Genomic DNA, 144,179 nt, shown 5'->3' on the forward strand with positions numbered 1-144,179 from the left:
CTAGATTGCAAGAATCTTAAGGAGTAGGTAGGACCCCAGCTGACTGAGCTCTGCACCCTGCCTGGTGCAGGGTTCTCAACACGGAGGACACTTAATGTATGTTTGATGAATGAATGAATACTTAGTGCTGACTCTAAAATCTTGATTAATCTTGGCAAGATAGCCGGGTGCCAAACCCAGCACGTGGCTTCACGGATTGCCTTTAGACAGCCAACCGCTTGGCCAGTCACACGTAGGGTGGGTCTCACAGCAGCCATTTACCCTGAGCTTGCCCACCATCACTGTGGCACTGGGTCACCGATGCTTGTTTGCCACCTTGTCCCTGTGGATGCCTCTGATCACCTATTTAAGGTTGCACCTGCCCCAACCACACAGGGACTCTTGTTTCCTCCCACCCTACTTTCATTATTTTTCTGTAGCTCTTATCTCCTTTTAATATATTATGTAACATATTTTTTCATTCTGTTTATTGGTTACTGTTGGTCTTTCCCATTAGAACATAAGCCCTACTATGTGCTTGGCATCCAATAAATGTATACTGAATGAGTGAATCCTACTTTGTGGCACTAGCCAGGAGATAGACACTGCAGCCTTGGCCATGTTTTGTTTTGTTTTGTTTTTTAATCTGTGTCCTTTAGAAAATAGGGTTCCACTGAGATATATCTTGCTGAGTGGAGCTGAAAGGGAGGCTAAATGGGCAGGATTTAGGGGATCCTCCCTTCATACAATCACTTTTCTCCTTTTTAATGTATTGAAGTATTGAAGTTGTATGAAATATTTCTTTTGAGAAAGGAGTTCTGCTGCTTTTTTTTGTTTTTTTTTTGGTCTTATTTCTCTGTGCTGAGCAGGGTGAGGATCTATGGTGTCAACCAGCCCAACCTGCCTCCTCCAGTTTCCCTCTGGTGGATAAGACTTGGTTGGACCCACTGGAGCTCTAACACTGGCAAGACAGAAGCCAGTCCTCTGGGGAGCAGCCCCAAGAAAAGTTAGGGTGCTGGACACATGAACCAACACCTTCCTTCCCCTATGTAAAGCCAGGAGTAATTTCTACATGCAAGGGAATACTATTCAGCCTTTTAAAAGAAGGAAATTCTGCAATATGCGGCAACATAAATGAACCTTAAGGACATTATGCTAAGTCAAAATAAACCAGTCACAGAAAGACAAATATCACGTGATGCTACTTAAATGAAAGATCTAAAATAGTTAAATTAATAGAATCAGCGTAGAATGGTGGTTGCCAGGGGCTGGTGGGAGGGGGGAAAGAAGATTGTTGCTTAATAGGTATAGAGTTTCAGGTTTGCAAGATGGAAAATGTTCTAGAAGTTAATTGTACAACATTGTATCTATAGTCAACAATACAAGTAATGTGCTGTATACTTAAAAATTAGTTAATTAGTTACAGCAACAGATCTCTGTTAACTGTTCGTATCACAATAACATAAAAAAATTTAAAAAACAAAACATGTTTGTAAACCACGGATTTATAGCAAAATATATATCTTTCTGTTTCTAAATAAAGATGCATGGTGGAGGATCTTTATTACCTATATCTTGAACACTATGTAAAAGTAGAATAAGTTCTAATTTATTGCCACTGAAAGCCTACCACAGTTTTTTAAAGCTTTTTCTACTCAAAATGCATGAGTACACGAACCAGCAACAGCAGCATTCATAAGAGCTGGTTAGAAATATAGAATCTCAGGCCCCAACCCAGACCTTGTGAGTCAGCATCTGCATTTTAACAAGATCCCTAGGTGACTCTAAGCCACCTCTAAGGACTGTGTCTTTGATGCTGTGATTTCCTATTCTGCTTAGAGCTCTGTGAACCCAGCGGGCAGCTCGACTCTGTTTGTGCTGTCTTTCCTCAGGTAGAGTTAGTAATGCATAGGCCTGCTGACAAAGTTGGGTAGGTATAGCAGGGAAAGAAGGGGGAAGCAGGGCATGTGGACACCCCACACTTGAGATAGACTTGACCAGTGGACTGACCGCATGCCCAGGCTGAATGATTTGGCTAAAGAACAGAGTAGAGCCCAAGTAATTGAAATATACCATATTTCCTGAACTTCATTTCAGCCAGTAGTCTCAACCTCTTTTGGTGATAGATCTACCGTTGCTACTAGCAAGAGGTAAAATCAATGGAATTTAAGTTTTGCCTCCTTCCTTGGGTCTCTTGCCAGGGGAAATTTCTAACAAGGGGTGACATATCTAGGAAACAGGTAACAGGAGAAAGGAAGAGGAGAAAAAGAGAAAGAGAAGCTAAGGTGCAATCAAGCAATGGCCTCCAAGAAAGGAAGGGCTGATGACACGTTAATTTGAAAGCACACACACCCTTAAAAATCAAACTTCACTAATTACACTGGCAAATAAAAGTTTGGTAAGGCAGCCTAGTTTTCACCCACAGTATATTTTTAAGCTGCATGAGATCAAACAGAAAGAGACTTTAATTTTTTTGAGCAATTGCAAGAGAGCCTACAAATATCTTTCAGCGCCATTTTATCTCTCCTGTAACTTAGGGTTGTGGTTCTTGATGAATGATTTGTCATTGTCCTGTATGATTTTGATCATATCATTTAGCAGCACCGTAGGAGGGCACTTATGTGGGTTAGCTCCGAAACTCTCCATTAAGAGATGAATAAAAAGTCAACAACATTATCCACATCATTAGCTTATGCAATAAAAAGTGATTAAATACAGCTAGCTTTCAAATGCATGTAAAATAGATCTAGCTGAAAGTATAAAATTGTATAATGTTTATGTTCTGTTCGGATTGAATTACCTTAAGTAACAGAAAATCACCATCCTACTCATTGATTACCATCAACACTGAAGTCATTAGATTATGAAAACTTTGAAAAAGAACGTTGGGACAAAGCTATAATTACATTGCTAGTATTGTTGTACCTGTCATTGGATAAACCTCTCCAAACTGACTGTTCTTTCTTCAGTAAACAGGGATTAAGGCATGAGTGGAGTGTGCGAGCATAGAAAAGATAAATTTATTATTTAAGAAGTACATATGTTTTTGTATTATCAAAATATTTGGTGAGTTAGATGTGGGTGTTTTGCCTTTCTGATTTTAGGAACCACCTGAAATCATGGGGAATTCCCAACTTGTTTCCATGTATCTGGCCTTCTCTGGGTGGAGGTTGTGGAGAGGGAGCACCCAGAGATGATGGGTCTGCAACCTGTACCTCTGGAACACCTTCCAGGTGGTTGACTCATGCCTTATTACTGAAGCTCCTTGGAAGGCCACCAAGTCTCGGTTTCCTAATTATCATCAGAAACTCCCTTCAATGTACACAAACCATGTATAATAACAATATTAGTCACACCTCTTCATTCAAAGGTTGCATCCAGATTCGGGCTGTGTAATTTAACCTGTTTATGGTACATTTTCACCATGGAATTATATCAAATTTTACACCAAACATTTTTCAGTCTTTATCCATACTGACCTCTCAGCAGCATCCCTGCCCATCACTGCTTTCTCTTCGAAACACTCTCTTTCCTTAGTTCCCATGACGTGGGATTGGCCTGCTGTCCCTTCTGTTGCTCTGACCTATCCTTCTCTTCTTCCTTCCCTTTTAGTGGCTCTTCCTCCTCAATCTAACTGTTAAATGTTGGCGTTCTACTAGTTCACGGTGGTCCTCAGTCCCATAATCTTAGACTGGTTCTATTTGCTTCTTACTCCTTTCTCTCGTCCTCATCAGTCTCATTCACTCCGTGACTTTAATGATTGTCTCTATTATAGTGACTCCTAAATCGTTATCTCCAGCTCATAGCTATTGAGCAGACAGCAGTTTTGTGTACACGACTTTCTTTTCAGTAGCTCTGCTTGGATTTTGACAAACATCATTTACCCACCACACAATGGACTCCTCTTATATCCCACTCAAAGGCACCACAGTTCGATAAAGATAAGTCATAAAATAAGGCATATGTACCTCTTGACACCTGTCTCTCCCTCACCATCTATATTCAGTCATCACCTAGTTATCATTTCTTCTTTGAAATCTCTCTCAAATCTCTCCAACTATACTATTGCCATTCTAGTACAAGTTTTATCTTCCACCAGGAATATTTTGGTTGAACCCTCTCCAAATAACTTTCCACACTATAGCTAGAGTGATGTTCTAAAAATGCAAATCTAATCATGACTCCCCATGTTTAGTAGTTTCATGTTGTTCTTGGGTTAAGCACCAAGCATCCTTAACCACACCTACAAGTTTCATACAAACATACCTCTTGACAACTCAGCTAGTCTCCAGTTTTACCTCCAAGTTCCACCACACTGGTCTTATATTCCAGTTATTCACATGTTCCAGGCTCCTTCCTTTAGGCCTTTTTCCAAATAGTTTTTCTTTCTGGAATTCTGTTCTCTCACTTGCCCCTTTCCTAAATCGCTTCTCAAGGTTTTTATCTCTCAGGCTTCATTTCTCTTTTCACTTTCTCACTCAGTATACTTATCCACTCCTAGGGTTCCAGTAATCATTTCTGTGCAGATAATATCCAAATACAGCTTCTATCAAAGTTGCAAATGAGCATTTACAGTAGTGTTAAAACTCAATGTTTTATAAATGTCTTAACTTCAGTGTGTCCCAAACTGAACTCCCCCTCAAATCTGCTCCTCTTCCTATCTTTATACCCTGTAATGATATCTCCAGTCTTAAAACCTCTCACTTTTATCACCCCCTACAAAAATGCCCCAATCCCACTAACAGGCACCCCCACCCTTCCTCCTAGCCCTTGGAAGTCATTAATCTCCTTTCTGTCTCTCTGGTTTTTCCTATTCTAGGCACTGCAGATAAATAGAATCATACAAATACGTTTGCGTCTGGCTTCTTTCACTGAGCATGTTTTCAAGTTTCATACATGTTGTGGCATGAATTCATACTTCATTCCTTTTTATAGCTGATTAGTATTTCATTATATGCTATGCCACACTTCTTCATCTACTCATTAGTTTACGTGTCTTTGAGTCCTTTACGCTTTTGAGCTGTCTTAGATGGTGTGCGGTAGACATTCCTGCACATGTTTTTGCACGGGTGCATTGTTTAAGTTCTCTTGAGTATATATTCCTGGATGTGACATTGCTGGGTCTTTAAAAAATCTCCTCCTTTCCCTGTTCGTCTTTGTTTTATAGCCCTGCATGCATCAAATTAATAAGAGCCAAATTAAAGCTCTAATTCTGTCACTCAAGTGGCCAACGATTCCTCAGTGGCTTCCCAGTGACAACCGAAAGCAGCCGCAGCCCAGCACGGACGTTAGGGACCCTCTGCAGTGTGGTCTTACCTGATATTTTGCTTCGAACTCCAACTACTGCAGTGTAAAAGCTGACTTATTTGTAAAGTCTTTCCTGAGCAACCCTAACGTACCTCAGGTAGACTTTATTAATCCTTTCCTAGTATTTCCATAAGCAAGTCCATTTGTACCTGATGACAAGCCCTAGAAAAATGTGCAAGTTCTAGAACAATGTCCATAGTAGGTACTCAAATATGTATGGAGAGAATGAAAAATGTGTGAGTAAATAAGTACTTGTTTTAATATCTGTTTCCCCTGTGTTCATTGCACTCATCCACCTTGGTGTGTCAGGCAGTAAAGCATGTGAGGGAAAGGACTGTATCTCAGACATCTTCCAGTTCTCAGCTGGTAACATAATACCTGGCATAAACTAAGTTTTCAATGAATATTCATTTACTGACTGCATCCCTCAATCAATCAAAACCAAACCGTACTATTCCCTGGTCTTTAGGCATGCTTTGACCCCCCCCCCCCCCCCCCCCGCCTACTGCCTTGTTTTTAAGAGCACAGTTCTATGGGAATTGCGTCGACCTGTCCTAAATGACCCATGTCAAATAACTTTTCCTCTATTACACTCTTTTCTCCCGTAGTTCTTTAAGAAGTAGTTTCACATACACTCTTGTAGCACTTTATTAGTAACTCTCTCATAGACAGTCCTATCCTGCATTCCCCTACAGACATTTTTAACTCATCTCTCTCCACCCCTAAACTAACCCTTCCCCAAATTATAAGCTGCATAAGAGGAGGAAATACATACTATTCCTAGCTGAATGCTTTACATATGAGTAGATACTTAAGGACTGAATCAGGAAGTAATCTGTTGACTTTTCATTGATTGGTTGGACTTAAGAGGACAGAGTAGAACTCGTACTTTTCTTCACCTTGAGTTTTCCCATTTCGGTATCAGCCATTCACCCAAATCTGGAAATAACCTTCGATGCTGTTCCTTTCATGATGCACACATCCAATCTATCGCAAGTTCTATTGATTCTAACTTCGAGGTAGATCGTGAGTCGCTCCGTTTTTCTTTATCACCTTGGTTGTTCAACCTGCTGACATCTCTTATTTCAACTATTGCAACAATCTTACAACTGGTCTCTTTATTTCACTCTATGAGACTAAATTTGCATGTTCATATTATCAGATTTTATGTTACATTTATACATTTAAAAATATACATCAGATTTAGGTTGCACTTAGATTAAATCCAAAGTTCTATATGTGGCTGGAACCTGTTGTCTTGAGGTTCTCATCTCATCCTGTTCTCCCTCCTGCTCACTATCCGCCAGCGACCCTGGCCTGGAGAACCAGGTGGGAGTTGCATTTTACTTACCATTCGGTTAAAAACTGCAACTCTGGGTGAGTCTCTTTACCTCTGGGACTCAATCATTTCACTTTAAAATGAAGGAAGTAGACTAAATGGTAGTACCTGGTCTCTTTAATTTAATGATCTTCAAAGTTCCTAAGTCACTTGTATTTACAGCTAGGGTGGGTTATTAGTAGGAATCATTTTAAAAACTGCTAGGCAACAATAACAAGATACATATTGGTAATGTTATCTGCAACAATTTATTTTGTTCAAACAAATACATCTTCTGGGTCCAGTGCTTCATCAATTACAGAAGTGGCTGAATTATTCTGCAGATTTTTTTTAATAAATGAAGATTCCAGACAGTCCCTAAAGTGACTGCAGCTAGTTCATACATGTCGTGTGGATTTATTTTGTTGATGGATTAATTTATCAGAAATGTTTATAGGTTTTTTTCTTTTATTAAATGTACTTTTTGTTCAGAGGAAGGTGTATTAGTTTCCTACTGTTGTTGTAGCAAATGACCACAAATATGGTAGTTTAAAACAATACATATTTATTATCTTATAGTCCTGGAGGTCATAAGTCCAAAATGGATTTTATTGGCCTAAAATGTAGGTGTTGGCATGGCCGGTTCCTTCCTTCTGGAAGCTACGGGGAACAAAACTTCCTTGACTTTTCCAGTGTCTTGAGACTGACTGCATTCCTTGGCTTGGAGCCCCTTTGATGGTAAAAAGCTAACAGTGGGGGTTAAGTCTGACCCTGCATCATCTGACACCAACTCTTCCAACCTCCTTCCACATTTAAAGGCCCCTTATAATTGCATTGGGCCCATCTGAATAAACTTAATTTTATCTGCAACCACAATTTCCCCATGCCGTGTAACAGAGTCACAAGTTCTGGGATTATTACGAAAGCAACAATTCTTCTGCCTACTATGGGGTGGGGGAAAGGTCTTCATCAATGCCTCTGGTAGTTCTTGTGACTTTTTCCTTACCGCCATCTCCTTCCCCAAGGACAAATTGCATGAATTTTGTTTTGGCTGGAGTGGTCAAAATGTCAGGCTCAGCACTATTCTCTTAGAAGTGTATAAAATAAAGCCCAGGCAGGTCACACTATTTTCCCAAAGATGCCTGTGAAGTATCCAGGACTGAAACCTATGTTTACTTCCCACTTGGTGTTCTTGCCAACACAGCAGCCTTGGTGCTGTGATTCCATTTGTTATCCCTGCAGTTCTGTTTTCACATTTGACACACAAGTCTTTGTTCCCTGTGCATTGTAGCTCATCTTATTTAAAATGATATTTCCTTATTCATGCAAATAGATTAAATTTTTTTGTTGGTGAATAAATAACTGAATCAACCAATGAAAACAAAATTGCATTATTCCATTGTCCTTGGATGTGTTCTGTAATTTAGCATCTTTCAATCAGTATTTGTAAAGCACCTGCTGTGCACCTTACAATGGTCTAGTTAAGGATGAGTATGTCAATAAATATAAAATGTGACATCTTTGATAATTCAGGACTTATGACTTTTTTGTTGGGGAGACAAGAAAATAATACTTTAAAAAGTTACATCATAGTTCAAAGCAATGGGAGATTAATTGCCAACTGAAATGATTTGGTCAAATATTGGTACTAAAGTTCAGCAAAGAGAGTAGTACGGGTGACTTAGAGGAGGAGGTTTGCAAGCTGGATCTTCCTTATTGGAAAGGATGCAGATAGAAAATAGAGAAGAGGACAGGATGTTCTCAGAGAGGGACGTGTGGACAAAGGCTTGGCGGTTAAAGCTAACCTGTTTGGGGACACAGCAAGAAGACAGCCCCATCTGGAGTCAGAGCTCAATATAGAAAATGGTAGATGACAAAGCTGGGTAGAGAGCTTTGGAGAGGTAGTGAACTCCGAATGCTATAGTTTGGATTTATGAATAGTAAAGTCAAGGAATGCTTGATTTTGTTAATTTTTGCAGTGATTTATAATTTTTCTCCAGCAAAAGCAAAATATCTCACTTTGAGAGATTTCAAAAAGGCTCTTGGTTTTGACAAACTATCACATCCACACAAACACAACTACACTATTATGTAAAGGAACACCAAAAATAAAACTGTATACTATATATTTTTCTAAGTGCCTAGAAAACTGAGAAATGAGGAGTGGGGAAAATGGATATTGTATATTTTATGGAAAGTATTTTAGGAAAGCTATTTTGAGATAGCTCAATCCATGTCTCCTCAATTTATGCAATCAACAACCCCAGAGGCCTCCTTTGCACTGAGCATTGTATTCACAGAAAGGTGCTTGCTTGAGTCAGGAAAAATTATCTGGAGGTAGTGATGATTTGTGAATACAAACATACCTGACGGGCGAGATAAGAGAAGCACTCCAAGTAAGGGAGGCAGATATGCCAAGGGAAAGTTTGGTGGTATGAATAATTAATTTGAGAACACCAGCATGCAGGGAGGCATGAAGGCTATCAGAAGATTCGATTGAAAATGTGCACAGGAAGCAGATGATGAAGGTCCTCATATACCATGCGGATTACTTTGGATGTCACATTTAGGGTGGGTCTTTCTAAACAATTTCTATGGAGCTCTGAAGTTCTCCTACTAAGCAGGCACTGTGCAGGGTTCTGAGGGAATAGAGAAGGCTTCCAAAACTGTCCCACTGCCCAGCCACGGCTTAATATAAGAATTATATTTTAGTTGTTCATGTCCTATGTAAATATGCAAACAAAAGTTTGCAAAGCTAAAACGATTAAAAACTACGCGAGGCAAAGGAAGCTACGGAAGTCTATGTCCATGCCCCCTGGAATGTGTTTGATCCCATCTGATCTCAGAAGGAAGCTACAGAAGAATTCTGAGTAGCACAAAATCAGGTGCATTTTAGAAAAATCACTCTGAACCCAGAATAGAGAAGTAGTCTCCAGCCTGAAGTGCCTGTGTTCCAAGTATATTTTGCTGGATTGGTTGTTGTCAACCGGTACCACCACATCTAGTTCTTCTAAGGCTGGGAAATAGATTTTCCTGTAATTGTCTTCCCGCTAAGTTATGCATTTGTTTTCTGATGAGATACACTTGTGAAGACACAGCAGACAGAGGTGGAGAAAAAGCTGTTACACTCAGAAGGTAGTGGGGCTCACAGGGATGGCCTCACGCAGCAGATTCCAGTCCTCTTTTGTGGTCAGACCTGTTGCTTCTAAGACTTCTGCAAACTCCAGCTTTTCCACTTCAGGTAGAAACAGTGACTATTTCTCCCAAACTCTGACTGCCCCTTTGCAGACAGACCTTCACTCTAGCTTCTCTTCTCCCTCGTTAAGGGGAGCCGTAATTCTTACGTCAACCCCGTTAGTCCCCTGACGCTGGTGGTGTCACTTGTCCTGATGGATGTGTGTCAAATAATCCACTGGATGGGAAAGATCATTTTAGAACTTCTATTTATATATATGTTTTAATCTCTCTCTGTCATTTCACGATCTACATAATATAAATAAATCGATGTGTGTGCATCCATCCAGACGTGTGCTCCATCTTTCACTCATGGGGACGTGAAGTTTTAAAAGTTTGAGAATACTGGAAGAGGAAATGGCTTTGGGAGTGGGACAAACTGGAGGCAGAACGTTCAGTCAGGAGGTGACTGTACCCGCAGCCCAGGAGAGAATTTGTGGGTGCCACGCGAGGCAGCGGCAGGAGCAGTGCTGATTTAAGAAGTATTTAGGAAGTAAAATAAGTAGAAAGCAGTAACTGATGGATCACTTTTGAGGAAGAAAGAGGACACTTCAAAGATGATTCCTACTTGTGTAGCTTAGGTGTCCTCGTTCAAGAGGTAAGAGCTGCTGGCTTGTGCGTTTGTTTATTGGTGCTTTCCTCTGCCCGGGTCAATGACTTAGAAAAGCAACCGTACGCCAAACTCAAGTCGGATTCAGTTCAGGAATGCGAAGGATGATATAGTATTAGGAAAACTGTTCTCCAAGTCTGTTGTATAAAAGGTCTAACAGAAAACATGAGTGTGATAAGTCCAGCTAACTGTCCACCCACTTTCCCATCTCCGTTCATCCCCCCATACCCTCTTCCACCACCACCCACCCTCCGCCCCAATGCCCGCAATCACAGCACTGCTGTCCGTGCCCATGAGTTCTTCTCGCTCTCTTTTTCTTTTCTGCACCATGGAGGTCCTATTTCTCAGTCATGTAACACCGAGGCAGATGGCGCTCCTTCATGATGTAACTTAGGGACCCAGATTCCTTCCATCTTGTGGCTGCATGAGAAGTTAGGGCCTTGCTGCTGTCTAAATTCTTCTGGTGGAAGGGGAAGAAAGTGTGAGTGGAGCACACCAGCTTCTGACGCAGCTTTGGGCCAGAGGTGACTCGCATCACCACCACCCTCATTCCTTTGGCAAGAAGTAGTCACATGGCCCCACCTGGGTATCACCTCCAAGTAACAACTCCACAGAGTGGCAGGGAAATACAAAATTTGGGTGGCTCCTGGGTCCCTGAAGAACACTGTGAAGGAGGGCCATCTATCTGCCTTAGGGTTACATGGCTGAGAATAGGACTTCCCTTTTGTTAGACACCAAAATGTACTCCAGCTCAATTTGTTATAGCATTTTAGTCTACTAGCATTTAGTAGACTAAAATGCTATATTTTAATAGTAATATTTAGTAATATTTAATATTTACAAGGTTAGTAATATTTAAATATTACAAGGATTTTTATAGAAGTCCCTAAGCATGCATTACCAGTAAATAATCATTGCTGATACAAAGTTTTAGACAACAAATTAGTTATAGGCTATCTTAACATAGGATCTCTGTGTAGAATAAATTTGGGGAAAAAACTACATTTTTACTTTCACTAATATTTAATTGAAATTTAGAATTTCTTTTCATTACAAATACAAGCAACAGATGAAGTGTTACTAGCAGCTCCTGTGACTTGTTACCAATAGAAAATGCATCTTTACTTGTCACATTCTAGCTGTTGCAGATGTTTTGTGATACGACTTATAGTATCAGTAATTCAAAATCACAGTAGCCATTAGACCTGTTGCTACACCTTGTAATTGACAGCATTAATTAAAAGCACAAATGTTCTATCACAAAATAAAAAAAATATTTTGACAGTTGTGTTTCAAAATAATCAACTTTTTAATAATAGATGTATTTTATACATTTAAAAACATTGTTCTGAAAACAGGCCTATATGTACAAAAAAAAAGGTTAAGAACCCCTGAAATATATTTCCTCCATGTTGTAAGAACTAATTAAAACAACAGGGTTGCTGCTTCCAAACTTTGTATTTCTAGTTAAGACAAGATAAAGTAACATAGAATTATATCAGTTAAAAAAACTCATAGTAATCTTAAGCATCAGAACATTATTAAGCAATGTAATGAAATATCAGGAATAAACTAATCTATGCCTGTTTGCATATATTTGGTCACATGTACGTAATGTCTGTAATCTTTTTTACTGAGGGCAACCATACCATTTAGACCTCTTAAGGCTACTTTGAGGTTGTTTCTGTCTAATTCATTCATATAATCATTTTATAAATACAGATGCTCCTTGACTTACAAGGGGATTACCTTCAGGTAAACCCATCCTGAGCTGAAAATAACGTAAGTCAAAAATGCTTGGAATGCACCTAACCTACTGAACACCATACCTTGCCTGCCTGAGACATGCTCAGAACAACAACAAATATATGTATATATACGTCCACACACACACATATTTCTACATACCTATATGTAAAACTGTGCTGGCGACACAGTGCACTGTAGAGTGTCGGTTGCTGGTCCGTCATCACATGGCTGGGGGCTGTGCTTCGCTGCCACTGCCCAGCATCAGAGAGAGTATTCTACCACATCACTAGCCTGGGAAAACATCGAGAGTCAAAATTCAAAGTACAGTTTCTATTGAATGCCTGTTGCTTTCACACCATCATAAAGTTGAAAAATCGTAACTCAAAACATTGTGAGGGGACCATTAGTAGTAAAATTCTGGTTATGGTATTTCCAATATTCTTGATCTTTACTATGCCACATAAGCAGAAGCTTATGTTGAATAGTATATAAATTATATATGAATAAAGATATTCCACTTTATTCATTTATCATGCTGGAGATTACAACATTAAAAATTTTAATTTCATCTAAATTTCATTAGTCAGTCTAAAAATAGTGCTTTTTTTTTCTAAAACTGGAACTCACAGGCTCTGTACACTTTTAGTTTCTGAAGGCAGCAGAGCCTACTCTGGACCCCTGCCCTATAATCTACCGGGAAGTCTTTCCGTTCTGACTTCTGGGCACTAAAAACGATCATTTCTCAACATCACTGCAGAGCACATTCAAATCACTTCCTTATAATCAACAGGTCTTCCTTCAAGTAAAATATCCAAAAACTATTTTCAAAAGTGAGAAGCGTGAGCAGTGATTTCACAGGAGCGAGTGCTGGTAGACATTGGGACTTTCATCTGAAAAGGACAGGGGCTTAAACTCCTGCCCCTTCACTTAAAAGCCTTGTGACTTTAAATTACTTTTTTCTGAATTTTGATTCCCTCCTCATGAACTGAAGCTACCATCACTCACCCCATACTGTTTTTGTGAAAATTAAATGAGATACTTCTTTAAATCTCATCAGATAATATCTGTTCAAAAAATGTTAATTCTAATTCTTCACTGGTTTACGAATAGAGTCATCGCAATAGGTGTGAAAAAACAGCAAAACCTCGTGTAGGAAACTATTTGGCACCAGGGCAGGCCTTGTGAAGACTTGACTACCCAAACACATCCTTGGCATCTGTCCTAAATACTGACACCTGGAAAGTTTCTACTTTAACCACAGTGTATGTACATATGTACCTTCCGAAGATTTTGAGGTGACATCCTGTTGGAACCAGTGTTTGCGTATTGGATTTGGCGATGCTGGGTACCTAATGAACGGAAAACTGTTTAAAATGCCAGTACAAGTTACTGGCCCATGTCCCTGGGTGTGTCATGGCTGATCACCTCTAAGCTCGTGAATCCCATGGTTACCTAAGTTAACACACTATGTACGTGTTAGCAGCCGGTGGGAGTATTGCCTCTGACTGTTTGGATGTTATACATTGTTTGTGATGGCGTTATTTGTTTCTTTCTCTCCACACTCGTGGTTAGATTAAGCATGAAAGTGTTCTGCCACACACATCTCCCCTTGAAGGGGTTTTTCCTATGTTTTTCAGAAATTACATTCTGGTGGTGATTTTTCCTGTTTAGATGTCCACAGAATTTGTGCGCAGTGATCAGATAATAATAGGAGCTAAAAGCTACTGACCTTTTCCATAGGAAATGGTAACAAATGGCTTGCGTTATGTCACTTCTCCTAAACCCTACAATCTTCCCATTAGATGGGTGTTATCAGAAACAGAAGGTAACTTGTCCAAGGCCAAAAGACTTGTAAGTGGCAGAACTAAGATCCAAACCCAGGTGTTTTCTAGGCCTGTCCCGCCCCCACTTTTCCGACCATGCTGTGTAGGTCTCTGACTTCCTGATGAGTGTCCGGATATCTGAGCTCAGTGCTGTTTCGTGGCCTGTTGTGATGATAAGAATTTCAGAAGCCTAAAACAAGTTGGGACTTTTAAGTTAAGCATGAAAATATAAGCTACACAATTTCCTAAGGCCAAATGGAAATGAATATAGCACAAGATCAAATAGCAAATTATTAGAATGTAGGAGAGAACAAAAGATAAGCAGAACATTACTCCTGAGAGCTCTGTCAGCACTATTTCCAATGGAGCTGAAAATTTTAATCGTCTTTCCACATCCCCTCCCCTGAACTGTGGAAAGTCAGTGGGCTAAATTCTAATCTCAATTCAGTAGTGAAGGGTTTCAAATATTTGAGTTAGTTGAGGTACACAGCATTTAATCTTCAGTAGTGACGATTCTCTGAATTGTAGGTTCCTATTTCCAGGTACCTGCTACATATTCCCAATTCACCACCATTTCAGCTCGAACCCATCTGAAGAATTGAAGAAGGCTACAACCCACAGACTAGCACTTGCTAATGAGGCATCGGGCTGGGCGTCAGACTCTGGGGCCCAGTGGCTGGTGTTCCGTCGTGGCTGTCACTCATTATCCGTGTGACTGTACACAATAGCTAACCTCTCTGTGCTTCAGGTTTCCCATCTGTGCAATGCATGAAATTCGTGAAATACTTATTTCATGAATTTGTTATGAAAATTAAATGAATTATTACATGTAAAGCACTTAGGCAAGCCCTGGGCCTGTAGTAAACGCCACGGGAATGTTGGCTGCTATTATTATATTATTATTATTGTTATTCTCAATCATCCAGGCTGAGAGCTGCAGTGTTTGTTTGGATTACTGGATTCCCAATGCCTTTCAGTTCTTCTTTTGGAATATTTATTCCATTTTCAACAGTCACCACCCTACTGTAGAACCCTACTATTACCTTTGAACTTGTTGGCTTCTCTCCTACAATTCACGCCTTATACCACCAGAAGGTCTATCTTCATGAATGTTGTTTCAATAGAATTATTCTCCTACTCCGAAACCTACAATGTCTACTGCTACAGCATATGGTGTGAGTTCCTCCTCCTGGGACAGGAAGTGCTGTCAGTGCAGCCCCAGCACCCTTCTCGAGCCTCATCTCCCTCCCTTGCCCGTGAAGGAACCTCTAGGCAAACCAGTCCACTCACAGCTTTGTGTTCTCCTTCATACAGCATTCTCAGGGCCTGGGATTCTTCTCACTATTCAAATTATTCTCCCCATTCAAATACTACCTGCCCTTCTTGGGCCAGCTCAAATTTTGTCTCCTCCAAAGATTCTAGAGCAGACATGAAAGGCACCAAAATAAAAAGTCAAACTTTACTAATTCAGTCAGAGTGCACGTATAGAAGGGATGGTTAAGTCAAAAGCAAAAGGAAGGTATGATGTTTGAGAAATATTCAATGAATTACAAAACTTTAAACTATTCAAATGTTTTCTTTTTTATATAATGATAGCAGGCAATAATGGAAGTAACTAGCAAAGGGCTTGCTGTAACCTGTTTTAATGAATTTCACCGTGTATAATAGAAAGCTTGGAATCACTGTTCGAGACGAATTAGCCCTCCTTATCTCATTTGCCCGTTTGTCTGTTCTGCTGCAATGCAGTTGCATTCCTAAGAAATCTTGCATGCCCACAGAAAAGTCAAGGGGAAAATAGGGGCTTCAGATTCATAATAGTATTGTTGAGTGAGGAATTTCAACAATAAAGGTGCTTTCTCATAGCCATACAAGCATAATGAGAAAATGTAAACATTCCTGAGAAATCCAGTATTTTATTGTATCAGTGGTGTTGGCCTTTCGTTCTTCATTATTTCTAGCACCGCCATTAGGCAGGACTTCTCGCCATTCCTGTCATCACTGATCCCATGAAGGAAACAGAGGTGCTCAGACAAAGGGAGTGCTGTGAGCATCAGTTTCCTCTTTGGGGATGGGGAAGATCCTTGATAAGATCTCATTGCAAACAGATGATCATGTAATATAAATTGCTATTATAAAAGCCCATACTGTACTTGAATTCTTTTTTTAATAAAGAGCATTCATTTTAAAACAACCCGGCAGAATTATCAGAAATTGTGTTAGAGGAGTAGTTCAATAGAATCTAGACCCTAATGCAACCTTCAGCAAATCACCGACTCTAAGGGCTTGAGTTTTCTCATCTAACCAAAAGGAGCCATGTTTTGAATACCCAAAACACATCAATATTTCTGTGCCTTTTTTAAAACCTACCAGGCTATGAATTATTTGTGAGGTTCTGTTACTCACTTACTTTGACCTTAAAGTTCAATGGATGTGTCTGCTCTCATCATATGCCTTACTTTGCAGCCAATTAGAATATAAAATTTTAATATGAAAATAATTATGAATTGTGAATTCTTTTAATTCAAAAGACATTTTAGATTTTGAATGCCCTATTCCAAATATTGCATTAAACATGAACAAATTAAATTGTTTCATTTTCCATACTTTTGTATTTCATATTGTATGGTATTTTTTTAATGACTCTAAAGTCATAATACATTACTACATTTTAAATCCCAACAGTTTACCTTTCTTAACCCTTTTGCTTTCACTATATTTCAGTGACACAATCCCTTTTATTGGGGACAGAAGGAATCAAATACTTGCTTAATACCTGGAAATTAATTTGAAATCTGAGACCATATCAGATCTTTTGGCTAAACTAGCATTTCCTGACTACTTCAGATTTTCTGGGTTGTCTTGCTGGAGAGGGTAAATTTAACCACCTCACACCAGGCCTCATCGTTGCCCCTTTCTTTAAGTACTAGTAGGTACAAGTCCTTCTACCCATCTTTGTTTTGCGATTCAAGTCACTGGATTCACTGTGACCATCTGGTACCTTTACAGGAACACACGACACAAGAAAATGAAAACAATGTGTGTAACTATTGAACAATTAGACTTACCGCACTGGAGATTCATTTTCTGTCTCAAAGATAATACAATTAGACGTCCTGATCAACAAAACAAGCAAGCAAGCAAAATATAACCAGAGACATTGAAAGTAAGAACACACTGACAGTAACCAGTGGGGAGGTGGGAGGGAATAATGGGGGGAAAAGGGAGGAGGGTCATCAAGGAACACGTATAAAGGACACATGGACAAAACTAAATGGGGGTAGGATCAGGGGTGGGAAGTGGGGATGGCTGGGGTTGGGGGGAGTGGTGGAGGGAAAATAGAGACAACTGTACTTGAACAACAATATAAAAAGTTAAAAAATAATAATAAATAAATAAAATAAAATAAAGTTAAAAAATACAATTAGTTTCATAGACTAAATAATGGCTTCTGGGCTTTACAGGGGAGAAAGCCAAGAAACGACGGCATTAGCAGTGCACAGGAACCTCTCTTTCTAAACACAATACTTTAAATTTCAAACCAATGTAACCGATAAGGTAGGATATTTACAAAATCAGAAGCCCAAGATTCTTTGCAGAACTAAACGTCCTGATTTGAGGTATTTCCGGGTAATTAGATGGTGACACCTATTGTCCAAATGTATCACTGCAGCCTATCTTTTTATACATCTATGAGCACGGGGTTGAATAAAGTTGGCAAAGTCCTTAGTGAAAAATTAGGGGGTTTATCTGTTTATGATATTCACATTGTGGATGATTTTAAATTAGATAAACATACCTCACACATATAGCTATATTGCTCTTAGACGTTGTTGTGTTCAAAAGGTATGTGTGTGGGGATGTACATATATGTAAAGTGAAAGGATGCTCATTATTAGCATTCGGTTATTCTTCACTTTGCAGAGGAGGGGAAACACTGTGAAGTGGAAAGGCCAACAGCTAAAAGGAATCTTAGATAGTTGGTACCAAACTGTCCATTGCCAAAAACAGTAGATTTATTATTGGAAATGATTGTAAAGTGATTAGATTGATTTTTACACATAATTTATGAAATTAATCTCAGTGCTTTTCAGTTATCCCAAATGTCAGGAACCTGGCTATTTAAGTTTCTATAGTCTTTAAGTTGCCAGTGGAAATAAACTTAATTTAAAAATGGAAAACAGGATTAATTTAAGAAGCAGGATAGGAGTTCTAATAGCCCTAAATAGTAAGAGGTCTGACGGGAAAAGTCCAGCTATTTTTCATATAACGAGAATGGTTTGCATGACATTGATGTAACCTGACAGCCAAGGAGAGTGGACTGGAATGTGCATGTGTGAACAATGACAACTTCACTCTACTAGTCAGTGGGGGCGGTAGATGCCGTTGAGTGAGTATGTGTGCTGGCCATCGCATTCAAAATGAGTGAGTAGAGCAAGGAATCTGCATGAAATTTTGCATTAAGCTTGAGCATTCCACCATGGAAACTATTCAGATGATTCAGAAGTCTTTTGGGGACAATGTAATGAGTGCAGCACAAATAAATTTGTGGCACAAATGCTTCAAAGATTGTCGAGAATTTGTTGAAAGTGATCCATGTTTTGGAAGACCTGCAACAAGCAAAGCACCTGAGAATGTTGAACTCATCCGCCCTACAGCCCGGATTTGGTGCCTTGCAACTTCTGGCTTTCCCGAAAACTAAAATCACTTTCAAAAGGGAAGAGATTTCAGACTGTTGATGAGATTCAAGAAAATATGACAGCACACCTCAAGGAGAATCCAATAAAGGATTTTGCAGTGGTTTGAACAGTGGAGGGGACTCTGGGAGAGTTGCGTGAAGTCCCGAAGTGCCTACTTTGAAGGCGACTAAGGTGTCATTGTCCTATGTACAATGTTTCTTGTATCTTGTGTCTTCAATAAATGTCTGTATTTTTCCATATTACATGCCTGGATACCTTCTGGACAGACTTCCATTTTTTTTTTTTTTTTTTTACTCTATTGCCACACTTCTAATTTGCTTGGAGGAACTCGTTAACTGATATATACAAATGTTCCATGACAAAATCCATAGAACAGTCAATAGTCTCAATGTTCCTATTAGTTATATCTCCACGGTAGATTTCTTGACCAACTTTTTGTTTTCATTTCCAATTTGCTGAAATGATTTTTGCCACCTGGAAACATTACTGTCTTGAATCAGTGCAGATCTTGGGGTTTGTCTGCATAAAACCACACTGTGCATCGACCTATATGGGTTCTAAGGGAACTATAAATGGAGAGCAATCTAAAAGCCAAGTGCTCATCCATTTGAGATTAATTGCATCTTTCAGGTCACTAATTCATACCCTACTGTCCCAGGAAAGTTAATTTATTTCCCATGAGTGACCACTTGACTCTGCAAAGGTATTTTAACTCGCCCAGGATTAATACAGGACAAATCTTATTACCGTAACTCAGTTACAATGCAGTAAACATAGTTGGCCCTTCTCTTTCTCAGCCTGTTTATTCCGGGCCAGAATTAAGTCTTCTTTTGACCCTATTAGTGACTTAACTCAGTTCAAGTGACTCAACTCTGAATCTGGTAATTTTCAATTAAGATTGTCTCACATTAGAAAGATCACATGCCTGTAAGGAAATGACAAATGGATCTCCTGGACCTCTGTAATCCAATAGGAATGTTGAGAATAAAATTCTTCTCAAAATATTGCTTCGTCTAACGTTAAGGCCCTTAGTCACAGTTTTAAAACAAAATGAAGAAATAAAAAATAGCAATCAATGAACAGTAACCACACAGAATCAAAGGCAAAAACATGCAACAAAAAATGATGAATAATCAAGGCCCTTGTTTAACTCTGAAAGTGCTGGTCTCTCAGAGTGCTCAGCAGTTGTACCCTTTCCAACCTCAGTAGGTGTTCATATGTTTACAAATTTTAGTTGGTAGTGTATTAAAGTTCCTCTAGAATCTCACCGTTAAAAATAATTATTGTTTGATAACAATGTTGTCACTTACATAGAGTCACCAGCTTTAGCGAAGGAAAATAGAGGGCACTCAGATAAATTGAATTTCAGATAAAAAGCAAGTAACTTTTTAGTATGTTTATGCACCATGCACTGTTTGAGAGGAGGGCAGTGTAGGACACTGAACACACTGTTCCAACTGTGCTGCAGTTGTAAGACGGGCTGAACTAATGTGAGACTAATTGGGGATCTCTCTATATAAGGTTTTCAGATTAAAGTGGACACCGAGACAAAGTTCCACTTTGACCCCCTCAGACCTGCATTACTGTTCTGAACTGTCTTACATTTGTCAAAGTCTATTACTGAACATCGGTGTGACGGGCACTGTGCTGAAGCATTCTTCCCGTAACAAAACTGGACCTTTGGCAGGTACTTCTTCGCGAAGTTTTTGACAAGATGGCTTTTTATTCTTCAAAAACCGCTAAAAATTCAATGTACAGCAAAATGGCTAGGCTATAAGTACAAACTAGTAGAAAGACAAATACCATATGACTTTACTCATAGGTGGAATCTAATGAACAAACTGAACTAACAAGGAAACGAGAGACAGACTCCTAGGTGGAGAGCAGGCTGACAGCTCTGGGCAGGGGCCTGGGGAGGGGGGAGAGATCCAGCAAAAAAGAAAAGGACTCACGGACAGGATAGCAGTGCGGTGATTGTAGGGGTGGGAGGGAGGGGCATGGATACAGGTGGAAGGGTGTATAGGAAGGATAAATGGTAATGGAAAAAATACATTAAAATGAAGTTATTAAAAAGGTTTAATGCCTTTTAAAAAACAGAATAGAACACTAATCATACAAGGGGGAACATTTGATTAACTATTACAATTTACAAAAAAATTCCCTATTTTTGTATCATTAAATTGTCACTTGTTTTAAATATAGGAATATTGTCCTTTATACTAGACTGTGTAGGAAGTTGTGAGTTAAATACAATCTTACACAAAACAAAATTAAAGCCGTTAGATCCTCTATTTTTATATAGGGCAGTAAGATCAAAGCAGACCGTAGCATTGCAGCCTTGCCTGTCTAGCCTGTTTTCATTGTAAGGAAGCACATTTGATGACTCTGGCATTTCATGTAAATATACTGAAGTAGAATTGCAAATGTGACAAAAATGAACATTTCATGAAATAATCAAATTTGATAAGACAACCATTAGATTAATAATTAAAGAGGGATACAAGAATGACTTAATATTCCTAAGGAACTCTAAAAGAGAATGATTTAACTATTCAAGGATTGAGAAGTTGTTGGAAAACTCTTTAAGCTCTTGGCAAAATTGATCATGTTATAAAAATGTAAATATGTCTAATAATATAATAGAAAAAATGAAATGCTCTGCAAACTTGATGCTTTAATTGAATAATTACAGTTAAAATTACACCTAAATATTTGAAAAGAAAAACCATACTTTTGTTTCAACTTTTCATACTTTTGTTTCAACTTTTGTTTCTGACGTAGTTACAGTAAATTTTAATTCCCTTTTTAAAAAGTGGATTCAGTGTAAGGATCTTTATATGGTACCAGTTGTCTTTGAATAGACCTAGTATGGCTTTAAGAGTGGATTTTGTTGTAGTTTAAAAAAACATTTCATTGAAGCATAATATACTTACACAAAGTGCACATAAATGTACAATTTGAGTTTGCACAACTAAATTACCCAACAGTCTACACCGGAATTCAGAAAAAAGAACACTGAGGACACCCGGAAGCCCCCTTGGCCTTCCTTCTGGTCACGACCCTTCCCCTCCCAAGGGTAAGCATCGTCCTGATGTCTGTCTAGCAGCATAGATGTGTTTTGTGCTTCACAGGAATGGAATGATATAGCAAGCACTCTTTTGTATTGGTTCTTTCACACAACCTTTATTAGTGTCGTTGTACTGCTAGTCACAAAGCATTCCTTTTCATTATACATCTCTCCCCATATATAGCCCACTATGTGAGTATGCCACAAATATATCCATTCTAGTGCTGATGAGCACTGACTAGTACCCACCAGTCCTAGTCTGTAATCAGTACTTGGGCTGCTGCATACAGACTTATATGTCTTTGGTGAGCAGATGTATTTCTGCTGGGGCTACGCTTCAGAGTGGAATTGTTAGGTTCTAGAGTATGTTAAGCTTTAGAAATGCGTTTTCCAAAGTGTTCATACCATTGATTCCCATCAACCTCAGTTATAGTTGGCCTACATCTCTGTAAACACTTAGTTTCTCCTATTTCATTTTAGACACTGTGGGAACATTTCGTGGTCTGGTATTGCGGGTTTATCCAGCATTTCTGATGATTAAGTAGAACACCTTTTCATGTTTATTGGCCATTTGGATAGCTTTCTTTGTCTTCCATTTTTCTCATTTTTCTGCTTATAGTTCTTTATATAAATATTTTGCATGAGTCCTCTGGTCACACACATGTATAGCTAGATTACTGTATGTCAATGTCAGCTATATTGGTTGCCTTCTTCGTGTCTTTCATGAATTAAAAATTCTTAATATAATACAATTAATCAGCCCCTCTCCCCCCCCCCCCCCGTATGGTTAGCATGTCTTGCTTTTTAAAAATACTGCCTACTCTAAGGTCACAGGGGTCTTTTTTTCCCACTAAATGCTTTGTTTAATCTTTCACATTGAATTTGCAATCCACTCGGAAGTAATTTTTATTTATTGTATAAGGTAAAAGCACAAATATTCTTATAGGAATACCCAAATGGCCCCGTAATATACTGAAAAGATCGATCATCCTTTCCTCACTGCACTGCAGTGTCACCTTTGGCATAAACCAGGTGAGCACTACTTATATGCAGGTCTGTTTTTTGGACTTTTTCCCCCATTCATTGGTCTATCCTTATGCCAGTATCACTGTGTCTTAATTACTATAGCTTTACAGTAGCAACACGGTTTTAGGTGATTATAATTTCCAGTAAAATGACTGGAAGTCAAATGCTCAAAGCCTGAATTGAATCTTCCAGATACTTAGGTTGTAGCTTACACCTCTTCCACTGACACAAGGTGGGGCGGGCAGACTAAACCTTATGCAAGTTTAAAATGTCCTGGCTCGTAATGAAGAGATGAGCAAGAAGACTGGTGCTGTGTTTAACTTTTGTAGAGAAGTGGGTCCCTTCTTGCCAAGTCTGGAGCAATTTAAACAACAAAAAATACAGAAGAATTGTATACAAGTATATAATCAAGTGTAAAATAGTGTGTCAACTAAGTGCTATATAAATGAAGAAATAGGATTGTCAGGACACCTGGGTAAAATTTTTTCCAGATAAACATTTTGCTGTCCAGGGAAATCTTGCGAAGTCTGAAGATACTGTCACAACTAGGGGTTGTTACTGGCATGTGGACAGCAGAGGCCAAGAACGCTGTGAACCATGCTACGACGCACGGGCCTACTCCCACACAGAGTTCTGTGGTTGAGAACATCAATAGTGCCAACATGGGTGAATCTGGCTTTGGAGCAACAAGCACTCTTATAAGAAGGAAAAAAAATTGAGTTCAAACTAAAAGTAAAATTTTGTTCAAATGTAAGGATTATTTATATTGATGTTACAAATGACAGAAGCCTGAGAACATGTTTTAAACTTGAAGCCAGAGAACAGCACTCTTTGAAGTACAGCATCTATAATTGAATTTTTAGATAAATGTTTAAGTTTTCAAAGAAATTCAGAGATTGAAGAGTTCAGTGAATAATTTCCAGTTTATGCAATGTGGCAATATTAGTTAATCTGGAAGTTCTTTTAGCTTAAATCCTGCAACTCCTTGATATTTTAAGTCACTCAAAAATTTCTTGATAATGACCCTAAGAGTATACATATATGAATCGCTGCCACGTTCCAGGGCTGCGTCTTAACACCAGCTATATGCATTAGGCCTGCACCTGTATTTCCTAAAAACATATACATATTTAAAATATTTAAAGATTTTATTTTTAGAGAGAGGGAAGGGAGAAAGAGGGCGAGAAACATCGACGTGAGAGAGAAATAGCGACCGGCTGCCCCCCGTAGGCAACCTGCCTGGGGACCAAATCCACAACCCTGGCATGTGCTCTGACCAGGAATTGAGCCAGTGACCTTTTGCTTTGCAGTGCGATGCCCAACCAAACTGCACAGGTCAGAGTGCAAAAACATTTTTCTGTGACAAGTCTAATATCAATTTCAATAGCTCAGTCTTATTTTAAAAAGTAGCAAATTTATGTTTAAAATGAGTAATTTTACAAATTCAGTCTTTAGGGGTCCTAATCAAGTAAATATGGTATTTTCTTACCACATAATAATCAATCGCTTTCTACTGTTATCAGTGAAGAGTCCCTTGGGTACATTTAAATGTACATGCCAAGGTACATTTAAATCTTGCCATGACATTTCAGGAAACAAATTTTAATTGGCAGTTTACTGCTTCTCAATGCTGTCTCTGAAAATTCTGTTAGAAAGCAAGATGATAAAATGAGGGTGAGGCAAAGCAGTGGACGAAATAATTCTTTGTTGTGGGAGCTGTCCTTTGCACTGCAGGATGTTTATCAGCATCCCTGGTCTCTACCCACTGGATGGCTAGAGCACCAGCACCTCCACAGCTGTGACAGACAAAAAGGTCTCCACATATTGCCAATTCAGCCTGAGGGGCCAAACTGCCCCAACTCAGGTGATCAGTAATTATGCACAGTAAGGGTTAATCTCACATTTTTAAAAGTGAAACTGCAAAAGTGAACATACTGTTTTATATCTATAAAACATCAAAACAGGCAAAACCAACTTATGCTGTAGGAAATCAGGATAGTGGTTGCCTCTGGGAGGGGCAAGTGGGAGGAGACACCTGGAAGGCAGCAGGATACGCCTCTCAGGAGCCTGTGGTGTTCTGTCTCGATCTGGGTGTCGGTTACACAGATGAACATGTATCAAGCACTTACGTCATGTGCCCTTTTCTGCACGTGTATGCACGGTATGCGCACACACGATCGGCCCTCTGAATCCACGGGTTTCATATCCTCCACTGGGGACTGAGAACACTATTTTCAATCCACGCTTGGGAATCCATGGATGCAGAAGGCCAACTGTATGCATTCTTATGCTCTTTTATATAAGAGACTTGGGCATTTGCAAATTTTGTTTGGGAGGGCATTCTGGAACCAATTCCCCCATGGACACCAAGATAACTGTACTCTAATACATTTTTGTCAAAATATTATAGGACTTACTACTTCATTTTTTCATAATGAATAAAAACTTTTTAGCTCCTACTCTGAGTCATAAGCAACACTTATTATCAAGCTATGAGTTAATTAAGCAAAGAATTTGAAATAAAGTTGTAAATTGAATGAAAAATTTGGTCATCTTCACGTATTCCTTTTAAAAACGGATTTAATTGAAAAAATCCACTTCAATTAATTCATTTGGTAGAAGTTACTTGTTCTCCTGAGATTTGTCTCTTCCTACTGGCAAAAGCCTCAAGAATGAAAGGTGATTTTTAAAAAAAGTTAAAAAAACTGCAAAAGCTAACTGTCACAAATGAGGCACTGCTGTAATGGAGCAGTTTCCATCTATTGCTACAATTGCAGAGATATGACTTAACAGCTGAGGCGTAGTTCGGTCTCAGAATAATCTACGTTTATTTTGCAACCCAGGTGTTAAGAATTATTATTATTTTTTAGTATGTGTAAGGATGATACACGGAAGCCTTTATTCATAAAGATGTATTACCCTTATTCTTCTTTTCCTGCATGGGCATTATTTCAAAGTAATAGTCAGACTGGTACAAGAATATAGAAAAAAATCAGGGAAAGTTAAATCTACACTAAATTTAGAATTTTCAATTGCATTCATTAATAAAAACATTAAAAAGATTAGTATCTTTTTGTTTCTTAGAAGTCTTAAGAACTACATTTTAAAAATACTGCAATAAAATACATAAGTAAATGTATAATTTATTTTTGGAGAAAATAATTAAAACTAAGGTTTTTCCAATAAAGGGGAGAAATAACAACAGAGATCATACCATGGTTACATGTTAATTACCACATTCTGTACAGCTTGGATATGCTTAACATGTATTCATTGACAATATCAACTTTTGAGATTTAAAAATCACAAACTCTTGCCAATGTTGTAAATTCATAAATGTTGAAATAAATACCCTAGAAATAAGTAAAGTTTAAAAACTGAAGCCTTTGACAGTGTTTACAGATCAACCCAAGTGACAAGTACAAATAGTACAGCAAATAAATTGGCATTACTACTAGTTTCCACTTAATTTCTTCATAATATGGCTGTCTGGCGTTGCATTCGTGAAGATACTTCCTACAATCACGTGGGTGCCCCAGAGATTATGCCGAATCACTTTACAGCAGCCAAGATCATCAACAGAGAATCCTAAATGTCGATAGCGTTCATCTGTTTCAAAAAGAGTGTTGTTTGTATATGGTCCAAAAAACTGAAGGGAATAAAAAATGATGTATTTTCATTAAAAAAAAGAAATGGAGTAATAATTTCATGCAAAAATAAACACATATTTTAATACTCCAAATATTTAAAAATTCAAATAAGCAGTAACAAGGTCATGTGAAACACTTCAACTGCCCTAACACCTCCTCTCCCCCCAATGACTGTGCGTGCTGGAAATGTGAAATGAATGATCTAGCCAATTTCGTGTAATCTAGAACCAAATGTGTAGTATTACACCAACTTTAAAGATGGGATGAACCGTAGACAGTCATCTATGGTTTACCTTATCATTTTTAAGAAAAGGAAACTAAAGTCCAGAGTCAGTTCTTCATTTTTACTCTACATTCTATCTTACTTGACTTTGAGAAGAAACAGTACACATTCCTATCTTAAGATTCAAAACAAATTTATCACCATTTTTAATGAAAAAATAAACCCAGAATTTAAAATGTGACAATGTGGTTCAGTTATTTTCAAAATATAACTTTATAAATGTTAATTTCTAAAATGTTACTTTTCTAATATTTCTTACTATCCATATTATCTTAATTCAAAAAATAATTTTCCTTTCTTTTCTATTGATAACTAATATTAGTTATAATATACTCAATAGTTATAAACTATTGATAACTAATTTTCTAAAGAAACTATTGATAACTAGTTTTCACTAACAAACAGCAAACACACTAAGTCAATGTAAATTAAATAAGGAGAGAAATAGCTTTTTATTTGTTTTAATTTAAAAAATTTTAAGTGATGGAGAAATTTAGTGTGAGTGACAGAGGTCCCTCCAAGTTGTGAATGCAACTGACTCACAGTGGTACTTCTCTGGGTAAAATTACGAGGTCTTAAAAAAGTCTTAAATGATCTATTTTTACCAAGGTTATAGTTACAAACAATTTCACAATAGAAATCACTCCTACTTCAAATTACACAATCTGGTTCGTATTTAATTACTTACTGCCAAACCAGATGAGGGGTCAATAAAATCAGCCCAATAGCCTTCGGCTCGAAGAGCGTAGCATATTTCCTTAGCACCACTGATGAACTGCACAGAAAAAGACACAAACAATATGCTCAAGATAGCATTACTACACATTTCTATTTTTAATACATTTTTAAATATCTTTTGCTTCAGCTAGAGAACAGTAAGATTAATAGAAAATTAAAACTGATAAGACTGTAAAGTCATTGATTATTTTAGCCATTTTAAAAGATTAATAGTTCATATAACATTTTAATTTCTTTCAAAAAGTCTAAATTGTGTATTTTCTTCTAAATTATTTCTTATTTTGGGAACCATTTCTAATCAGTCCTGTGCTATTAATTCTTCAATTTATCATGAATTATAAGCTATAGTTGTTATTTTACAACACTATAGAAATGTTAGAAATATGTTAAGAAAAAATAAGATATTCATAGTAAAAAGATCCAATTCATTCATTAACTTGAATAAACATTGTTTAAAAAGATATAGTTGTTTGCGTGTCCTTCAAAAACACAGCTCTCCATTCACAGTCATGAAATACTTCTGAAAGGGCACACAGAAATAATAGGATAAATGGATAGATGGGGTATAGGGATGGAAAGGATGCTTACTTTTCATTATATACCCATTTCTTTTGTAGCGTATAATCATTACACACCATATGCGTGTACCACCTATTCAAAATCATGGTCTCACCATCTTAATTCCTGTCTTTATTAGCTTTATCAGAAGCCTAACCAGTAAAAAAGACGGTGACAAACATTACGACCAGATTAGAATGTTAAAAAAAAAAAAAGACAAATCATAAATGTTTAAAATCAAGAGGTCAGAGTTCCACTTTCAGCCATAACAGTAATAGGTACCAAACTTGTTACCTGCTGAAAACTATAAAACTGACAAAAATATGAGGCAACTGCTTTTAGACTCTGAACAAGTCAGACAAAACTGTAATCTTTGACAGAAGGGAAACAGATGAGGTGCTCCCCATTTCTTCCGGTTGTATCTGGGGACACCTTATTGTCACAGGACAAAGAAGTGGATTCCAAGCAAAGATGGTGTCCCTGACCCGAGGCAGTAGCAAACTAGAATTATGGACTGCTGAAGCATCTGGAATTTGCGAGCAGGGTACTGGAGAAGAGGAAGACGAGCCAACAGGGCTCCTGGCAGTCTGCAGGGCAACTCAGGTCTTTTTACCAAGAGCTGAGCTGTGCAGGCACATGGTGAGATTCTGCACGGTGGCCTAGCAGAAAGTGACAGCTGAGAGCTGAATGGTGACACCTGGGTTTGTGCAGTGCCAGGTAACATGGATTTCTGAGCACCTCTGACTTCATCTGAGATCCTCAAAAGTCAAAGCCTTAGGAATATGGGCCATATCCTTAATAAGGGATTAGTAAACTACAACCCAAAGGCCAAACCCAGCTGCTGCCTGTTTGTATAACAAGTACAGTCTTACTGGAACATGACCATGACTGTTCACTTATATACTGTCTATCGTTGCTTTAACAATACAAGGGTAAAATTGAGTAGTTGAGACCCTTTGGCTTACCAAGCCTAACCATGTTTACTCTCTGGCTTGTTACAGAAAAAGTTTGTTAACCCTTGTTGAGAGGTACACAGTTTAAGCTAACTATTTTCTCCTAATGAAAAACATACTTTTTACATTATCTTCATATTTAATATTTATACTTATTTAATTAATCCTCATTAATTCCTAAAAATAGGAAAACTACTGAATATGATCAAGAAAAGTCACTAGTATATCAACGTCATGCAGAGATGTGCTATACCCAAAACCGTAAGAGCAAAGCAATACCATCAGCTGTTTATGAAGGTTAATTAAAGGAATCCCAAATTATTACAAAAAGAACCACTTTAGATATTTCTCTTAAGATTTCTATTTGTCAAGAGCAAACACCGACATCTGCTGGAAAAATATGGAATAGATGTAAACCATAAAACGTAAAATACCCACTTGGACTGTAAAATGTATGTGGTTCTAAAATAATTACTAACATATCTAAAACAGGAAAATCTCTTGTTTCTCCCATAGAAAATAAAACAGCTCAGGCATTACAAAATCAAAAATCACAAGATAAAGCAGGTCTCCATCTAAAAGCCCTGAAACCGGTTACAGACAACTGACTGCTGTCATGGGGTGAGTATCACACGGGGGTCAGAATCTTCGATCAAAAATTAAAACCGTGGATGCAATGCACACACGAGAGCTCTCTAGTGACTAAGTGACAGCGATGTAAGTATGAACTTTGTAAATATTACCTTGAAAATATTTATCGAGTTAATGCCTATTTAAATTTCAACTCTCTCAGTTTGGATTAACTATCACATCAGAAACACTATCTTGTGCCTCTGTAATTTCCTCGCTAAGCAGCACATAACTTGCTCATGACTGTTATGTACTGTATGAAATTTATTACCACAGCGCTACGTGGGACTTTTAAGTACTATAAAGTCATCATCACACAATACTGTGAAGTGTGTAAAATATATTTTTAAAAATGAAGAGAACTACCATCCAATCCTAAAGAACATATAAAGTAATTCCTAACATTATGCGGCATAAAATTAGTAACGGTAATTTGTGAATGATAGTTAGCTAAGGTTCCTCAGGTGAATTATTCCTAACTGGTACCGGCACAGGAATGTTTCTTTCTATCTTGTAGACAACATAGTTGGTACAACCCAACATCAAAGTCTTAAAGAAATAATAACGTAATTTATAAATTTCAGACTTTACATTATGTCTTATAATTTCTCAGGTTATTAAAAATGAAAAGAAATGCTAATAACCAGGGTAAGGTAGGGTAAGAGTATATACATGAAGATAATCTTTTTGGCAAGCAAATTGGCAGCATTTATCAAAATTTAAAATGATTATACCCTTTAATTTAGAAAGTCTCAATTTAGGAATCTACAGATATAAGTGTGTACATAAAAATATATGTACAAATATATTCACTGCCTGTAAAAGCAAAAGTTTGGTTTTCAATTTACGAGTTACTAAGAAAGAAATTTAAGTAGCTTAAACTTATGGCTTGACCATGTAATGCTATACAATGCAGATTTTACAAAAAATGAAATCTATCTACGTGTAATGTTATGGAGAGATGTCAATACATATCCCCAGGTTAAAAGCAAAGGACAGAAAAAAAATGAGAGTATATAGTTTTTTATGGTTATTGTACTGTACACAGTTACCATTTACTCCTTGAAGAAAGCTGGTATAATTTTCACTTTCTATTTGCTATGCTTTAAAGAGAGAGAGAAGAGAGATGGGTATGAAGAGTTTCCTTTTTTGTTTTTATCTTATTTTCCTAAAACAAACCTAAATTCCAAAAAATTAAGCAAAGTATTAAACAGAATCTTTGTGGTTCAAAATTGTGGCATTGTTATCTTGGAAAAGATGGAAGTTCTTTAGTACTGAAATAAGTTAGCAGAAAATAAAGGTTAGAAAAGACACTCAACATTTTGAAGCATTGATTCATTCCTATTTAAATAAGGTCATAAAATTAAATTGTCACCAACTGAAAGAATTACCTTTTCTAAGAGTATTTCTCTTTCATTTTCTACCTCCTCACTCCAAATAGTCATATCGTTCTTAGTTTTCTGTGTTACAGTCAGAATCATTAGTTTGTTGGTGGTCACTTCTGGAAACAGTGATTGAAAATCTATAAATAAAATAAGAATAAAAGTTCTAGGGAGAAAATAATTTGGTTTTTAAAAGAGAAGCAGTGCATAAAAACACTTCTTTAGAGAAATGATTAAATTACTGTGATACCAAATTAGGTTTATAAATGCATATTATTTTTTAAAAAGATGTCTTAAACTTGATTTTGGTTCATTTCTGCTCTTGTTGGACGAACTGAAGTATTACTCATAACATAACGTCTTATAATTTTCGCATAAAATTTATTATTAAGGCTTCTTATGATTACGTATCAGTTCATGAAAATATAACTGTAATAATCACAGAGGACTAGAATGACTTCAGGGAAAGCTACAGAAAAAAAGTTACTAAAAATTCTACTATTCCTATCTAACGACAGCATGAAGTCAGGGGACATTGAATGTCTCTATCTTGGCCATGCAATCATATCCCTCCAGACACAGTAAAATATTAAGTAAACAAAAGCATTATAATTCTTATGGACCACATTATTCAACACATTAAAAAATCAGTGACATTATCTAAAACACATTCTTGTAAAATGCAGAGAAGCACAACATACCTCTTCGCAGCAATTCTGGACATGTTTGGATTACACACTCTACTCTGGCACTTTCGAAGTATGTTTCTGCACTGTTAACTTCCTGTGCAACAGGTGCATCATTACCCTAAGGGGAAAAAGAAATATAAGTAAACAAAATATGGAGTTCAAACACCTTGCCTGTTGTGAACTTGTCTTCCGTAGAAGGTTTTTTAAATAATCCTAATCTAACTACTGCTGAGGTGATAGTTTTCTCTTACACACTCAAATTTTCTCTATGATGAATACAGGATCTGAAAATTCTAAAAAACGTATCTAAATAAAAAACTATGAATATATAAATATACTGACATAACAGGACTTGATATGAGTAGAAGTTGGCTTAAAAATTAACTAAAATACAGTAATTGTGTCATCAATATAATCTCATAATATTTTGTGGTATCTAATTATCTTTTCTTTCATTCTGTAATCTGTAAAATGGGGACAATTACACTAACTTACAAAATAACATCACTAAATATACAGCCTCTCCTATAGGAAGAACTTTGAGGCTTTTATTCAAATGAAATTTACTGGGCGCCTACTATAAATCAGACAGTATAACAAAAACAGCCATACAGAGGGAACAAAATCCAGTCTTCACTATGAGGTATGTTAGAGTTAGTAGAGGCATAATAGCATGAACAAAGAACTGCAATCCAATAGGAAACATGCTACGGAGTTATGAAGAAAGTCTTCCAGCAGTACAGATAGGGAAGAAATTTGCTTTGCTGGCAGAAATCAGGAAAAGATTGAAATCATCATATTTGAGCTACATGTTAATTAATGTATATGTCTGATAGGTAAAAAACAGATGGAATATATGTTAGGAATTCAAGAGGAAAATCAGTTGAGGAAGAAAACAGTACAAAAAGATTCAATAGTCAAGGAGAATGGTGTACTTAAAGTATGTTGTGAATGGGGTGCAGAGAAAAGTAGGAAGTGTTGGGAGGTCAGGTGAGAAAGACAAGAATCATAATCATGGAAAGGCATTTTATGCCACATTAAGAAATTCTGACTTTATAAACAATGAGGAATAGCAAGAGAACATATAAGAAGCTAATGCTAGTATTATTGCGGAGATGTACAGAAATGAGTAGAAGCAGGTATAGATTAGTAAAAGCCAACTTATCAATCCCTTACTGCTTTACACATACTTTCACATTCAATCCTCATAAATTTGTGGGCCAAAGATTATTTTTATCCCCATTTTACATATAAAGAGATAGAAGCTCAGAGAGATAAGTTGTTTTTTTCAAGGTCAAAAAATTAAGTAAATGCAGAGCTAACCTTTGAACCTAAGACTTATCCTTCCTCCATAGTCCATCATACTACAATGTCTCAAGGAAGCTAGGTAAGGTAAAGTAGCCTGGAACTCTGGCAATATTAGTGAAAATTTAAATGGGCACAAATAATTCAAGAGTTACTTCAAAAGATAAAACAATGAGATTTCATTACTATTTATGGGGGTATGGTAGAGAGAGGAGTTGAGGTCAGCAGTATAATTTTTATCTTGGGACAGTGGGACAATAGCTAAGTCATTTAAATTACTGATAATATGGGAGTAAGGATAGGTTTTGAGAGGAAAAAATAACTAATTCAGTATTAGACATGCACAGTCTGGGAACTTGTGAGATATCCAGATAAAATGTTTGACAAGCAGATAGAAAATATAGAACCAGAAATGACAGAAATAGAAATACTATGTTAGAAATGATAATAACAAGCCTGTGAAAGGAAGCCAAGGGAGTAAGTGGCCAGGAAGTAATTTAAATGAAAAGATGAAGATCAGAAATGTATGGGAAATGTTATGTGATTGACAGAGGAGGAGCCAAGAAGACTGAGAAGGAATTAACTGAGATACAAGTCAGGGGAGGTCAACTGTATCCCAATTCCAAATTATCCGACATAACCCATTATAGTTATAAGGGGTTGTTGCTTTTAATAATATGATTTTGATTAAAAACAATAAAACTCAGCCTGAAATTATGTAGAAATGTTAAAAATAACAAGATCCAGGGGCTTGACAGAAACTCTGAATTACACATAGCTTTCCACTTGACTGGGCAATGAAGCAGTAAGAGTTTAAAATTTCATTAAAAAAATCTTTCGGGAATTGTATTTAAAAAGAACTGTAAGTTTTTCTTTTTAGACTACTGTATCTGGAGAATTTCAGAGATCTCAAAATTTTAAGTTTTTAAATAGCTAAAGGAGTATAAAACTAGTAGAAACACAGTCCGTATACAAACGATAACTGCAATTTATAAAAGTGAAAAACAGGCAATCTAAATTTCTAGTAATAATGAATGCAATATGAAAAATAAAAAAATACCATATTTTGACATGTATAATGCGCACTTTTTTGTCCAAATTTTTGAGGGAAAAATAAGGATGTGTGCATTATGCATAGGTAGTACTAATTCCTTATCTATGTTTTCAATTCTTTTATTTATTCTTATGCATTAAAAGTGTAACTTTAGAAAGCAATAATGATATCCATACACAAAATAATACCCTGGAATACAATAATTGGTTTTGTTTCTAAATATAAATAAATAAAAAACTGAATTAAAAAATTAAAATGAAAGTTTTTTTTTCCTGGAAGTTAGGGCCAAAAACGTGGGTATGCATTATACCCGGGAGCACATTATATGCAGCAAAATATGATAAATTTCCAGTAATAAAGAAGTAAGTGAATTATCTATAATTGAGAAAACAAGCAGTTATCAAAAAAGAAATTTTTGAAGAATTATTTAATTACCTAAAAAAGACTGTAATCTGAAATAAAAAAATAGCAGTGTATAGAGGAAATGCCAACTTTTAAAAATCTATTTATGTTGTTTTTGGGTACATTGGAGTTAAATATTTTTCTTTACTTTTCAATGAAAAGTGATGTTTATAGTGATCAGAAATTAATATAGAAGTAATAATTAGAAAAACAGAATATATGATCTTAACAATTTACCTGAAATTCATTCACATATTGTGCCATCACAAACTCATGTCTTTCACTTGATAAAGGTTCTGCTAGAATATCAGGTAAAGTTTTATGAACCTGGCCTTTCTTCTGTGATATGGTCCCATTGATGTGACAATCAAAACCTATGTTCCCAGGAAGCTGGAATCTCTGATCCTGAGGCCCAAATGGTCCCATAACTTCATCAGGCCATACTGTTCGAGAACCTGAAAAGAGACAAACAAAAACATGAATCATTTTCCTCCTTAGCAGTCAAGTGTACTGGTAGACTAAAGAAATAAATGCTCCTCTTAAAATCAGGCATTTTTTACCTAAATGATAGATTTTTGAAATTTGCTTTCCTGTGTTAGTATAAACTAGTTTCAAGTTACTTCCTAAATATTAATCAAAGCAACCAGTTGTCAGCTCCCAGGCAGGTCCATTATTAGGAAAAAGGTTTAATAAAGTACTGTAATCCATACTATATAAGGCTTGATAGTCATTAAAAAGAATATAGTAAATCTTCACTGACTGAACGAAATCCAAGACATATTACATTAAAAGAAAAAGCTAAGCCAAAGGAATAACATGACGTTCATTTGACATTGAGAACATTGTATTTACGTTTATATATATATATATATATATATATATATGTCATTTATATGGCATTCAGACCTTTATATTTATGTTTTTAAATTCAGGGAAAATAAAAAGATCTGAAAGGAAACATCCAACTCAATAGGGGTTACCCTTGGGGAGGAGCATGGAGCTGCTGCCCCCTGGTGGCACAAAACATTAAGAGGCTGGGGAAAATCCTGTATGAGCCAACACGACATAATGCCCTGCTCACCAGCCACATGAGTTGACATGGATTAAAAAGAAGAGACCACATTATTTTATTCACTTTTTAAAAATACCCTAAATTGTAAAAAATTAAAAAGATCCAGAAAAGAATAAAGTAGAAAACCAAACAAAGAAATACTCAAGAGTAGATTTTTGTTTACAGAAAGGGACAACTGCTGAAGACATCAGCTGGCAATAAAAATATTTATTAAAAACTATTTTTTTAATGTTCTGCCCAGAATGAGTGACTAAAAATGGCCATGTCAACATGGCTGCTCCATCACTAGACAGTGTCACCATATCCCTCTTCTACACCTATGCCAAACACCATCCAATAACCATGAAACTCCTTCCTCCTAAATTATGGGACACTGTCTCGTAATTATCAACCCAAACACTCTAGTCCAATACTTCTCAGAGTATTTAAGAATCATTGGAGATCTTGTAAAAATTCAGATTCTGATGTAGAAGGTCTGGAGTTAGGCTCAAGACTCGTCATTTCTAACCAGTTCCCAGATGACAGTGATGCTATTAGTCTGAAGACCATCTTGACAGACACTGATGACTGGAGTCAGGTCACCAAGTAAAACCTATTAGCTATTTTTGAACAAGATGGGTTTTAAACACTGTCCAGATCTAACTGTCTCTTGAAAGAAATAAATATCCCATGTTAACAGTGAATTTGAGCATAATTTCATGGTGACTGGTAATTTAGGTTTTCTCTTCCAGGAATAGTCTGTTCATATAATTTTTAAAATTTTTGTTTGGTTTTCTATGGGGTTGTCTTTTACTTATTGGACTATAAATTTTTTATATATATATTCAGGATACAAACCCTTTATATATTCTGAATGACAAATCTTGCATTTATGTTACACATATGTTTAGTCTTCAGATGAGTGGTCAGAGATGGAGTTATAAAACGGAGGCAAGAAAACTGGGGAAGGCTTTGCATGTCCAAGGAAACTTACATCACATCCTAAGTAATTTGCTGCACGAAACAAAGATTCTATGCCCAGTCCCTTCAGGATACATTAGGTTAAGTTCCTAAGAGCGCTCCCTTAATATTTTAGTGTGCATTATAAACCTCCAAGATAGGACTGTGGCATATAACATTTCTCGAATTTACCTAATGACATAACTTAATATATTTTTTTAGACCTTGAAAAATTTTCACAGCTTGGGGCCTGTTTGGGAACTGCTATTCAAAGTAGTGGGAGACAACTAAGGTTTATTAAGGAAGTAACATAATTAAAACATGTCTTAGAATGATTAATATAATAGTGGCGTGCAAGATGGATTAGAAGAAGCAGACTTTGTAGATAGTAGGTAAGTTATTGATTCAATAAACATACAAAGTGCCAACTATATTTAGGAAATTCAGCAAACAATAGCAAAAAGTAGTAACAGTTCAATAGGATTAAAGTATTTGTTTCAGGGAGGACTGTATGTTTTAAAGATAGAAAGAAACTAAAGTTGAAGAAAGTAAGCTTCATTCTTTCTTTTAATGTTGTAGCTTTCCAATATAAATGTTTATGCAGAACTTTTGAGTCTATATTCAATGTGGTAAACTCGACTTTAGAAAATATATTAAGACCTCAAGTAGAAATATAGAAAACACAACTCAAAATGTTTTGGGAAAATTTTAAGTAAAGCGATAACTTTTACTTACATATATCAGGAGGTGCAGTGGCCACATGAGACTCATCAGAACCTGAAGACCCAGCAGTTGAAAAGGCTTTGGGATTGACAACCCTTTTCACTAAAGAATAAAATCCCGGGAGATAGGAAACCAACCTGGCTCTGTTACAGAGCACCTAAAATGACACAAAATTAAAATTTTTTTTTTCTGGATATAAATGTTACACTTACATACACAGACCACCTCTGGCAAATCATCACACTGCAATGTATCTTTTAAAATCCATATTTATTCTACTACTGAGTACCTACCTTTTGACAAGCATTATGTATATTTACAATTTAAAAAATAAACACAAATATAAAAAACAAACAAGCAATAAGTTACTTGGATAAAAGTGTATGGCTTTTCCAATAAGGCCAGAATTAAGAGTGTCACACTAGAGAGAATGGGAACCTCTAAAAATTGCCCTATGTAGCAGCACTAAAAAGGTAGCCTAACTAATAAGATTCTTTTATTCTCAAAACATGGAACTTTCAAAACCTTTCCTAGGATCAAAACCTGTTTATTTTCTAATTCTTCTCTCCTTTCACTGCTATAAGTTGTGCGAATTATCTCCCATGCCATCTTTCCTCTTGGTTTTATGGCAATGTCCGCTTTCTTTCATTTTAGCAATACCTATGTGGTACAGTTTCTGCTCCTCAGGTCATTTTCTAGACTCTGCCTTGTTACGATGAGTGATTATGTAAATGCATAAACTTTTAGCAAAATACCTGGGTGACAATAATTTAATGCAGGGGATGGGGAAACTGTAGTCAAACACAGTCTGCTGTTTTATTGTAACATCCACACCCATTTATTTATGTATTGTCTATGGCTACTTTCACACCACAGTGAGAGTTAAATAGTTGCACAAACACTCTATGGCCCACAAGCCTGAACTATTCACTGTCTAGCCCTTTACATTAAAAAAAAGTTGCCAACTCTTAATTTAGTGAAAAAGTGTAAGAACAAATATCATGTCATCTGTAAAATGCTAAAGACGTGAATAATTAAAAAATCCTTGGAAGCAGTAGACAAAAAGTTTCAGTATTTGTAGAAATAGCAGACATTTGCTGGGGAAGGTGACATTTCAGTGAGTGACTTTCTGAATCAAAGGCATGAACCCATAAGGGTATATTCAGTGAGTGACAAGCTTAGTGAGGGAGGGTATAAGGGATTGCAGTTAAAAACAATCTTGAAAGTTAACCCTTAGGCAACTATAAAAGACTTTGTATTTGACAGACAGTACAGGGCCTGTTACATCAAGAAAATAAATCAGAATTTTATTCTGTAGGAAGGGAATGGAGTAAACTGATAAAAACACGGGGTATTTTTAGGAATGTTCCATTAAGGACAGCATAGACAATAGATTGGAGTGGGGTTAGAGAGGTGGTATGAAAACTAGTTACCAGGATGTTGAAATGGTCTAGCCATTTGATACTTTAGAATGCATCATTTTTTTCCCTTTCAGATACTATTGTGAAATCCAGCCCATCTGTTCTTTCTTTATTTCTCATGATAAGTATAAGAGGATGTCTTAACTGGTAATACCACCTCTCTGGCATAGTTTCTTACTAATTTTACCCTCCCGTCCCTTACTCCACTCTATAGTCACATAAAAATATCTACCTCACATTTCCCGTATTTCTCTGCCTTCTTTTAGACTGTCAAAAGTTTTTTTCCCCCCTCTGCTAACATGCCCTTTTCCCTAACATTCTAAGCCTTAAATATTCCAACTCGTTCTTAAAGACCTGGAATAGAACCTCCTTTATGTGCCTCCTAAGTGTGAGGCATGTCTCCAGAATATTCTGCCCACCTGAAAATTTAGGCATCCTCCCTTGGGTCTGTAACCCAACCTGCCCAAAGAGACAAATTGGTAATTATTAGGCTTTTTACCTATTAGACAAACTCAGACTTTTAGGTGTTTCTATAATACTATAAATTTACCTTTACAATTGAGGACATTTAACAGATTGAATGTCTCATGATCTAAAAAAGCAATTTAAAATTTTAAATTTCAAAAATATTTGAACAAAGCTTGAAATAATAACAGGCTCAATAAGAGATTAGCTGAAAGGGGCAATATTAAATAATCAAAAGTGTTAGTTACTCTGGGCCAGGTCCTGTGCTAAGTGCTTTACATGTACTGTTTTACTTAATTTTAACAATGATTCTATATACCATTATTTACATAATAATTTAAGTATGATTATTAAAATATTATTTGTGATCCTTCACATTCACACTGCTTCACAAGCAAAAACAAATGGAAAAGATTATCTAAATTATTTTAGAAATTGCCTAATATTATTAACAACTATTTTAAAGATTTTATTTATTGATTTTTAGAGAGGGGAAGGAAGGGAGAAAGAAAGGGAGAGAAACATCAACGTACGGTTGTCTGTCACGCGTCCCCTACTGGGGACTTGGAGGGCAACCCAGGCATGTGCCTAGACTGGGAACCGAACCGGTGGTGACCCTTTGGTTCGCGGGCCGGCACTCAGTCCACATCAGCCAGGGCTAACAATTATTTTAGCCTCTAAGTATCAAGGCCAGTAGACTCTATTTCCATTTTTCTTGATGGTAAACTTTTAACAAGTTATATAATAAAATGTGAGTTTTGTTTCTAGCCTAAGCAAATCTAATCACTAAATTTCATTTTATTGGCAAAATATACCAGCATTTAATTTGCCCACTGAAAGTCACAGATGATGATAGTACTAGTTTGTTTCAAATGCTTACCCTTTAACCTGTATGATTCTCAAATCTTCTGTTGTAGAACTGCAATATTTTGTGCAAACTTGATAGATTTTATGACATTGGCTCAGCTGGTGAATATAATAATTAAAAGTTCTAGCCAATAAAATAGCCCCCAAATTAAAATACCCTGTTTATTTTAGTTTTAGGATAAGTATGTATTTTATACATGACTAAATTCAAGCAAACCTAGGACTCTAGACTTGTGAAGATGACAATCTACTAAGACTTAACTCAGTCTCTACCAAAGACTGAAATCTGGTCATCTATAAAACACATCCGTACGCACACACAGACATTTTTGTGTGGTCCACAGTGCAGACAAGAAATTTTAATTGGGTATCAACATTGAGAAATTGTGAGGTTTCACACCAAAGGTCCAGAGTTTTGGCTGTTTTTGAAGATCTGGAAGCACTGGATTAACATTCCCAAAAGGCACTAATCAGCAACAAATCACTGTAGGTAAGAAAGCCTGCTCCCTTTATGTAAGAAATGGGCATTTCAGTTTGTCAGAATCCCCACCAAGGCCCCTTAATCGAACCTGTCTAGCTACTGAAGTATGGACATTTATGACGTGTGTGCTAACTAAATTGTTGAAGGCCCACATATTTCATTACTAACATCCATTCAGCATTTACGATGCATATAAGCTAATGTAAAATTCTGAAAACATATCTGAATATCAAAAGTAAATTTTATTTTATACCACCTTCTTTCAAACAATAAGAGGATCTATAAAGCAGCTTTCAAATTGTTTCTCCTACTGAACTAATTCACAAAGCCAGGCCAATTACTAGCTCTATTATGATTAATGTCTCTCCTTTGACAGTGCCACCTGCTTCTTTGCAATGCTCCCCTTCTGTGGTTATGGCCTGGTAAAAATTCACCTTAAAACGTGGCCACGACTAGTGGTCTACTTTTACAACTTGTCCCTATCAGGTTCAATTACAGAAACACTGTGCCATCCTGGGCAACTGCCGCCATATGAATCTTCCTAACACAGCTCTGACTAAATCACCATGATTTAAAGAATAAAGTCTCAATTACTTAATTTGGCATTCAAGGCTCTCTATTACTCGATCAGAACTCCACAAACCGAAGTCATTTCCAGTAATTGCATCCACGTATCTTACACTCAGGAAGATAAAACTGGCTTCATGATTTCTGAAAGGGGGGTGTCTCTGAACATACCTCCTGTTCTTCCCACCTAAACCTTAGATTATCTAATTCTCATTTGTCTTTCAAAACTCAAGTTAAATGCTTCTCAGATTAAGTGATCCCAGGTCCCTAGTTTCCTCTCCCCACAAAGCTGAATCTGCACTGTACCTTCGGGTAGCTTTAAAAAAAAAAAAAATTACTCGCTACTGTTACCCTAGCTGTCTTCATTTCCGTCTTCTGTCCCTACTACACGATCTCCTCGTGCCAGGTAGGATGTGTCTGGTTAATCCCTGCAAGTTATAGCCACGAAATATCTCTGGCTTATGGCAAAACTCTCTCTTGCTCTTATTTTGTAGGATTTGGAACATTATTTGCTATACTAAAACTGCTAAAAACTTTCAGTTTAACTAAGAAAGGAATAAAAGAAGGCTTAAAAATAGACTAAATATTTACTGAAATGATGTCTTTTTAAAAATACTGAAAGGATGCTGGCTCTGAGGGTACTTCTAAGACAGAATTTGTACTAATAAGTACACGTCTATTAAAAAGAATGTGTTCAAACTACCTTGGAAGCACACCAACACTAACCTCTCACCCTTGCGGCCCTGGCCAGTTCTGATACATTAAGTCAGAGCTTTTCAACACTTTTCCATCTCTGGCGCACATAAACTAAAATTCTGCAGCACACCCAAAAATATATTTTTTGCTGATCTGACTACAAAAAGACAGGTATAATTTTTCTTTCTTCACACCCAACAGCTATTGTTGTGTCGGTTGTTGTAATTTTTTTTTAATTTGACAATCTGCAGGAAAAGAGGTCACTGCCCCTGACCAAACAGTCATATTGCATGTTTTAAAAATTCTTGCGACACACCTGTTGAAAATCGTTGCACTAAGTCTAAACAGGAAAAACATTATGCCACCAACACCGTCACAAACCCGTCCCTCCAACATTTCCTAACAAGTTCCCAAACTAGTATTTCACTATATTGTCTCTTAAGAGACTAAGTTACTCACATTGGCCATTTCTAGAGGAGAGGGCAGATGCAAAATATTTTTCCTTTCGTCGTTACTCCTGGAAGACAAAACAAAGCAGGCTAGTGACGGATTAAGCTTTAACAAAAGACAGCTCGGGGAAGTCAACTCTCTTCTACTTGCGTCCCTCAATGACCACGGGACCAAAGTCCAAGCTCTGCCCAAACCCGAGGCGGCCCGGACTCGCCCCAGCCCCCACCGGGCACAGACCCCCGCCCAGGGCCGGCCGGGCCGCCGCACGCTCTGGGTGCGCGCCCGCCGAAAACAAGTCGGACTAGATCGGGGAGAAATGGGGAGCGGCGGCCGGGCCACAGTCCAGAGGGTCGCGGCAGGCATTTCAACCCGCATCAGGGCTGCCTGACAACAGCTCCAAATAAAGGTTCGAGTTGAACAGAAGAATGAGGAAGCGAAAAGAGCCTGAAGCCAGAGTGACAGCAGGACTGGGGACAGAGACAAGGTGCTGTGGGAATAAGGGCAACATCGAGAGCTGTAGCCCAAAGACGGGCGAACTTGGAGGGGATATCGAGGGCGGAAACCACCCATACCAGTCGCCGCCGCAGCCTCCAGCTGTCCGGAAACCTGACTCTTCCCGCCGCGGTAATGGCGACGGCCACGGCAGCGGCGGCGGGGTCTTCGCGGGCGGTGACCAGGCTGGAGAAGTCGCTTCCGAGCGTATCGATGGGAAGGACCGTCGAACTGACGATGCGCACGCGCACAGTCATATTGGCACTTCGAGACTCACGAAGAGCCGACCGTCCATTGGATAGTCCCGGCCAACAACATGGGAGGAGAAAAGTGGAGCGAGGGTGACTTGCAAGAATGGTTGGCTCCTGACCTGGGTTAGGCGGTCGTTTCATTTCATTCATTCATTATTTCTATTTTATAGGTTTCCCTCACCCCAAGAATTTCTTACTGCCCCCCAGGATGTGCAGTTGTTTTTGTATCTAGTTTATTATTCAGGACTCACTGTTTTTGAGTATAGGGCACTTCTATTTTTCTTTATGTACTAGCCCTTGACTCAATTATATATACTATATAATTTTTATTTATGTTTTATTTTTTTAAATTAACTGAAGCCATACTTTATTCATACTTATAGTTGTACCATATTGGACAAGTTACTTAGTTTCTTTATGCTTTTAGTTTCCTTCTAAAACAGGAATAATAATAGTGCCCACCTCATAGACAGTTTGTGATGATTAAATCAGTTGACATATGGCTAATACTTCTATAGTAATATGTAAGCATTTGCACGCACACAAGCACACACAGCCACACAGCGCAGAGTTTGGGAGTCAAAGAGAGCCTGTGAAAAGAACCACTGATCACAGTGTTGAAGTTACTTACAACTCATTATTTTTTTACGCCTCATGATTTCTCTTTCGATTTGGTGTACTTGCCCAGGTTATAGAACAAGATTTCTGGTTCAGTGATGATTGTAAGCGTTGTGAGGTCTGGAATCATGTGCATTCATATTTGCCTTATCAGGTATACGTGGGAGTTGAAAGGAGTCAGTGAGCAACGGTATGGCAGGAGGCTGTCAGGAATAACTTCATAGCCGAGGTAATGCGTGAACTGTGTTTGGGAAGATGAATAGGCATTTGCTTGAATGGCAGGAAAAAACGTAGAGGACAAAGAAAGCAGTGCGAACGGAGATACGGAATCTAAAACACAATAGGCAGTGGGGGAGACCCACAAATAATCAAGAGATTAAGTTGGAGCTTGACAGGGGTCAGATTATAGTCAGCCATTAGCGCTAAGGTAGACGTAGTCCCTGAAGCACCAAGAAGCAACTGGGCAGATTTAAGCAGAGTCATGGCATTATCAGATTTGTGCCTTGGGAAAATCCTCTGGCTTCAGTGTAGAGGATAGTTTGGAAGGGTGTGGGATAGGAATTCGGTCAACTGGATAGGAAACTATTGCTGTGTCCATGAGAAAGAACACGAGAGCCTGAACTAAGGGCAGGAGAACGTTGAGGAATCAACATGGCATAGCTACCCATACGTTGCAGATGAGGAAAAGGGGACAAGTTGAAGATGACCCTAAGTTTTTGACTTTGGATAATCGGTGAATGGAGTTGCTTTTGCTGAGATTGGGAATCCAGTAATATTTATATTTGTGAAATGTATGCTGTGTGGTGACACTTGGATAGGGATTTTCCCATTATCTATTTAATTCTCATAATAATTCAGAAAATGGGAGTATAATTATCCTAATGTTAAATATGAAGAAATTAAAACACAGAAGGTTTAAATATATTATTGAAGTTTCCCGGGATGGATTTAAATCTAGGTTTATTAGGTTCAAAAACAGCATTCTCTTTCCCATAGGTTCTCTTTCCCAGGACAAGAACAGGTTTTAGGAGAAAGAGAATGAGTTTGGTTTGGGATATTTTGGCTTTTAAGGTGCTTGAAGGGCATTCATGTGGAGTTGTCAATATCATTTGAAAGTAGTCTTATTGTTCAGGAAAGTGCTTTATATGGGAGACATATTTGAAGGTCATTGGCATATAGGTAATAGTTAAAGCTAAGAAACCCTGTAACCTGGAGTTCAACACTGGGCTTTATGGGGAGGGAAGAAGGCCTGTAAAATTCCTTAAAATTATGTAAATCTTTGTATGTATGTAAGTGGATCCATTTTTCCCCCCTGGGGAGAGGGTACATAGTTTCTTCCGATTCTTCAAGGAGTTCATGACTCTGAAAAGATCAAGAAGCACTCGTGTGGGGTACAGAAGAAAAAGGGCAAACGTCAGAACACTAGGGAATATTAGAAGAATACAGAATGAAGACTAGCAGTGGAGCCTGAGAAGTTCCAGTCTGAGGATGGGAGGGAATCAGGAAAGAGAGGAGTGTTCTAGACAGCAAGATGACAACTGCTCGACGTTATTGGACACTACAGAAGGGTCTTACTGAGAACCACGAAAGAGTCCATGGTACTTGAATTAGTAGGGTAACAGTGTCTTTGCCAGGGGAGTTTCAGTGGCGTGGGGTGAGGTAGGGCAGAATTTTCTTTACCGTGGGTACTCAAAGGCTGAAACATAAACCTCTTGAGGACAGAGACTGTTTGTTCGCTATATTTCTAGGACCTCACTGTATTCCTTCCACAAAGAGGTGATCAATAAATATTTGTTAAGAGCTGAACACATGAAGTGGTGACAATTAACAACAAGCTACCATGCATAAAAGCTGCTTTTCATTGTTCCGTTTCCAGGCTCCATGCTTAACACCTGTCGACCCAGCAACTTGCCTGGGAAAGCAGCAGTGTCTACATTGCCTAAATGAAGGAACTGAGATTCAGAGATGCTAAGAAAGCTGCCTGCTGCCACACAACCTCATGAAGTGAAGACCGCGGGGTTTAAACTTGGATTTGTGTGGCTCCAAAATGTCTATTCCTTCCACAACGATACAGCTGAGGAGAAGAGGAAGGTGAGTAGCTATCTCTCCACTATTATTTCAATTTCCCCTTATCTGTCTGCTTTCTTTTCTTCACTCTCCCTTGGATTGTTCTTATTCTTCAGAGACAAAACAGGGCCATTACAGAACTACAAAGACTGACCCAAGTGCCAGATTAGGAGATTATTCAGAGACCCATGTACAGTCCTCGGGGCTTCCTTTCTCCTCTCACGCTCACAGCTCAGCCACCTGCATTCATACTTTTTGATAAACATATGGCTTCCTGTTTATTCTGAAAAACACTAATTCTCAATAACAAAGGATTCATATTAAGGCAAAGGGTGGAATATATAGTCATCACTAAGTGCTCACAAAGACACGTGTTTTGCCACTAGCTCTTTCAGTAAAGACCATAGAATCATAATTCCAAAAGAATGTTTTCTGTTCAACCAAGCCTATCTAAAGCACATGAGAAGTTTCGAGAGAATATTCTGTGTTATAAGAAAGGTTGAATGGAACTATTACCTGGTTGCAAGAAATAGCGTGTAAAAGGAGGATAATAATAGAAATTAAAAAAAGGTATAGATAAAAGAGAAAGTATGTGAACACTTGGTTTTTATTCTTTGACTTGGTCACAGAACTCAACTGTTGAGCACACATCTTTTTAAGTTGCCTGGATCAGTGATACGATAGTTCTTTAGTATTTGATCTTAAGATAGGCATATTTTTTGGCCATTTCTAGAAAATTCAAGATTTTTCTGGAAAGCCCTTGTAGGATCTAGCCACACATGTCTAGATGGCAACACGGGAAAGTTATAGAGAGTGAATGTTTTATGTCTCCAACTCTCTGTCTCTTCACTGTGTGGTTTTGGGGCTGGAAGGAGGGAAAGGGTAAATTTCCAAAGTGAAACAATTCTAAAGGCGCTCAAATGTTGGTGTCTGAACAATCTGATGCATTTCTGACACAGCCCTCTCTTTTCAATTACATTTCATGCAGCAAAGAATACTATTAAAATGTATAGACTATATAGAGGCCAGAGTAGAAGAGGAGCCCTCAATTTAATATTTTGGTTTTTAGTTTGTGATTTGTAAGTCTATTGCTGGACTTCAACTGTGATATTAGATGTGCCACTGCTCTTCTCTCTGTCTCTCTCCTCGTCATTACAATGGAGACAATGATATTATTTCCTCATAGTATAAAATATCTATGTAAAGAATTTAACACACTGCATGGCACTTAGTGCGTGTGCCGTGTTAGCTAGCATCTTCGTAATCATCATGAACAGCATCATTGTCGTCTTCATTGAACTCCATTCTGGTAGGGAGGCGGTCTTGCTGTGAGGGGCTTTGGTGTCCATATACATGCACAGTGCTTATGGGGGCGATACTGCCCTGGGCCCTCCTGTCTCTTTGGTTCCAGGAAATAGTTTGGTCTAGAAAGGAACAGAGATGGGTTTAGGCGGGACTTTCATAGGATGTCAGCCTGCTTTGTCCTGAGCTACTTCTTTGAGGTGGCTGTGACTATCTTTCAGGACTCTTGTGGACAGAGCAGAGAGCGGGGTGAGGAGAAGATTTAAACAAAGCCAGTGCAAGCACTGAGCGAGAAACGTCTATAAAGGCATGTTGTGGAGACTCAGGGTTCAGACCGTGGTGGTCCGGCTACATAAAGAAGTGGAAATGCTTAGGTCCCAGATGGGGGTGTGAAGCTACCCGAGAGCTTGGAAGAAATGCAGAATCTCTGGCTCTGTCCCCAAACTCCTGCCCCAGAATCTGTGCTTTAACAAGGTCCCACAACTCATATGCACAGTAAAATTCTCTTGAATAAGATCGACCAGGAGGAGGAAAAGGGGTGGTAGCTTTGGGGCTCACATACTGTAATCACCCAGATAGATAGCATCAGAATTTGTGAGGGGTTAAGAAGCTGCATTTTAAGAAAGTCTTCAGGGAATTTTTATGAACTCTCGAATTTGAGGACTACAGGTCAGCTGTGAAAACTGTGCTGTGGAGAAGTGCAATACATACTATGAACACCAGGTGTCACTAACTTACAATGTAAAAAGACCCCGGTTTTTAACACCGAAAGTAGTATTACAAGAACATTTTCTAAATTTGAAATGTAAAGATCTAGGAAAAATGAACTCCAAGTTAAACAGATGTAGATTGCCCTGTGATTTTATTAAAGATCTCTAAGATGTGTAAATGGCTTACAAAGTGTAGTAGGTGGAGATTTAGAAACTTAGGGTACATGTGAATAAACCTACCTCTGAAGAATAATGTCTTACTGTGCTTGAGGACATAAAATGGGTGTTTTGTTGTTTAAAAAACCAAACTAGACTCTACAGTCTGAAAGTATGCGACACAGCTCAGTGGCTCTTTCTGAAAAGATCTTCTTTTTCCCTGGCCTTCTCTCGCAATATTAGTTTTATACTGGGTTTGCCAGATATTTAATTTTCATCTGTAGCTCAGGGATTGAAAGCCTTGTGTAATGTCTACATGAACTTTTTTGTTTTAAATTTGTAAACACTGCACCACGCTGAGGCATGGATTCATGTTCTGGCTTTCTTACACAGGTCCACGCGGATCACCGTGACAACTTCCTAACATCCGACAGCCTGGACCCAGGCATAAAAATACCCACATACGAGTTGTCCTGAGGAGGAGCCAGGTAATACAGGGTGGAGCAAAATTAAGTCTACAGTTGTGAGGACACCACACACAGTTTATTCTTGTATTATTATCTACTAATTATTGTATTAACGTGTGTGACAGGCTTTATGAATTTTAAAATGTTAAATACACACAAAGTATTATTTGAATGCTTACAGTGTTGGGCTTTGCTTTGGTGTCAGTCTTTGCACACCCACCAAAGCACCATTTCCATAAAAGTGAATCCCTTTCTGCTGGGAGCCTGGTTATTTTCCCCAGCTAAGTCTTTTGTTCCACTCCGAGTAGGGTTGCCCTGTAAAACACAGGACATTCACTTAAATTTGAGTATCATATAAAGAAGGAGTAATTTTGTATCGTGTCCTAAGTATTGCGTGGCAATCTGGCAAAATAACTCCAAGGCAAACTAAGAAAGCTGTCCCAAGTTCATGTTTGTAAACTCTGACCTCATCTCATTGCTCAAATTTTCTGTTTTACCTGGTATGGAAGAAGTCTGACTCAAAGACAGTAGGTCTCAAAATGCCTTGACGGAATTATTCCTACCCGGAGGCTCGCATCTTTAAAAATTTTCACACTCCCTGTCTAGGAGTGGCTTGCATGGGCTCATACTCTAAAGATTGCTTGGAAGGAAATGAGGACTCTTGGGTAATTAATCCTGGGAATTATTTTTATTCTGTTAGATTCTGTTACTAGGTTGATTTTTAATTATTCATTTACATTTCTGTCTTTCTCCCACGGTGGTGTTGTGGGACTAGGAGGAGGGAAATGGTGACTCTACAAAAGGAAGCAATTGTGAAGCCACTCAAATGCTAATGTTATGAACCATTTTGATGCATTTCTGGGACAGCCCCCTCTTCCCAATTCTATTTAATGCAGCAGATAATGCTGCTAAGAAGTATAGAGAGGACCTGGCTGGTGTGGCTCAGTGGATTGAGTGCTGGCCTGCAAACCAAAAGGTTGCTGGTTGGATTCCCAGTCAGGGCACTTGCCTGGGTTGCAGGCCAGGTCCCCAGTTGGGAGCGTGTGAGAGGCAACCGATTGAAGTATCTCTTGCACATTGATGTTTCTCTCCCTTTCTTTCTCCCTCCCTCCCCCTCTCTCTAAAAGTAAATAAATAAAATCTTTAAAAAATGTACAGAGAGAGTCCACATTCCAATAAGGGAGGAGAGAAGGGAGAAGAAAAAGTGAGAGTCAGATTTATGTTAAGTGTTGAGAAAAAGTAATCCCAGGGAAGGGTTTGCAGGAAAATCTACAAAAATAGGATTTAACTACAATAAACTAAATTCATAATTACACTGTCTTGGGTATGCTCTGAAGTAGAATGAGGACTCATAGTAGGAATTCTGGTGTGGTAAACAACCAAATGTAACTGGAAGTCCTTGAAGGTGATTGCAGGAAGATGTCCCCTTGGGCTCAGCTAATGTTAATACACACCTGCCTCTGGACACTAGGTGGCGCTATATGGTAGTATGATTATTTCAGAATTCCTGGTGGATACTAAATTAGTGGGGGAAGAGTTGTGAGATGCCTTTTGTTTCCTGCTGTTAACACAGAGCCCTTCAATTTATGGTAGAATGTTGTTTCAGTTGTGATCTTATGAAACTTCAATAAGGGACAAGAACTGTGTCAAATCGACCTCTGGGGATTTCGTTTTCTTCTTCTGTTCTAGGACTGATCACTTCACACCTCTGCAAAGTACTTAATTAGTCTCATCAGGCATCCAAACTTGATACCTATGTTAAATTTAGATACAGAGATGGTGAAGCTGTTTAATTGGTATTTGAGGCCATTCGAGGGAGCCAGGAGAGGGGAGTGACTTTGCACTGAGGTGATCTGAGCCATGAATGAGGGCAAGGCTATACACCTGGGCTGTGTGTTCCCGTCACTACGAACATTCGCTAGTCTGCTGACAAAATGTGGCGGGGACATTGCCTGGCCACGCTGAAGGCCCAGTGTCGTGCCATTGGAGCAGAGCAGGCACTTCTGCAGCCCATGGGAGTATCCATGATTATACTACTTGCTCTTTAGTGTACGGTTCCTATTTTCTGTACTGTTTGATGGCATCAGTAATGCATGTCTATTAACTGCTGAGAGAAGCTTTTGTTTCAGAAAAATCAACAAAATCTTGGATCAAGTAAATGTTTCTCTCTTTTAATTTTTATTGATATTTTTGAGATCTGAAAAAATTAGCTGCATATTAAATGATCACTGAAACCTTTTTGTCTATTGTTTTGGGAATTCTCTGCCCTCTTTGTATTTACACCCTTTCTCCTGAGTAACTAAAACAGAAGGATTTAGTTAGAATTTGGGGATAAAACATGAATTCTGTTTTCTCAATAAAAATCTAGGATTCTAGTTAATTTTCCTGCCCCAATTTGTACCTACCTTTAGCTAAGCTGACTATGTTTTTTCCACCTGAGTCTTTCTCATCCTGTTCTCACCAGCTGGTGTACCCCTTCTCCCTTCTTTGCTTATATAGACGTGCTACATGGTTTTTCCATGTTCAGCTGCAAGGCATCTCCTTCATGAAGGCATCTCGGGGTACTTCACACTAACCTCCTGCTTCCTGTACTCATCATATTACTCAGGTTAGCTCATAGTATTATCCAGTCTCAGTTGCTGTCTGATTTGTTTATACACATCACACGTGCACACATATGCAAATACACAGACAACTGACTACATGACGAACCTTTTGAAGGTAAGTCTGCACCTCAATGACGTCTAGCAGTATGGGGCATTTAAATATTAATAAACATCCATCTTTTGTCCATCTCTGTGATTCCAGAGCCCACAACATAGTAGGTGTTCAATAAACGTTTGCTGAAATAGTTGAAGAACTGATTTAAACTGCTCTGCTAAAGTACTAGGTCTCTGATATTAGATTCTGACATCAAGTGTAAAAATCTTGGTAGTCATCAAGTGTAGAGCTTGCTAGAGCTAGCTCAAGCCTTACCTCTTCCATGACAAATTCCCAAGGCTAGCTACAGTCCTGAATTCTCCGACTGCTTCTGAATTACTAAATCATCTTATCACATCTACCCTTACCATTGGGTAAGTGCATAAGGTTTATATCTATAGAATGGGGTTAATAATGGTGTCTACCTATTATTAGTGTTGTGATGATTAAATGACTTTAGATACATCTATAAAGTACTTAAAACTTTTACTGGCATATAGTAAGTGATTGGTTGATGTTAGTTATTATTATTATTGATATGAGCATAAGATTCTTTATTGTTTTCAGTGGATAGAGCCTGCCCTACCAATTGTTCTTTGTTCCTTTTTCCTGTTCCCTTTTCTTTTATTGAGATTGACTATTTTTTACAATTATATTTTATTTACATTGCTTTGTTTTTTGTTAGTTTCTCTTGGGTTGATGGTATGTAAAATTAACTTATCACAGTCTGCCATCAAATAATATTGTACTATTTATTTATTTATATTGTTGTTCAAGTACAGTTTTCTGCCTTTTCCCCCAACCCCAGCCCAACACTCCAGCTCTCCCACCCTCTCTCCCGTTTCCAACCCCGCTGTTAATTGTCCATGTGTCCTTTATAATTGTTATTGCAAACCCTTCACCCTATTCACCTGAAATTCCTTCCCCTCACCCCGCTGGTCACTGTCAGCCTATTCTCAATTTCAGTGTCTTTGGTTATATTTTGCTTGTTTGTTTATTTTGTTGATTAGGTTCCTGTTAAAGGTGAGATCATATGGTATTTGTCTTTTACTGCCTGGCTTATTTCGCTTAGCATAATGCTTTCCAGTTCCATCCATGCTGTCACAAAGGGTAGGAGCTCCTTCTTTCTTCCTGCTGCGCAGAATTCCATTGTGTAAATGTACCACAGTTTTTTGATCCATTCATTTACTGACGGGCACCTAGGTTGCTTCCAGCACTTGGCTATTGTAAATTGTGCTGTGATGAACATTGGAGTACTTAGGTTCTTTTGAACTGATATTTCAGGGTTCTTAGTGTATAATCCTAGCAATGGAACTGCCAGATCAAAAGGCAGTTCCATTTTTATTTTTTTGAGGAAATTCCATACTGTTTTCCATAGTGGTTGCTCCAGTCTGCAATCCCACCAACAGGGCACTAGGGTTCCCTTTTCTCCACAACCTCTCCAACAATTGTTTGTTGCTTTGTTTATGATGGTCATTCTGACCAATGTGAGGTGGTATCTCATTGTGGTTTTAATTTGCATCTCTCTGGTAGCTAGTGATACTGAGCATCTTTTTATATGTCTCTGGACCCTCTGTACGTCCTCCTTGGAGAAGTGTCTGCTCAAGTACTTTGCCCATTTTTTAACTGGGTTGCTTGTCTTCTTAGAGTGGAGTCATGTGAGTTCTTTATATATTTTGGAGATTAAACCCTTGTCTGAGGTATCATTGGCAAATATGTTTTCCCATACCGTTGGTTCTCTTTTCATTTTAATACTGTTTTTCTTTAGCCACGCAGAAGTTTTTTATTTTGATGAGATCCCATTTGTTTATTCTTCCCTTTATGTCCCTTGCTCTAGGGGACATATCAGTGAAAATACTGCTGCATGAAATATTTGAGATTTTCCTGCCTATGTTCTCCTCTAGGACTTTAATGGTGTCACGACTTATATTTAAATCTTTTATCCACCTTGAATTTATTTTTGTGTATGGTGTAAGTTGGTGCTTGAGTTTCATTTTTTTGCATGTAGTTTTCCAAATCTCCCAACACCATTTGTTGAAGAGGCTAGTTTTACTCCATTTTATTCTGCTGCCCCCTTTGTCGAATATTAATTGACCATAGAGACTGTATTCTGTTCCATTGGTCTATGTGTCTGTTCTTATGCGAGTACCAGGCTGTTTTAACTACAGTGACCTTGTAATACAGTTTGGTATCAGGTACTGTGATCCCTCCTACTTTGCTCTTCTTTCTCAAAATTGCAGCAGCAATTCAGGGTCATTTATGGTCCCATATAAATTTCTGAAATGTTTGTTCTATGTCTGTGAAATATGTCATGGGTACTTTAATAGGCATTGCATTGAATCTATAAATTGCTTTGGGCAGTATGGATATTTTGATGATGTTAATTCTTCCAATCCATGAACATGGTATATGTTTCCATTTATTTTTGTCTTCTTTGATTTCTTTCTTCAGTGTTGTGTAGTTTTCTGAGTACAGGTCTTTTACCTCTTTGGTTAGATTTATTACTAAGTACTTTATTTTTCTTGTTGCTATATCAAATGGGATTTTTTTCCCTGATTTCTGCTTCTGATGTTTCATTGTTGGTATACAAAAATGCCTTTGACTTCTGGATATTGACTTTGTATCCCGCTGTTTTGCCAAATTCATTTATTAGGTCGGGCAGTTTTTTGGTGGAGTCTATAGGATTTTCTATGTACACTATCATGTCATCTGCAAACAATGACAGTTTTGTTTCCTCCTTTCCAATTTGGACACCTTTTATTTCTTTTTCTTGCCTGATTGCTGTGGCTAAAGCTTCCAATACTATGTTGAATAGAAGTGGTGAAAGTGGACAACCTTGTCTTGTTCCTGATCTTAGTGAGAAAGATTTTAGTTTTTGCCCATTGATGTTGGCTGTAGGTCTCTCATATATGGTCTTTATTATGTTGAGGAATGCTCCCTCTTTTCCCACTTTGCTGAGTGTTTTTATCAGAAATGGGTGCTGTATCTTATCAAATGCTTTTCCCACATCTATTGATATGATGATGTGATTTTTGTCTATGCTTTTGTTTATGTGAAGTATTACGTTTATTGATTTGTGAATATTGTACCATCCTTGCATCCCTGGGATGAATTCCACTTGGTCATGGTGTATGATCTTTTTAATGTATTGCTGGAAGCGGTTTGCCAATATTTTGTTAAGGATTTTAGCATCTGTGTTCATCAGTGATATTGGCCTGAAGTTTTCTTTCTTCGCTGTGTCTTTATCTGTTTTTGGGATCAGGATGATGCTGGCTTCATAAGAAGAGTTTGGGAGTCTTCCATCATTTTGGATTTTTTGAAATAGTCTGTGAAGGGTAGGGGTGAGCTCTTCCTTAAAAGCTTTGTAGAATTCTCCTGTGAAACCATCTGGTCCAGGGCTTTTGTGTGTCGGGAGCTTTTTCATTACTGATTCAATTTCGTCTGCTATTCTTGGTCTGTTCAGGCTTTCTGCTTCTTCATTCAGTTTTGGAAGATTATATTTTTCTAGAAATGTGTCCATTTCACCTAGGTTTTCAAATTTCTTGGCATACAGCTCTTCATAGTAATTTCTTACAATCCTTTGTATTTCTGTGGTATCAGTTGTAATCTCTCCTCTTTCATTTCTAATTGTGTTTATTTGGATCCTCTCTCTTTTTTTCTTTATGAGCCTGCTTAGAGGCTTGTCAATTTTGTTTATCTTTTCAAAGAAGAAGCTCCTAAATTCATTGATCCTTAGAATTGTGCTTTTCTCTCTGACATTTAATTCCGCTCTGATCTGGGTTATTTCCTTCCTTCTACTTGCTCTGGGCTGTCTTTACTGTTGTTCCTCAAGTTCTTGTAGGTGTAGGGTTAGGTTGTTTATTTGAGATGTTTCTATTCTTTTTAGGAAGGCCTGTATGGCTATGAACTTCCCTCTCAGGACTGCCTTTGCTATGTCCCATAAGTTTTGGGTTGTTGTGAGGTCATTTTCGTTTGTTTCCAGAAACTTTTTGACTTTTTCCCTAATCTCATTCTTGACCCATTCATTGTTTAATAGCATGCTATTCAATCTCCATGATTTTGAGTGTTTTGGGTTTTTTCCCTTGGGGTTGGTTTCTAGTTTCAGTCCCTTGTGGTCAGAGAAAATGCTTGATATGATTTCAATTTTCTTGAATTTGTTGAGGCTTGCTTTGTGTCCTATCATGTGGTCTATCTTTGAAAATGTTCCATGTGCATTTGAAAAGAATGTGTATTTTGTTTCTTTGGGATGAAAGGCTCTCTCTATATATCACTTAATTCCATTTCATCTAGGGCATTGTTCAATGCCATGATAGCTTTGTTGATGTTTTGTTTGAAAGATCCGTCCATTTTTGACAGTGGGGTATTAAAATCCCCTACTATAATTGTGTTGCTGTCAATATCTTTCTTGAAGTCCTCCACGATTTTCTTTATGTATTTGGGTGCTCCTATATTGGGGGCATATATATTTACAATGTTTATGTCTTCCTGGTGTATTTTTCCCTTGTAGTAGCCTTCTGGGTCTCTCTATTTGGCCCTTTTTTTTGAAGTCTATTTTGTCTGATATGAGTATTGCTACCCTGGCTTTTTTTTTCCTGTCCATTTGCTTGGAAAATTTGTTTCCACCCCTTCACTTTCAGTCTGTATAGGTCCTTTGTCCTGAGGTGGGTCTCTTGTAGGCAGCATATGTGTGGGTCCTGCCTTCTTATCCATTCGGCTATTCTATGTCTTTTGATTGGAGCATTTAATCCATTTACAATTAAGGTTATTATCGATAGGTAGTTATTCATTGCCATTTTTTCCTACCTGTGTTCCTCTCTCTTTCTCTTTTCCTTCCTTTCCTTAAAGCAGTCCCTTTAGCATCTCTTGCAGAGCTGGTTTGGTGGAGGTATATTCTTTTAGACTTCTTTTGTCTGGGAAACTCCTTATTTGGCCTTCTATCTTGATTGAGAGCCTTGCTGGGTAAAGTAGCCTTGGTTGCAGGCCTCTGGTTCTCATTACTTGGAATATTTCTTGCCATTCTATTCTGGCTTGGAGCGTTTCTATTGAGAAGTCAGCTGCTAATCTTATCGGGGCTCCCTTGTATGTTCCTTCCTGTTTCTCCCTTGCTGCCTTTAAGATTCTCTCTTTGTCTTGGAATTTTGCCATTTTAATTATGATGTGTCTTGCAGTGGGCCTCTTTGGGTTCCTCTTGATTGGGACACTGTGATTCCTGGATTTGTGTGACTTTTTCTCTCATTAAATTAGGGAAGTTTTCCATCATTACTTTTTCAAATAGGTTTTCTATCCCTTGCTCTTCTTCTTCTCGTTCTGGTACCCCTATTATATGGATATTATTACATTTCATGTTGTTCTGCATTTCCCTTAATCTGTCTTCATTCTTTCTGAGCCTCTTTTTCTTTTCTTGCTCATTCTGGGTGTTGTTTTTCTACCTTCTCCTCCAGCACACTAATCTGATCCTCTGCTTCATTGAGTCTGCTTTTGATTCCTTCTACTGTGTTCTTCAATTCAGAAATTGTATTTTTATTTCCTCTTGGCCTTTGTTGATAGTTTCTATTTCCTTTTCATGTTGATATAGATTGCAGTGAGTTCATTATAGTTTCTTTGTAGTTTCTGGTAATTCTCTGTGAACTCATTGAGCTTCCTGATAACCATTGCTTTGAACTCAATATCTGATACTTGACTTGCCTCTATTTCATTTAGCATTCTTTCTGAGGCTTCCCCCTTTCCTTTCATTTGGGGATTCTTTGTCCTCCCATTGTTTGTGAGACTCTTCTTGTTAGCCTCTGCTTCTTAAATTGATCTATTCTTACTCCCTGGGTTTCTGATGTAAACTTCTATGGTAGAAGGTCTGTGAGATTCAGTGGTGCAGTGTCCTTAATCTCCTGAGCTTGCTGGTCTTGGGCTGTTGTTTATGTTGGCTCTGTGTATGTCTTTGGGTTTTCATTGTTGTTGGGTCATTCTTTGGTGGGTCTTTCCCTCCAGCTGGTTAACGGAGGATCACTCCATCCACCACATCTTATATTCTGTTGTGCAGGTGTAGACAGGTTGTGTTGAAGCTGATTTTTCTGTGTGTACAAAGTTTTGAGGCTTCTCTTTCACTCTTGTTCAGTTGTTCGTTGTGGGTAATTTCTCCACAATTTAGTTGTATTTCCAGATTGGTCCTGGATGGAAGTTAGTGTGGCTTCCATTCCCTCCTTCACCTTCTTCCATTGTTATCTGGTGGTGGTTCCTTTGTTGGTGGGTTTCCTCTTCCAGGAGGTGTGCTGGTGTTCACCACCCCCACCTTGCAAGTTCTCTGGAATAACAAAGTGATATTTGTCTCACTGTGTCAGCTATTGGGATGACCCCCTGTTTGGGTCTAACTCTGGTCTTTAATAGCTCCAGGTCTCATCTGTGTGAAAAGAAGAAAAAAAAAGAAAGAAAATGAAAGGGAAGGAAGGAAGGAAGAAGGAGTTAAAAAAAGAGAAGGGAAGAAAGGAAGAAGGAATTAAAATTTTTTTAAATTAAAAAAATAATAAATGAAGGAAGAAGGAATAAAAAAAGGAAAGGAAGGAAGGAGGGAAGGAAGACAGAATAAAGAAAGAAGGAAAGAAAGGAAGAAGGAATTTTAAAAAAAAGCCTTCTACTGGGTTTAAACCGGTCAAGCCAGTTCTGCTGCTCTTCTTGTCTGGGACAGGCTGGGGAGGAACTGGTATCGCTTTTCTCTCTTCCTGAGCCATACTCTTCACTGTTCTCCAGCCTCCAGCCCGGTTCCTCAGTGCCCTTCTGTGCCCTCTCTAGACCTTTAGTCCACCAGTTTCGCTGTCCTTGAGTTGCACCAATTAGGGGCAACTCACACACCACCTTCTTGCTCTTTGCTGTCTTAGATGCTAGGGACTCTCAGTGCCCCTTCAGGGTCGTTCAGCCCCTCCATTGAGTCAAGCCTTTCTGGGGACTGCCGACTCCCCAGCCCTGCAGCTCCCCTCTGCAGGGCATTTCCACCTTCCTCCTAGAGAGCCAGTCAGCCCTGCAGGGCTCTGGGTGCAGCCTCTGGGCTGCAGATTGGGTGTGCACTGACCCCGGGGCTGCAGGGGTAGGGGTGTAAGAGGTGGCTGTGGAGAATTCCCCAGACTCTGAGTGCTTCTTTTTTCTCTTTTTCTTTTTAAAAAATTTTTCCTATTCAAGCCCACATGTCCAAACAAGCACCTGGCCTCTCACACAACCCAGCCAGGTCCTCTCCCAAGAATCTTGCAGCAGACCTGGCAGGCACCGGACCTGGGGCTGCAGCCACCCTGGTCCTCACGCTGGTCCCAGAGACCTTATTGTCCTTAAGCACTCTCTTTACCGTCTGATTTTTCAATGTCCTCTACAGTTTTTGGTCTCCAGTCTTCATATATGCTGGGATATCGTTGGCTGTTCGCTCTGTTCCTCAGAAGATGGGCTAGGTGTTTTACCTGTTCGCAGGGGGAAGTGGACTCTGCTCCCACCTATCTTGCTGCCATCTTCCTTCTTGTACCTTTTTATTTGTAGTATGAAAACCTTATAACAATATACAATATTGTCCATCTTTTTATCCTTTGTGCTTTTGTTGTCTATATTTTACTTACACATATGGTGCAAATCCCAAACTACACGGTTACATTTTTGCTTTAAAGTCAATTATATTTTGAAAATAGTTTTTAAAAAATGAGAAAGTTGTCTTTAATATTTCCCTACACATTCATCATTTCTAGCTTTCCTCAGTCCTCTCAAAGTTTAACTTTCTATCTGGTGTTTTTTTTGTTTTTTTAGCTCTAAGAAACTTCCTTTAACATTTTTGGAATACAGTTCTGTTGGCAATGAATTCTCTTGGTTTGTTCACTTGGAAATGCATACTTATTTATCATTTTTGAAAATGCTCTCCCCTGGTAAAGAGCTTTAGGTAGACAGTTTTTATTTGTATTTCAGTATATTTGATTTGCATAGTTTCTGATGAAGAGTTTGCTGTCACCCTCTTCCTTATTACTCTGTATATGTGCCATGATGCATCTTATTTTCCTGGGTGATTTTAAGATTTTTTTTTATCATCAGTTTTCAGCAATTTGATTTTTATTGTGCCTTGACATATGGTACTTTTCTGAGGATTCTACGTGGTGCTCTCTGCATTTCCCGCCACTGCTCCCTGCCCCCCTCCCCCAGTGTGGCTGGTGGGAAGACAAACTATTCTGAGCCTTTTGGGAGCCACAGGGGTTTGCTGACCAGCTCTTTGTTCTTTTCCCAGCCTTGAGCCACTTCCTTTCATGCATGAACAGGTAAGTAGCCAGCCAAAGTCTCACGCAGAGCCCAGTGCACATCTCAATAGCTCATTCTTCGTACAGCTCCTTCCTTTGTGGTACTGTGCTCCACCAATCCTGTCTTTCGTGGTTTACCTGAATGGTGATCTCTGCTTCAGCTTAGGGACACTGCTTGACTCTGTGTTGTTGCCTCAAAACTATCTCCAGGAAATAAGCTGGTGAATGTGGAGGTCCCATTGTCTGTTCTCTTTCTCTCCGAGATCACAATCTTATAATGCCTTTTTCTAAGCCATTGTTTTCTATATTTTGTCTCATCTTCTAGTTGTTTATAACATGGGTGATGGTAGTGGTAGTGCCAAATCCATCCCTTTCTTTTTTAATTCCATTTTATCTTGATACAAAATTGTCAGTGGATGTACTGCTGGTGGAGTTTGAAGGTGATTTTTACTTCCTAACATATGCTACTAAATACCAAATGAATATGTCAGAGTTTATGATAGAAGAGAATAGCCAGCAAATTAATGATAAGGCCAGAGCATATATGAGTAGTGCAGTGATTACCAAGCAATGAAAAATAAAAAAATCACAAAGATCCTCTGAATTAGGAAGTTCTTTAAACTGTGCATCAACTAGAGTGGGAAATATCATAAAATGTAGATGCTTTCCTTTTGCAATCTCTGCAAAGTCTTGGAATTTCTTTTAGATGGAGTAACTGAAGTCCAAAGAGGTCATTACCTTTCTCTCTGGCAGACAGTTGGCAGGACACACCACAGCAAGCCTAGAATGCCAAATGCCTCAGTAGTATGGTGCTAGTATAGGTTAATGAAAAGCAACTTTAATCTTCTGACTTTAAATTAGAAGATTATATGTTTAATTTCCTAATAGGTACTTTATTGCCTTTTGATTCATTTTATTTAAAGACACCTCCTCCTAAAATTTTGCTTTGATATGTTGATTTAGCTTTGGCATAGATCCCCCCAAATTCAATGTAAAATTTAGTATTTAAATCTCTATTAAAATTAGTACAACATTTGAATGGGCATAGTTATACCATTTGGAAATCATATAAATGTGGAGACGTGAATATTTCTTCAAACTCTATAGAAGGTTCTATAATTTTCATGCTTTTTAAATTAGTCTTCTAAAGTGTCTTAGATTTTCCAATAAATCACTCTCTATTATTGTATACTCAGAGATACTTTTCTACTAATTATATGTAAATTACTTGCTTCTTTAGAGTCTGCTATGGTTTTCCAGTGTTTCATGGAATAACATATTGGGAGGATTTTTCTATTTTGTGGTGACTTTAACTATCTTTAAAAAATGGTTCAAATCCCTAGTCACAATATCTTAGTGTTAAATAATTTTAAAAACATTCTGCAAAAATTCTCAGGATTAATAGAAAAATTATTTTATATTGACTATTTGCAAATTTTAACCATAATTCTTAGTAAGTTTCGCTCGACATAAATTTATAAATGCCAATTATAATGAATCTGCCTCTCTAGATCAAAGAAGCTATTAAAACCAAATGATCCAATTACAGATTTGTTTTAAAAATGAATGAACAAGGGAACTTTGTAGCTGCTTCAGATGCTATTGGTACTTTGACAGAATGTCAAGAAAGTAATCAGTCTTCCTTTGATTAGGCTTATACCTTCTCTTTCTCTCAAATTTCTGTAGACTTTTCATTTGTCAGGGAAAAATAGAAAGTATGGAGCAGTGAGGGAACAGATAAAGATTTGCAAAGGATTTGATGACAGAGAATAGGAATGAATCAGATAGCCATTGCCCTCGGAAGCATAGCCATTGTCATGTGGGCTGTGCTTCTAATGTTTTACCGCGAGCTGGTCCTAATGAGTAAGTGTTGATTCTAGGTAAAGGTGAAGGTGGGTGTTTTAATAAAAACAAATGTTCATAAATAGAACAATGAGATTTTCAATAGCTTTCGTACTGACTTTTTTCCCTATGTTTATTTTACTTGACTACACACCAGAAAACATGGTCAGAAGATATAACCTTTTAATTATATTTAAAACATATTTTCTTATACATTGTAGTTCTTCTGTGAAGAGACTGCCGCAAGTTGATTTGCAAAAGGTAGTTCAAAATTTTAACATCTACTTTCAAAATATTTTCTTCATTCCAGAAATGCTTCTGAGGAAAATTTTACATAAAATTGAGGTCAAACATTTTTATGTTGTCTGACTGTCAATATATAAAATTAGCTAATGACCTACCGTAAAATGTTTTATTTAGCATGTATTATATGCTCAACATTGTGCTGAAATTTACAGGTGCACAGAGAGAGTGTGAGCATTTATAAAGTCAGTGAAAAGAGACACTTAAGTGGAAAACACTTTCAGCATTATGTTTTGACTTACCACTCTGGAGAATGAGGACTTAATGTTTTTCCACTACTTTCCTCGACCATGCTCAGTTCACTTCTGCTCCCACCCGCCTCCTAAGGTGGCTATTTGATTAGGCCAGTAATCAAGTTCATATTTGTATGACTATGTAAGTGTTAGTCATGGATAAGCTAAGTGGTATACCATGATCACTTTTCTTGTCCTGAGCAATATTTTGTTCTCCCTAAAATCAATGTGTCTGGTTTTATTGTTTTTCTTCTTTTAGTTTTTCTATGAACTTATCACTATACTAGAACAACCTTTCCCCCAACTGTGGAAATACCATCTCAAAACTTTCAGGCACATTAGGTTTCTCTCAGACCTTTCACCTGCTCCAGTCTTAGACCAGTTGCTCTCCAGCTCTGTCGCACAGCTGTCATCCTGGGATTTTCCTTCATGAGCCTCATCTGTCCTGTATTACATCCTTGTTTCCTGAATTCCTTATCTTCCTCCTTGTTACTTTACTCTGCTGTAATGGAGGAGCACATTCTCCAATAGCTTCTTGAGCAGGCTTATATGTCAAGTAAAATTTTTGATATTCTTGTACCTCTAAAAATGTTCTTTTTTTATTGTTGTTCAATTACAGTTATCCCCATTTCTGCCCCCCCCAGTACTCTCCCCTGCCCTACCCATGCCCCACCTTCCACTTTCAATCCTCCCCAATGCTGTCTTTGTCCATAGGTCCTTCATACAGTTTCCTTGAGTTGACCCTTCCCTTTCTATTCTACCTTGAGATATGATTATTATTTTTACTGCATGTAGAATCCTAGGCTGCAAATAATTCCCCCTCAGAACTTTGAACACACACTTCCATTGTCTTCTGATTTCACTGTTGGAATTGAAAACATATACATAGAGGAGAACCAAGATGGCGGCGTAGGTAGACACACTGCGCCTCCTTGCACAACCAGAACTGACAGAGAATCGAACAGCAAGGGGGACCAACACCAAGAAAATAGAAAATAACCATTCATCCAGACTGGTAGGAGGGGCGGAGACGGGCACCGGGGTGGAGAGGACTCGCGTGGCTGTGGCGGGACTGAGACTGGTGGAGTGTGGGACAAATGGCAGTCCGAGCACTAGCAGATGCTGCGGCCCCACATCTGCGCAGATAAACCAAGAGGGCCGGACTCAGAGTGGCGGAGAGTGGGGCAGGCAGAGTGGCGGGTAGCACCCCGTGGCACCAAATTCGCCCACAGATAAACCTGACGAACGGCAGGCAATGAAGCAGACCGTGCAACCCAGGGCTCCAGCTCCGGGAAATAAAGCCTCAAACCTCTGATTGAAAGCGCCCCTGGGGGTTGGGGCAGCAGCAGGAGAGACTCCAAGCATCACAGAAGAGGTTGTTGGAGAGACCCACAGGGGCCTAGAGTGTGCACAGGCCCACTTACTCGGGAACCAGCACCAGAGTGGCCCAGTTTGATTGTGGGTAGCGGAGTGAAGGATTGAAATCCGGAGGAGAGTGAGGCGGGCGCCATTGCTCCCACTCGGCCCCTCCCCCCAGGTACAGCGTCACAGCGCTGTGACCAGCATTACCCCACCCTGGTGAACACCTAAGGCTCCGCCCCTTAAAGTAACAGACGCGCCAAGACAAAAAAAAAAAATGGCCCAAATGACAGAACACTTCAAAGCTCCAGAAAAAATACAACTAAGCGAGGAAGAGATAGCCAACCTATCGGATGCACAGTTCAAAGCACTGGTTATCAATATGCTCACAGACTTGGTTGAATCTATTCGAAAAACAGATGAAAAAATGAAGCCTATGCTAAGAGAAACAAAGGAAAATGTACAGGGAACCAATAGTGATTCGAAGGAAACTGGGACTCAAATCAATGGTGTGGACCAGAAGGAAGAAACAAACATCCAAACAGAAAAGAATGAAGAAACAAGAACTTGGAAAAATGAGGAGAGGCTTAGGAACCTCCCAGATGCCTTGAAACGTTCCCACATCCGAATTATAGGGGTGCCAGAAGGAGAAGAGGAAGAACAAAAAATTGAAAACTTATTTGAACAAATAATGAAGGAGAACTTCCCTAATCTGGCAAAGGAAATAGACTTCCGGGAAGTCCAGGAAGCTCAGAGAGTCCCAAAGAAGCTGGACCCAAGGAGGAACACACCAAGGCACATCATAATTACATTACCCAAGATTAAACGCAAGGACCTACATCCAAGATTACTGTATCCAGCAAACCTATCACTTAGAATGGAAGGGAAGATAAAGTGCTTCTCAGATAAGGTCAAGTTAAAGAAGCTCATCATCACCAAGCCCTTATTATATGAAATGTTAAAGGGAGTTACCTAAGAAAAAGAAGATCAAAAATTGGAACAGTAAAAATGACAGCAAACTCACAGTTATTAACGGCCACACATAAAACAAAAACGAGAGCAAACTAGGCAAACAACTAGAACATGAGGGTTGTCATTAAGGGAGTGGGAGGGGGAGAGAGGGGGAAAGGTACAGAGAATAAGTAGCATAGATGATAGGTGGAAAATAGACAGGGGGAGGGTAAAAATAGTGTAGGAAATGTAGAAGCCAAAGAACTTATAAGTATGACCTATAAACATGAACTATAGGGGGGGAATGTGGGAGGGAGGGGGGTGGGCAGGATGGAGTGGAGTGGGGGGGGAAATGGGACAACTGTAATAGCATAATCAATAAATATATTAAAAAAAAAAAAAAAAGAAAACATATACATAATTGTGATCCTTGAAATTCTGTATGGCATTCCTTTCTGCTTGCTATCTGGGTCCTGATTGGATTGTGTATCTTTTATTTCCATGTTCTAAAATTTCACAGTGATGGTGCTTGGTATGTGGCCTGATTTTATTCATTATGCTTAGCACTAGCCAGACCCTTTTAATCTGGAAACTTACATCCTTAAATTCTGCAAAATTTTCTTGAAAATTTTTTCTTGATAACTTCCTCTTCTCTCTTTCCATTTTGTTCTCACAGAATACCTATTATTCAAATCTTTGAATCCTTGTATTGTTCTTAATTTTATCATTTAAAAGTTTCCATACTTGTCTTTTTGTCCTATTTTTCAAACATATTCTCAATATTTCTTTTAATCCATTTATTAATTTTTAACAGTATGAAAATGCATATTTAGGCTAAGAAAATTATATATTTAAAAAAACTGACAAATACTATAAATGCAATTTTTTTGGTCATACTTTACAAGTTTGAAATAACATTAAATTAGTAAAGGTCATGGAAAGATGTTAAGAATATTATTATTTTATTGGCATTCCTTGTCAAATCCAATGGTCACTTGGTTATTTTCTTCTTACTCAGTTGCTCAGCAGCATTGGACATAGTTGCTCCCTACTTCTTGAAATACTTTCTTCCTTCAACATCAATGACAGGTTCTGTTTTTTATTCTACTTCACTGACTGATCCTGCTCAGTACCTTTTGCTGATTTGTCTTCTTCTATAAAATTTCTAAAAAATAGAGTATCCCAGCAATTTAATCCTGGACCTCCTCCTCTTTTCTTACTAACTCCCTAGGGGGTTCTATATTAAATGGCAGCTTTATTGAGCTATAATCCACATACCGTGAAGCTTACCATTTTAAACTGTGTAATTCAGTGTTTTATTGTGTGTACACACAGTTGTGCACTCATCACTATCTAATTTTAGAATATTTCTTCGGTCCCCAAACAAGCCATATTCCTATTAGTAGTCACACCCAATTATTCCTTCCACTGTAACCCATGACAACTACTAATCTACTTCTGTTTTCTAAGAGCAAGAAGGGAAGGGAGGGAGAGCAAGAGGGAGAGAAACCTTGATGTGAGAGAGAAACATTGATTGGTTGCCTCTCAGAAATGCATTGACCAGGGACCGAACCTCCAACCTAGGCAGGTACCCTGACTGGAAAGTGAACCTAAGACCATTTGCTTTGAGGGACAACGCCCAACCAGCAGAGTCACACCAGTGAGGGCACCTACTTATCTACTTTTTATCTTTATGTATTTGCCTATTATGGACACTTCAAATACATTAAACATATAATATGGTCCTTTTGTGTGTGCCTCTTTCACTTAGCATAATATTTTCATGATTCATTCATGTTGTACTGTGTATTAATATTTATTTTTGTAGCTGAATAACATTCCATTTGTGGACATACCAGATGTTTTATATCCATTCAACAGTTGACAGACATTTGTGTTGTTTACACATTTTGGTTGTGAATAGTGCTGCTATAAATATTTATGTGAATGTTTTTGTGTGGGAGTATATTTTTGTTTCTCTTGGGTGTATTCCTACAAGTGACATTACTGGGGCATGTGGTAACTCTGTGTTTAACTTTTTCAGGAACTGCCAAACTATTTTCCCAAGTGGTTGCACAATTTTATGTGCCCATCAGTGATGTATGAGGTTCCAATTTTGCCACATCTTTGCCAACATTTGGTATTACCTTTTTTTTTATAGTTATCCTAGTGGCTATGAAGTGGTATCTCATTGTGGTATTGATATATTTCCCCAATGAATAATAATGTCAAATCTTTTTATGTGCTTATTTTCCATTTGTATATCTTCCTTGGAAAAATATTTATTTAAATTCTTGTCCATTGTCTTATTTGTCTTTTTATTGTTGAGTTGTAAGAGTTCTTCATATGTTCTATATAAATATCCTTTATGAGATATGTATTTGCAAATATAAAAAAATATATATACATACCTACATCTATAACTTCTGGGGTTGTTTTCTCACTTTCTTGATGGTGTCTTTTAAGGTATAAAAGTTTTTATTTGATGATGTACAATTAATATATATTTTCTGTCACTTTGTTTTTGATGTCATATCTAAGAAACATTTTCTAACCTAAAGTTATGAAAGTTTTGCTATTATGTCTTTAAAAGTTGTATAGTTTTAGCTCTTAGGTTTCTGATTCATTTTAAGTTAATTTTTGCATATGGTATATATAGGGATCCAGCTTCATTCTGTTGTGTATGGATATCCAGTTGCCCCAGCACTATTTATTGAAAAAAAACCCAAAACAACAACCACTCTTTCCTTATTGAATTGTCTTGCTCTATCAAATTTTAATTATACTGTCACTTTTAATTCTGAAAAGCTTAGTTTTATTTTCTGAATGTTTCTGTTAACTAGTATCCTATTTTTCTTTTTCTCTTGTTTTATTCATTCATTCATTCATTCATTTTTTTATCCCCACCCAAAGACATGATTATTGATTTGTTTTAGAGAGAGGGAAAGGGAAGGAAAGAGAGAGGGAGACAATCACCCATGTGAGAGAGAAACATTGATCAGTTGCCTCTTATATGCACCTCAACTGGGGGTGGAACCTGCAACCTAGACATGTGACCTATGAACTTTTGAGCCTGCGAACTTTTGGTTTATGGGATGATGCTACAACCAACCGAGCCTATTCTGGACACTTCAAATACATTAAACATATAACACCGTTCAGGTGTTATAATATAAATATAAACATTAAACACTGGCCAGGGCTCTTGTTTTATTTTTTTTTTGACGACATCATTGTTAGTTTTTTTCTTTATTTTTATTCTTGTTAAAGATTTTATTTATTCATTTTTTACAGAGAGGGGAAGCAAGGGAGAAAGAAAGGGAGAGAAATATCGATCAATTGCCTCTCATATGCACCCCAACCAGGGACTGAACACACAACTTAGGTATATGCCCTGACTGGGAGTTGAACTGGCTGGTGATCTTTGGCTTTGTGAGAAGATGCCCAGCCAACTTAGCCACACCAACAGGGCATTAGTTTTCTTTTTTAAACATGTCTGCTTGCAGAGGCTTTTTCCTCATTTTAAAATCTCTCTTGGAGTAATATCAGTAAGATTATAAAATAGGAGAACTCACTGTATTCCTCGTCAGTAATGATAATTTGACAACCATCTATAGAAACAAGTGGGAACTTTGGGATCCAGCCACAGTCCAGGAACTTTGTGGGAACTTGGGATCCAGCCACTGTCCAGCAGCTGTCCTGTGCTCCCAGGGACCTGCCAGGAGTCACACCTGTTGGAGTTCTTCTGATCTTGGTCCATCAGCAGATCCTAAGACAGCCATATAACTCAGCTCCAGGCCCTCTCAACCTCAATCTGGGAGCAGAACTGCTTCCAATATCTGAAGTTTGATTGAAGTCAGTAGGCCTGCCTTTGGAGATATAAGCCTTCTATCTTCCACCAGATACCTGGGTGGACGGGACTGCTCCCAGGCTGCTGAGATGGGCCTGAGCCAAGTCACAGAGCCACTACAGGCTCTATAATTGCCAAACAACAACAACGACAACAACAAACACCCCAAACCCCTCTAATAACCCAATTTAAAAATTAGCTAAAGACTTGAATAGACATTTCTCCAAAGTAGATATACAAAGTAGATATGGCCAAGAAGTATATTAAAAGTTGCCGACTGTCACTAATCACCAAGGAAATACAAATCAAAACCACAATGAGATATCACCTCACACCTGCTAAGATGGCTATTATCAAAAAACACAAGACAACTAGTGTTGGAGAGGATGTGGAGAAACTGAAACCCTTATACACTGTATGTGGGAATGCGAAGTGGTGCACCTGCCTTAGAAAACAGTATAGAGATTCCTCAAAAATTGAACTACCATATGATCCAGCAATATAACTTCTGTGTATTTATGCAAAAGAATTGAAACCAGGAACTTGAAGAGATACTAGCACCCCTATGTTCATTGCGGCACTGTTCATGGTAGTCATGATGTAGAAACAACCCAAGTGTGCATCGATACACAAGTGAGTAAAGACAAAGGTGGTCTGCTTATACAATGGGCTATTGGTCAGCTTAAAAAAGAAGGAAATTCTGTGATATGCATCAACATGGGTGAATGTTGAACATGACACTAAGTAAGATAAACCAGTCATAGAAGGATAAATACTGCATGATTCCACCTGTAGGAGGCATATAATAAGTCAACACCGTAGAATCAGAGAGAGGAATATTGGGCACCAGGGACTAGATGGAAGGGAAATTGCAAACTGCTAATCATTGGGCATAAAGTTTCAGTTGTGCAAGATGAGTAATTTCTAGAGAGCTGCTGTACAGCATTGTGCTATAATTAACAATATTGTATTATATATACTTAAAAATTGAACAAAGGAAATCTCATTGTTAAGTGTTCTTAAGACAAGAAAATTTTTTTTAAAAAAGTTCATTAGCAGACATATGGAAAATGAACTTTGGCAAAAAGCACTGCTTGTTGACTTTGGAAAGTGTTGCAAACATTTGATGGGGGGATTCTGTCTCATAACAACCACTGGAGGAAACTTTAAGTGGGACTAGACTTTGATAAATCACTTTTATTTATTTATTTATTTTCCTATTTGGAACATTTGCCAGGCAGAGGAGAGGGGAAGGAAGAGAAGAGGTCAGGACCTATTTAATAGGCCTCTGGCTGTGCTTGAATTCCCAGGATGAGAAGATGCTTTATCCCTATGTATCAGTGAAAGTCTAGCCAAAAAAATAAAAGTCACTCTAGGTCTCTCAGTAGATAAAGTTTAGTCCAAAAACTGGATTACACAGATGATGCAGAGGGAGCTTGAGGGACCCCAGATGGGGCTTTCGGGTGGGAACTAGAACCTGGGAAGTAAGAGCTAGCTGGCAAGAGCTGCAGCTTCTGGAGACGTTGCTGGAGACAGAGAGAGAAGGGGAAAAATTACCAGTGAGGATAACTAATCCTTCTTCCTGCACTTCACCTTCCAGTCATGTCTCCCCTAAGCTGAAGCCAGGGAGCAAAAGAGCCTGGAAGAGTGGTTCCCTAAGTTGGAAAGCAGGGCAGGGCAGGGCAGAGCAGGGAGAAGCACAAACTGGCAGGAAATGGGCGCATTTAATAAGGTTTATAAAATGGGGATTGTGTGAAATCACTCATTTCCTTGTCCCCTTAACATGTCCTGTGACACATATACACACTCCCTAGCGTTTTGGGTGCATGTGTGTACGTATGTTTGTGTATGCGTATCTTATACCTTTGTTGGGTTTATGTCCCACTCAGGAGAAAAGTGCAAGGTGGATCATTTAAAAATTGTATGTAAAATGACAGCTAACACTCCTGTTTTCAATTGGCACTTAACATTTACATAATGCCAAAACATCTGGTCTTTTCCCTCATTCCAGGCATGAAGTTAGTCCAGTTGATTGCTTGGCGTTACGTACGGAAAACAGCTGGCTGGTTGACTGGAGTTTTGATTATGGCTGAATGGGCTGGATATTTGGTGTCATGTAGACTGATGTATGACTGGCTAAGGATGGGACAGAGCCAGTTACAGGGAGAACCAATAACAAATATATGAAATGAAACTTTTGCATGGAACTTTGTTGAAAAAGATAATTTGCTTCTAAGACTGACTCGGAAACACTAAGACCTGATTTAGTTTATCTCTGGTGTCTCTCCATTCCCATTTTAGCTCCTTCACCCAGGTGTCTCTTGCTGTGTACTCAGCATCCTCAGGCTTTTCATGATCGTTCACCACTAAGGCATCTGGCTTCTGGGACTTTTCTCTCTGGGCAGGACCTCCAGCCTTTCAAATTTTTAGCCTTTGTGTCTCTTTCCCCTTTTGCCCTCTCATCAAGTCTCATTTGTCTTATCATTTGGAGATTTGCTCTCTGTGAGATGACAACTGGTCTCAGAATTTGGAGGATGTAAGCCAGACACTGAAAGACAAATACTGTATGATCTCACATATACAGTATCTGTGAAAGAGTCGAACTCATAGAAACAGAGAATAGAATGGTGGTTGCCAGAGGATGGGGAGTAGTGGAAACAGGAAGCTGTTGGTCAAATGGTACAGACTTTCAGTTGTAAGAGGAAGAAGTTGTGGGGATCTCAAGTACAGCCTGGTGCTATAGGTAATAATACTGTATTGTAAACATGAAATTTGCTGAGGATAGATCTTAAGTATTCTCATCACACACACACACACACACACACACACAAAATAGTATGTGAGGTTATGCATGCGTTAATTAGCTTGATTGTGGTAATCATTTCAGTGTATACATACTCCAAATCATCACGTTGTACACCTTAAACACATACAATTTTTATTGTCAATTATATTTCAATAAAGCTGGGAAAAAGAATCTAATTTTCATGAAGGTGCTTGTGGATAATATTATGTTAATATTTATCTCTTCATCTTTCCATATGTGGCTGTGGTCTGACTGAGACTGAAACTCAGGCATATCTGGCAGATTTTTATCTTGTGCTTGCTGGGAACACGTTTGCACAAACACTGAAACGTCTTGGGAGAAGGACTAGGCTTGATGAGCTCCCAGCAGAGAGCCTTGGCCATCAAGGGCTGGGCTGGGTGGGTCAGTGAGCACTTTGGTGTCAGTCACCTGGAGCTGTCCCCCAGCACTGCTGAACACACCCCTGAGCTCTGTGGAAAGCGGAGAGATGTGGACTAAAACTGTGAGGGAAGTTCCAGAGGCAGGGCGCACTGAGAGAGAGACTGACAGAGGAGTCTCAAGTCCTGGGATCAAAGGGGTGAGATGTTCGTTGCTGTGACACTGTTCCTTGTAGAGATTTGATCTCAGGGGGCTCGTTTAGGGATGGTGGTAATTGCAGATATGTGACTACTCCTGGCCCAGGCCACCGCAGGAGCCAGCAGAGACAGGACTGTAAGGCACATGTCTGAGATACCCTCTGAAGACCCAGAAACAATGAAAAAGAGTTTCCAGGGTGGGGGTTGGAGCTGTAGGGTAGGTGTTGCTGAAGGCCTGAGGGCCTAACACAAGTGGATGCACAAGCTGGGAACATTTAAGTTATTTTTTAAAGGAGAACTTTATTTTAATCCTCCTCTGTTAAGGCATAAGAAAATCCAGGTTATACCTGCAGCATATTTGCCTTTTACCAGAGCCATTGAATGCTTTGAGTCCATTAAGTACACCGATACTGGCAATTTCAGATCACACCAATGGTAAATTGGTGAAGGAAAATACTTTTAGGCAATCTTTTAAGTATTATTCAAATAATAATGAGTTTACTTCTTACCCCACTGGTTTTATTTGTTAGCATAGGACATGAGGACTTGGGTGTGTGTGTGTGTCTGTGTGTGTGTGTGTGTGTGGTATTGCTTGTGTCCGAATCCACCGGAGCCTTATATGACTAAAGAAAGATTTCAGAAATGCAAACACCAAACATATAGGTTTCATCTGTACAGAAAATTCCATCTTTCATTTAAACCACCAAAATTGCAGTCAGCTGCTGGGAGAAAAATAGAGGCACCAACCCTGTTTACAAGGCGTCTAGAGTTCAGCCATCAGATGTTTTTGGTTAAGATGCAGTTTCTCTTCATGCTGATGTCTCTGTAAGACATTTTCTGTGGGCTGGTGGTTATCTAACTGCCTAGTGTCTTCCTTTTGCTTGTGTTTTTATAGTACCTTTATAGTGATACTTTTGATTTTTGACAGCCTTTACTGAAAACTTATTCCTTTGCAGCTTTCTGCCAATGTGTAGAATTGCATTCTCTAACAGGCAAAATTCTGGTTTGTGTGTGTGTAATTTTCCCTTCTTGCAGGCTCTTTCTGCCCTCTCTTACTTCTGTTGGCAAGGAGCTGGTATTAAATCTTTACTCCACTAAGTCACTAAGTATTTAAACTTATAATAGACTTGCCCTCTCTACCTTGTCTCTGCTTTCCTGGAGTGAGAATGCATTAGAATGTTTCCTTCTTGTAGCTCCCCTCCTCACATGCCTACAATAACTGGGTGATAAATCATCTCACATCAAGTTAATACTCTGCTCTATGGGAAGTGTGCTACTGGACGAGGTAGGCCCCACAACACCAAGGTGGGGGGGTGTCAAGTTGTCCATTTGCAAAAGGGTCAGAGCTTTCCCATATACGTGTGCCAGGACCTGAAGACTGGGAAGCTGGTTCTGATGAGCTGTGTGTTCCCAGCGCCTCTTTGGCTAAAACATTCAGTGACAATCCTTCTGACTGACTGCTCCCACAGTGGCAGGTTTGGATTCCTCAGTGGGTTTGGATTTAAGCCCATTGTCCTCATTGTCTAAAAATAAGAACCCCTCAGCACTCATCGCCCTAAGGAGCCCAGCAGACCCACTTATGAGGGGTTTCTTTTTGCACATTCCCTCTATTAAAAAAATATTTTCTACCTAGAGGTAAAGCCACTTAAAATACTAAGATTATTTTTTTTTGTTTTAGATGTAGAAAAAATTCTTCTATTTGACTACAATTATACATCCAATGTATATTTATTTGCTTTTAATTATCCTCTCTGAAGCTGACAGTGGGAATTCTGGATCCTGGCTGAAGACTTACTTGTCCCTTTTTCAGTTGGGAAAAAAAAGTGTTTGAATTATGGGAGAATGAAAAAGAAACCCCAGCTCATAATTCTTGGCTCCTTTCCTATGGTGGAGAAGTAGGGGATAGAGGGGAGAAAACACCACGAAAACCCAAAACAAACTTCACGGACTATTCCTTTAACTTCTTTCCCTGGATTTGATGAATATTCACTGAAATAAACCTATTTGTTCATTTAAAAAAACATATTCATCTTTTAAAAGCCTGTCTTATTTCACTCATATTTCTTTAATTCTAAAGGATACTAGGTAGAAAATATGCATGTTCTTTTTCTTACATGATTTGTGAACAATTCAAATAAAATTCTGTGTGAAGTATTTTTATGTTTTAGCTTGTGACTTTGTGCAAAACTCAGTGTTTTATGTCCTTCAGAATGCATTGTGTAAATGTTTATTTATAATCACCACTTATTTCTCTCTTTGGGCTGTCATCTTTGACAGCAGGTAACTTTTGTTAGACTTGAATTAGGTAACAGAACAGTAACTCTTTTTCTAAAAAAATTTTATTGTATTTTTTCCATTACCATTTAACCCCCTTATACTCCCCTCCCTGTGCAATCACCACACTGTCACCCATGTCCATGAGTCCATTTCCCTTTTTGCTCAATCCTTCCACCTCCTAACCCCCCTTGCTGTCATCCTGCTCTCTGTCTATGAGTCTGTCTTTATTTTGCTAGTTAGTTGAGTTTGTTCATTAGATTCTACATATAAGTGAAACCATATGGTATTTGTCTTTGACTGGCTTATTTCACTTAGCATAATGTTCTTCAGATCCATCATGCTGTCACAAAGGGTAAAATGTCTTCTTTTTATGGCTGAGTAGTATTCCACTGTGTAAATGTCCCGCAGTTGTTTTATCCACTCATCTACTGATGGACGCTTGGGCTATTTCCATATCTTGGTGATAGTAAATAATGCTGCAATGAAAATAGGGGTGCATATGTTCTTTTGAATTAGTATTTTGGGTTCTTCAGACATATTCCCAGAAGTGGAGTCTCTGGGTCAAAAGGCAGATCCATTTTTAATTTTTTTGAGGTATCTCCATATTGCTTTCCACAGTGGCTGCACCAATCTGCATTCTCACCAAACAAGGGAATGCAAAAGCATACCCTTTCTCCACATCCTTACTAATACTTGTTGTTTCTTGATTTATTGGTGATAGCCATTCTGACAGGTGTGAGGCCAATAGGACACTACTCTTAATGAATATTTTTGCTGCAAGTGTTTTCTAATATTTATAATTATATATTTTACTTATAGGGTACTTTGTACTATTTTATTTATTATGTTTGAGTCTTGGCTCCATGTATCATGTTAAAAAAAGCACCATCATCTCTGTTTTACACATGGCAAATTGGGGGCCAAAAAGTAATCAAGACTTGTTTGGGATCACACATTAGGTTACTGCCAGAGCCAAGACTAGAATTCTTGCTTTCTACAAATATTGGTTTTCTTGACCAAGTATTTTGGAGGGGTAGGCCCTGGACTTTGGCTCAGCTTGAGTCTTCTCTGTTTTTTAAAGTCCAGTTGTAACTGTCCTTTCTTTTCTGTCTCTCCATGAGGACAGGAGTCTTGTCTATCTTGTCCACACTTTCAGCCCCAGCAATTTGCACAGTACCCGGAAAGTGGTAGTTACTCACTACATATTTGTGAATGGATAATAATTGAATGAAGTAAATGAATGCGGGATAGATACTGAAGATCTACTTTGACCAACAAGGTAATACAAATATGCCTCCTGTTCTATCTCCCCATGCTTCCCTTATTATACCTAAAAACAAAAATATATTTTTAAACAATAGGGCTTGGTGATGACTTAAGTTATTTAATGACTTGGTATGGTTGTAAGGCAAAATAATTTTATTTAAAACCCTATTTCTTGACTGTTACCATAGAAAATTAAATCAATCTCTCTGGGTCTTGACAGCCATGAAGAACTTGGATATATTCTGAGAACGTTTTGTGATCTCGTATGTTCTCTATATTTGGGGTCTGCTTTAGAGGGCTAGGGATGTATCTTCATTACATTTTTCAGTTTAACACATTGTGAATCTTTACAGAGTTAAGTTCTTCCCCTGAAAAAAGCTACCCCTGGGAAGACACTGGGCGCTTTTGGATATTACTTTTTTGGGGGGCCCTTGGGGAATCTGTTATGGCCATACACCACCCCTCACTTAAATACCTATTAAGCCACTATAAGTGCCTTTGGTAATGACATCCCATTCACAAAAGGCATACACTATTACAATGTTTTTGTCTATTTCAATCCCATATCTTTGGAATAATTTAGGTAGGCCAGGGATCTTTTATTGGAGATTTTACTTGAACGACTAGTATGTGCTTGAAAGAAGAGAAGCAACCAGGTGCATGATCTAACACTGTGGAGACAAGGAGATGCTGCATTATTATTTCCATTTCTTTCTACCTCTGAATGTAGTAGGTACTGTGATAAATAAGCCCTCTCAAGGAAGGGAGGACAATTTTCCTCTTTTTTTCTTACCTCACATTTTTACCCTATAAAAGTTTGTAGATTCAAGCCAAACTTGTTGGCTGCGAGCCTAAAGGGATTCCTCATCATGTGACAGGCTGTCGTAGCGTTTTTGTGATAGCTAGTGTTTCTTTTGGTCTGCAACCCACATATTTGAAATATAGGGCAGGGGTTGAAAACTAATGCCTGCTTCTCATACAGGAAGAAATAATTGGCATGAAATGTAGTGAAGAATGCCTGCCATCTTGGCAGCACTGGGTCTTTTTTTTTTTTTTTTGCTATTGGTTTTGGCTGCTATTCCAAGAAAAATAATGGGCAGGTTCATGATTCCTAGAATATATCTTTATTAACTCTGTCAACTTACGGTGTCTTGGATCCCCAAAAGACAAATGTCTGGAAGTCTTCGCTTGTGCCATGTCTACTTTGGGTACGTGACTATACAAACTGTAACATATTTATACAGATGGAATAATGAGTTTCTCTTATCCCTGCATCAGGCCTCCTGCAGAAAACATCTACATCCTTTGAGAGATCTGAGGTTGGTATACAAGTTCTATACGGAGATTATTGTTTTGAATAAAGATTTTAGTTTCACTCTTACACAGACAGTCCCCACTGGAGTATGCACGTATTGCCACGAAATTCAGTCTCTAAATGGTTTGGGCCCCAACCATTGATTTTGGACCAATGCTCTTGTTTTTCTTTGTAAAGAATGTTCTAAGTGTAGTAGTGTTTCAGATCTTAGGATTAGCTGGCTTAAAAGCTATAGGGGAGTAGAAATACACTGTGTATTTTTAATGAAAAGCAATAAAAATAGTTTTAATACTAGTAGTCGGGAAACATAGAAGAACAACAGAATTGAAGAAGAAATAGCTTTTGCTGTTCCTGGAGAGTAGTGCTTACAGTTTCGTTAGGGCCAGGTGAGCCCAGGCCTCCAGATGTTCTAGAGTGCATTAAAGATAGTCAAGGGCTTAAGAGTTGGGGGCCAGTCTTTTCCTAAGTCTACTGTCATTGTAGTAAAAAAGCAGGATTCATTAGAAAAACCACCTAACGCAACATTTCCTCCCTTACTGTCTCTTTAACACATTTTATTGAATAGCTTTTTTCCTGGCTCTTAGATAAATTTGAGTAGAACTAATAGTTTTTTTTAAGTTACTCTCTGATAATTAATAGTTCTCCAGTCCCTTGAAGCTTCAGAGAGTACTGTTCAGTATAATAATCTGAACCTATTGTCCTGTTTAAATTTCCTCTCTTTCTAAACCAGGGCCTGACCAAGGATTGGAAGCCTGGAGTATGTGTGTGTGTGTGTGTGTGTGAAGTGGCATCTCTTCTAATCTCTAGTTGTGGTTTCTGGCCCCTGAAACCCTGATGATGAAGGAGGAGAGATACGGGGGCAGCAAAGGTATGACCGATGTGCTTTGGTTCTGACTTCATAGATGTTTCAACTGACTCTTTCATGGAAGGTTTTGAGGGTGATTCTCCTTCTGAGAATGTCAAATGTGACTCTTAATTCCATTGAAATAGGTGATGCCTCATAAAGCTTTTGACATTGTCCTCTGTTTCTGGACTTCTTGTTGTCACCTGTCTCTTGAGTCCCTTTGTCCTTCCAGGCAGTTCTTTCAAGATACCTCTAGGTTGGCCTTCTCCTGTGTGTCCCACATCTGGTCTATAGAAATCCCGAATCCTGTCTTTCTCTCTGCTTTACTTCTTCAGGCCAGTCTACCCACAGCCTTTTATACCAGCACTTCAGCTCCCTTTAACTCCGGGAAATAGTACTTCTCAAACTCTTCAAGTATCCCTTGAATTTGCTTTCACTTGGTTTCAGGCAAAGAAGTAGTCTCTCCCTCCCCCGCGCCCCCCCCCAAAGGAGCAACCATACCTGAGTAACTATCCTCCCCCCAAAGGATTCTTCTTCTTCAACTCTTTCAACTCAACTCAGGAGTTTTTATTGGTTAGAGATTAGCAATCCTGCACAGGGCTGTTCTTACTTCACTATTATACAATAACTAGGCCTTTGGAGTCTTGGCCAAAGCTGAGATTAAAAAATTCCTGTTCATCATTCTGTTGAGTATCCAATTTTACTTCAGTCCGTAGAGTCCTCTTGTGCTTTGCTCTATGGGCATTGATAATAGTGTCCTAATCAGTTACACTTTTAAGTTCTTTAAGTTCACAAGTAGCATCAGGAGAAAAATGGAAAGAACGAAATTGGTATAAATCTGGCAGAGATATACGACAGGAAAGATACAAATGGCAAAGTGAAAGCGCAGACTAGTATGACGTCGAGAGCAGACAAGCAATGGTGGGGAAGGGAAGTTTCTACTAGTGGGGCTGAGAAATGAGGAGAGCTTGGTTCCTGCGTAGGGTGGCCCTGGAGGGGAAGGAAGGGGCAGACATGGTGTGCAACTAAGTATGGCACTTCCCATCCGCTACCGACCTGGAAAATATCTATGTTGTTAGAGAAAATTACTCTTCCAATTAATCACTTGATTCTTGTCTCATTGTGCTAATACATTCCCAGGCCCCATTCTCTTCTTTTAACTCATCATATTCCCAGCTTATCTTCAACGTCATTTAGGCTAATCATTCATTCAAAAACATTTGCGAAGTACCTATTAAATACAAACTATTTGTGAAGCACCTCCTAAGTATAAAACACTGTGCTTGGTCTGTTAAGGACATAGTATATTATGGCATAGCCTACTCTCAAGGAGATTTCAGTTGAGGTGGGTGATAAGATATGATCATATGAAGGGTTATGTATATCATAGACCTGTCAGTGTTAGAAGGTTATTTAGTGTGCTCTAGCTCTTTTATAGGTAAGAAAACAGACTCGGAGTAGTTATGCAGCTTTGGAGTCATCTAGTTAGCAATGGCAGAGCTAGAGCTATAACCCAGTTCTCTTTACTTCAGCTCTGTGCTGTGTCAACTACAGTATCTCACCTCTCTTAAAAATACAACATTTGGGGACAGCCTTTCAAAGTTTTTGGACTGTTTAGTCTGACAAAACAATTGTGTGCTGGAGCCAGCTGTTATTAGCTCTGGAGAGCAGGTTGTGGGCACCTTTCCAACTCCAAGTTTTGAAATTGACCATGCTGAGGCAGGAGAGTTTATACTACAGAAACAGACAAACATTACAAATCAAGGATCTCTCTTTTTTTTTATTGTTGTTCAAGTACAGTTGTCTCCATTTTCCCCCCACCCCCACCCCAGCAAGGATATCTTTCTTTTCCAGGGAGAGCCAGTTATTAATCATCTACCAGAACCTATGAACCCCTTCCTAACGGGGTTGTCCTGTGAGTAAAGTTCTTTGGAGATGTGGAATTTAGGCAGAGAGAAAATGAGGGAGGCCGTTTGATCGTGGAATTATGTAGTGAATAGTGTTCTGGGTTGGTGAATGGGATTATTTGGTTGGGTGGGAGAAACATTGGACAGGGGTCCAACATCATGTGCCTGTAGAGACCAAGATGAATAAATAAAGGTTTTAATCCGAGTGGGGCTATGAACAGTAAGGGAGGTGGAGACTGTGGTAAAGTGGGAAGTAAAGGTCTACCTAAAATTATTTTTTAAACAAGCTTGTATTCTACCCACTTTATATTTCCCATAAGGAGCTAAGAGGAGTAAACTAGAGATCAGTTAGAATCAAATTGTGCCCTGAGAAGGGACTATCATTTGCCTTCTTAAAATAACACTAGTTTCTTTGATATAATAAAGGCAAAGTTGAGTGCCCCAATTTATCTTCCCTTTTCTTTACCTCATTTCCATGTTCTCACTTGGAAATAACTATAAACTATTTTTTCTGTTTGTGTGCTTAAAAAGTCATCCAATCAGTGTTTTCCTTCATTATTGTAGATAGTTTAGAGTTGAGATTTCATTAGTGAAACCGTTCTGTTTCATCATCATATTTTAAGGATAATGATACCCTAAAGAGATAAAGATTCATTTATCTTTCCAAAGATGTTCCTTTATATATCTAGTTTCCTGAAAACAATTCTATGTAAAATGGAAAGTTTGTATATTTTATTCTTTAAAAAGATTTTATTTATTTATTCTTAAAGAGAGGGGAAGGGAGGAAGAGATGGAGAGAAACATTGGTGGGTTGCCTCTAACGCCCCCAACTGAGGACCTGACCTGCAAACCTGGCATGTGCCTGACCAGGAATTGAACTGCTGACCTTTTGGTGTGAACACAAATTAGGCATATCTCTAACATTAGGGGGCTCTCTCTCTACCTGCTTATCATTTCCATTCTTTTAAAACCTCTTACCAAACCACATACATTCTATTTCTACAAAAGGATGGAAATGATTCAAAGATTTTTAAAAAAGGAAGTTTTATAAATATGGAAATAACTTATACTTGTGTTATATATTCCATAATTTTGAATCACTCAACCAACTAAAAAGAAATAATTTGGGGGAAGCCAGGATAATGTAAAAGAGACTAATATTTTGAGGTCTAAACCAAAGGGGAACGATACGTTTTAAAAGAATGATAATAGCTAACCATGTATTGAACACACACACACGCAAACACACATAATCTCCTGACAGACTTGAAAACAAAGGAAGAGAAGACAAATTGAGTCACTCCACCTGGCTTCTCCAGGGTTTAGAAATCTTAATTAATGTGAACTTGGAGGTGAGATAAGATAGGAATTGAAAGGGAAGATACAAAAGAGAGGAACAGGAACAATGAATAAATTGCTTCGGTGGTCTTCTATCAGAATTCGAAGTCTCTCTCAATTCTACACACACACACACACGGCTTATATATACACACATCTTAAATTTATTCTTATAATAAGCCTATGAGGTAGGTATAATTACTCTCTTCTTACTGATGATGATTGTAAGTGGGGTTCAGTAATTCAGTCGGTCCTTGAGGGGCAAAATCCAAATTCAAATCCAGGTGTCTTACTTTTGCTAAAGTGCACTCAGTCATCTACTTTACTATCATCCTTAGAAGTTCCTGAAGCACTTCAAAGATCTATGATTGGTCTTGTTGACAGATTCAGAAATGCAATTGATAGAATTAAAATTCTATAATAATACAATTATAGCTTTTCTTCAGATGTATTCAGTTGGGTGTAAATCATGCAAGAAATTCAGATTTATCCTGATGTGTTTTTAAAATCCCTGTGAGAGACTACTTAATTATTTTAGAGCATCATTGGTAATATGCACTAAGTCAAGCTGTAAAAATAGGTTGAAGGTTTAGACATATTTCTGGCGGAGCATTTTGCTATCAGTCTAAAGATTGTAGCAGATCAGTATCTCTAAATCTTATTGCAACTTGAGACCCCCATTTGATGATCCTGGGAAATGTAAAATTCAGTTTCCTTTTTGCAATTAAGCTATGGCTGCAAGTAATTTTTAGAAAACTGACATCCTGATAGACTTGAAAAAAAAAAAAAAGAAAGAGAAAACAAATTGAGTCTTTCTGCCTGGCTTCTCCAGGGTTTAGGAACCTTAATTTAATGTGACCTTGGAGGTGAGGTAAGATAGGATAGAAGGAGAAGATAGAAAAGAGAGGACATTGACCAGGAACAGTGAAAAAATTCCTTCATTGGCCTTCTATCAGAATCCGATGGTCTCTCACTTCCATTTACAAAGCTGTCTTACTTATGGGTATACTCTACCTAGTAGTTTTAAATTGTTGTAATATTACAATATATTCTACTTTGTTGATATTTGAAGGTGAAAGTATAATCAGTGTAGGTAACTATGCCAGTTTATTAAAATATTTTCTCTCTGTTAATATATGAGGTGTTATCAAATGACATAATTAATGGATCTTTCGGTGTGACCATATGGTATGTGTATTAAGTAGGCTGTCTTCAGGTCCAAACATCAGAAACCCTGAGTTACAATCCCTCAGGACTGATGGAGTTTACTTTTTTTAAGTAACAAGACGTCTAAAGGTAGGTGGCTGCTAGTGTTCGGTGGGTCAGGCATATGAGGGCCATCATCTGTGATTCCTGGTTGCAAGTAGCAACTGTAGCTTTATTAAGTTTATGCTCAAGGCAGAAATTAGGGAGAAGAGATGAAAACAGCTTCCCAGAAGACTCATGAAAACTTTTCATATGTCTCATTAGCCATAATTGGGATCCACTGGCAACCCTTAGCTACAATGGAGACCAGAAAAGGGGAGTATTTAGTTTTCCTGCTGGTCTGGATAGAAGGAGAAAGGAAGAAGGGTTTGGGAATGGATGTAGAATTAGCCAGCCAACAGCTTCTGTTTAATGCCAGTGTGTGAACAGGATCGATAACAACAAGTATAAGAAAAGATTTCAGCAGGACATACCAAGAGGGACTTTTTAATCATCATGGCTGCCCAGAGGTTAAATGGGCTATCCCAGTGGGTAACACGGTCTCTATCACTGAGTGCACTTAAACATCGAGTGAATGAACATTTGACCAATCTCCCACAGAAAAGATTTAAGCATTATGTGGATAAGTGGTTGAATTACACATCTTTTAAAGTTGCGTTCAAATCCTCAAGATTTGATGATACTCTGTAAGCACTCCATTTTTTGCAGATGAAAAATTATTTGCTCCTTGTAGCTCACTTCCCTGTCATGTCCACTGTCAAAAATCTACTTTACTTTTATCTTAACATTAATATCCGACAGTGAGATATCTGGATAACCTCTATAAAGAAAGTATCTTTATCCCCAGCTGTGTTCATGTCTTTCATATCTTAAAAAAAACAAAAACAACAAAACAACTCAAAACATTTCCTTCCCTCCAGAAATGTTGACAGAATTGATGCCAGCAGAGTTTCTTTTAATGGGCATGGTTTTTAATTTGATGCATTTGAAGCCTTCAGATGCTTCACTAAAGCTCTCACATGCTGTCCTTGGGACGCACAGCCGGCATGTTGCCTTCCGTGGCAATCTTGAAGCACTCCTCTTGTTTTTTGCTTCCTTTTGAAGTATACATTTATGGTAAGAATTTCTCTTTGGGTTTGAGTCTGTGTTCATGAAAGATAGAAATTGTTTGAAGAGAAAATCACATAAATACGGAGTTGAAATTTTAAATTGGGGAATATTGAAACTTTTGGATTTTTGCTGAATACAGACCAAATTAAAATGTTCTCTGCTCCTAGGGAATGTTATGCAGAATAAGACTGATTTCTGCTTTGTCTGATGAAAAACTAAACCAAAAATGTTACAAAAAATGCTGGAATTCACAGTATATTCAGTAGTGAATTTTATTGCCAATTCCTGGAGTCAGATGTCTTCAAATATACCCTGTAAGTCTTAAGACAGAGAACTTAATATTATTCTCCTTATCACAGATAACATTAGGAAAGACCAATTGAGCAAGGAGGAGGAGAATAAAAAATAAAAACTCAAGAAGAAAAAATTCTCAACTTTGATTCATCAAAAAATCCAAATGGTGTAAAGACTGAGAAATGTTCTTTCTCTCCTGTCAGGTATGATTGAAATAGTTGTTAACACTAGTGTTGGTGAGGATATGCAAAAACAGGCCCTCGTATTTATTATTATTTATTAGTATTCTGGTGGGAATGTTGGCCCAAGTCACTTGGAGAGTAATTTTTGTAATATCTTCCCGAGGACCCCAAAATATAATTATCTTTGACACAGAAATTCCAGCTCTAGGAATTTATTCTTCTGAAACTCCTATGTAAGTTGCAAGATATAAGCCAAAAATGGTATTGTATTGTTTGTAATAGTGAAAAAATCACATATAACCTAAATAAATATTCATTCATACAATGGTAGTTGAGAAAAATATTGGGCATTCATAGAGTAACAAATTATATAGGTTAAAAAATAAGTACTGAAAAGGAAATGTCTGTGATATACAGAAAAGAAGAAAACCTTATGATATTATATATAATTCCATCCCATTTCCATTTTAAAAATAAAAAATAAAAATCTATGATTGTATGCATTTTATAAAATGTTTTAAAGGATGAATCATTAACTGTAACCATTAATAGTGGTTAGAGTTTGGTGGAAGAGGTTAGCACGGTGTTGTGGAACGGTGTTTTAAAAGTTGAACTTGATTCGAAGACCACCTGTGTAGTAAACTATTAAGATTATTGCCTTCATATTAGATCTATTAAAAGCCATTCATGTTGTCCTATGAATAGTGTCTTTCCAGTTAGGATGTAGGGAGAAAGAACTGTGTGAGAAATTGTTAAAAAAATCAATTGAAAATTAATTTACTTCTAGTTTTGGTCCTTTTATAGGCTTTTAAAAAATTGTGGCAAGTTAATTCAATGACTTGGTTTGTCTGTCTGGAGAATGGGAAGCATAAAGATGAACTACAATAGAATAACACTAAGTGCTTCTGTACATAAATGTTGAGCGGTCTTTAGTTATCTCATTTTCTTCTTTGTGAGTTTTTTTTTTAACATGGGTATCTTTAAGATTAAATTATTCTAAGTACACTATCTTTGCATTATTAAATCCATTGAATGGTTTCTTTTTATTAACTTTCTTGTTATTAGAAGCTTGTGTTGAAGAAAAATAATTTTCTCCCTTTTTGAATATCCTGTCACTGCCATCGAGTGCAGTTCCTTAGTGAAGGGTAGGAAAATTATACAGAACAATTTTCCTAATGCAGCTATTCTTCTGAGTCTTTATCAGCTCTCGCTCTTGCCTGTTCTCTGTCATTTTGCAGGCTTCTATTTCCTTTGCACAAATGGCCCATCTTAGGCCTATACTTCCTTTGGACTCAGTGACATTTAATAAAGCTCTTGCTGTGTATTCCAGATCAAAAGGACAGTGCTATTTTCTCGTGGTTGAGCTGTTTGCTTATGATTCTTGCTTTTCAAGTCAGTGGCTGAAAACCAGTGGCACAGAGGGGTGGGTACTTGGTGAACATTTATTTTTAATGCTAGGCATTTCATTATTTCTCTTAGTTTCCTTAAGAAAAATTTCTTTTCTTTTTTTAGGCCACAGATACAGTAGTCACCCATTTTTCAAAAATACCTCTAATGTATGAATTAGAGGTATTAATTAGAGGTGGTCATACATCATGCATATATTATACAACATATAGATTAAAAGCTGTGTTTCAGAATAAATCATAAGTATTAGGAACAGAGCTCCTTTTCCGATTTTTTTAATATTCTACTTTGAGATGCTGTTCTGGAAAATGCTATGATTTTTGCCCAATGAATATATCACCGTGCAGGCTATTATATGTCACTTACTGTGTATTATGCTCAGTGGACTCCAGGCTGAGAAAGTTATGTCTAGGCAAGAAGAACATTAGACTACTTCTGGTTCAGTACTAGGTAGCACTTGGCCTGACACAATCTGTTAATGTAGGTGTTTAAAAGAAGTCCCAAGCTCTTGGAAATTCATGGTCAGTGCCATGTAAAAATGATTAATGCTTATTAATTAGCTTTAATTTATCTTTTATATTCTTGTCAACTCTCAAGATGAGATAATAACCATTTTTTTAAACCCTGTAAAAAAGTGGAGTAGAATTAAGTAATTTAGCAAAACTATTCAGGACCATGAAGTGAAAGTCTCTAGAGAGATTCTTTGAGAATATGGATTAATGGTGTCCAGTAGGAATATAATGTAAACCACACCAGTAATTCTAAATTTTTTAGTCACCACATTAAAAAATGCAGTTGACATTAATTTTAAGTATATTTAATTTTACTCAATATAATCAAAATATTATCATTTCAACATATAATATATAATATATTGGGATTTTAAAAATGTCTTTTTTCCACTAAGTCTTTTAAATATGGTGTGTATTTTTTACTTACAGCACATCTCAAATTCAGATTAGTGATACTTCAAGGGCTCAGTAGCCATCTATGTCTAGAGGCTACCATATTGACAGTGCGGGTCTAGATTTTTAAAGTTGAAGCTAGAGCACTAGGTCATTTTTATTATTTTGATGAGAGACATAGAATAGTTAGTATACTATTATAATTAAATTAATAAGTGTTTAGAAAGACAGCCCACTCTAAGGACATATAGTGAACCACCACTTAATAAAGAAAATGTAATAGATACATTGCTGATTCAATGCCAAGGGACAAAGAAAAATACAAGCTGCTAGTGCCTTCTATTATGCAACAAATAAAACTCTAGCCCACAAATCTAAAGGGAAAAGTAAAACTAATGAGCTTTGTTTGGAATGGGACCAATGGCGGAACCAGTTTGACCACACAAGCATTTCAGTAGTCTCTTGGGGAGATGGATTTAAGGGTCACACTTTGGGCCTGAGGGCAGGAAGCCAAAGGGCGAGGACTAAGTTCTTCCAAATGTCAGTTTTTTATGTTGCCCACTTGTTAGTTTCTTAATGAAGCTTGGTGAATTGACAGGCAGACTTCCTGGTGGGGTATTATAGTGTCGCATACCAGCTAAAAGTAGGAATATCTTGCATTTGTGTAGTATTCAGTGTTTCAAAGGACATTTTCATTTATTCCACAAATTTTTAAAGCATGTTTTACTAATTATGGCAGACCAGGCAAACTAAAGCCAAAAAATTTCAACATGTGATTACTGAGCAGTTAATAAGCTAGGAATTGTGTTGGCCTTTAAGAGATAATGGTGCCTTGGCTGATGTGGCTCAGTTGGTTGGAGCGTTGTCCCATAACCGAAGGGTTGCAGGTTCAGTTTCCAGTCAGGGCACATGCCGAGGTTGTGAGTTCACTCCCTGATCTAGGCTGTACGAGAGACAACCGATTGATATTTCTCTCTTGCATCGATGCTTCCGTTCTTCCTTCCTCTCTCTCTAGAAGCAATGAAAAAATAAAAATAGGTCATGGTAATTGGTACTTGGGAATTTATGTGTGACACCTCACATATCTAAGTCTTGAAAATAGGAATCATTTGATTTCAGGATAATATATTTAGATCTGTGCCATGCAAATAAATGCCCAAATCTTGAGGTTTAGCTAAGTCTATTGGCAATTTTTATCCTGGTGAAATGGATTGGACCATGTAGGAGACTGAAGGAATCTTTCCATCAGATTAAAGTAGAGTCACTTAGCTGCTCTCTTTATTCTTATGGGTTTCTTTCAGTTTCCCACTCAACTTTCCAAAGGGGAGAGAAAAGATAATTGGAAAAGTTATTTTTACTCTCTTCATTCTCCCATCAAAGATTTACTTGATCTTCAACACTCTTGGACCCACAGCTCTACTTGCTGGAAGTGCAACTGTCTATGAGTGTGTTGATGGTGATGGTGTGAAAGGTGGTGGAAGGGGTGGGGGAAAGATTTTTAATTCTCTCCAGATGTCAGCATGAAATAGGGCAGAGTGTGTTGCTAAAGCATTCCCAATCTTGTATCTTTATTTTGTTAAGTCAGTTGATTTAACATTCAAGTCTAGTGAACCAGAGATACTGCTACCTGAGGTGAATGCAATGAATGGACTTCTATATGAGATTCTTTCTTAAGTCCTTGGCATTGCTCATGTTTACTTGAACCAATATGATGGGCATTTTTACCGTATGGTGATTTGTAAGTGTGTCATTTTTATTTCTTCCAGAAACTACTGAAGTGTGTCATGTAATTACTTTACTTACCAGTAAATTCATTCTAGAATAAATTTATCTTCTTATCATAATAATTCTTTGTCCTTGTATAACATATGAAAGTCCGTCCTTTTGCACAAAAATGCTAGATTTCCCCCCTCTGACTCTGCTTGGTACCAATTAGAGGGCTCTTCTTCTGAGGATTGACTACTATTTCTGGAACAGAGTATTTATCTTTAGATTTTTCCCACTTTTCAAAATTATTAGAAATTATCAGAAATAACTATACCAATCCTGCTCCTAAGGAGAACTTATTATCAAAGAAGTTGCTTTAAAGAATAGGAAACCAATGGAGAGACATCTCAAGAGTTAACAAAGTTTGGAATGCTGTTTTGTTTGTCTTTTGTTTTTATTTTTAAAGTGAGAGACTTTGAAACTGGAAAGTTGGCTTTTGTGCTGCCTGTCACCAACAGAAACAATAGGTAGAGACAAGGATTAAATCTTTACGGACCCTTTATTCAGATGGCTGGCGATCAAAGAAGACAGTAGGTTACGTTCCCTAAAGACCGTCTTACATTTCATTTCAAGCCAACCCTTTTCATAAGGAGAAGAACAGTGTAGGTAAGAGGTTTGGAATTCAGGAAGAAAGGAGGTAAGGGGTTTGGAATTCAGGGAAATGATTAATTAGATAAAAGCTGCAGTCTGGCAATTTTCCTAGCATCCTGTCATCTGTTGACCACTGATTCTTTATCTGTGTCCTGGGTAGTGGACATCTCTCTCTGGAGCACCTTATTCAGATACCATCTTAATTGCTTGCAGTCCTCCTAGGGCACAAAAGTTGAATTGCTTGTGGTCTCCAGGAGTCAGAGTGGGCCATACCTTCAATTTCTGGAACAAGAGCTTTTTACATGCATTAATTATTAGGCTTATTAACTATAACTTAAAACCAAAAATTTTCCAACTCTTGAGTTCCCTTATCAACTTCACGTGGTTGTGATCAGAGAGAAAAAAAATCCACTAGAGATGGGGAGATGGTTTTATTATCTTTATCTTCAGTAACCCAAATGAGGATGGCAGTGAGATTAAGATGACAGACATTTCTTTTTTTTTTTTTCCTTGTTTTTTTTTTTTTTATTGTTATTCAATTACAGTTGTATGCCTTTTCTCCCCATCCCTCCACCCCACCCCAGGTGAACCCACCTCCCTCCCCCCTCTCCACCCTCCCCCTTGGTTTTGTCCATGTGTCCTTTATAGTAGTTCCTGTAATCCCCTCTACCCACTGTCCCCGCCCCCAACCCCCACCCCCGCCCTGGCTATTGTTAGATTGTTCTTAACTTCAATGGACAGACATTTCTTGATCAAAACTCAAAGTGAAGGAACAGAGAAAGAAGAGGAGTAAAGATGATGGAGGGTACATCAGACTTCCATAACTAAGTTAGGTAAAAAGCATGGGAATAGTTCAGAGTGGGTTTGGGGAAAGTAGTTTTGAAAAAAGTGGAGAAAATGTAGAACCTCTTTGTCTTTGGCTTCATAGTAGAAACAACTAAGTGCTTTTAAAAACACCTGATGTTAGGTACTTACCCCAAATTAATTAATTGGAATCTCTGAGAAGTAGAACCTAGGCATGGTATTTTTTAAAAGCTCCAGAAGTTCTAAAATGCAGCCAAGGGTGAGAATCTATTAGTGTGGTATTGTAATAGTATTTTCCCATTCTAGACCAATGAAATAGAAGTTTTAGGTGTGGAGACAGGATCAATGTTTTTAAAGAGCTCTCTAGTTGGTTCCAATGGGTAGCCAGCTCTGAGAATTACTGCATTAGGGCACCAACATTAGTGATTAAAAAAACATGAATGGTGAAAGATGAAGGGATTTGCCTCCCAAATTCAGGATGTTCCTTTACATTCTTTGGGCTTTTCTCTTGATCGCTGCTTTTCTGGTGTTGATGCTTAATCTGTTCCCTGGGTCCCCATCATGACTACCCACTTCTGGATCCAGACAGAAATATATTCTTTGTTATCATCTAAAGATCTGGGACAGCCCAATGCAGTCCCATATCCAAGTATGTCTTGAAACCCCAGATTAAACCAGGATTTGTTCCCCCTGGGCTCCCACTAACCTGGGAAGGGAGATGAGACAATTATTATCTGTACCTTTTATTATTATCTGTGATCTTATGATCTCCACAAGAGTTTATTCTGTGAGCTCTTCTTGGCCAAGGAAATCCCAATTTACTTTGACTAGGACTTGACCCATAATTGTAATTGACTCTCATTCAAAAGGAAATCAGATACCGTTAGAGAAGCTACTGGGAGTTCAATATTGACAGGCCCTCAACTGAACAATTTCCATTGATAATATTGCCTATGTTTAAACCTGCAAGTTTTATCCTTACATCACAAAATTACTTTGTTAGGTGACAGAGTATACTTGCTAAAAGTGAAAATGAAATCAGAAGACTTGTGTATATTTAAACTCTTTGGAGGGTCTCTTGATCCTTAGAAAACTACCACATTCAATCAGTTAGTACCCTAACTTTACCTCTTAATATTTGTTTCACCCACTTTTTCTCCATACTGACCATTGTTGACACAATTCAAGCCACTATTTCAACTAATTGTCAATTCCTATGGTTGTCTACTAATCTCTTGTCTCGTTCTAATACTGATAGCATGGTAGAAGTTCCCCTACCCCTGGGCAAGATGGCAGTAGAGGGAAGTGCTCCATTGAAGAAACCTGTCAGTCTAGCCTGGGGAATAATAGGGATTGGTCAAGGGACAGACCCTTCTAGAGTGCACAGAAGTTTGGGCTGGGAAAACCATCCCACATTGGGAGACTAACATAAGCCCAGATGAAAGAAGGGATCCTCTCTTGCCCACCTGATGAATGTACTGGCCAGTGTATTTGCAGTACCTCCTGGCCCTGGAAGCCTCGTGGCCAATGGCAGTGCCAGTTCCACACTTGGGTTCCAAGGAAGGAGACTTAAACTTAATAGTAACTGGGTACAAGCTAAGCCACCTGGATGATTACTTACCAGCCATCTGTGGTTCCCAAAGGATAGTACTTTGGCATGGGGGAAGGAACTCTGGATACTGCCTTTAGTTTTGGTCTGGCTGAGAGTGGCTGGGATTTCCTCTGGGTTTCCAGAGGGAATGGGCTTTTGAGTCAAGAGTTTGCCATTCTCCCAGATTGTTCAGAATTTGAATTTTCCTTTTTCCTTTCTAACCAACCTCTGCCTCCAGAATTTGCCTATTGGTGATGGTAGGCAGCCCAAACCCCACTTTGGTTCAGTACCAGCTTTGGTGACCCAGATGGGACAGTGTGGACCTTGGTAAGTCCTGGAGGGTTCAGGCTGAGGTCCCAACTGCCTGTAGCAGGCAGACTGCAAGAGTGGGACTGTGGGGATTTCCTAGTCTCAGGGAATTTCCCTGCACTCCTACTCACTGCACTGGCTGCTTGAAATGCCTGGCCGATGGAAGGAAACAGATCTGGGAAGGAGACAGACTCTAAGACTGGGTGAGTCAAACTGGGATCTGGTGGGGACTACCTGAGTTCTGGGGTCTGGTGAGGGCCATTCAAGTTTTGGGGCCACTATTTGCAGTACCAGTTTGCAGAATATAAGATACTGAAACTTGCTTGTGATCACTCATTTACAATAAAGGAATTGTGGATTCAAGTGTTGTTTATATGTTCCCATTTCACCTGGGATCTTGTGATTATAGTTTCGGGTCTATACTTTTGTGCCATCAAGTGTTACTCTGTTTTGACTCCTGAAGTTTTATATACATTTATGTCAATTAACCCTCATGACAGTCCTGAATGGCAGGTATTATCATCTCTATCTTATAGATGAGGACATTCAAGAACAGTTATCATTTCAAAGTGTCTTAAAACCCTGGGTTTTTTCTAAATATGAAATATGTAAGCCTCATGGTTTTGGAGGTTTTCTTTGGTTTACAGTTATGTTTCTGAGACTTGAATGTGCACACAAATCACCCTAGGATCTCATTAAAATATATATTCCCATTCAGTAGGGTGGGGTTTGAGACTCTGCACATCTACCAAACTCTGAAATGCCGTGCAATTCAAAGTTTAGAAAACATCATGTGTAGAATCCCACTGTGTCAGGCATTGTGTTCACTGATTTTTTTGTTTTTAAGATTGGAGTCACCACTACCTCTTCAAGTTTCTTTTAAAATGAAAGCAGAGCATTCATTTTACATCCTTGATCTTCCCTAGCTCCTGGGCCCAGTCAACATATGTATCCCCACGAATCCCTTTCAACTCTTCTCTACAGCAGTCTGTCCCTTCTTCCAAATGCTACTGTGCTCATTGCTAGTTTTCTCCTATCTGCTAGTTTTATTACCTAATCTCATTGTTTTATTACCTAAACTCTTTGAGGGGAAAAAAGTCTTATTTATTCCCCCCAAACCCATGCTGCTGCACACTTAATACCAATGAATTATATGAGCTTCTATTTATGTACAGGGGAACCTGACATGTGCCTAGGACTACACTCCACCTTCTAAATACATTTTCTCATTTAGTCTTTCACAGAACCTGTGACAGTCTTACCATTTTGCAGCTACATAAACTGAAAACCAGAGAGTCTGATACTTTAATTTACCCATAGTGCACTCAGGTTTAATTCCACAATTATTAGGAAACAACAAGGAGAATTTTAGGAAAGGACTCTGATCTAATTATAGTTTGTCTTCTAGATATTTTCCAGGCAGACCAGTTTCCCACACCTGGGAAGCTTTCTGGCGGGGAATGCCATACGCTTTCTGAAGGGCTGCTGGCTCTGACAAAGGCTGTTGTCTAATTCTCACCATCACTTCTTTACCTCGTTTACTTCAGTTCTAGCTTTCTGTTGTCTCAAACTGAAGAAGACTGACGTGGTGGTTTGTTTATTCTACCGAGGAGCCAGTTGAGATGGAGGTAGTTGTTTTATAATTCAACATGTTTTCATGACTCACGGTCTGTCTTATGTCATTTTCACCTGTAAGAGGAAAAGTACTTGTGTCTGGATAGACTGCAATGCAGTCCATTTATGATGATGCTTATTAGTGCATTAGTTTTCAAGTAAACAGAAATGGATAACTTAAGTAAAATTTTAGCAGAAAAAAATACCTGCTTTCATCTTCTCAGTCTGTTTTTCTGGAGGTTCATAAATAATGGATGTATGAGGAGTTGTTCAGGCTTCCTATAGCATCTTCCACTCATGCGGGCCTCTTAATATGTGCTTTTTCAAGTGAAGATGAATAAGAAGAATTTCCCATGCCCAGTGGGAGTTTATCTATGCAGAAATACTCAGACTTAATGAGATATCTTCTGATGAATCTTATAATCCTCAAACCGGACATGTTTCTTATGTTTCTTAAAATAGCTGTTGTTCTAACTTGGTAGTTACAAAATAGTCATGGAGATGGGAAGTAGAGGATAGGGAATATAGTAAAACCAAAATAAAAGCTGTTGTTCTGGAAGAACACTATAGAATGAAGCTGCTCCCAAGAGCAGAAGTCAAGGACAGTGATTGTGAGCCTGGGCTCTGCAGAAGATAGACGTGGACAGGCCACTTAAATATCCAAAGCCTGTTAGTCGTGAACAGCTACCCAGGCATGATAATAGCTATCATAAGGATGAAGCTAGATAACTTGGGTAACGCTCTCGGCTTTTAGCAAAAACTCAACAAATGTTAACTTTTATTATTTCACTTTTGTCTTGAGCACTACTACCAGAAGTGAAATTCTGTGAGGGTATGGGGTTCTAAGATGCTAATTTGTTGGCTTAATTGCTAGAGTTCATTAAATGAGGTTATTTGGGATAACATAGTCCATATTGTAGAGCTAGGATTTTATTTATAAACATATGTGCATTTTGTTTTTCAATTTTGCTGTCTATTTTTAATGAGTTTTGTGGTTTGACCATATATTTTTTTATGAACAGTATTTAATTATAGCCACAGAATCAAATTTATTGTATTCCGACTTTGGAATTTTGTAGGATTTGATGTTCTTGCTAGGGAGAGGATTTTGAATTATTTATCTACTTTCTTTTTGCACTTCCCATGCACAGATGGGTACAGTTCAAATAAACTAGGAATATACCAGCATGAGAGGGGCTAGAATAATGACACTGTGTATAAGAAACTGGCAGTAATACGTGGTAGTTTTTTATACTTTTCTTCCAAACAAATTTAGAATGTCCTATGCTATACTATATTTTCTTGGATGCTTAATAAATAACCTCAACACATTTATCTTTTCAGCTTATATATTTTTTCTTGGACCCAAGATTACATATATAGCACTTAAGTTAAACTCTATTCTCTTTATATGCATACTTAGACATTGAAGCATAGACCATTTATTCTTATGGGTCAAGACCCTGTAAAAATTAATGAGATGTGTCAGAATAGTGCCTGTGGGGATGACAAAATCAGCGGTGCTATTCCAGATGGAAGACAAGCAAGTTCTGCCAGTGGGGGGCATTACTGGACTAGTTCAGTAGGAGAAGCTTCTCAGCTGTGGAGAGCTCTTGTGATGTCTACCCATACGAACAAGCTCAGCACGTTTTTAAATGTAAGCTGTGATAGCTAAATATACAAGCTTATGTTAACAGATCATTTTAGACCCTTTCTACATTGTTCCAAGACCCTTTCTAAGGTGGGTTCTGCTTTTAGGAATATCAACTACAAAATTCAGATATAGAGAATGAGTGATTTGCTTTACCAAAGGAATTTTTTTGTTTGCCGACAGAGTTTATGTCAGATTCTTTTAAATAAAGACTCCAAAACCCATGTGCTTACAGGGGGTAGGTGGGACATGTGAAAAAGTAAAGTGGGCTGGGTGAACTAGAGAGCTCAGTCTGGGCTAGCACTAGTCTCTTAAATGTATTCACTCAAGTCTTCAGCTTGTGAGGTACCAACAATGGACTCAGTCTGTAAATTTGACATGCAGTGTGTGGGCTCTTCCGCTTATGGCCTCTATAACCTTGGACATCAGTATCTTCATCAATAAAACAGGGGGTTGAAAATAATCTCTAAGGTGAGTTCTGGTTTTGTGTGACTGAAATTTGTGGATACCAGCCACTCCAACCCTTCATCCTATTGAGTTCCAGATCATAGAGTAGGGTCATGAGTAGCCAAGTGGAAATAAAACATCAATTTATTCAGAACTCTTTGATAATGGCTAGATTAGAGGGCACTGAAGGGCTTTCTACCTGTCATTCCTAACACAAACCTCAAGAACCATTATCTTATAGAATTAATCCCTACGCTGTCCCCACACCCCTCCACAAAAAATAGGCTAAAAGTGACTCGGTAAGGAGGCCCTGCATGGAGAATGTAAATACAAAGTCTGTAAAACTTGAGTAGAGGCAGGTAGAAGAAAGAGCCAGAAAAAAAGAAATTATGCTGTGCTTGAAGAATGATCTTTTATTCTTAACCGTACACAGAAGTGGAAAGTCAGTCACACAATGAATGATAAGCTCACGCTGGGCTCCCAAATTGGATATTATGAGGGCAATATTTTCAGTATTAAATTGAAGCATTTGGTGCCATGCCCCTCTCCATTCACACATAAACTTGTGAGGATTCTTAGTTGCAGAATCCAGAATCCAGTCTATGTAGTTTAAGCATAAATCTTTAAGAGTGAAGATCACTTATGGGATTGTTGGGAAGGGTGAATTCAGCTCCCAAGAATGATTTCAAAACCACTGGGCTGCTCCGGGAGGTGCTGCTCTGCTTGGTAGGAAGGTGCCACCAGCGTGACTGCCAGGTCCAGAAACTTATCTTCTGGTAGTTTATCATCAAGAAGTTGCCCAGTCAGAGCACTACTTTGACAACTGCCAGCTCCAGAACATGATTTCTTTGCCATGGTTCATGTCAGTCTTGCTCTTGACCCCTGTGTCCCTGTAGCTCAGTGTGAAAGAAAGTTGGGTGCCAGTGAATGCATCAGGTGGGTAGAACCTAGATCTCACTCAGACCCTAGCTACAAGGGAGTCTGGGAAATGCTGATTTTAGTTCTTCAACACCTAACATTAGGAAGCCATTGGAATGAGGGTTACATGAATTGATTCATCATCCAGCAAATCATGCTTTCTTACAGACTTCTGCATCAGAATACAGGAGCTTAACACTGCAGACAGTGTGCATGAGGAGCGGGCACTTAATGTGTTTAGCAAAGCAATAGGCTTGAAGAACTGAGACAAGAAATAGATGACACAGTTTCTCTCTAAGTCTGGAGAAGATTAAAGCCTATTAAAGCTCGGCCAAAATGCTGCTCAATATAGAAAGTATAAATAATGGATAGACATGGAGAGAGGAGTGAGATGTAGAGAAGTAGAGGAAGGCAGATGTTAGCATTGGTTTTTTTTCCCTCCACCATGAGATTCATCTAGATAGTAGGAGGAAGCCTAGGGACGGAAGGCATCTTTGCTCTCTTCTTGAGTAGAAATATGAGATTCAGTTCCCTGGTAGGTTTCTCTGTTACCCAGTAAACTCGGTGGGGCATTGCAGATAAACAAAGGTACTGCTAGGATTAAGCGTTTCTAAGACACTGAGTTTCTGTTTATTTTGTTTGAGAACCAGAAATTCCTGTGTCACCCTGAGTGGAGAGGACATGGAAGATAGGTGAGGTGAATATTGGCAGACATGCCATGCTGACCAATGTAATGATGAGTGACCTTTAGCAGAGCTGAGAGCTGGCAACTGAGGCCCCGAGACAGGATGGAACGTGTGGAGATATTCAGAGGGGTCCAGGTCAGATAGGTCCTCCTCCACAAATTTTTCTCTGACCCATGATCACCTGGAACTTCAAGTGGAATTAATGTCTCTCTCTGTAGAGTTCCAGTAGCCCACTGTGCACACTTCTGTTAGGCTACCTGATATGATACTGTGAGTATTTGTTTGCATATTTGTAAACTCACCAGCAGGTGGGGCTTTTGATATCAATATCCTTAGTTCTCTGTATATTTTGTTCTATACAGTAAGGGTTCAATTAACATTCATTTAATGCATTAAGACATATTCTTTATCCTCTTATGTGCTCATATTGGCTTAGTTGTGCCACAATTCAAATCAGGTAATATTTTCAGGAAAGGATATGAAATATCATCAGGAACCTTTAATATGAGTGTGGAATCTTGTAATGCAGGTTCAGAACCAGGGAATAGGAGCATAGAAGAGGGTAGAATGGAAATTTGGAGGGGCAGAAAAAGTAAAAAGGGAAGAACTAAATATGTGGAGAAGGTGCATTTTTTCTTCTAACTACCTCGGACATTTTTAAAAGTGAGAAATAAAATTATTTTTCTTGTTTTTATTTTCAAGTTTATAAATTGTATGATATATTAATGCATTCTAATTGTGCATTTTAAATCCAATATGAAAAAAAGTCCTTCTTGGCCTCTGTGGTAGGCTGAATAATGGCCTCCCCAGAGATGTCCATGCCCTGATTCCTGGTGCTTTGGCAAAGATTTTGCAATGGGGAGATAACTTGGATTATCTAGGCAGGCCCAAATGTAATGACAGGGGTCCTTATGGGAGGAAGGCAGGATGATCGAAGTCAGTAATAGATGTGATGACGGAAGCAAGAGGTTGGTGAGGTTAAGGAAGGGGCCACAAGTCAAGGAGTGCAGGTGGCCTCTCGAAGCTGGAAAAGGCAAGGAAATAGACTCTCTCCTCAGAAGCCCAGAGGAACCACCTCTGCCAACGCTTTGACTTTATTCAGTGAGACTGATTTTGGACTTCTGACCTCTAGCACTGTAAAACAATAAGTTTATGATTGTTTAAGCCGTTAAATTTGTGGTAATTTGTTACAGTGGCCATAGGAAGCTAACACAGACTCTTAATCTCATTCCCTCTACAGAGGTACAGAGGTAACCGGTGTTTCAATATGGTGTGTGTTCTTCCAGACCTTCTTTTACATATGTAAAACTCTACGTAACTGTGCATGTGTGAATGGTATGGTTTTGAGTGTTTTTACAAGTTTCACTGCATATATTATTTTTTAATTTGCTTTTTTCACTTGTCATTGTTTCTTGGAACTCTTTTTTATTAGTATACATAAATGTGCTTACTTACCTTCAACTACTCTCTGATTTTTCATTCAATGGATCTTTCATAGTTTGTATTACTATTTCATTAAATTATTTTATATATAAAAATTATAACATTTACTTTTCTGGCGTATTGAGAGGAAACATAGCTGGTTGAAAAGCATAGTCAAGTTTCTGCTGCAGGATATTAAAATAACCCTCATGTTTAACTATATATGATCATCACTGGAAACACTTTATTTCTCTCAAGTAAGAGATTATAGCTGAAAGTGCCTTCAGCAAAGTGATATTAACAAATCCTGTCCGATCCAAGATCATTTGTGATTTTTTTCTTTTTAAGTCTTACAGTGTTGTGAACAACCAGGCAACTGTGTGTTTTGTTCTCAGATAGATTATAGCTTCAACAGATTAAAAAACGATAGTGAAAAAGTACCCCACCTTACAAAGTAGTCTTTTCTGATGCGGACCTGCCAGACAGCAGGTTACAACACATAATGAGATGCCGCAGCCCGGTGAGACATGCAAAGCAGGTTTTAAACACTGCCAATGCTGAACAGTGTCTTTAACATGGAGAATGGTAAATATGTAGAAGAAGAATTCCGTTTGCTGCCATTCTATTTAAATGACTGGAAATATGTAGTTATCAGAGTGCCAATAAACGTCCCCTGTAGGTCAAGTTCTTTAGAAAAAAATATTACGGTTTTATAGAATCTCTTTGGAAACGGAATGTACTTTGCTACCCAAGATCTCCTCAAAGCACTTGCTGTCAATCAGAAGAAAAAGAAATTGGCTACCACCTTGGTGTTAAATATAAATGTAGTCTGAAGGTTTAATGGATTAAAACTGTGCTATTTAATTTGAAATGGAATTTCCCACCCTCCTAGCTGAGGTCGTTAGGATTTTGTGGGTTTACTTTTCATTCCAGCCTGGTTTATAGGCATAATAAAGAAAAGGCAGCTTTGGGTTCAGAATGCAAGTATGTCAAATTGAGGAGACAGGCCTCTTTTTGGTGGAAGGAGAGGGGAAAAAGCACCCCATTAACTCCAACCTGTTAAAATTTACCAAGTCTCTGTAGTTCATTAGTTTTTTCCCCCTTCTTCACACCAAAAGAGTAGATAAAAGGTGAGGATCAACAGTCAGAGACGTTATGTACGGTATGACAGGGTCTTCTTTCAATACCAAACAGTGTTAGCTCTCTGGGACGAGACAGTATGAAGTGCAGCAAAAACTGCAATTATGCTCTCAGCAGGGAGCCTGTATTTAGAGTGGCAGTAAGAGTGTCTCGAAAAACATGTTAAGTTGAGGCAGCTAGTCTTAATTATAGGTATTAGGAGTTTGTGTCTTCACTTTTTCCCTTTCAAAATTCAAAGAAGCAGCCTAATTATAACTTGGACCCCAGTAAACTGGGCCGTATTTAAACAATGAACATTTGGCAATCCCGTCACACTCCGTGATGCGTCTGACCGGCGCGGCTGCTGTGGAAGCCAAACTGGCTCCCCCAGATAATTTGTTTTTGCTGCTCCATGACAGAGGAACAACAAACAAAAACTAAACAAGGAAAATAATGAAATTACATTTTTTTTTTTTGGTCAGTGACACTCAAGCCTTCTAGAAGGGGAGATCACTCCCTGGGTAGATTCTTACCTATAGAATTACAGGTCATTGTATATTGTTAACATGTATTTTAGTGAGATCATGGTTGGGTAAATCTTGGTTTGATTTTACCTCTGTCTGGCCCTAGAGGTAATAACAGCTTACAACTCCTAGCTGACTTTAGTTAAATTTTATGAGACTAAGAATGTTAGATTGTGCTCAGTGTACAGCAGAATGTGTTATAGCTGAATAACAAATTTCAGAGATACAGGGCTGGTCCTGCTGTGTTGCTTGTAAAGTTGGCCTCTACACACGGATCAGACTGCACTTGACTTTTCCACAAACGATTTACACTTCGCTTGGTATATTTCACACTAATTTTCCAGTTTCTTGTGCTTCTGCATAATACTTACTGAGCTTCAAGAAAGAAAAGCTTAATCATTCTGTTAGGATTAGATTATAATCATATGAATAAGTATAGGAATATGGGGATTTTGACCTGTTCCTATTGAGACCACTTATTAAGATGACACTTTATAATTCTGCCAACATTACAAAGTTATGGGGTGAACTGAACCAAATTAATTTGTTGAGCTTAATGGGCAAAAGTCATGCTGATATGACTGAGCTAATGAATCAATCTGTATAAAAATGAACTTAATTTATTATGATACTCATCTTCTCTATGGCTCTATACCGTCAAGTGCTCAATGGTTTTACGACCCAAGCAATTCTAAGGTGGTTTACACAAAATCATGATGGCTGAGTGATTTGATCCTGCATTATTTATGTTTCTCCGTAGTCCCAAGTAGAAATGAGCTCAGTGCTAATATATTTTCTTCTCTTTGGAATTTATATCTAACTAAATTGAATTTCCATCATCTGTCTTCAAATAACCATCAAAGTAAAATAAGAGCAGTTCTGAAAGGATTTAAATAAATGCTGAAAATTTTGGAAACCATTTGCATATTTATTGGCACCCCCATTGAAGTTTGTATCTTGGGCAACCCAACTTTCAATTTTATTGAAATACCAATTTAGTTTCCATTATTGTTGGCTTGAGGAAAGCAATCATTGGGTCTAAAGTTAATAATAGTTTTATAATAGAGTCTCATGGATTTTTACAGTGATAGGGACTATAGTCTGAATAATGACATTTTTCTAATTAAACAGCAATTGAATAAACACAATAAAAATAAAGGATGAACTATTCATTAATTTTGATGTGTTTTGTTCAATTTAGATTATACCTCATAGAGTTTTTATTATTTCTCTGTCGAATAATTTATAAAAATAATGAGTAACATGAATCATTGGGACAGTTTTCTATATTTTATCAAAATAAATTATTTGATGAAAATTGGAAGAAGGTTTACAGAGGAGGCATGAAACACTATTGAATGTTATTAAGAACAAACATTATGTAGTGAGCAATAATCTTTCATTTGCTTCAGTCCTAAAGTATAAGCAGTTCAACTGAAAACCAGTCCAAGTGAGTATCTTAGATGACCAGTTGCCATAATAGTGGACATAATGGCAAAAATACAAGAGAACAGGGTCCCATTGCATTAAACGTGACATTAAACAATGCATACTAAAGGGAGTTAGAATCGTCCAGGATATTTATACCACACAAAGTAGTAAATTACCTTAAATGTTCCAGAATTGGGCCATGTAATGTGGAAAGTAAATTCTCATATCTAAATGGCAGCTTCTTCTCTTTGATGTAAATGGATGGTAGAAAAGGTAATATCTGGAAAACCTAAGTGAATAATTTGCATAATAGTATCAAGGAGATCTTGAACTCTAGTCAGTGCATTCTCAGTTCCCATGTAAATCCATTCTTGAAAGAGCTGAATTACCAGCTGTGTTTTGCAATCCTAAACAATGTTATTATGTACTTTAAGAGTTAAAAGGAAACCTGAATGACTATCTCATCAATTTCCCATCCTTCAAGCAAAGTCATATATAAGTTAGTTTACATCAGTGAGGTATTACCCAATTTTGATTTTTTTCTTCCTTTTCTTATACTACTTCTAGTGAGGTTAGCAAATCTCAAAGTCAGAAAAGCCTTCATGAATAACTCCAGTTTCAATTAGTCCCATTTTTTGGTTCTGTCTGCTGCAGAAGTGAATGATAGCTGGTCTGATTATGTTTAAGAGCCTTGACTTTCTTGTGACCATTTTAACATCTACATTCATTTAGGAGATTTTGTTTTATTGTTTTTTCTTCCTTTCTGTCAAAAGCAGTAAGTGTCATCTGGCTTATTTTTCTTTAAGTAAATGCCTTAATCTTGGTTGGATTTGGGAATATGAGGACAGTGAGGTAAGCTGAGATCTTCTAGGATGTTTTATATTTGAGTTTGGGAGCCATTGTTTTATGTGTAGTACTTCGAGTTCTTGAAGGTTGACAGTGATACCCATGTCTTCCACTTTTCTTCGTTAAATAACTTGATCTTTCTTAATATTTTCTATGACTACATAATATGTGTATAGTTATGAATGTATAAATATAATATATATTATCAATATGAGTAAAAATACTTTGATATTTATCCCTGAAGAACTCTCAACTACATGTATTTGTAGATTCATATATTCAAGTGATTAAATGCAAAAATATTGCTCTTTAACATATAAATAGATATTTTGCAACAGTAAATAAGTAAGCAGAAAATTTTTATTTCATCTATTTTTATTCAGTTTTACAATGTAAATGGTGCCAAATAACTTAATCTTGAAAATATTTGAATTTACCTAGTTGAGGCAAAAAACACACTTTATGTCATATAAGGGAATCAAATTTTAAGAATGATTGTGTTATACTGTTTCCTACATCTAATAGGATTGTCTTGGACTGTACATTAAATACATTGTGACATATAATCACACACAAAAAGTCTCATAATGTTTTAAGTAAATTTACAATTTTGCGTTGAGCCGCATTCATAGTCTTTCTGAGCTGCATGCAGCCCGTGGGCCGCAGGTGGGACACCGCTGGAGAGTAATAGGTAATACAGTGCCTTTCTCTCTTTACTATAAGGAGGTCTATGTCTGATGTTTTATCTTGCTATAAAAGAGTCAATTTATCTAATTTGTTAATTTTTTTGAAGACTGGGTTATGACAGCTCATTTATTTGAGTTTTACCCTATAACTTAAGCAGTCAATTCACTTTGCATGGAGGGAGCATAAAGGCAGAGGAGGGTTATGAAAATCCTCATTGAAGGAAGACTAGCGAAGCTGGAATTATCACTTGTCCCTCAGTTTATTCTCCTTCAGTATGGGAATGTTAATGCTTATTTTTCCTGTTCACTCTAAAATTAGATTTTAAACATAAATCCAAATCTAGATTTGAGATGATTTCTTAGTTTTAAAGACTGGGTCTGCATTTTCCATCTCAGACATCATGTTTATAAGAAATCAGGGCAGTGCCACTTGAATAGAGGAATTTCTTAACTCCAAAATTTATGAGCCTTCTGTCTACTAGGAGAAAAATATGGAATTTTCTTTCCTTGAGATATGTTTTTATTGGGACAGCCTGTCTGCCATTGCTGCTTAAAACTGATCCCCAAAGAATAAAACCTAAATGAATCATTGGATTGCTTGCCTTGGAGCAGGGCCAGGAGCAGTACGGTTTCAAGATAAACAGTGCTCAGGCTGAAAGAATGGCACAGAAGATTTCTCAGGTGAAATTGTTCTAACTTCCCTTCTGGCCTGAACTGTATTACAGAGTCTTACAGATAAGTCTTGAAGGACAGCCAGCTTGAAATAACTTTATTTCATGATACTTATTTCCTGGCTATTTTATCAAAATGGTTCTTGAAAAGCCCGAAGAACATTATTTTGAACTCATTGGCACTCATTGATTGAAGCCTATTTTCATGCTCATCTCCGTATTTTAAGCAGGAACCTTGATACCTATTTCATTCACTGCTGTATCCTGACTCCTAGCATAGAGCCTTGCCCAGACCAGTTGCTCAGTAAATATTAATTGAATACAAGTTGACTGAATAAACTCAGGTTCACATCAATTGAACCTTGATTATAAATGTAAGTCCAGCCAGGATGCTGTAAATATAGCCGAATTATATCAGATGACTAAGCTGGTCTTTATAATTGGCCGTGTTTACGTCTTCTGAAGAGCCATACTATGCTCATTCTTGTTCATTGGCTCATACTGTTATCCAAAAGACCTTTACTGACTACTTTTTCCATGTTTGGCATTATGCCAGGAGGTAAGCTAGTGCAGTGAGATGTACAGGCCTCTGAGCTGTATCAGGATGCATGAGAAATACTAGCCCTGACTTCCTTGGTCTTGCCATTCTGTATTTGGTCTGATGCAAGTACACAGATATTTACAAATAAGGTCACTAATGTGGAGACTAAAATGGTCAGAATAAGGAGAAATTATGCATTGCTAAGGAATAAAAGAGGCTTTATAGAGGCAGCTAGGTCTGAATGATAGGTGGAATTGCAGAAGGTAAAACAGGTGACAGTGAGCCTCCCAGTGCTACAAGAGTAATGTGTGTGTGTGGGAGGGGGGGAGGGGAAGGGGAAGGGCACGCACATGCATAAGAGGCCTATCTGGGAAAAGTCCAGCCATTGCTAATATAATGAGAACAGTTTGCATGACATTGATGTAACCTGGCAGCCAAGAAGAGTGGGCTGGAATGTGCATGTGTGACCAATGACAATTTCCCTGTGCTAGTCAGCAGTGCGGGGGGCAGGGGGGCGGGGGAGGTAGATGCTGTAGTGAGCATGGGTACTGTGTGGCCATTGCATTCAAAATGACTGAGCAAGTAGAGCAATGAATCTGCATCCAATTTTGTGTTAATCTTGAACATTTCTCCGCAGAAACTATTTGGATGATTCACAAGGCAGCAGCTATGGGCAACTGGTGATTGGCAGCTTCATCACAATAACGCAGCTGCTCATGCATCACATCTCATGCACCGTTTTTGGGTGAAACATCAAATCACCAGGTGACTCAGCCTAGCTACAGCCCAGACTTGGTGCCCTGCAATTTCTGACTTTTCCCAAAACTAAAATCACCTTTGAAAGGCAAAGGATTTCAGACCGTCGATGAAATTCAGGAAAACACAGCTGGGCAGCTGATGGTGATTGGGTGAACTATGTGAAGTCCCAAGGTACCTACTTGGAAGGGGACTAAAGCATCATTGTCCTATGTACAGTGTTTCTTGTATCTTGTATCTTCTTCAATAAAAGTCTCTATTGTTCATATTACATGGCTGGATACCTTCTGGACAGACCTTGTATACTTGACTAGAGAGAAGAAGAGGAATGGTGAGGGGGAGAAATGTGACTCAAGAGAAATTTAAAAATTATTTTTACCACCCTGGCTGGTGTAGCTCAGTGGATTGAGTGCAGGCCTGTGAACCAAAGGGTTGCTGGTTCGATTCCCAGTCAGAGCACATGCCTGGGTTACAGGCCAGGTCCTCAGTAGGAGGCGTGTGAGAGGCAACCACACATTGATGTTTCTCTCCCTCTCTCCTTCTCTTCCCTTCTCTCTAAAAATAAATAAATAAAATCTTATAAAAATAAAAATAAAATAAAATTATTTAAAAAATTATTTTTTACCTAGGTCTGCATTCTCCATTACTCCATCCCTTTACCTGCTGAGATTAGAGACCCCTCGAGTGAGTGATTTCATCTCTGCATTCTCCATGCCCTTTGTTAGCATGTGCTCAAGGTCAGGTTTCTGGAACTTATAATGGCAAACTTGTTCAGGTGGAGGGTGCAGCGAGTGGGTATAATAAGGCATTGTTTGGGGGAGCAAGAGTAAAGGCACTCAGTTGTTTCTGCTTTTTCATATCACCCAAATCAACTATTAATCAGAACATACTTTAGTTTCTCGAAGAAAGAATGTTACACCTGGGGATTATTTGTGCACATTATTTTCTTAGAGCACAAAAGTATCTTTTAAAGCGCAGAGCAGACAGAGATTAGCAGAAGATTATGTTTGTGATTTTTAAGAGTTAATACAGTAACAAGCAAACATCATATATTCCCTGAACCTTCAATATAGAAATAAAATTTAATGTATTTGTCCATTTATTTTTCAAATTATTTTTACTAATATGTATTTGTTAGTCACTTGTTTTAGGAATCTTGTTGCCAAGTTCCTTATTATTTAAAACTAGACTCTGTTTTCATGCTCAAGTATTCTCCCAATGTTTAGAAACCCATATGAGAAGTGGACCAATCTAGATCAGTCATTTGAAAAGGGATGATAGGTGGACTTGGTACACCTGTCACATGGGATTATGTGAAACATTACTTACATGCAATTGTTTTGCATTATTTATCGATTCTGTATGTGTGAATTTGCCTACACAGTGAAATGTGTTGTAACCCCCAAATCAATAGTTGCAGCGCATTCACAACCTTTGGCGGATACGCACAGAGCAGCAAGGAGCGTGAGGTCGCCCAGCGCACAGGCCCTGGTGAGGCCATCAGTTCAGTGCTCTGCCTTCGTGTTCGACCCCTCCCTCTGCAAGCAAGTGTCCTTTACACAGTCTGTCTGGTGCCTCTTTTCCACATTTGTGTGCTTTTTATCGGCGATTTCACTGTTTGAAATGGCTGTAAGTGTAGTGCTAACGTTTTGTCTAGTGTTTCTAGGTGTAAGAATGCAGTGTTATGCCTTAAGGAGGAAATATATTTGTCAGTGTCGTGAGTGTATGTTTCATGATGCAGTCTTTCCTGTAAGTCATCCTTTGGTTCCTGCTCAGGTCGTCTGACCTGAGTCTCAGGAACTGAAAGCGCCAGTCCGCCTATATGACTCCCAGCCTTACAGGTGACCCTGGCACCAAGGGATAACGGTGAGTCATCACAGGTGACTAGGCTGTTCACGCAGCTTTTATTACTCCAGATTCAATTTAAATCCATATTAACCTAATAACTATAATAGTCACTCAGAAACGATCAGTAATAACATTACACAAGAAGACTGGGGGATAAAAAACCTGGGTCCCAAGAATGCAGATCAGGTCCAGTTAAGGCAACAGGGGGCAGGCAGTCCAAGTTTTACAGGGCAGAGTCAGAGGGATGGAGGCGCAGCAGAGCTCTTTCCCCAGGGGGGCTGTGCAGGCTGACTGTGTGGGACGTCTCAAGGGGAGGGAGGTTAGGGGGTGGAGGGATTGAACAAGAAGGAAAAAGGATTCACGGACATGGACAACAGTGTGGTGATTAGGGTGGGTGGGGAAGGGGGTATAAAGGGACTAAATAGTAATAGAAAAATGCAATAAAAAATTTAAAATAAAAAATACAAACTTACACAATGAATTTTCTGGAATGCAAAAAAAAAGTGACTCATTGGATGCACCATCCATAGTCTGAAGTCCTCTGCTTTTATGACTCTGTTGGTTGCAAAGTCATGTTGATCTTGGACAATTTCTCATAAACACGTTTTTCCTAATTTGGGTAAGCACATGTTTTTCTCAGTCCCGATATGTACATGTTGTATACATCAGCTCAGGTAGGCCCACGTTTACATTAGTTCTGAGAGGCACGTGTGGTTTATGTGGCTCTCCTGCACGTGCTCTGAGAGGGTGGTCTTACCTCTCAGATGAGCACCTACTGTCCACCATGCCGTCCTGTGCCAGCTGAGCTGCTGCATTGTCTCCTGCAGGCGTTGCTCTGCCGCAAGTGCTCTAAACACGGCTTCAGGTCCTGCTCTCTGCAGTCAGATAAGCTTCTATTGGGTAAGAGTTACAGTGCTGCTGGCCGTGAGTTCCATGTTTAATGAATCAACAATAGATATTAAACAAGGTTTCTTTAAACAGAAACACACATGAAACAAGGTTACATATTAGTTGGTTAATGAAAATGTATCCAGAGGTTCACGAGAACCTCATTCTGTATGATCCTTAGGAATAATGGTTTCGTATTCACTATTTCAGTGTTAACCATGACTTTATAGAGCACAGCTATGGTGAACAATGAGAACTGATGTACTATATTTTTCTGGGGCAAGGGACCATAAAACTCATCAGATTCTCAATGGGGACTTTGATCCCCATCGAAGGGTAAGAACCATTGTTCCTCTTGAGAGTCCTTCCCAACTTAATGTTCCTGGACTCCTATGCCTGCCTGCCACATGAGAACGAGCAAGTGTGCTGCTTTAGGCAATAAAGGAAGAGAGCAGCACAGAGACTCCCAGACCAGACACTCACATCCTCACCTTGCCATTTATGGCTAATCTCACCATTACTGCCTTTCACAGTGAGAATTATGAGGGGGGACCCCCCAAAATTGGAATTATCTCCTGGAGTGCAGGCCCCCTGTAGTACAGGCTTCCTCTGTTAGATGAGTGTTCTAGGAACCCATCTGTATCAGTGTACAGCTGGTGGTGTTGTGAGAGGCTGCATTTGGCTTTGGTGAATTTTTTTTTAAGACTCTTTCAACATGTTTGCCCATTTCATGGGTGATTTACGAGTGCACCTGCCCACACCACGCTGAGCAGTTTTTGACCAAAAGCGGCAAGACTCCCGTGCTCCACCCTCCTTATTTACCTGATCTCACCCTGAGCAACATTTTTTGTTTCCCCAGGTGAAAAAAATCTTCAAAGAGAAATGTTTTGCTGATGTGGAAGAGGTGAAACAAAAAACAACAGAAGCACTAAAAGGCATCAAAATCTACAAGTTTAAAAACTGTTTTGAGCAGTGGAGAAAACTTCTCAACAGGTGTGCCGCATCAAATGGAGAGTACTTTGAAGGTGATTGAAGCTTTAAACATGTAAGAATAAATACACATTTTTAATAAATAAATTCTGTTTTGGGGGGGGGTCCTGCCTTGTATAGTATATAGTTTGAATTCTTAATTTCCAGTTTACTAGCTATGTGATCTTGAGCAAAAGTTCCTTATCTGTTTCAGTTTTTTAATAAGTCAAGTGGATATAGTAATACCTGCCTTGGAGGGTTATTTTAAAGATTTGATGATGAGGTGAAAGAAACACGTAAGTAACTGGGAACAGTCAAAACCATTATTATAAATGTTATTATAGTACATATACACTCAATATATCATTAGTAATTCCTTCTTTTTTCTTCGTCCTACTTGGGAATAGAGACCCATTTTCTAATTCCTGGGTGAATTAGTGAATTCACGGTGGAATTGCTGCTTTCCTGTAATAACTAGTGGAGAAAGCAGGACATACTCCCAGGGCTCCTGGTTTTCTTTCTAGTGGTTCTCTGGTCTGGAGCTCTGCTACAGTGAGGATGGGTGGAGCGCCTTGGAGCACTGGTGGGGAGCAGTCCGCTGTGTCTGGTTTTGAGACGACTCACCCGTCTCCAGCTCCTGACCAAGGATGGAGGGCCCATGCACTGTCCCAGGTGCCTGTCCCTCAAAGAGAAGATCCAGTTGACTCCTATCAGTTCAGAGGCCTGTGAATGGTACCCAAGTGCCCTCTTCAGGGGAACTCTTAGGATTTTCCTTTCCTAATTTGAAAACCTGAAGCCCCATTTCTCTTCAACTATTTCTTAGACTAATCATTTTCTGAGCCTCTCAGAATTCCCCCGACTTATCTTAAATATGTAAAATAATGTGTGATGACGCATCATTGAAGAATGAGGTGTTCTACACTAATGGATTTTCCAGGTGAAATTGGCCCCTTGCTGTGTTTCGCTTTAATAATTGTATAGAAATGGTCATAAATTACATTTGACATTCTTTTGACTTCTTAGATGCATTTATATAAAGTGGATAATTTAAACTATTCTTGATTATTTATAAATCAACTGCAGTACTGTTACAGAACATAGCAAATTCCAGAGAGCATGTTAATGCAAGTAGATGAATTGTCCAAATATATTAATAATCACAATTTTCTTTTTCTGTTACTTTATGTTGTTAGATTTGAGTTTTTAGGTGACACGAGTAGGTGAGGTGTGCCACTGTGGTTTACATTCTAGAATGAGTTAAGCCATAAGTGGTAAATGATTTCCGATTGTTTGCATATCAACATAATGCCAACTATTTGTGTGTGTTTGTTCATTAAATATACTGAGAACATTATATTACTGATGAATGTAAAGCACTATGGTATTATAACAGTACTTTTGATGTTTATATTTAATATATCCAGATAACATATATTTGAATGTACAAATTTTTATGTAAGACTTTCATGTGGATTTTCCTATCTCTTCTATGAATTTTTGCTATAGATGAGCAAGTGAAATAGGCCATTTTGGGGGCCCAGGATAAAGCTGGGTACAGAGGATTTTGAAACTTCAGGATAGCTCCACATTACTATGAATTGGATGTTTTAGTCACAATTATGTTTCCTCAGAGTAGGGTGTTCATCTACCAATTCCTGTCTAGTTTTAGGCTTCTGAAGTTGGTTAACCCTTAGGCACCCCTATCTGTGGACTAGAGATGAGGTACCCAAGGGCTCATAGACTGATCTCATTTCTTTTAGCTCTGGCAAAATTAACCTGCTGTCTGCAACATGATGTCCAGTAAAACATAAAAACAAAGAAGAAGAACATAGATAAAAACAACAGCAGGCTTTACTTGCTGTCATCTTTCATTTATCCTGAATGGAGATGACCCAACGAAAGCCCCTGTGGTTATTTACTGACTTCGGTGCTGGTGGAGAGCATGAGCTCTGCGTGGGCTCTGCAGTCAGGTCAGCCTCTCAGTTTCTCTCTATCCACAACGCCCAAATTGGCTGTCTTTGCATAATATGAAAACTATACATTCAGTGAAATAGAGACAAAGAAATGTGGTTGCTATGAAATAAAATGACTGTCACCAAGGGAGAGCTCAGATGTGAGAGAAGGTGCACTTAATGTGAAAAACACAACTGGAGTGCCATTCTTTTTCAAAGTAACCTAAGTGGAAAGTGCAAATGTAATGCATGATAATGAGGGGGCCCAATTTGGGAAAGTGGTTTTTAAAATGCTGCAGCAGAATGCTATCTGGAGTCTCTTAGGAAAAAAGCTAAATCTCATTGGGGACCTTTTCAAGAATCATTTTCTCCGGATTTTAATGATCTCATGTGAACTTGCTGTTAGTCGACTTAGCATAGTGTCTATTTATTATTCATTATTTTTGACCACTTGCAAAAGGAACAAAAGTCCTGTTATTAGTGATTTGTCAATTGTTGCAAGACTTAATCTAGGTACTTACAGAACACTTTGCCTCATGTTTATTTTGTTGTATGAAGTTGTATGATCTAAGGGATTTCATAGCCCCCTGAAGCTCAACTTAAGACAGTCTCTTCTCAAGTGATTACGCTGGAAGAAGCAGTTGACACCTGGTCCCAGGCAAAGTGAGGTTTCCCTGGAGAAGCCTTTTGTCCTCACAGAGGAGACTTTGGCTTTAGGCAAAGAGGGGTTTTCTCTTTGAGTATTTGTGTGTAGATTCCTTTTTTTCATAGGTGGAAAGGCAACCTTTATTTTATTTTATTTATATCTTTATTTTTTTAGTGTTTTATTGGTCTTTTTCTTCTTATGTAAATTTCTTCTATTTTTCAGTTACAGGTTTACAGCATAGAGATTAGACAATTACATAACTTAAGAAGTGACCCCCCCATGAGTCTGGTACCCACCCGATACAATACACAGTTATTACAGTACTATTGACTAGGTTCCCTATTCTGTACTTTACATCCTCATGACCATTTTGTAACTGCCACATTACACTTCCTGATCCCTCCACCTTTTCCACCCAGCTCTCCAGCCCCCTTCGCTCTAGCAATCATCCACTTTTCTCTGTGCCTATGAGCTTGCTTCTGTCTTGTCTATATGTTTTTTAGATTCCTCATATAAGTGAAATCATATGTTATTTGTCTCTCTCTGTCCGACTTATTTCACTTAGCATAATTCTTACTAGGTCTATTTATGTTGTCCCAAATAGTAAGATTTCATTCTTTTTTATGGTGGAGTAAGATTTCATTATATATATGTGCCACCTCTTCTTTATCCAATCATCAATGGAGAACATTTAAGTTGCTTTCATAGCTTGGCTATTGTAAATAATGGTGTAATGACCATAGGGATATATATACTTTTTTTCAAATTAGTGTTTTGGATTTTTTAGGATAAATACCCAGAAGTGGGAATACTGAGTCATATGAAAGTTCTATTTTTAATTTTGTTGAGGAAACTTCATACTGTTTTGCACAGTGGCTGCACCAATTTGCAATCCCAACATTTCACAAAGGTTCCCTCTTCTCCACATCTTTGCCAATACTCGTTGTTTGTTGATTTATTGATGATAGCCATTCTTACAGGTGAGAGGTGGTATCTCATTGTGGTTTTAATTTGCATTTCTCTGATGATTAGTGATATTGAACATGTTTTCATATACCAATTGCCCTCTCTATTTCCTTTTGGAGAAATTGTGTTCAGGTCCTGTGCCCATTTTTAAATTGGATTATCTGTCTTTTGGTGTTAAGTTGTGTGAATTCCTTATATACTTTGGATGTTAACCCCTGATTGGGTGTATCATTGATAAATATATTCTCCCATTCAGTAAGTTGTTTTTCCATTTTGCTGATGGTTTCCTTTACCATGCAAAATCTTTTTAGTTTGGTGTAATCCTATTTTCGTATTTTTCTGTTTCCTTTACCAGAGGAGACAATAATAAATTTACCAGAGGAAATAATAAAAATATATTACTAAGAGCAATGTCAGAGAGTTTACTGCCTCTGTTTCTTCTAGCAGTTCTATAGCTTCAGTTCTTACATTTAAGTCTGTAGTCCATTTTGAATTTATTCTTGCATTTGGTGTAAGAAAGTGGTCTAGTTTTATTTTTTCACGTGCATCTGTCCAGTTTTCCGAACACCACTTATTGAAGAGATTGTCTTTACTTCATGGTATATTCTTGCCTCCTTTGTCACCAATTAATCAACATTGTGTGGGAAGTTCTAGCCACAGCAATCAGACAAAAAAAGAAAAAGAAAGAAAATGATCTAAATTTGAAAGGAAGAATATGGTTGCATTATTTGCAGATGACATGATACTACATATAGAGTACCCTAAAGATCTCACCAAAAAACTACGAGCACTGATAAATGAATTCAGTAAAGTAGCAGGACACAAAATTAATATTTAGGTATCAGTTGCATTTTATACACCATAATAAACTACTAGAAAGAGAAGTGAAGAAAACAATTCAATTAAAAATAAATACTTAGAAATACATTTAACCACAGAGGTAAAAGACATGTACTTGAAAAATTATAAGGCATTGAAGAAAGAAGTCAGAGAAGATGCAAAGAAATGGAAAGCATATACTGTGCTCAAGGATAAGAAGAATGAACGTCATTAAAATGCCCATGCTTTCCAAAGCAATCTATATATTCAATGCAATTTCTATCAAAATACCAATGGCATTTTTCATGGAACTAGTTGTGATAATTCTAAAATTTATATAGAACCCCGAGGAGCCAAAAGAATCTTGAGAAAGAAGAACAATATTGGAGGTATATCATGCTACCTCATAGCAAACTAAACTACAAGGCTATAGTAACCAAAACAGAATGGCACTGGCATAAAAACCCACACAGAGATCAATGGGACAGAATAAAGAGCCCAGAAATAAACCCACAGCCATCTGGTCAAAATGCAACCTTCTAAGGGCACAATTAATAAGACTGTTACTGATAAATCATATTTTGTCAATCACTGAGTACCGGCCCTTGAATGTGCGATGTAATAAATAGTTCATATTATGATATTACTTTTCTGAAGTCCCCAACTTTCTGGCTATGGGATTGTGGAGCATAAGGCAAGTAGAATGTGACAGGTGACATGTGAGACGAAAGCTGGTACATAAGTGCAGAGGAGGAAGCAGTCTGGTTCATGAGACAATAGGGCAGGTTCCATGAAGGAAATGTCATGTGAAAAGAGCATAATTTTGGTGAGCAGAATGTAGAGTGGAGTCTATTAATGGCAAAAGTTACTCAATTCAATTACTCGTGTAATGTAATGGAAGGATAGAATACATTTCTCTAGAAGCTTAAATATCAAAAGCAACCTAAATACAGAATACCCTAAAAGGATTTTAATTGATCTTTTTATTGATTGATTGATTTTTAAAAATCTTTTTTGAAATAACACGCGTTGCAGTTCCTCATGTGATGGTGGGTTTTGTAGGCTGGGAAGAACTGTTTGATAGTGCCATGCTGACCGGCTAGATTGGTACAATTCTTACTCAGTGCTTTTGACCCGAATGGACTATCACGGTAATGTCACAACCATATTTTGTGGTGCATTCTAGATGAGATTGTTCTTGATGATTTTTCTGATGTATAACAGTCCTTTTGAAGTACTGAATTGTGATTAGATGTATGCATATTTACATACCATTTATAATGGAAATAAAAAATTAAAAAAGAATAATAGAAAAAATAGAATTTTTTTGTGTGTGTGAGTGACCTGTTTTTCTCTTTTCGGGAGACAGAGGTGAAAATGTAGAAGAAGGAGGGAGTGGGGGAGGGAGGGGCTGGTTTTTCACTGTCTAACATGGAGCATTCATTTGGGGGTAGTTTCACATCTATTTCCAACAACCTCTTTCTAAACCTTTGTCTGGTTTCGGGCAAATGACTTAACTTTTCTACAACTCTGTTTCCTTGTCTGCAAATGGAGACAAAATGCCTGTGTTGTGGGGTTGTCAGGATGAGTGTGATAATGCACCCACAGCTTGTGGCTCTGTGTCTGGTGCCTGATACCCGCTCGCTGTGGGCATTTACTGCACACCCTCTACGAGCAGGGCATGGAGACTTATGCCGCTTATTTAAATCTTGTAACAATCCTGCGATTATTATTATGACTCTCAATTTACAGATAAAAATCTTGAAACTTAAGGGAGAAAAGTAGATTTTACAAGTTTAAACAAACCCAAGAGTAACAGCCAGGGGTTCATCTTAGACCTTACAGTTTGAAGCCTGCAGTTTAATGCAAATTTATCACATTAAATTTGATCACTGCCCCCTCTCTTTTCGTTATCCTCGTTTTCTTCTCCCTGAAGTTCTGCCTTCTCTGATGTAGATTCTTTAAGTTCATAACGATGGTGCACAAATCAGATAGATTGAAACATTTTCAGCAAATTAAAGCATATTTAATGACATTATTATATCTCCAAACATCATGAATTCCCTTAAAAATATAACCCATTCTTTATTTTTTTAGAAGTATATACTCGACTAATACATATTAATTGTAGAAACATTAGGACACATAAATAACTGTGAATCGCCTGAATACTCAATAGTCAGAGACAATTACAGGTAACATTTTAGTATAGATCTTCAATTCATACCTATCCATATACTTTTTTTTCTCTTATAGCAGTATCATATTGCAGTTTAGTTTATAATGTGCTATTTTAAACTAATGGTAATTTAAAAACATCTTTCCAAATTGATAAGTGTACATCCACATAATCATTTCTGTCAGCTACATAACATCCCATTGTATAAAAGTAGCTGATTAAAATAACCCTTATTATTGGATACTTACATTGTTTCTGATTTTTTTGTACAAATTATAGACTCTTTCATATACATCTTTGTGCCCTTGGTGAATTATATCTTTAGGACAGTTTCCTAGAAGTGAAAAGTATGGGCTGGTGTTTATACACTTTTCTGGCTCGTAATATATATTGCCAAATTCCCTCCTTTAAAGAAAGGACTGATTTGTACTCCCTCTGAGAATGCCCATTTCCACCCTCCCACATTAATAGTTATCATGCTTTTTAATCATTGAGAACTCCATTAGATGAAAAAAGTGACTTTATTGCTTTTCTTTTTTTTGCATTCCTGTGTCTATCCTATAAAATAATCACATTTCTAAGACGCCTATCTAAACAAAATGTAAACTCCCTCAGGTCAAAGACAGAGTCTCCACATTCTTAAATATTTATTTCTGCCATCCTTCTAAAACAGAATAAATCCCCGAGGAGACATTTGAGACACTCTGTGGCAGAAAACCCTAGATTAACAGTATAAGAGCATCCTTGGATTTTATTTTAAAGCTCGAGTTCATTGTTCTCAGAACTCATCTGCTAAAGACAACCTCATCCTGAGAGTAACCAGCGCTCCCGCAGAATCAGAACACCGAGAACAGGAGGTTAGGACAGTTCGGCTTCAGTAGCACTTGACTTTTGTATCTGGCTTAGACTTCGATCTCATTCAGTCTTCGTTCCTCTGTGGTCAGTGCCAGACTACCTGGATGTAATACTGATGTCTCCTTAGGCCTCAGTGGGAAAATTAGGAAAACTATGTAAAATATGCTTAATAGGTTTGTTTTGGGGGATACTGAACAGAATTGATAGCCTGACCCTTCATAAATATATGTTCATATATATGAGGGGGGAACCTAAAAAACCCAGAATTGTTTTCTGGAGGGTGGGCTCCTTGTAGTACAGGCTTCCCCCACTAGGTGAGTGTTCTAGGAACCCATCTCTATCAGTGTGCCAGCTGGTGTTGTTGTGAGAGGTTGCGTTCAGCTTCAGTGAGATTTTTTTGAGACTCTTTCAACACATTTGCCTGTTTCATGATGGGTGATTTACGAGCGCACCTGCCCACACCACACTGAGTGTTCAGCAGCTTTTGACCAAAATCAGCATGAACATGCCCCATGCCCCACCTTCCCTATTCACCCAATCTCACCCTGAACAATCTTTTTTTGTTTCCCTGGGTGAAAAAAGCCCTCAAAGGGAAACATTTTGTGGAGGTAGAACAGGTGAGACAAAAAATGGCAGAAGCACTAAAGGCATCAAAATCAACAAATTCAAAAACTGTTTTGAGCAGTGGAAAAAACATTTTGATAGGTGTACTGCGTCAAATGGAGAGTACTTTGAAGGTGGCTGAAGTTTAAACATGTAAGAATAAATACACAATTTTTAATAAATAAATTCTGGGTTTTGGGGGATCCATAAATATACATCCCTAAACAAAACACAGCTACTGCTTTGTTTTGAACAAAATTCTTATCATATTTTTCACAAGAAAATCACTAGAGTAATATTGTCTCCCCATATTCTGTAAACTAGTTTATCACATGATTATTTATGCTGTGCAGTGTGGGTTACACCACTTATACACATACACACACACACACACATACACACTCACAGACACCTTAGTAGATGCTGAAAAATAATGGCAACCAGGCACCAGTAAGAAAATAACGCATTTAGGGTTTCCCACTTCCTTAAACAATTGCCCTCAATTTGGAAACTGAGGAGTCTAAACTATGTTTGGCTTCCCATGACTTTCCACTTCATTTTACCCTTGCTCTGTATTATTTAAAGCATCATGTAATTTCATTTTTAATTGCAAAATTAATTTATATTTGAATCAGTAGCACTTTATTAAGAGGTACACACATACTATTTAAAGAGACTTCTCTTGAATAGGAAGTTTCGTTTAGCTAACTGCAAAGAAGGAGAGACAGTCAACTCAAATCTGTGATCGTACCCTGGGATCTCACATTACCTGAGAGTGTCTTTGAGCAAACCAGGCACATTTTGATGATGGGTCAAACCAGGTTCAAGAGAAAGGTACTGCTCTGTTATTGAAAGGACACTTAAGGATTGAGTTGTCATTGGGAACATCACAGAATCCATAATAAATTTCTTTGTGCACTGATCACGGAGTACTTGATCTTGGCATTCCGTAGCACCTGATGTATTTTAGAAGTTGAAAGCAAAGTGAAATTCATTCAGCAACTTTTGGCACCAAGTCCTGGGGAAGAGAGAGCTTGAGTGTTTGTGAATCACCCAAAAAGAGTCCAGATATGAGTTCACTGATAGATGTTGATGGTTTCTTTTGATATATATATATAAAGGCACCTCTTCCAAATGCTCCCCTGTGAATGCTCAAAATAAACGAGGAATTCTACAATATCCAGTATGTTTACTGTTAGGGAGGGAGTCGAGGATTATAAAACACTTAGTGTTTATGAAGGAACAAAATGTAAAGCTGCAGAGTGATGCCCCAGATTCACTGAAGAATCTGAGAAAGGAACGGAAGGACTAATGAGCTAGCACGTATATAGTGCCCATTGTGTGCCAGATACTGTCTTACGTGCTTTACATGTATCGGTTCTTTCAGTCCTCCAAACATCCTCATGAGGTACCTATTGTATTTATTAAAGAAAACATTAAGGCAAAGAGGGGTTGAATATCTTTGCCAAGCTTCACACAGCTGGTAAGTGGCAGAGCTATAATTTGAATTTTCTTCTGATTCGAGATGGTACATGTGATGGCCAGGTGACAACGGAGCATGGCCAAGTGAGTCCCAAGGAAATGTACAAACTCCACAGGAAGTTTTGTTATGGCTTCTGAGGAAGTGGTAAGTTTGCAAATATTATCGTGAAATTAAATGCATTTTTAAGAACTAATGTGGCAGCTTGGCATTTAGGGAAGAAACTGCACCAGGTTTCTAAGGTCTGAATATGTCACTAAATAGCTGCAGAACCTGGGTCAACATGTCACTTTCTGGGGCTCAGTTTCCCTCTTTTGGAAACCAGAAGGTGTGGTTGACATGTTCAAAAAGAGATTCTACAATTCTTTTAGGAGACAGACACTTAATGACATTGTGGTCTTGTGGGGAAATTCTTCCGTGTATTAAGACCTCACAGAGGACACAGTGGTGGTGTTCTCTGCCATTGTCATCCAAAGTGGATTCAGCTAAAGAACCTGAGCGTATTTGAGATACTTTAGCATCTCTGCCTCTCTAAATTCTTCATCCATGAAACAGGCTAAAGCAGAAAGAAAAGTGGCAGCTAGCGGCTGAAGACAGAGTGGACTGAACCCTTCTTGTTTCCCTCGTGAATAAACCTCAATGATGAGGAAGAAAGTATTAATACTGGCAACAGACGATACAGTGTGCTATGTATATAGTATCCCTATCTGAAATTCAGACCATATGATCCCGCCCTATGGAGCGTTTGCCAGCAACGGCCCTTCCAGCTGCGTGAACCTGCAAACAGCCCAGCAGTTAATTTCAACCAGCCAGCTTTGCCAGCATTGGTGCTGCCGCGCTGGAGTTGCAAAGCCATTTTCGCTGAGGACAATAAAAGCCTCCTTTCCACTGTGTTGTGTTAATGCTCTGATGCTATCAAAGCGCACAGAGGGTTGTTCTTAACCACAAATGGAGCAGCCTCACAAATCATGCTTTACTCGTGCACTGTGGAAACACCAAGGTTAAAAGGTAAACCTGCGGTGTAACCGTATTGATTAATTGATGTAAGGAAGGTCAGGCTAATCTTTATCTTGTTTCAAAGACTCTAGTTCTATATGACATGTTTGTTAGAATAGTGTCCGTGTAAAAACATTTAAAAAACAAACAAACAAAAAACCAAACAAACAACAACAACAAAAAAGCGTGGAGACTTAATGAGAAGAAAGTGGGAGAAATCTCGCCAAATGATCATCCAAATGATCTTCCATTAGTGGAAGGAGCCCTAATGTAAAGAGAATGGGAAAAGCACTGAAGTGGGGGCTGGAGGGCGGACGTTATTTAGATTTCCATGTATTTTTAATAGGCTTTATTGGAATCGCTGTCACCAATGAAATAATCATAGGGGAGGCCAAGGCAGTATCTAAATAGCCTTAACCCTGTCCCAAGAAGATGAGAAGAGAAAGCTCCATACTCCTTTTGCCAAAAGGACTGATAGATGAAGAAGACAACATCTGACCCTCAGGTCCCGCCCAGGTTAAAAACAGACACAGAACACCTCTCACAGGATGGCGTCCTCAGGGCATGGCAGGAAGAGGGAATTCTTCCTTCTACGCAGGGAGATGCACAGAATTCTAAGAACAGCTTGTCTAAGTCCACTTCTTCTGGCCCAAGAGAGATAATGGGGTTTGAGAGCTAAAATTTAGGATTCTGAGAAAACGAAGATACAAATACAATCAGGTAAGAACTAGGGGCTAACTCTGTGTAAGCGCAGAGGGAGCAAAACCGCCTGGGGACCAGGAGGACAGGATGCTGATCCTGAGTTACAGCACTAGGTCATGAAAAGAAGAGCCTGGGCAGTGGGGCTTAGGGCGGGAGGGAGGGGGCGAGGAGAGTGGGAGTGACTGTAGGAAACTTTTTCTCAGTATGCTCATACCCGAAAGGAACCTGCATAGGCTAGGCTAAGCTGTAGTCACAAGCAAGCCCGGAAACTTCAGAGGCTTACTATAATTAAAGGTTATTTTTGGCTCATGCAAAGGCCAGGCAGCTGGGTGATGCTCCAGCATCTTACAGGTACGGCACGTGGAACACGTGGCCTCCCCACAGCAATGAGGAGATGCCTGGCAGATCGCATGAGATGTTTTTCGAAGGACACATCTGGAAGTAGATTACATCATCTTTCTATACCCTACTGTCCTGGGTGTGTTACAGAATGGGCCTGTGGGTGGGAAAATATACAGTTACTGAATGGACCCTCCCTTCTCCTTGGGTCCCCCTCTACTAGGTTCGCCTTGCCTGCCACCAGGGAATTATAGCTCTCAATGTCAGAGATTGGTGAAAAGGAAAGGAATTATTTATTCAAAAGTTATACAAACTTAAGAGTAATGACTTAACGTCTTCATTGAAATCCTAAAGTCCCTTAAAACACCCACAAACGCACACAGTCCCTCCTTCCCTGCTTTGCCCAGTTCGGGGTACCATATCTCAGGAAAGAAATAGAAGTCTGTGGCTCAGGTAGCCCCCGTTTCTTCCTAGTAATCTGCTCTGGGCTGGAAGGCCTCGCGCGGTTCCCAGTACGATTAGCTGTGTCGCTGGGATCTCCAGTTCTTAATCCCAAACCACACGGCATCTTCTCGTGGCCCACCAGCAAGAGTCCTTTCACCCCTTTCCTTCCTGCAACATCTCTCCTGCATTCTTCCAAACTGCTAAGAGAGAGCTCTGTATCGCTGCTACATCTTGCTTCCCAGCTTCCTAAGCTGTGTGGCAAAGGGAGCCTCCAAAGCTGCGTGGTTCCAAACTTTCCTTGCCAAAAGCTGCGTGGTCCCTTCCTCTCAAAGGCAAGTGGTTCTCCCCTTACTCCAAAGTGGTGTGGTCCCTCCTAGCATGGATGCCCTGCCTGGGTTTAAATGCCAGCGCCAATCTTCCTCTGTAGACCCATTTCCAACTCCTCCCACAATCAGCTACACCTGCCAGCATTCCCATATTTTTCTAGCTTTCCTGGGCTGCCATAGTAAGTCTGGGCAGGCATGGTTCCGTGGTATGGAGTGAGTCATCTCCAAGGTCTCTTGCAAGCACTGTAACCAGGCGGAGTTGCTTCCCAGGTAAGTCATGGGTTGAAGTCACTTCCATATCTCCCTGGCTCAAAGCCTGGCCACAGCTGTTTAACATATCCGTGAAACGAGTTAAAAGTTATAGATATGTTAAATGACCATACCTGAGGTTAGTTGCAAAACTGTTGTTATGCAAAACAGCTCTCAATGGCCCTGTGTCCCAGCTCTATATGTCCCATCCCCCAGTTCAGACTTGTGGGGGTAGACATCCTATATATTTTTTAATATTTCCCAGACACCCTGAGTTCTGGACTCCATAATAAATCCCTACTGGGGGCCCCCTTGCTGTACCCTGTTACAGGTGTAGTCACATAACTGTTAAGTAATTGCAAGGGAGGCTGGGAAATATGCCATAAAAGCTTACTCATCTAGGTTTGCCTTGGTTTAGGTTTTCGAAAAGAAAAGTATCCAAAAAATGCATTGTTTAATATTAGACGAGTTAGCCTCGGTTGATTGGATAACTTCATTTTTGCTGTTCTCTGTGACTGTCAGGGTAGAGTATTGGACTCATTTCTACTCTGTATATGATTTTATGATTTTATTTCCTATAGTTTTTTACTTGCAAGGAAAACATGAAAAGTAAGATAGATATTTGAAATCATTTTCCTATCAAATTGATTTAATAATTTTTTACTCACTGGCCAGGTCTACTTCCTGCAAGTAGGTAGGAAAAATTTTCCGTTAAGGAAGCCCTACCCCCACCACACCCACCCATCCTGAAAAAGGATGGAATCAGAAATTAAATGTATTTCATTCACAAATTTATATATTTTATAGCCTAGAGCCAACATTATTAATAATAAATGCTTAAAGACATAAATCATAATTTGGTACTAAGCCATGTGAAAATATTAGATTTACCTTAACATCATAATCACTGGGATTCTGATAGATTATATGTGACATATTTTGTATTTTTGTGTTATTTGCTTCAACATATGTTAATAGGTGCAAATTATATGCTTTTCACTTGGACAGGCCTTATCCAAAAACGATTTGATATTCACACATCTAATGGGTCACACACGACTATTGATCATTTGGATCAGAGTTCAGTCTGAACTGCGGCTGGTTAGATTAGAAATTGTAATCATGGCACAAGACAAATCACAAGGGCTCCGCAGGTCAGTTCTGTTTCTAGGTTAGCTGCGCTCCGAGATGCAAACACCAAGGGGGGGAGGCTGGAGATCTGTCGTGGTGTCATTTACATGTGTTTTCTAAGAAATATATCCATATGCCCTCCGTACCCCTTCCAGCACTGTGTCAGGAACATGAAATTTATAGAAAGTGACTTTTATTTACAGTGAAGATGGTGACAGACATCCAAAAATTGTTCTTGAATTAAAGATAAAGGCAAAAAAGATGCTCATTTTATAAATATAAATTGTCATGTAGTAAATCAAATGCCCTACAATTAAAGTTATGCAGTTTTTAACGTGTAGAGATTTGATTTGGATTAGAGGATGTCTAAATGAAGTTTAATTTAGATGAAACAGACCTTCAGTGACTTCAACATTAAAAGAATTTTATCTTTAAAATTACTCTTGTCTTATGAACAAAATATATTTTCATTGTGAAAACTCTGGAAAATTTAAAGAACTCTAATCAAGAATACAAAGAACAGTCACTATCCCATAACCCAGATGTATTTACTATTAAAATCTTGAAATATCTTGTTAGACTCCTTTCCTTTGATTTTTTCATTAAATAGTTCAATATATAGAAATACAGAAAATGAGATAATGAAATCATACACATTCACCACCTAGATTTAAATATGTTAACTTTTTGCTACATTTAGTTATGATCTCTCTAATTCACAAATAAATATATTACAAATGCAGATTCATATACTCTATTTCTTTCTCCTCTCTCCTTTTTTCCAGCAATAACTATTATTATGAAATTTCCATTTTGTAATTTTACTGTGTATTATCCATCAACAACATACAGAATTGTTTTATGGTTAAAAAGTATGTATTGGTTATAACCCTAATTATTGTCATCACCATCATGGTGAACACTGATTAAGCACTTCCTGTCTTCCCGAATGGACCATGTTATGCTTTATGTTCTAAAGCATAACACACCCATTAACCTTAGAAAGAAGGTGCTATTATCATCTTCATTTTACAGAGACATAAACTGAGTCACAGCGAGGTTAAATAACTTGCCAAAGGTCAGAGTGAGGTTAGATCTACTTATTTATTTATTTAAAATTTGGACTGTTGTTCTATTTTATTTATTTTTCTCATTTTTTAAATTTAAGCATAGTTGGTATGCTATATTATCTTAGTTTCAGGTGTATAATATAGTGATTTGACATTTCTATACCTTACAATGTGATCACCTCACTAATTCTAATAAGATTTTATTGAATGCTTTTCTGCAACTTTTGAACTATATGGTTTTCTCTTTTAATCCATTAATGTGGAAATTTATATTAGTATAATTCTAAATTAGGTGAATTGCTAAGGTTTGATAATTTATGTATTCATGGAACAATATTTAGTCATGATATATTGCTTTTATGACATTATTTGTATTGTTTTTCTAATATTTCTTTCAAGGTCTTTACATCTGTATTTAAAAATGAGATTTGTCTATAATTTTATTTTATTGGATTGTTTTATACATTGTTGATATCAAGGTTTTTAGCTTTATGGAATGAGTTGGGAACTTTCCTAATTGTTTTTCCATTTCTTTGGAGCCGTTTGCAAAATAGTAAAATTATCTGTTCTTTGACGTCGTGGTGGAACGTCCTTGTAAGAGGAAGGGTTTAAGGGAGATGATAGAGGGGGTTTTTACTGATTCTGTTTGGCAGTTGGTTATAGTACTATTAAGTTTCTCTGTTTATTATTGAGTTAGCAATAGTAAGTTATAATTTTCCAATTAGCTTTCCATTTGTCTGACTTTTCAAATTTACTGGCAGAACACTTTTCATAGCGTTCCCTTTGTGACTTGAAAAGTCTTTACTCTGTCATTATTCTCCCTCTTTTATTCCTAACACTGATGTGTCTTTTATCTTTTATTCTTAATCTTTCCAAAGAATTGTCTGCTTTATTATTCTTGGAAATGGCAACCCGCTAAGAATCTATTTGTATAATCAAAAACTCCTTAGATATGGTGAGCTGAGGCTTGACTTTTGTCTCCAAAAGAATTGTAGCCTCTTTGCCTATTCACACACCTGAGGAAGTTCACAAAAGAAGAGCCCCATGAATGAAGGAGAAATTCGAAACTACTCACACAAACATCAAGGTGTGGCCGGTCCCCCAACTCACACGCTCTCCTGCAATGTGACCTGCCCCCATCAGGAGAACGCCCCGCCCATCAAGGGAACGCTCTCCTATTAAGAAATGGAGTGTATTGCTTGGCTTCCTTGAATCTGGGTAGGCTCTATGACTGCTTTGATCAATAAAATACGGTAAAAGTGTCTCAGTGTCATTTCCAGGTATAGCTCTTAACTGGCTTAGCAGCAGCAGTTTCTTGCCTCTTGGAAGCCAGCCACTGTGTAAAAATGTGACTACCCTGAGACCACTATGCTAAGAAAAACACATAATACGGAGAGGAGAGTAAGGAGCACTGAGAAAGCCGCTGTGGGTGTCCACTTAGTCAAGCTTTTGGATGACTCTGCACCAGCCCTATCTGACTATCACGTATGAGAGATTCTAAGCAAACACTACCCACCAGAGTCCATTCAAACTACAGAAATGTGAGTGATGATAACTACTCATCCTTTTAAGCCTCTGAATTTGGGATTGTTTGTTAGGCAGCCATAATTACCTATTGCAAGTAGCTAGTGTGAAAATTCACTCCCTTAGCTTTCCCCTGAAGAAAACGTCTATCTTTAACAGGATAAATATGAGTAGGTACCCAAATCATTAAGAGATTATTAGATGCCAGCTCTGAGGTAATACTATTCTGTGAAGGACCCAGAATAACAGTGTGGTACCTTGCTGAAAGCGAGACCATGGGCACAATGGGCGGTAAATGGAGTGTTGATTGAAGTCCACCTAACTGTGGCCCCAGGGTTTCTGAAATTTGAATTTCTTTACTTTTTATTTTTTATTTTATTTTTTAAATCTTTACTATATTTTTTTCCCATTACCATTTAGTCCCTGTATGCCTCCTAACCCCCAGGAATGACCACACTGTTGTCCATTTCTTCTGTGTCAGAGGTAAATGCATATTGTTTAAAGCTGGTAAGTCAAGTGGTGATATAAATATATTACATAAAGCTATTAAAGTACATTGTTTAAAGGTATAGAGAATAAAATAACATAATCAAGATGAAAGATAAAAGAAGGTAGTTACAAGGAAATAGAGTAATAGTAATCTCTTCATTTACAGCAAGAAGGAAATATTTATTACATAAATAGAAGATTAAGGTAGTTCTGTATTGTTATATTTTTTTAAAAGAGCTAATACCTATATAGTGCTCATCTGCTTCCATTATAAGTAGTTTACAAATACCAATTCATTTAATTTTTACAATCTTTTCATGTAGATATTATTATTTATTCTCATTTTATAGACGAAGAAACCGAGTCAGAGAGAGGTTAAAAATAATGAACTTGAAGTCATACAGCAAGAATACAAACTGTTATAATGGAAATCATCACAAAAGTCAAAACAGCATACAAATCTCTCAACCAGGGTTCTTGGCCTCCCCATGCTCCTATACCATAATGCTGACAGACGACTTCCTCTGGAGAATCTTGAAGCTGCGTAATCTCCAGCCTTACTCTCTCTTTCTGGTAGTTTGGGGCCATTGTCTCAGACATACCTGCATAGATCACTGTCTAGTTGTTATGGGAGGGCCCGTCTCTGTGCATTTTCAGATTGGCCCCATAGTGTGGAGTGGAGAGTTACTTAGGGCTGAGGTCTGGGAGTCTTGACATCCATTTAGGGAGAGGAGACTGAAGAAATAACTCCTTCGGTCTGTGGGTCAGAGAAACAAAGCGAGATGAAGGCCTGGCCATGCACTCGATGTTGTTTGAGTGTGTGGCCACCCCTTCACCACTGCCCTGTCCAAAGAAGAGAATTATCTCCTTTGCTTTCAGAGTTTTAAAGGTTTTATAGTTACCAGGAAATGGACTTTTTGCTCTTCACCCCTGACATTAAAACAGTAAAGAATAATGTGTTCAGGTGCTAACCCTTGGATTAGTGTTTTAAATGTCTCTCTAATTGAAGTAAGAAGGACATTAACCCTAGGAAAAATGTCATGGGCAACAAAACATTTTTGGCTTTGCAGCTCACAGGACGAGTCGTACCAATTACAGCTTTTTGTTTCCCCCCAATAGTATGGAATGTAATGGAAAGCAAAGGAACCTACTAACTCATTGTGTTTTTTTAACATGTTAACTCAGTCAGTAGAATTAATTTCAAGTTTATTTCTGAATAGATCATTTACAGTGTTGATTTGTGTATTTGGATGGTGACTTTTCTTTTTGCATCACAGTTATTGGTCACAAAGTGAGTTAATTAATTTTGTCACTTAATTGTCGCTATACTTTTCTTTCTTTTTACAAAGGCAATCACAGTGGCTGTGTTTTATCATCACTTGCTGGAGTAGATCAGGTCGTCCTCTATGATATTTTGAAGACCTCTGTGTACACGGTGGCTTTGGAGAGTCAGGAATCAAACTGGCAGCCCACTGGAAAGCATAATCTGCCACAACTCCAAAGAGACACAGAGTGGCAGTTCCCAGGCTCAAGTGCAAGGCCTGCTGCTCAATCTTCTTCAGGTAGCTAGCATCTTAGCTAACGTAGGGGACTGAGGCCGGACAGCAGAGGGCCTGAAGTAACAAAACAAGGCTCAGCGCGGTAATTGGGACTGACAGAGTGTTTGCCTATCCCACAGATTCCTCTGTACCTAGCAGCAAATTTAAAATACCCCGTGAGAGTCTGAGCACAGGTTTTTGCTCTGTCTCTGTTGAAATTTTGAAATTCCATTATTATTATTGTTATTGTTGTTATTATTTTATTTTTTGGTAGAGGTTTCTCAATCTACTCTTTCTCTGGATTTGTGACCTGAAGTGTGGCATGGAAATCATAATGGGTTTGTCTTTTTGTGTTATACCTGATCATGAACTGTGAAGGCAGGAACACACACAGAAACCCAAACTCAACTAGAGCAGAGGAGATGAAAGTACTATTGGGTATCTTTGAGCAATCATTCACAATTAATGTTTTTAGCTTCCATTATTGCTGTATCTATAAATGAGAAGGGAAGACTTCAAACTTTGGTTCAGGTTCTTTGAAATTTGGAGATAACCAGGGTCATATAATCTACCCAAATGTGAGGATATCAGATTTTCAAAAATAAATGGTAAGAATGATTTTTCAGAGGGAATAATATCAATAAATAATAATGCTCTTTGTATCAGTAGTAGGGGGCAGGTCATACAAGATTAGCCCACTTTATCTTCCGCCCAAAGTCCCACTCTGTAGAGGTAGTATGGAATTCAGTAAGTTTCCAGAAAGATGGGTGGATTAGTCCATATGGGCTCCTATAATAAAAATGCCACAGACTAGGTAGCTTATAAGCAACAGAAATTTACCTCTCACAGTTCTGGAGGCTCAAAGTCCAAGATCAAGCTGCTGGCAGATTCAGTGTTTGGTGAGAGCCCACTTTTTAGATGGTGTCTTTTCTGTGTGACTTCATTTTGTGGAAGGGTCACTTTTATAAGGGCACTAAGTTCACTTATGAGGGCTCTGCCTGATAACTAATACAATCACTCTGGGGGTTAGGATTTAACATATGAATTTTGAGGTGACATAAACATTCAGTCCATTTCAACAGGTTTCCTGGGTCACATAGGGGCTTTTTGTTTGTTAGTTTGTAAGTTAAGGCTTATTTCTACCCATGAAAACATCCAAGGTCTGTCTGGAAAAAGTTCAGCCATTGTTAATATACCGAGAACAGTTTGCGTGACATGATGTAACCTGGCAGCCAAGGAGAGGGGACTGGAATGTGCCTGTGTGAACAGTGATGATGGTATTAGTTAGTGGGGGTAGTAGATGCCGTTGAGACAGCATGTGTACTGTGTGGCCATTGCATTCAAAATGACTGAGTGAGAACAATGAATCTGCATCCAATTTTGTGTTAAACTGGAACATTCCTCTGTTGAAACTATTCAGATGACTCAGAAGGCCACAGCTATGAACAAGTGGAGATTGGCAGCTTCATTATGACTACATGCCCACTCATGCTCCATGTCTTATGTGGAGTTTTGTCACAAAACATCAAATCACCCAGGTGACCCATCCTCACTACAGCCAGGATTTGGTGCCCTGCAAGTTCTGGCTTTTCCCAAAACTAAAATCACCTTTCAAAGGGGATAGATTTCAGACCATCGATGAAATTCAGGAAAATATGATGGGACAGCTGATGGTGACTGGGAGAACTGTCCCAAGGTGCCTACTTTGAAGGGGACAGAGGTGTCACTGTCCTATGTACAATGTTTCTTATATCTTGTATTTCTTCAATAAATATCTCTATTTTTTCATATTACATGGCTGGATACCTTCTGGATAGACTTTGTTTGATGGGTCAGAATCCCAGACTGAATCATAAACGATCAGGAATATGGAGCCCAGGAAGGGTTGGAATCTGATTTTTTAAAAAGGAGAGGAGCCAATAATAATGGAAATCATAGTTTTCTAGATCTGTTGATGACTAAATTTAAGCCAGAAAAAGAAGGTATCTGCCACAAACATGGCTGCTGACTTTCAGACAGTGAGGGAAAGTTTGGGGAATCTGCCTGGCAATTAATAAGTCTATGCAGAAAAGTAGCCTTGTCCTTGCCTTAGTCTGGAACTCTGCTGTTAAGAGTTCAACAGCTACTTCCTTTACCTCTTTTTTGCCACAGGAAGTTAATTTGGTTCAGGAGTCAGATGGCAATGGCCACCAAGGGTAGCTGAGCCCTGTCTAATCCCCAGGCTGTGGATCTTGATAAATCCAACCATGTCATGACAATTCCATCACCTTGCCAGGGGTTAGTTTAGGAAGGAGATATGTGATATAGTTCTGGCCAATGAGGATACTTTTGTTGAAGGAGCTGGAGGCAGGGTGGAAGATTTTTTGGATTTTAAAAATAGAAACAGAACAAGTTCTGTTGTCTCTAGTAAAGCTGGGTAAAGAGGCAATGCTGGATCTTCTCAATCTACCTTGAAGTTATGAAAAGAGCTAGCCAAAGGACCAGGCGGCATGTTGAAGCTAACAGGGTGGACAAACAGAAGTTGATACCATGAGGATTTCACCTAAGGGCCAAAATAACCAGCCCCCTAATTACTCTACCTCCCAGCTTCTTGTGACATCACCTAATAAATTTCCTGATTTTTAAATCTGACTGTTACCTGTTTTTTTTCATCTTAGTCAAAACTGATACAATAATATGTAGATAAATTATACGTTCCATTGTTAGAATCAAATCACAGACCTACATGTCATCACTGGTCTGTTTTATTGCTAATTAATCCATTGGACACTGGTGAAGAGATATTCACTCATTCACGGATGCATTCGATAAATGTTTATTGAGCCCGTACTATGAGACAAACAGTGAGGGTAGAGCCATAAACCAAATCAATATTGTTCCTACTTTCATAGAATTTATAATCTAGCAAGAAGGAGAAAATGTTGAGCATGGGCAGTTAAATATGTGGATTCAATGATGAATTTACCTGCACTGTCAACATCTACCTTTCAGGATGTGTCCAGCCATGGCGCTTACAGCCACAGTGGAGGCCATGTAGTCTGGTCTTCCTGTGGTCAGGCTGCAGTGGTTGCTGGGCTTGCAGATACAGCTGCAAGGGGATGGGAGATTGACCAGCAGGCACTGAGGGCCATGCACTTTTTCCTGGCCATTTTACTAAGCCACAGAACTTTGCATTACGTTCCTTTCTTGCCCTCTGGCTTGGTTCATTGTTAGTAAAATAAAAATTAGAATATTTCAATATAAAAACATTAATGCAGTTCCCAGGAAAATAGTATGTGAAGCACTGGTATATTTACCTCTAATTATTCCTAATTAGTATTTGGCAAAAACTGTGAGCTAGATTTTTAGATATCCTTCATCAGTCAAACTTTTATTTCTGAAAATTTTCTACTCTTGGCCTCTTTTATTCCAGTGTGCTAATATCTGTCGAGCCCTTGCTATGTATGCCCCAGGGATGCGATGAACAAGCCAGGGAATAAACATGGGAGTCTCCATTTCATCCTTGAAGAGCTTTATTATAAATTAAGAGTCCACACTGGGAAGACGGACAGCAGGTCTTGAGTACTGGCTCTGCCACTTATTAATTATGAGGTCATGAGTAAGTTGCAAAATCTGTTTGGCTTCAACCTCTCTGTATATAAAATTGTCAATTATTGTTGTAGCCATCACATGGGTGTTTACGGGTACTAAGTGAGATAATGCAGGTAAAGCATTTAGCTAAGCGTGTGGCACATGGCATTATACAGTAGGTAGTAACCACACTCAGAGATTGGGCATGTGCATAAGCAACTATGACCCAAACTATCAAGCAGTAAGGCTATAAGAAGTAGAGCAAAAATGCTGCATGAATTCAGAGGGAGTCTCTAGGAAGATGATAGGAAGTGACTTCAAGCAAGCGATGCCATTTGACCTGGGTTATCTCATCCTTGCCTTAAAACTTGGCTGTTTTTTTTTTTTCTGTTTTAGTTAACCTTCAGATAGAGACTGCCTTTTAGTTTTCTGGGGGCAGACTCCATCTGATGAGGGCTGGATAACTTTCCTTTATTTTCTGATAACTCTATTGATTCCAATCGGGTAATCCTTGAAAGCAGGCCTTTGGTTACCGAGAAGAGATGGGAACCAGACTGGGCAAACCATCCCCACTACTAGCAAAATATCACTTCTCCTCATAGATTGCTTCACTGATAGTGTCAGATCAAAATCCTGTGATCTCAGAGAGCCATGTGACATGGAACAGACATTTTTGTTTCCAGGACCTCGGTTTCCTGATACTTAAATAGACAGTTGAACTACAACATTTACACAGGAGATACTATGGTGAGGACCAAATGGGATGTGTCACATAACATACTGAGCATAGCACTTTGAACAGAGAGGACACTCAGCCATCATTTAAATACTTATAAGCATAGGTTCTGCTATTCTTATTGTATTAATGTTATCGAGCAGACTGGGGCCATTCACATGGTGCCTTGGTGAATGACCCAACAATTAATGCTGGAAGGGGAACGTCTTTATTTATAACAGTCCAACCTTGGGAGAGCTTAGAACACCTCAGCTCAAAGCCCTCCGTTCCCATGAGGCCCAGCACTTCTCATGCTCCCCACCAGGCTGTAAGCCAAAAGCACCCCCCAAAGTTTCCCATGTCCTTATCTGTGCAGGATCTGGAATACGTTGCCATCAGCCTCCATATAACAATCCAAAAAAGCATGTGCTGTGTTACCCTGGATACTGGTGAAACTCAGGAAAGGCACAGGTCTTAACAGTCCAGGTAAAATCCAAGTGCAGCAGGATGGGATCTTACAAGGAAGTCCTGTGCAGCTCCAGAGTCAGCTGGAGCAGGCAGGATCACAGCAGCTGCATCTGCTTTCTTATCAGTCCAGAACACATGGCTTCCTTCTTCACTGTAAACTAAGTAGCTGCTCCACCTATAAACTAAATAACTGCTTAATTCTTCCTTTTCATTGCTCTCTTTCAAACTGCATGGCCAAAATTCCTTACTACAGACAGCATGTCTCTTCCCTCACTACTACTCGCCACATGGCCAAGAGCCCTTCTCCTTCTCAAGATGCATGGCCAAGAGCGAGAATGGCAGCTGCACTTGAGTTTAAGTCCTCACCCTGCTCCTCCTCTGTAACCCTATTTCCAATCCTCCCACAACTGGCTACATCTGCCAGTCCTCTGGTATCTTCTGCCTTTCTCTGGATGCCATGTTAGCCCAGGCAGGTATGGCCTGTGACACAGAGGGACCACCTCCAAGTCTCTAGGGAAGCCACAGCAAGGCCCCCCAGCAGCAAGCCCCTCCGGCTACATCATGAGTCAAAGTCACAGCCCTTCTCCCTTGCAGTACAGCTATTTTTTTTTTTTAATTTAATCTTTTTTTTTTAATATATTTATTGATTATGCTATTACAGTTGTCCCATTTCCCCCCCCACTCCACTCCATCCTGCCCACCCCCCTCCCTCCCACATTCCCCCCCCATAGTTCATGTCCATGGGTCATACTTATAAGTTCTTTGGCTTCTACATTTCCTACACTATTTTTACCCTCCCCCTGTCTATTTTCCACCTATCATCTATGCTACTTATTCTCTGTACCTTTACCTCCCTCTCCCCCTCCCACTCCCTTATTGACAACCCTCATGTTCTAGTTGTTTGCCTAGTTTGCTCTCGTTTTTGTTTTATGTGTGGTCGTTAATAACTGTGAGTTTGCTGTCATTTTTACTGTTCCTATACACTGGCCAACTATTATTGATATGCGAAGTAACTCTCAATGGCCCTGCTCTGCTTCTCCTTCCCCAGCCTTGGCTGTAGAGGGATTTTTTCTTCTTTTTTTTATATTCCTGAGGGGAGAGGGGCTTCTTTGGTTTGGGGAGACCCCTAGTTCAAACACCCCATTCTGAACCTCATTCCATGCTTGTTACATTAGTTTGCTATTGCTGCCATATCAAATTACCATAAACTTGGTGGCCTTAAAGAACTCTAATTTATTTTCTATTTCTGTAGATCGGACATCTAATAGAGGTCTCACCAGGCTAAAATCACAGTTGACAGAGCTGCTGTGTTCTTCTGGAGACTGTAGAGGCAGATCTGTTTTCTGTTCATTTAGTCATTGGCAGAATCCAGTATCTTGGAGTTATGAGAGTGAAATCCAATTTTCCTGTGGGCTGTCAGATGAGGATGTTTTAGATGTCTAGAGGTCATCCACAAGCCTTAGCTCTTAGCTGCCTTTCTCCACCTTCAAAGCCAGCAATAGTGGGTCAAGTCCTTATCTTGCTTGGAATTTCCTTCTTGCTCTTTCATATCTCTAACTCAGCCTAGTAAAGTTTTCTGTTTTGAGGACTGATGAAAATACATTGGACCCACCCCGATAAGGCACAAAGGTCCTGAGTGATCAGGGACTGGGTTTCTTGGCACGAGGGGGTGGGGTATTGAAGGGTTGGGGAATGAATTATTCAGCCTCCCGCACTTACCTTTTCACATTAAGCAAAGCGCATTATGATCAGGTCTTTCAACAATTTTTTTTTAAATCGGAGTTCTCATTCTGTTTCATTTTCTATCCTAGCCCATCCAATATTACAACAGATCCTTGCTTTCATGCAAAAATCTTTATAGCACCCTTCTCTATTCATGAGTGAATACATTTCCTTTAGTTCAATTTCTTCTCTCCTCTTCCTTCAAACCCATGATTTTCACCCGTATCCCATCTTTTATGGAAGGTATCATCCTCACATCTGTTATATTTAGAGTTTGTCCCTGTTGTCTACCAATTGATTGTATTACCATCCACATTTTCTCTACTTTCATCCTGGGTTCTTAGAGAGTATCATTATTTTAAGGTTTTACAGGAATGGATTAAAAGAGGAGAAATGAAATAATATAAGAAACACTCTACTTTTCAACAATATATTTTATTAAGTGTCAATTTAAATTTTTATTAGATTTTTAATAACAATATTAATACCCACTCATTCTAACAATTAATGCAACATTAAATGTATAATAAAATAAGTAATAACTACCCCTGAACCCCAGCTAATCCCACACCTGGTTAATTAAAGTTAACAGTTTGTGTACGCTGTGCATCTTTGCACCCATTTCTTTATGCTCATATAACCATATACAAATACATAGAGCCTTTTTATTTTCATTTGCTGTAACGGGGTGAATTGTATCCCTCCAAAATTTATATGTTGAAGCCCTAATCTAGCAGCTCAGAGTGGGATCTTATCTGGAAATAGACCCTTTGCAGATGTAATTAGTTAAGATGAGATCATTATGTTGGGCCTAATCCAACATGACTGGTGTCCTTATAAAAAGGGAAAATCTGAACAGAGACGTGCACACAAGGAGAATGCTACATCGAGATGAAGACGGAGATTGGGGCGAGGCTTGTACAGACCCCGGCACGCCAGAAATTGCCAGCAAACAACGAGAAGCTAGGCAAAGGGCATGGAACAGATTCTCTCCCACACAGTTCCCAGAAGGAACCAACCCTTCGAACCCCTTGTTTGGGCTTCCAGCCTCCAGAGCTATGAGACAATACATTTCTGTTTCTTAAGCCACTCAGTTTGTGGTTCTCTGTTACTGCTGCCCTAGTAAACTAATACATGTGTTTTATGAATACGGGGTTATATTGTAACAAATTATTTTATGACATGCTTCGTTCACTTACTTGTCATGAACATCTTATTAGGTAGCATATTTTAAATGAGGGTATTTTCACACTGTGGACAGCAATGTGGAATGTGGGGCGGAGCTGCTCAAGGCCCCTTTGCCCAGGTCAGCATTAGCTGGGAGGCAGTAGATTGTCCTGGGATTGCTCCAGGTACGGGATAGAGACAAGCATGGGTGGGGGCACTGCAGGCGGAGACTCAGTAGCCCCTTACGTTTCTACCCATGCAGGGCCTCCTGTACCACAGAGAATTTACTCAACGAGGAAAAAAAATTCCTCTCACATGATACCACAACATAAGCAGTGGCTGAACAGGTAGTCACTGTTAAGTTTTTTAGGGAAAAATCAAACAAACAGACAGACAAACTTATGTGAAGACTTCAGTAGCTTTGATAATGTGGAAATTGCTCTAACTCTCTGCTACTGCAGGTAAAACCAGCCCAAGGTGAGAATGCAGTGTTCCAACCGTAGTCTCTTCACCTGGGGAAACTGAAACCTGATCTAAGTGCCCGAGGAATTTTCCCCCGGGAATGTTTGCAAGGTGGGGGCGGGTGTGCAGGGAGTGCAGTGAGGGTGGTTTGTTCTCCAAGGGAAAATGGCAATATCTATGCTAGTTTCTTCTAACCATAGTCTTCATGGTGTCTAAAAAATGATAAAATTTTGAGTAAATTATAAGCCACATCGAATAGAACACTGCTCTCAGGCCATTTTCTTCGCCTGGTAGGTCCAGCCATCTAAAAGTTTTAAAAGTTTATACAGAATGTTAGATGCCAGGAATTCTCTACATATTCATGCCATTCTTGGAGTGAGTTACCCGTGAAATGAAGCTGCAATGGAAATCTAGGCAGATATTTCTTCCTTTTAAGGCCACTGGTCCAAAGCAGAGCGCACTGTGCATGGAGATTGAAACAGGAAGCTTATTTAGGGAGAAAACATTATGGTTATTTTGTTAGTCTATCAGGTAATATTTTTTTTTACCCCAAAGTGGTAGGAATTTGGTGCTGTGGAATTATCAGCAAAATAGGAGAGTATGTAAGAATATTCTCAACTTGAGTTATATTCTGTAAGTTCTGTATTCTTTAATTATTTTGACATTTATGCAAATCCAACATACTTTTCAGCTTTAAATTTATTTTATCTTTCAAATTTTTCTAAATCCAAGTATAACTTTAGGCCATAATACTTTATTAATAGAATGTGCCCATTACTGGTTAATCTTTTCTTTTCAATATTTAAGAATATCTTCTAAATTGTAGCATATAATTCCTGTGATAATACATACTTGGCCACATGACCAGAATAAAATGAAATTAGATTATACTTAATGAAATTGAACTATACCCTCCTCCCAAAGTGATAACTTTATTTCTCTTTTAAAAAATAACTTTATTTCTCTTTTTAAAAATTTCCTCATGGTATTGTGAGTGGGAAGTAATTTATTATGTGGGCCTTCAGACCGATGCTTTTGGCTTCTGAACTATAGACCTGGTTTTCCACAGGGAAAGGGAGAAGGGTGATTACCTTATGAGGATAATAGTGCCAAGGGGCTAAGTAAATACAGCCAAACTAAATCTTTTTCAGCCAAAAAGTTTTCAAAACCTGGGTTCATGTTTATTTTCTTTCTTACATCATCAACCTATAATGATAGGAAAACAGAAGATAAGTAATAATTTGTGCAATGTTATAGAAATCCTTATTTTATTCCAAAATTCTGTAACTGTATAATTTTTATTTCTCAGCTCAGTTAGTTTATAGTGTGAAAAGCTGTAAGGAAATTCAAGGAAGGTGCTGGAGTAAGCACAATTTTACGGAACAAGTTTAACCGTTTTGCATGGTGCTTGGAATTTAGGAGTGGCGCATGAGTCACATGTTCAAACTTTGGACTCATTAAATATTTGCTATTATAGGACAAACCTTGAAAGAAAAGAAAAGTCTTGATAGCTCTATGTAGATATCAAAGCAGGTGTGTGAGTGCAGTGCCGTGAAGGGAACTTTCCGGCAAAGAAATTCCCCTTTGCCCTAAAAGATAACAAGAGAACCCAATGGTATAAAAGTATAGTGAGAAAATTTGAGACTGCTACATTATTCAACTTTCCATTTTCCTAGAGTATTTTATTCCCTTTTGCCTGATTCGTAAAGCTGGAATGAGGGTGGAGGAGAGGCAAGTGCTAAGAAAGGGAGATACTTGGGTATCATCATTTCCAAGATTACGAATCTGTTTTCTGTTCTATACTAAACACACGAAATGTTTTTTTTTAAAAGAATCTTTGGGGAAATATAACTCCTAGTAAATAATAGTTTTCTTTCGTAATCCATATGTATTAGTTAGCATAGATTAACGGCTGTAACAAACAGCCTCAATGTTTAAACACTTAACGCAATAGAAGTTCTGCTTCACTTTTTGTTCACAGTGTGATGTGGAGCAAGGCAGGCCTTGCTCCACGCGGTGGGCACGCAGGGGCACAGGCTCCTTCCATTGTTGGTTTCAGCATTTTCTAGGACTTCTCTTTATTCAACTGTGCAAATGGGGAAAGTGAGAAAGTGTAAAAATGGCATATACATTCTTAACTGCATTGCTCCAGAGATGATGAATGCCATTCCTATATACATTTCATTGGCTGGAACTTAGCCCAGTGATTTCATGGAACTGCCAGCAGGGCTGGAAAATGTAGTGTGGTGGTGGGGCTAGAAAAAGAACTGTTCCTCAATATGCCATAAATTTTCAAGTAAATATGAAGAAATAAAATGGGTTTCATGTTAAAAACAATATAAGACATTTAATAATCAGAGCTTTACAGAGCTTATTGTTATGAATACCAATTCTCTTTGTACCATAAACTCATTCATTTATTTATTCAAAAAATATTTATTGAGTGCCCACTATGTGCCACTTCGCTAGATGCTGGTAGTGCAGTGGTGAGCCAGCTAGACAGTGTCTCTGGATTTATCAAGTTAACAGTTTAGTGGCAGAGACACACTAATTAATGTGATGTTTTTAAAAAGATTTTATTTACTTATTTTTAGAGAGAGGGGTAGGGAGACAGAAAGAGAGAGAAACAGCAGTGTGTGGTTTCCTCTCACATGCCCCCCACTGGAGACCTGGCCCGCAACCCAGGCATGTGCCCTGACTGGGAATCGAACTGGTGACTTTGATTCGAAGGCCAGCATTCAATCCACTGAGCCACACCAGCCAGGGCTAATGTGAAAATTTAAAATATCTAGATGTACTTTTATAATATTTTTGGGTAGTATGATGCCACATAAAGAATGTTTACCCAGTTTCCCTTCATTTGTCTTTGTCAATCTCAATAATTTCTTAGTTATTTAACTTTATATACTTTTATACATTTGCATATCTTGGATAATTGTAATTTCCTAGAGACAGTGGAAATGGAGGGTCGTCTTTATTCAGAGTTGGATTTGAACCAATTCCATAACTGTATACCTTTCAATAAGTGTTTTGAAATGGAGATTCTTTTATCTCATTTTTGTTCAAATTCTTACCATGAAGATATAAAAAGTGATTCTATTTTTCAATTTGGGCCTTTCCTCCCCCAAAACTACCTCCAGTGGTGAATAACTCTAACTACTGAGACAGCCTAATATAGGTTCTGGCAGACAAGTGGTGAGAATAAAGCCTATCTGGGAACGGGCCCATTGGCCTCTCACCCAGGGCAGGCCATCAGAAACCCCACACGGCTGAGCCAACGCGATCAGCCACAACCTCTTTAGGAGAGATCTTCGTAAGGAATGCTCCAGGATGAGACGGCATTCAAGGGCATTTTTTTCACAGCCTGTGACTATACTACATGATTTCACTACAGAACAGGGAGGACTATATAAGGCCAGTTAGACACACAAGTTTGGGAATGTCCTAATGATTCAAGTATCTCATACCCTTTATTTTTGGAGGCACACAGATATGAGAAGGCATCCTTATGTAACTATGTTATTGAGGAAAAGTTGATATTTCTCACAGACTCTCCATGAACGTGGCCTGGCTCCCAGGGCTGAGAGCATTGGGTGTGAGAGTGAGGGCGGCTATAATATAAACTTCAAAATTAATTTAAGGGCTACAGGTCTCATTTGACTCTACTTGATCTCCTTGGATGTCCCGGCAGCCTGGGGGCAAAACTGAAATTTATGGAGATTGCTACAGAATCTTCTCTCAAGGACTAAATGAGAATCTAAACTTCCAGTAATCCTTTAAGAAGAAAAATAAACCCAAGGGCCTTTGATCTCTGTATGTACAATTGTAACCATCGGGAAATTTTTAAAGAACTTCAATGTATCTTGAATATTAAGAATTCAGTGCCCCCAAACTTCGCTGATGCTCACGGCTGACAGAGCCCAAACAAAATAACCAAATCTTAGAATAAATGTCTCTGTGCAAATGACCTCAGCAGGGTGCCTCCTACCTATTTCCAGAGAAGAAGCCAGAAATGATTAAACTCTAAGTCTATGAACATTTCATCATAGGCTTTCCTCTCTGACATATGGGAAATATTTATAAAAGACGCCAGTCCATAAGGAATGAGATAGACTGTCTGTGGAATATTACAGATGATAAGGCTACATCTGGCATTAATTGAAACATTTTATAGATACATCTCATCTACAAAGAAATAACTTCTTTCTGTAGCTTCTACAGTTGAAGCTCACTTTTATTATTACATTCATGGGTACACACACATACACACTATTTTTATGCAAGGGATGGAAATGGCAAATTCAGTATTTGGGGGTTTTAAAAGATGTTTTCAATAAAAAATTTAAAATTCTGAGGTATTTCTTAGGTATTTGGAGGCAAATCAATCAACATGATAAATTGTTTCATACTGGAATAATATAATGGTTGTCAACTTGCAACTACTTCTGTCAGAAATTAAATGATAAAAACTTTCCCATTGGAATGTTTTGTTGTTGGCAGGAGGGATTCCCTATTTTCTGTTTGTGAAGAGCAGCCTTTTTTGAAATTTAAAGTAAAATTTAGATAAAGCCTTTATGAGATTGAAGAGACTAAGTGTTATTTAGTAAATATAGTTGCTGTTCTTGTCAAAACATAGAGTAGTAAAACATATTTTCCAATATTTCTGGGCCCCTAGAGTTGAATGTTTCTCAGACTGTAGATCATCATCATTACCATTACAGTCCTCGTCAACTGAGACAGAAAGAAAAAAATAGAGGGAGACAGATTTCTTGTTATTTTTTTCTATTATTAACATTTTCTTGAGCAGAATTGACTCCTTCCCGGCTTCTTGAATGGCTTCTCTTTTCTTGGAGGTATGCATTACATGGTTTTAATCTTACTTACAAATTTTGTTACTTAGGTCATTTTAGGATTTGTTTGCTATAACCATTCTTAGTAAATGAGGGCTGTCCATGGCTCTTAAGAAGATAAATCATAGAAAATAATTCTGATATTCCCTATGGTGTGTGTAACTGTATATGTATGTACTTTGTGTGTTGCATGTGTGTGCAATTTCCACAGGCTAAACCCAGAAGTGGAAAATTTAATTTTCATTTATTGATGTGTAATGTCTGCCAGATGGATGGCCAAATATTCTGAGTTATAAACTTTTTGTATGTAAGTTAAAATATTTATCTAAGATTATAAAGCTTTTTATCAAGTGCTCCAGTATGCAGGTTTTCTGCTTAGCTGATTAGTCATTTGAAAATCTAGTCAAGCAGGTCATCTCTAAAAAATCCTGCTCACAGGCCAGAAAGTGAAACATGTCCCCTCCACCCGGCGGGCTATTGACCTCAGATTCAGGTAGCATTGTCATTTCAATCAGCTTCCTGAAGGGGGCGGTGCTGCAGGGCTTGGATTTAGAGTAGAAGACTTTGGAGAATTGCATCAACGTTTAATTATTTGCATATTTTAGAATACTCATCTATTTTTGTCACTTAATTGCTTTATCTTTCTATAAACCATGGATGATGACAACCTACTGTACCTTTATCAGGAATAAATGAAAGACAAAGGTTGTAAAACTATTTTCTTATCAACTTCTCAAGAGATGCTACATGTTATTTTTGTTTTGAAATTAAAAATCACACATTCAACTTGCCCTTTTCTTCAGTTCTTATTCATTCAGCAGAGATGTGTTGAATCTCTACTAAGTGTCAGATGCTTAGTAGGAACTGGAGCTAATAGTCCAGTGGGAAATCTGACTGAAAAAATACATTAATAAGTATGTAATCATGTCTGGAGATAAAAGCTGAAGTGGAAGAATATTTGCTTCTAAGAGAAGGTGAAATGGAGATTTAATTTGGATTGTAGATCAGAGATGCCTTGTTTGAAGAATTGATACCTCATTTGATGTTGGATTACAGGGAAAAGCTGGGCAGGTGAAAAGGAGGTCAATTTGTCTTCCCAGTAGAGGGAATAGCACGTGCTGTCACTCGGAGGTGCAAAACCAGTCTAGTGTGCAGAAGGAATTGCGTGATGGCCAGTGTGGTTCCAGGGCAGTGAACTGGGGCTGGTGGGGGGTGAATACCAAAGGATAAGGCTGGAAAGGCAGGTTCGGGCTAGACCATATTAAAGATTTGGGTCTTGTGGCAGATTTGGTTGGAAGCTATTAAAGTGTTTGGGGCTAGTGAGTGGCATGAGCTGATTTATGTTTTAAAGAATGTACCCTTAAAATAATAAGCCATATAATCAGCCATGGCTGTAACACCCTTTTCAATAGCTTGATGACTCATAAAAATGTAGATACTTATTGTAAACATTGAAACAATTTACAAGAGTACACAAAGGACAGCAAAATTCTTTGTGAATCCCATCATTCCAAGAACTTTCCCAGATTATGTGCACGTGCTTACAATTTTATATTCCCATGTTCAAACAATATTGCTCTCTTCTCCAATGACCTTAGTAAACACTCAGCAACATATTGTGGTCATTTTTTCATGGCAGCAGTGATGTACATCAATATGCTTGATAGATAATTAGTTGTCCATTGTAGTCAATTACACTAATTGGCGTAATCCCCGATTGATGACTTCTAGCTCTTTCCAATCTTTGCTGATGTAATGAAGTGCTGGGGCATCCTGGTACATAGGTATACTTCATGTGTGTGATTATCTCACTAAAGCAAATGTTGAAAAGGGAAAATGCTGGATTAAAGAGTCTGTACATTTTATAAGTTTATGTATATTGTTAATTATCTGGAATTTTCTTTGGAGAAACATGGAAGAAGATTCAGAATTGTTTGTCTTAAATGAACAGCCAGTTGTGTTATTCACTGAAAAAAATTGAATAGGATTTTAAAGCAGTGGAAACACCAGTTTTACTATTTGCAAATTTAAGGCTAGTTTTTCTCACTTTGTTTTCTCTGAGTACATGTCAATTTCTCTTACTGGACTGGAAACTCCTTTTAGTAATAGAAACGTTTGCCTTGGGGCCACATCAAGCTCCTGTTGCAGCTGGGCTACTCACCAGCTACAATTTTTTTTCAATGAAAACAATATTTACTTTTCATTTACTAAGTTTCATTATATGGAGATAAATTTTGAATTCCTTCGAAATTTATTTTCAAGTATGTTTGATAGCTTTTATTCTTTTTTAAAAAAATTGTCATTCAATTACAGTTGTCCCCATTTCCCCCCATTAACACTCCCTCACTTTACCCATCCCCCCTCCCACTCCCACGTTCAATCCCCCCCCCACCGTTGTCCTTGTCCATGGGCCCTTTACTCGTGTTCCTTGACTATCCTCCCCCTTCTATAATATGTCTTTAAAATACTTTAGCATGGATGATAACATGTGTGAGGGAGTGAGCATAAATTTTGATCTATGCCTAGTTAATATTTGAAGTATATTGATCTAGCGTACATACCAGAAAGGTACTTAGTTAACTTTTGGAAGAGTGTCGTCAGGATTTCACTTTCGGAAGGCCTGGGGTATAAACCTCTCAATCTGCATTAGAGGTTTTTCAATTAACATAAGATCTGCTGGAGATTGTATCTCCTTGGTGTGGTGTGCCAGCTGCGTGTGGTGGTTAGAAACATTGCATAAGCCACTAGCATTTCCACCCTCGATGCAAAATTAGAGGCGCGCTGGCTCCTATTCTTCTCTATGCCTGCTATAATGTTCAAACCTGGTGTACCGGATCCAAGCAGAAGCTCAACTTCCATGGGACTGCCCTAGCACCTCCCCTAAGTGACTCTTTCTTGGAAAGTCCTCTTTAGTCTAGGGGCATAGAGCTGGGACAGGACTGAGCTTCCAAAGACAGACTTTTATAATGGTTTCTGTATGTACCTGATAATGACTGGAAGTATTATAATAATTGGAAGTATTGTTGAATTTAGACTTGCTTTCTTTGTAGCATGCAGTAACCTGGAACAAGATTGCTGGGGAGGGCCTGCAGTCTTCCAGATGTCCACCAGAAAGAATCTGCGGGTTGTGCAGGCCAGTTCACAAGACTAGGAATGCTTTAGAGGCCACTTTTCCCCTCATTTTATAAAAATGTTCAGCCAGGAGACTTTCAGTGACTTATAACTGCTGGGCCCCCTTGGGCAGTTTCTGGGATGAATTGAGGTTTGTAAGAAAACTTAGCTCACACCCCTACCTTTTCCAAAATTGAAAGCCCATACCAAAAATAATGGCATGTAGTGCAAATATTACTACAGTTTTGGGGGAAGTAGATGAGGAGGTTACCGAATCATGCAAGCTTAGGAAAACTTTTCTTTAAACTTCTCTGTCTCTCTCTCCAGTCTCATCTCGCTTCCCCCACCCTCAGGTTTTTCATTTAATGTTCCTTTTCTTTGCATTCCCTCACTTTTACAAGGCTTCTAAAATGCCATTTATATATGGTCCCCACCCTTGCAGCAAAACAAAATTGTTACTCATATATGCGCCTTGGCACTATAGAGCTTTTCTTGTTATGGTGCAGGAGGCTGGATCCATTCCATTTATAAACCCTCAGGCAAAAGTCTCAGAAGGAGGCCCATTCCTCACCCAGGGCCTCTTTTCCTCAGAATGCAGCTTCATGGCTGCTGGACCCACCCGTGCACACTTACCTTGCCTCCATACTCCTTCGGGCAACTTTTAGCAGGGCTGAAACAGAACAAGACAAAAACGCAGTGCAGGGGGTGTATCTCAGGGAGCGGAAGTGTTTCCAGAGCATATCTGAGTCTGCATTCCATTTCGTTCAGAGTGCAGTCAGCAAACAATATCAAGTGTGAAAAAGACACTGCGGATCGTGTTTACAGGGCCTTTGGATGCACTTACTGATTTAGAGGTCTGCGCTTAACTATTGTCAACGTCTTGGTTAGCACGTAGAGGCCATGCCGCTTTAGGCCTGCCTTCGCTCAATCTGTAAAGAACTGGCAGAGAGCTACGAATGTTCTCTCCTGGACACCTGTGGTCTGCTTTAGCTCTTTAACTCCCATGCTTCAGGGGCTCGCTGTTCACCATAAATTCTCAGGCTTCTAATGAAGCACATTACTGTGAGCACTATTTTTTTTTTGACCACTTAGCTTATTTTTGATCTTCCTAATGCTGCAAGGTGGGACGGTATGTATGTGGAGAGCCAGTATGGTCTAGTGGTAAATGGCACAGGAAAATAATCCTGAATCTGCCACTAGCCAACGCTGTACCTTTGGTAATGACAAACCCCATTCAGTTGCCTCATCTGTAAGATGAGTTTAATAACAATACTTTCTTTATAGGTGGTTGTGAAATACAAGTGAGATAATATACATAAAATGTCTGGTAAGTAATTAATACACATGACTCATCCTCCTCCTCATCCTTGAAGATTATAGAATTTGAAAGTGGACACCTGGGGTTAAAACCCAGACTTAACTTTCAAGCTCATGAATAATCGTATTTTATAACAAAGATAAGAGGTAATCAAGACATTTTACATTGAGTTTTAAAAATACTTGCTGAGTACTATTTTAAGCATTTACATGTATTAACCTCCTTTACAGTCATGTCAATCCTATGACATAGGTTAAAATTATTAGCATTATCCACATTTGAAGATGGAGAAACTGAGGCCAGAGAGGTTAACTAACTTGCTCAAAATCTCTGGCGACAGCAGTGAACTTAATCTGCAGCACTCAATCTTAGGCTCTGCTACGGAGCGCTCTCAGTGACGTGCGCATCCCATTCTGTGACCCGACACTGTATTTTTCAGAAGTCTCTCTAGAGAATATCATGGCTTCGTGCAGTGTGGTGAGAAATGATGGAGTCGGAGGCCCTATCTGCATTGAGGATCACCCTTTGTTTCTCTATGTGGCCCAGGAGGCCACACCATCAGCCATCAGTAAGTGAGGCACTTTAAAGGAGGCATGCACATTTGCTAATTTGTTCTACAGTTTGTGTGAGGGCAATTTTCTGAGCAGAAAAATCTTAACAGGGTTCTGCTATCCTTTGTAGGTGGACATGGCAATAATTCAGTGATGTGGCTGGAGGACCACAGTATCTCTTCCCTGGGGCTTCCTACTGACTTAAATGAGGGTGGTTGCTAAGTATTAAGATGATGCCAGACCAACAGTCAGCTCGCCCTAGCATGGTCATCATGGATTCTATCAGAAAAACTTTAAGTCATTTGCTCCTTACGATTTCACACGAAATAAACCTTTATCCACCAGGTGTTTAAAATAATATAGTTTAGCTCTAATACCTACATACAATATTTTCTTTATGCTAAATTAGTTTACTTAAGAAAGGTCTCCAAGATAGGTAAAGTGAAAAGCGTTTCTCCCAAGAATCAAACCAACACAACTATTTAAAACTTAATAAAAGTGTATTTGGGTAAGAGAGTGAATAAGATCTCGTTATTTTAGTGAAAGCTTAGTTTGTGCTTTATTTCACTTAGCTTCATCTTTCTATGAGTCATAAATAAGAAATTCCAAGTAATAAATACACTGCACAAAATGCATGTTAATAATCCTACAGGGCTTCATTACTGCGGCTATAATCTGGAAATGTAAACTATGGCTGATACTCTAGGCTTTCTGTATCAACTTCAGAGGCTCTGGTTTTGA

General features: G+C 38.4%; 1 protein-coding gene and 1 long non-coding RNA gene across 4 annotated transcripts; one reads left to right on the forward strand and one right to left on the reverse strand.

Moving 5' to 3' along the window:
• Positions 1 to 25,933: 25,933 nt before the first annotated feature.
• On the reverse strand, positions 25,934 to 42,841 carry MMADHC (metabolism of cobalamin associated D). 2 transcript variants are annotated; one of them, XM_024569686.3, is made up of 8 exons: positions 42,708 to 42,841; positions 42,145 to 42,202; positions 37,201 to 37,345; positions 34,782 to 34,909; positions 31,706 to 31,811; positions 31,014 to 31,144; positions 27,432 to 27,518; positions 25,934 to 26,459 (listed from the first exon to the last, which is right to left on the reverse strand). In XM_024569686.3, the coding sequence occupies exons 2-8, from the start codon at positions 42,151 to 42,153 to the stop codon at positions 26,265 to 26,267; spliced, it is 801 nt and encodes a 266-aa protein (XP_024425454.1). In that variant the 5' UTR covers positions 42,154 to 42,202; positions 42,708 to 42,841; the 3' UTR covers positions 25,934 to 26,264. The 2 variants fall into 2 exon arrangements, with proteins under 2 accessions (XP_024425454.1, XP_024425453.1); XM_024569685.3 differs by having other exon boundaries at positions 34,692 to 34,909.
• Positions 42,842 to 42,900: 59 nt separating this feature from the next.
• LOC123480676 (uncharacterized) lies at positions 42,901 to 103,703 on the forward strand. Of its 2 annotated transcripts, none has more exons than XR_006656756.3 (4): positions 42,901 to 43,001; positions 45,373 to 45,587; positions 48,125 to 48,219; positions 103,373 to 103,703. It is a non-coding gene; the product is annotated as an uncharacterized lncRNA (long non-coding RNA). The 2 variants fall into 2 exon arrangements; XR_008426165.2 differs by lacking the exon at positions 103,373 to 103,703 and adding an exon at positions 74,470 to 74,590.
• The last annotated feature ends 40,476 nt before the right edge of the window (positions 103,704 to 144,179 follow it).

Source organism: Desmodus rotundus, chromosome 2 (genome assembly GCF_022682495.2).
Source record: "Desmodus rotundus isolate HL8 chromosome 2, HLdesRot8A.1, whole genome shotgun sequence".
Classification (NCBI taxonomy): domain Eukaryota; kingdom Metazoa; phylum Chordata; class Mammalia; order Chiroptera; family Phyllostomidae; genus Desmodus; species Desmodus rotundus.

Bases quoted from the DNA above. Each gene is read 5' to 3' on its own strand.
- MMADHC (XM_024569685.3), bottom strand. The intron at 31,145-31,705 runs GTATGTTGTGCT...TTTTATTTATAG, and splicing joins TCCAGAATTGCTGCGAAGAG to ATTTTCAATCACTGTTTCCA. The intron at 27,519-31,013 runs GTAATTCTTTCA...TTTTCTGTGCAG, and splicing joins GAGAAATACTCTTAGAAAAG to TTCATCAGTGGTGCTAAGGA.